The following is a 128,711-nucleotide window of genomic DNA, read 5'->3' on the forward strand; positions in this document are numbered from 1 at the left end:
TTCATGTATGGTTCAATGGCACCCTGATACACACATAATGTGAATTATTTTGTTAATAATCTGTATCTCATTAATTTGACTGTGATGATTTAAATGATAGGGCCCTTCTGCAAAATATTATGCAAATCAGCATGGCTTCAAATGCTATCTAAAGAGTACAAATAACATATTTTCCCAGTACCCAAGGATTTAGTGGATTCATGTGGTCTTCAGTGTTGAATAGAGGCATCTTAAAACTGAAAGATATTATTTCATATTAGGTATAAGGTATAATAAAAGTCAATATGTTGTATGCAATAAGGTATTTAAAGTTTACCACTGGACACCTGAACCAAATACAATAGTCCCAGACCTTTAATTCGCAAAGAATATTAATAGAAGACTTAATCACATGCTTTTTTGGTATCAAGCAGTTAGAAAAACACAATCTGTAGAGCAAATTAACTATCAGTTTCACCCTGTTATTTTTTTGGTGTGTTATTTGGAGATTTTTCCATCAAAATAAGGACTTTTGCTCACTATATGGTAGAGAGCACTTTCTGAGTGAAAGCACTTTTGTGGTGCATTCTGGTATTCAACAGACCATTTAAAATGCTGTCACTTTATAGATCTTCCAGGATTTATGTAGTGACTCCAGGCCCTCACCTCGGCTTGGACCAGAAAGTGCAGAAAGACAGTTTATGTTTGTATCAATGGGACAGTCAGTGTATCCTGCTGGTCTTGTAGGCAAAGACGAGTGGAGTAAGGCCTGGAGTTTTATGATCCCCCTGCTGCCTATGAAGCTCTGTCTGGAGATCAAAGATGAGCAGAAGATTTCTTATCTTAATAGAAACATGCTAGAACAACCACTTCATAGACCGGGAAATCTCAGTGCTAAATATATTATCTGTCAAAATAAATTACCAGTAAAACTAGTCCTTTGGTGCATGCGTCTTGCTTTGCAGAAGTCATGACATTGTGCATCATTGTGGGTTCTGCAGGTGCAGCGCTGACGTTTCACCTGCGGCGTGCCACTTGCGCGTCTGAACCGCTGAGAGCTGTGGGACCTTGACAAGCCATAAGGAACTGTGCGCCTGCAAACGAGACAGAGGCAGACGCTCTTGCAAGTGAGAAAAAAGGTTCTGTTTTTGCTTTTCTCAAATTAAGATAGAATAGTATCCAGGCAGTTAATGTGAATGCTTTAGCTCCTATTAAACCACTTGCAGAACACTTTTGGATACTATGTGCTTTACGTAATTTGCTAAAATTCTTTACAGTCTCCACAGGTCACACGCTTTGGGACTTGTGCTCCTAGCTGCCCCTTTTGTTGATTGAGTAGGTGTTTTTTACCCAGTTGTTATCACCATATCATGTTCAGGAGTCATTAGGACAATGATAAACTGAGCAGGTTTTGTCCTCTGTATGATGGAGGTGCATACAGCTCTATTATACAAAGCAGAGAAAGCCATTAGAGGAGGTTTACATTTACACATATTCAGTGGAGATGTTAACTGCGAGTCTGTGTATTGTATAGTTGCCATTCGGGTATCTTTTCTAACCTGTTGAGAATGTCCTTTGTCCTATTAAGGGAAATAACAGTACATGAAATATGGAGCATTCAGCCTTGATTATGACCTTGATACCAAGCCATTTCATTAATACTGCTGACCCCTACATGACCTGCTCTGAGGCTTGTCTGGCCCATGTTTGCTGGGGTGCAAGAGATGAGAGAGGCATAAACAGAGCACTGGGGAAAAATGTTTTTGTTTTGCGAGGTTGTTTGAGATCAGAGAACAAAGGGGTACAGAAAGGACCAGGAAGGCCACAGCAAACATGTGTGTGAAGAGAGACAAAACCATAAGCAACATAAGCAACCTCATGTTGTCACAGCAAGACAGGATGACAGTCTCAGTTTGAACATTTGTTCGACATCACTTTTTGACAATGAGACCTGACAGTACTGATCCTTGGGTGAAGACAAGCCTTCAATATAAGACTTAAAAATAAGACATATGAATAAGAGAAAAACAACCATGACATTGTGAATGGAGTAACCTGCCTTGACAGCCTACTGATGAAGCCATGTGAAGCTGCATAGAGACTGAACTGAGGGGTGCACACAAGTGCCATGACAAGAGCCTTTCTGAGGGATCATCTGGGAGAAGTTCCATGGTATTATATGAGTTTCTCTCTGATCTCTAGCCACTGTGCAGTTATAAATGCCTGTGAGTTCAGACTAGAAGAATTCATGTTTTTCATTACACAGTTCTCCGCCAGCAGGACAAGGCTTAAGAAATGACCGCTTGGAGGGCAGTCTGTCTATGTCTTGAGTGAATTATGACCTAGGATGCCTCATAAAACAGGGTTCCAATGACATGGACTGCAGCATTCAACATGACTTTCAAAAGGAAAGGAGTCCAGCAATCGGGTTAAAGAGGTACATCTGTATTAAGTTAAATGGATTGCATTGCACCTGTGACCTAAAATTACAGGACATTCTTTCTAACACTTTCTAAAACTGCATTTTAAGGAATTTTTTTCCTGATTTGTTCCTTTTTAAAATAAGTAATGAGGCATTTTGACTAATTCTTTTTCTAGATAGAAGTTTTCATTTTCTTTCAAGAAGACTATTTGCAATCAAGAGAACCCTAAAATGATAATAAATATTATGAATTCTTTGCATCCTGTTTGTCATAAAACCATCATGGTTCTTCCACTTGCCTGTCTCTAGTGTTCCTTATTAGTTTTGACATTTTGAAGATTCTTAACATCAGCACCATGGACAGTAACAATCAACATCAAATTCTGTCACAATGTTGCTGGTTCTGACAGTTCTGCATATGACAGTGGAAGATCAACTTACACTTATAGCAAGATTCATAATAGTGTAGCTCTTCACCAAGGCAGTTGATGTATCTAATTTCTCATTTCTGAACCAATTAATTTATGTAAACATCTGCATTGACATATTTGGCTTTATCATTAATTCACTTGCAGAATAATTGAATCGGCTGCTGTGACATGAATAAGATTGCCTGTCACCATTTCAAAGCTGCAATTTATTACTCATTTAATGGTACAACACTGTCAAGTGTCAGACTTTGTCCATTCAAATAACTTTTACAGTTCTCTAATAATGCACTTGAAAAAAAAGGCCAAAAAGTGGGACATATTTATATCATATTTCAATATATCTCTGAAGTTTCCACCATTAATTATTTACAGGAGAAGCATGCATTGCAATCCATTATAACACCCCAACCGTTACTCCTATTGGCTATTTTGGTTTGTTTCTTGCTCATAACAATATACATCAAAAAGCCTCAACTAAACGTGAGATACAAATCAGATATAATACAATTATGATACAAGGAGATTTGTAGCAGGTGCAAAAGCTGCAAGTGCTAAAAACAATGGTAAATAGGCCTGCTTTATTAAAGGGAAATAGACACGACATGTTGTCGTTATGTTTTCAGAAACGAGTATAAATAATTTGAACATGTGTATTATGAACGATGGCGTTACAAAGGCGTCACACTTACTCTGGCGTGTTGATCCAGATGATGTCCAAGTGGCAGTAATAGACACACTCCTTATCCTCGTAGGAGAAGCATGTGCAGCGCTTGGATCTTTGGCGCGCTCGAGACTCTTTTCGGAAGAGAATCTCTGCAGCTTTGTACCGACTAGAGGAGAGTGCAGATGTCTGCAACTGGACGTTTTGAGTCTCTCCTGACCCGAAAGATGATGTTCCTTGCATTTGCACAGTAAGTAATACATGAGGCAGAGCACACGTCAAGTGGATAGAATGCTAATGACTCATTATCAATGTTAACATTTTGACTGTGAAGGACAGTTACAGTATAATAACGACACATACCATACATTTACTAGTGATACTTCAGTACTTAAGTATTTTATCTAAACATGCACCTTAATCATGCCAGTTTAAGATCAGATATTCGCGTTGCCACTGAAATATCAAGATGATGAGAAATGAGAGATTACTCTTGCATCATTAGGCTATTGGGTTAAAATGAATAAATGCAAGAAATTAATACTTCTTACCTTCGGGGAAAACGTTTACTAAACCCAGTATCATCAAAAGAGGGATGCAAGAGACTATTGACCATACTATAGCGTTTTTTTCACTCAAACGTACGAGTCACACACGTTACGAGATGTCGACATAAACGTTTCCAAGCAAATATCCTTTTTCTTAGTTATGCGAAAAGTGTTCGCTTAACATGTTAACATGGTTCAAGGAGATGTTGCATAAGACAGCGAATTTTTGGAAAATAAATCCTGCTCCATATCACCTGCGGTCAACTGATTTGTGCAACTGGGTCCTTGTGGTCCAGTAGCTACTAATGGACATTGCAATTAGAACCCCTTCTCCTACACCCGCACACGTGCGCGCAGCCCGTACGACGTGATTCACACCGACGAGAAGCCCTGCGATGAAGGGGCACTGAGGTCTATGCAATCCAGCCACCTCCCTATTCTTAACTCCCTTATGAGACATGAATCATTTAATAACAGTAATTATTCCATCTAGTTTAACATTCTAGCAGTCGGTTTAATGAAACAACCCTCAACAAACTGTACTCGTTTGTCCATATTCAATGATCACTTTTTGAGTATGGAAAAGTGAGAAAATACTTTCTTTTCAGCCTAAACGGTCCTTCACTTCAGATTACTGCAGCACTACTGTGGGTTAAAGGCAGAAAGGCAGAACTATAGAAGAGCTCTAGCCACATATTTACTCTATGTACTAATGAAAATGTCCAATGAACAAAAGAGATCTATTCGACAACCAAAGAAAACTATTGTATGTATATTTTTACTGACACTTACACGTCATACAGGTTATAAAAAACTGAAACGTTTATCTGCAATAAACATTCAATTAATTTAATATCAGACACATCAAAGTCTGCAGGCAGAAGAAGAGTAATATATACTCTTTTGTAGCTAATAAAAATTATTAAGTCTTTTTGTTGTTCTTTCTATATAGCATACTTCTTTAGTTACATTTTTGTCAGCTCTGTAGCATATTATTATATCTTCATAGCACTGTAAAATGGAAAGAAAACTGCACTGCACTGATAACAGACGATGTATACAGGATCATACCTCTATATGAGGATTGATTCTCTCTCTCACAGTTACTTCAACCTAAGAGAGAAGCTCTGAATCATTAAAATGAAGGTAATGTATGACTCTACTCAGTTATGGAGTGCTCATTTTACATCAGAGGTAACTACCTAGTAAAGATGATCTCTATTAATCATTTCCTCCTCCCCTCCCATGGATGAGCTATATTGAGACCACTTCAAAGAAAATGTACACACAGATTACCTACATCTGTACGCTTGTAAACTCAGTTTCCTCTGCCATGTGAAGTTCAGCTGTATGCATCCTTCCAAATCACTTTCCAGTCTCTTTAAGTAAAGTCTGCAATGTTACATGTATATAAATATGTTGGCTTTCACAGAATATATTACTTTAAGAAAAATATTCCCAAGCACTTAATTACTGTACCTAAGCTCCATTTTACCACACTGAGACAATAATAAATAATTGTAGTCAGGCTGAGTTAGGGAAGTCAGGGGAAGACGGCTTTTACAAGCAAAAGGTTTCAAAATGTTTTGAAATATGGTAGATGACATAAAACTGCTTGTCAGACCAATCAAAATCTTCACTACAGTAATAATCTTCACTTATTATTACTATTATTAATATGACTATTATTATTATTATTATTGGTGCATCCACATTTCTGCACTGTGGAACGTTTATGTTGATGTTGGTGAAGTGCATGACCATAATATCAATACGTGATCCCAGTATCTCTAAGCCTTTGACTAAGGATCCCAATATCTCTAAGCCATATGAACAGGAATCCAAATATTTGTAAGCATTTGGCTAGGAAATTCAATGGAAGTTGGCTAGGAAATTTTAACAAAAATTCAATGTCCAGCAGATTTGTTTGCTGATCTGAGAAACAGAGGAAATCAGTAGTCTTGGGAAGAAAGTGATGCAAGGTTTCACATAAATATTTCTTCAAGCATCAGAACATGCTGCTCTTCAAATATGGATTAAGATATGGCTAAGTCTTTCCAGAGTAAAGACAACATAACCCTGCTGTGCTCCTCCGTATACTGGGAGGAAGTGATGACGCAACTGTAGCAATACAAGCACATGACACATCCTACAGATAAGTGGCAGAGATACGAGTGTAACCTGAGACTCAACTGTTACTTTACAGATTACATTAATTTCCAGAATCTTTTCCTTCATCTACTGGATATACTCTATATTAGAGTGCACACCTTGACTTTCCAAAGAGTGTTGTAAGTCTTTCAGTGCTTATAAGTTACTTGAGGTGATAAGTTACCCCCCCCCCCCCACTGTGGTTTTCACAGGCAAGCTCATTTATTTTGATAGAAAACATTTTGCAGCCGAAATTCGGGGGTGTGGAGTGTGGTTGTTGTGGGGGTGGGAGGGTTAAGTCCTTGGGGGTTTAGTGATCATGGTAATCAGTGGGGGTTGTGGATGTTGGATGGGTACTGTCTTAAAAGTCAACTTGTACATCTTAAAAGAAAACACATGCAAGCACGAACATACAATTAATTGTACGAAAAATGACATCTAATAAAACAACTAATTGAAATGTTAATGTTCCTATAATGAAATCCCAATTACTGTCCTTTACTAAAATTGAAATCTATTAAATGCTTTGTGAGGAAATGCAAGTAAAAATGTATTTACTTTCCATGTAATGAAATATTTTATATTAAACACAGAATTTTAAAAATGTCTGCTGCAAATCATTTTACATGTTCTTTTTTTAAGTTCATTTTATTTTAAGATGACAGTTTTGCAATGATGCGTTTTTGATTGCTTAAGAATATAAATCTAAAGACAACAATAACAAATAAATTCCAGCAATTGTGCTCATAATATTACTTGATGATTTGATGGCTCTTATAATGTAAACAGAGTGAATTTTGAATGAATGCTTGAGACTACATGAATGCATTTTATGATTTTATCTGTGCTTATGCAAAGATTACACTAACAGAGCTGTTGCATTTTGCCAAGCATGCCACAAGAACTAGATCCCCAGTAGTGAATCACAAGCAATAGATCACTAATAGTAAATTAGAAGAACTAGATCAATATTTTTTTATTACTTTTTAAAAAGATGTATAGAGACACCTTGACTAGCAAGTTAGTGATGTTCATTTGCAGGTGAAGCAATCAAATTCTTACATATAGCAACATGTAACTGCAGTTAGAAGGAGGGGCCCACACCCAGCTCATAAACTACTTTCTGCCAAAATAAGCACCCTAATGAAGGTTTAGAGCATGTGTTATTATATACAGGGATTATTCATTCTGCTTCAGTGTAGAGGTTTATGCGCTGTTAGATGCTGAAGGCAGAACATGGATTTTCACTGCAGTTTTTTCAGGTTTGAGGAATCATAGTTAGGTGATATTTTTTTGTTGAAAGTGATGACAGTCACTATAGGTTGATGTAACAACAAGAAGTGTAAGGATTTTAAGACAAATACCAACCACGCAGTAATATCATTATACGTCTTTAGAGATGGTGGCTGTCACAGGTTTGATTCCGACTTTGTTCCGTTTCAGACATATTGCTTAAGCTGGAGAATGGAAAGCAGTATTAAAAGTCCACTACAAAGAAGTTTGTTTGTTTTTTTTTCATTTTATTTCAGCCCTCCTCAAAAACAAATACAAATACCTACATTGCTCATATATATTAGTCAAGAACATATTATTTCAAACAGTTTCATCAATGTGGTTATTTATTTAATTTTTAAAAACATTTTTACATTTATTTTTACAAGTCCTCATATGTAGGTAAAATATATCAGAATATCCTGTCGACATATTGTGTTCCATTTGTTTTACTTTTTGTTTTGTATACCATTATTCAAATGGTAACACATGAATGCTGCCATCCTTGGATGGCTATTCTGATATTGAATCAGGATATGGTCCTCTGCGCATTACAGCTGCTACTGCTAGCACTCATCTTTAGGATGAAGGACATCTGTTGAAAATATTTTTCATCTTGCTCTCCTAAGTGCTAAAAAAACAGTTAGTCACTGGTACCCTACTTTATAACCTGCCGTAGCAGCTTTGGCATCTTGATGTAATCTGTTCTAAACATGCAGAGCTGAAAAGGGCCCTCGGTTATTTCACGTATGAAGGACCGTAAAATGTGGATCAAACGAAACACCTCAGATCATATAAGCTTTGTGTGCCATGCCGCATCTCTTGAGAAATCCACTATGATATCATATATATACTGCACATGTGCGTGAGTTACAGCCTGCTAAAAAACTTACCATCTTACAAGGCAGTTTTCTTTTTTTCTTTTCTTTTATAGTTTGTTTGCTTGCTTCTTTATTACAATCATTAGACAAACTGCTCAAATATACGGTGGTCTATGGTTGAGAATCTTAGCTTTTGACACTACTTGTGCGTGGTGTACAGACTGAGTGAAGATGCTCAGTGAAATCCATCGAAGCAGTTCAACGTATGCATTCTTAAGAAACATCTAATGACAATTACAATAACTTTTATAGAATAATTGATAGATATTATGATATATATACAAAGGACATTTATTTTTCTTCCTTTTCATGTCTGATAACATAACGGTGAACGGTAAGGAGGCGGACGCATGTGCATGAGAAGAGCGAGATTTATTAGGCTCCAAAATCAGAGTTGTTATAACGGTACAGGGTCATAGAGCCGACACGGAGAGTCCAGGATACATTACAAACAAACAAAAACACACGAAGGCAAACAGGGGAAGCAGGCTATAACAGAGGCTAGCAAACACGAAGGCTAGGATAACAAAACAGTCTAACAAAAACGAAGGCTTTAAAACACAGATGTGCTTTCAGACTTCTACCATAAACTCAAGCATGCAAATAAATGCAATAAAGTAACGAATGAATAGCCAAGAGCAAGGTTACAAGGCAGGGTTTAAATACATTAACTAAACGAGGGACAGGTGTGGAAAATCAAACGAGGGGCGGAGAAAACGAAACTATGGCATGGACTCAAATACACAAGACAGGGAAAAACGGAACACGGAAGATGGGAGGGACTAATCGTGACAGGTAGAAGGCTAGGTTAACGAAAATAAAATTTTGACTAAATGCTAATACACAAGCTCTAGAAACTTATGTAATTGGATTGGCTAAGGTTTGCATGGCAGCCTGCACCCAACTTTGTTGAGGTTGCATGTCTGAACAGCTGGATATACCTCTGTCTGTGTACAGATCAGTTAACTGCCCAATACAATAATATTTGTAATGCATCATCTATGTCTGAGTTGGATTATCTTTGATCTGTGGTTTTAAGAATTTAACCTTAACATGCTGTGTTGAGATTTGATTGCTTTGTCTTGTATTTCTTTTTTGATTTTTTTTTCTCAAATTGTTCACAGGTTTGAAACTTTCATAGGAAATCAGGTTTTGTTCTTTGATCTTAACGCCAAAATCAAATATAAACCTCCTGTGTTTATATTTATGTAATATTTCTATGCAAATTGACACAGTAGTGAATGATGAGTAATGATGCGATCCATCGTGTGATTATAACGAGTAGTAAATTCATGTCAAATTAATAGCAGCTCAAATGGCACAGATGCTCTTACCCACCTGTATGTATGTTCATTAGAGTAACAGGCCATGTGGTGAAGAATCATATGGCCTCTCTCTCTCTCCCTCTCTCTCCTTTTCTCAAGAATTTAAGAAGTGAATTTTTCAGTTGATCTGATGTCTCATGAATCGTATTCTTCTTCTTCTTCTTCTTCTTCTTCTTCTTCTTCTTCTTCTTCTTCTTCTACTACTACTACTACTACTACTACTACTACTACTACTACTAGTACTACTACTACTACTACTATCGTGCTGAAATACACAACCAGAACACAAAATACAGTATACAGTATATATGAGAATGTATAGATTGTCTGTGTGTGTGTTAATGTCATAAAAACCCATGTTTATCTTTGCCTATGGTGTCTATAAAGAGTACAGTCTCAGTTCTCTGAAATGTTTATAATATGAAACACTCAACTAAAATGTAATGACATATCTAGATTATATCTAATGTTATATTTTGTTTGGTGCCTGCTTTGGTCTTGCCTCTACACATTTTCACTAATCTCAGCCGGAATTCTGGTTTCATGGGTTTAACCACTGTCTGGGTCTGCATCTGTGACTGTGATGCTGTCTACAGCTTTGATTTAGTTCAGGAGGGCATTATCTATAGCTCGGAGGGGTCAAAGTGAGACTGTCATGCTAGATTCCATGTCAGTTTCATGTCTGAAGTGCTCACTTATAAGGGTCATAGGGGAGAGACTCCCTCTCCCTCCTGCTGAGGAGTTGCCATCTTCTCGACAGTTAAACTCAGAATGAACACAGATGCGTCCATGCACACACACACACACACACACACACACACACACACACACACACACACACACACACGATCTTGAATATATGCACTATTTGAGAACAACTAAAGTTGGAAATTGATAAATAACTGTTATATCATCCTCACTCAGCTAGTTAACAATAGAATTAAAAGGTCATTGCTGACTCATGAGACTTGTGGTGTAGAGTCATAACCTCTCCTGCAGATGAGAGTGTGGGAAGGAGTAAAATTAAAACTCGCAAGACATAGTGCTATCTAACATAATTACTCCCATCCTTCATTTATTAACCAGCGAATGAGTCCTTGTAGCTGACTCCCTCCTGTCCTGATGATTTTGCACTCTCATTTAGGGTGAGGAGGGTTCCTTGAAGTGCTGTTTCATCCTTGTTTACTCTGTAAAACACTCTTCTCTCCTCCCCCCATTGCAAATCTTTCACCACCACCTACCAGTCACGCTGACCTTCCACATTCCGGTTAATCAGGCACTTTCTTGTGTCAGAGGGCTGCCAGGCCTGTCACCAGCCTTAGATTGAATGCTGGTCCAGGTCAATGCATACGTATTTTGACTGAGCACTGTTTTCCCATTCTTTCGAACACTTCACAGCTCTGCGTCTTAAGACGAGGAGGACAGGGAAGATAAGCTGAGCTAAGCATGCCAATGGGGAGATCTCTGTGAGTTTCAAGAAATCCCCCAGATGACCAAAGCTGACTTAGTGTGATTTGAGTTTTCCTTCAAAGTTTCGAAGTTATTGTCAATTTTGCATTTTGTTTTACAAATATTTTATAGTCGCAAATATTGTTAATATATTGTAGCTGGTATTTTCTTTGTGCTTTCAGTGTACAAATGTACAGCATCATCTCAGTGCAATAACCTCATCACATAACAAGTCAGGAATTCAGACTGACTGCCCAGTGATAAACATAACTAATATAAATAATATACTGGAAAAATATATTGTAATTGGAGGGCATTTGCAGTTTAATTATTGTGCAACTTTGGAAAGCAGTTATTGAAGTCTGTCCTTTGAATCATTATTGTGAACTAGTACTTCAAATCTTTAAAACACCTGATTTCACGCCTCTCTCTAAATCTGAATTCCTCTGGGTTACATTAATACAACTGGATTTGTATTTTTGATACAGAGCTGTTGTAAAGGACTCATAACAAAGGTAATTATTTGTAAGTGCATCCATTTGACAGCCTGTTCACGTGGATTACGTGTTGAATCATACAGTGGGAGTGTTGTAATGCACGCTGGGACAGGAGGCGCAAAGACTCATGACCAGTTACGTCAGATTGGACGAAATATGTGGTAAACCATCGCCACCCTGTGGACATAAACCCTAACAACATGGTATGCAGATTTTGAGATGCAACTCTTTAGCAACAGCATCGCTTGTAGTGAATACAGTGTCTAGAGCAAATAACTTGACTAACTCAACCTTTGTTGAATGTGTTTAAATTGGAAAAATGATAAAATAATCGAATCTATGCAATAACAGAATTATGCTAAATGGTACAACCTGAAGTATGTAGTATGCATGTCATAGTTAACCTTTCACCAGCCCTTTTTGTGGAGATTTACTTTACGACAGAGGTAAGACACTTGTTTAAACCTCATATTACTGTATGAAATATTACATCTTATGATACTTTTAACAGTTAACCCTTGATAGTCATTTATATGTGGCTTTTTTAAAAAATTATTAAATAAGATTGTAAAGTAATGGATTCATATTGCCTCTTTTTCACATGAATCTTTTTTTCAGCGTAGGGTACAGAATATTTTATTACTGTGGCAGAAAGCTCTGAGTTATATAGCCACGATGAAACTCAGATGGCAGAGCATCTCCAGAGACCAGTCTTCTCTCTCAATACCCTTTGCCGTAGGATATTTTTGACTCACAACGAGCTCTAAACAGGTCTAAGCAGTTCACATTTTCCTTTAATGAAGGAAAGTGGGCAATATGGGAATTTCAAGGATATGCATTTTTTTGGGGGGGGGGGGGGGGGGGCGATAAAGGGTGTGAAACAGGGTGTAAGACTAAAAAATTACCATAACCTCAGGACTTTAACATTGTTTGCTGGGCTCATTAGTAAACAGTTGATGTTCGGTGTCTGAGTTCTTGACAATATGTTCTTTGTCCATATGTGAATTTTTGAAAGGAAAAAAAATCTTGAAGCACATGTAATTTAGTTGTTAAACGTTATGGTAATTTCACAGTGGAGACCCTCAGAGCATTGTATACTGCAGGTGTGAGTAACAGGTTTCCAATAAAATTAACTCAGGATTCTTAGTACAGCCAGCTGAACTGCCCCAGGACGGGACGCAGTAAAGATTTTACTAGAAACATTGACCTATTGACTAAATACTAATGACCATTACTTACTGTTTTTCTTCTTAGTAGGCCTACATGATTAGTCAGTAGATTAAAGCAGATGGTAAGGAAATCCATGCGTTTATCCATGTATCCAATCACGCGTGATTTTCAATACCCAGACATCATCACCACATTGGTTATAACTCACAGTCTTATAATGGGTCGTCATACAAATCCACTTTCAGCAGCACCATATTTGTGTTTACATATTTTTAAATTGGCTTTCATGGTTCCATTTTTTTTTTCTATATGCAAATACAGCAACAAACATTACAATATTAGATCATTTGCATAGACAGAAATATAAAGAGGTTAAAGAAAATGAGGTATATGCACTTACACACAAACTGTCACACTTACAAGCATGCAGTAACATAATATAAAACAGTCGATTAGCCTGTTAATCACAGTCATTTTTGGGACATGACATTTTTTCAAATTCTTCCAGTTTATCCTTTAAAAAGTACTCAGTCCACTCCACATGTGATATACTGCTGCAGCCACACTTTCACCGATGGCACAAGAATTTGTCAGTTACAAAAGTTTCACATCATAAATATGGTTAAAGTATAGCACTACACAATCTTGTAAATAACTTGCAAGTATTGAATATTGGTTGTGTTGACTAGGTCATGATGTTTCTTGTCTGACACAATCAAATGTTGCAAACCTTTTTGAGCAACTTGCGACTCTCCTAAAAAAAAAAAAGAAAAAAAAAAAGCGAGAATTACGTTACTACTGTAGGCATCCGTATACTGTATTTGTGTGGTACGCGACTGCACACACTATTCTGCAGTTGCTTTCTTTCCCCAGACCTGCTTAAGCAAGCAAATTTGATTTAGGATCAAATTTGATTTAGGATCTAAAATATTAAATATCCAGCATACTGAGCGTTTTACAAACGTGTCTTGTTTCGGGTTTAACTGCAGCTGGAGCCTAGCAGAGCTCTCCTTCTGTGCTAGGAGTTCCCTCTGCTCGCTTTCGCGTCCGCCCCTCCAGCGCCTCAACCGTTTCGCCCGCTATTCTCCCCATTTCGCTCGCTCTGCTCATCTTTTTTCGCTCTCTCTCGGACAATTTGTCTTGACGGCGGGGTGGTGTCTGCTTTAAGCACACTGTTGGCCAAAGACCTAAATGGTCGACATTTGGACGGGAATCCGACTGTCAGAGCTGGAAAGATAGGTAGGCTGGTGTTCCATTGTGTATATTGCGCTGCCGTGACATCCCGTCTGTGTGATCACAGTTCAGCGTTGGTTTGTACAGTATAGCCAGCACGGGTGGCCCAATGTCAGGTCACAAACCCGCATTTACTTTATGTCCTTGAATTGAAAATTTTCTATCCAGTGTATGTTAACATTTATACGCTATTGCCTTTTTGACATTTTGTGCACAAGGCCGGTGTGCAAATCAGAGATATATTGTTATGGTTAGCGATTGGTGATCTCTCTGTTTGGATGAATAGTCTTGGAATACTATATTTTAACGTTAAAAAAAAACAAAACACGTGTACGGGTGTTTGGGATTTCATATGTCGGACAATACTAAATGAGCGGTACTCCATGGAGGTAGAACTAACCTATTTCTTGAAGCGCCTCACGATACAATAGTAGAACGCCAATTAGGACAGCGGTACGCATGTTTAACCAACTGGTAATGTTTAGTGAGTAAACAAGGCTACAAAAGCAAGATGGTACACTAATTTGTTTCTAACACAACACGGCGCGTTGTCTTTTGCTTACATATTACCGTAGCTTCCATTTATGTGGGCTTCGAAAGCTTGAATGTCACAGCGATCGCTCACTTACTTTAAAATACGTTCAAAAGTGAGTTCCAGGTTTATGGACAGATCAAGGGTAGATTAGAGAAATAATAGCCTACATGGAGATGCCTTATTGTTGTATATTTTCGATGGTTTTAGCCAGGAAGCGTTGTTTGTCGGCTTGGTATTTAATGAAAGAGAGGGTGTGGCACTGAGGGCAGTCGTGCAAACGCCGAGCTCAGAGAGAAGCCCATTAGTGATGAGATGTGGAGACTTGGAGGAAGAAGAGGAGTACGAAGGTGAGAGCCAGTAGGAGCGTTGGAGCATGATCAAGTAATGCAGAGCGATTCTACCAGCTCAAAGCACAATTTCCAATGTGTTACTAGATATCATGGGAGGTGTAGACGAGAAGCAGGAAACCAATATCATAAAAAAAAATTGACCTACAGAAGATTAATCAAAAGACAATAGCAGTGGTCTCTAGATGTGCCAGTATTTAGTCTTCTGCAGCTGCTCTGTTTAAATGTACAAATTTAATTCTGCTATATCTCGTGTATATTTGTTTCTTTCGTTCTGAAAGCTTATTTTGTGAATAATTCATGAGCGCGCCAACTCAATCACAAGCACACGTTTTTATTTTATTTTTTTATTTTGATGAATCTTCTGTCGGTTTTCACAATAAAGGCTGGCTCATTTACTCTGTAAGAACACTCGTCACATAAGAAGCTGATTTCCTCTCAAATGCTTAAGCTCTAATAATAAATTTGTTTGTCCACATAATTTATGGTGATGGAACCTAACTGTGGCACAAATCAATAGTTTACCCTAGGAGTTTTTTTTTTTCCATTCTTGTATTTTTCCGTTCTTGATTAAGTAGAGAAAGCAGCTACATTTAATGCTATTACATGATGGAGGAGAAATGATGCTCACTTAGGCCTATAGTGTTCACCCACAAAAAAAAAAAAAAAAAGAATATGTTCTATATCTTGGCAAGCACACAAGCATACAAAATGAAGAATTATTGAAGTTCTTCCCACTCACGTTTCCAGTACTCTCACTACGAGGCCGATATTTCCCAGCATATGTCATTTATGTATCATGTGCAGTCTGGAGTTCTACAGCATTTACATCTCCCATGTCTATGCATCTTGGTCTGCATCACGTTTTCTCCCCAGTGTGAGCACTTATCCATATCAAGCTCATCTGCCCAGGAAGCACCACAATTGAGGTCGAGAGCATTTGAGGATTCTCAGAGAACTCTCATATACACTGTGCATTGACTTGTTAAACAGCAAGTGCAATTGCAGGAAAGTCTATGAATGACCTACATTTGTGCATGAATAGCCTCTTTTCTACTGTAGGACCAAACATTTATTAAGGCTCTTGTCAGGTTGTCTGTGCCCTTCCAGATTCCTAAGGTTGGTTATGTTTTCTTTCTCTACAAGCATTGTGCGGGAAATCAGAACCAGGGTGAATTTGTGGTGGCAAAGGGTTATAATCATAATTATCACTATAAACAACTCTGGTCGCTGTGTGTGGCTGATGCAATGGATAATTTGGAGTTGTCTGGACTTTTTTCGTGTTTCTTTTTATGTGTGCAAAAAACAGCACAGGACATATTCAAATGCCGAATGCTGGTGACAAGAGAGAATATATGAATGCTGTTTGGTTCATAAGACGGCAACAAGAAGAGGCTTACTTCCAGATTATGTAGAACCAACCAGTGAATCCCTGCATCATTAAGCCATCACAGCCAAATGATTATGTAGGTTTGAACCTGGTTAGCTAACACACTGAGCATGGTGTGTATGCGTTCCATGCTGAACTGTGTCAAGTGGAAATGAGATTGGAATGGTTACTGTCCATATTCAGAACCATTCGGCCCTGCAGTGGAAAAGATGCTAAGACTCCTAAGATCTTCTGTGCGTGATCTTCTTCCAATGAGGTCATTTTCTCAAAGTTCACTTCTTTTTTTTTTTTCCATCAGTGACCTTGACTTTAAACTATATCCTCTCTAAAAGTTGTGGCACAGTAAAATATCTTGTGGTTTTTTGCTAAACATGTCTTTTTACGTCATTTTTACTTGTTTTAGTATCTTTTTTTTTTTTTTTTTTTTGGAGCAATCAGGATATTTCCAAAGGGGTTCGTAAAGTTTTTGCAGCTATATCAGCCTGAACATTCATTTGTTTTTAAATGCTTTTTCCTCCTTTCCTTTCCCTTCCATTCATTGCCTTCCTTTTCCCTTGTTGTCTCACTTACTTTTCTTTAATTTGCTTTTCTTTAATTTCCCACTCATTGGTACGTTCCTTTCTGCAGAGTATAATAAGGGGCTCTGCTTTGCTGGCTTGCATCTATGCCTCGAAGCCTCCAAACCACCTGACAGAGACTGAAAAACACTCCACCCCTTCTCTAGGTGACTGAACATCACTCTTCATCGATGTTTTACAGTGTCCAGGGTGCTGCGTGCGGAAACCCAAGGGAGAATGACTTAGATGGGCGAATTACATATGGGTCAGACCTGGATAGGTGTTTGATGTGCGCTCTGCCTTACAGACAGAGAAGGAATCTCCTGCGAGTGCTTTGACAGCGTCCGCTGACAGATCCCTTCCGCCTTGATTTCCCTTGGCCTCGCTTTTTATTTGCTCAGGGATGCTGCAGGGTGAGCAGGGAGAGCCAAAATATGAGTTTGTGCCATGACAAAAGCCAAGCCTTTGCATTATTCAAGTGGCCATCCGGTTCCGTGTGCTTCGGGATGAAGGCACGACTTGGCTTGATTGCAGTGAGTCAGTGTAATTTTCTCTCGCAGAAACCATCAGTCTGCTTCTCATGGTCAGAGGCTTTGTGGGCATCTTTTCATGGAAAGCTAAGGGAGATATGGTTGAGGAGGAAGAACTGAGAATCTGGAGCAGAGGCTGGTTTATTTCCTTCTTACAAAATAAGATCTGTTCTTATGCCCCCCTGGCAAAATTGCTCTGAGTGGCCCCATGGTTCCTGTGCTTTTTATGTGAGAGGCCTTTCACCTTGAAGTGGAGGTGAAGACTGTTCTGAGTATTGATGTGCTGTATGTCTGGGATCTTCTTTCTCTTAACCAAGTGGCCACATAGCTCTGAACTGCAGCAGTAATGCCTCCATTATTGTGTGGTTCAGCAAGTTAGAGAAACCAGTGATAATGGGCTAGTTGTGCCAAGCTCTGCTGTAATAGACACTTAACTGAGTAATTGGTGGCTTTCAATTTTATAATAACACAAATAACTGGAAAATAACCATTAAGTATTTATATTTAGACAGCAATTGCTTTACATTACTAACCTTGACCTCCAAAAAATCAATTAAAGCTGCGATTTTTAGATGCAATCATTTAGATACTGAAAGATATGATGAGCTTCCACGGAATATACTAAACCAGATTACGTGGATTCAGTTTAATACCTGTTCAGTTAATTAGTTTAATTCAACTTTAGTTAAGGACAGTGGTTCTTTGTTTCAGTGTAAAGCATAACTGCTAACCCATTGCAGAATCTAAGCAATCTCAGTGTCCTGCTGTATAGATTTGCAATATCTTAGATACATGGAATGCTATGATTATCATTTCTGAGACTCTAGGGGGATAGAAGTTTTGACGTTAGTACATTTGCTGGCTCCTACAAATAATGTTTCAAGAAACAGACTCAATCACTGTGTTCGTTTGTCTTATCTGTCTGTTCTTGTTCTGTGCAGAAGATGACAAGGGGTAATCTATGTGCTTCTGTTTGTGCGAAAGATCCACTTTCAATTTCCAACAATTTAGCTTTCACTTTCAAGTGCTATATTAGCTTTCTGCTACATCTCTTTCTCCTATAGCAGCAAATTCTGTTGTTATTTAAATTCATTCCCTTTTGATGACACGGTCCTAATATGCTATTTTATGCTAGAATGAGTTCCTCTTAGAAAAAAAGCTTACACCAAGTTTGTTCAATTTCTTTGTGTTTGGCAAGTAATTGAGTTGCTCTTAAGGGATAGTTCCTCATTTTGTCTATAAAAGCATTTTTCCCCTCCTTTACAAACCCCATAACAATCCAGCAGTGTCACGTTCCTATTTTCTTGGAGTTGGAAAGGAATATATTTTATTCCAGTGGTTCTTGACCTGAATGCTGGAGTCCCACACACACACAGCACTGTTTTGCATTTTTCCTGCTGTAACAACCATATCTTAAACCAGCAGGCAATTAACAATCCCGGCACGAGCCGAGACTAGTGTTTTAGAGTGGCAGAAACACAAAGATGGGTAGTACATATTCTCCAGGACATGGTCTATTTCAGGCAACCAAGGATTGTGTACCTTAGGCTATTTAAAGCCTGGTTGAACGGCCTCAGGTGAGATGAATCTAATATGCCTAACTCAGTGAGCCTATCATAAGGTCTCCTGCATTCCCTCCTGCCTGAGAATGTATTTTGTACAGGTTTATTATCATTTTAGAGGCCTTTCGTTATTGCCAGAGCAATAACAAGACAAGACTCCAATTAAGCAAGAAATATTTATTTAGTATTTTGCAAATTGCATTTAGTATTTTGCACATTGCGTTTGCAATTGAAAAACAATATACAGGTTATAGATATAGGTTAAAATATTACTCGGCAGTCTGCTGAGCAGAGAAAACCTTAGCAGTTGTGTGCATATATCTGTTTGCTAGGACTCTTATGTAATCAGCTGAGAAAATGAGAAAGGTAGATTTGAATGAATATTCTGGGAATATTTGCACCACTGTGGCTAGAATGTATAAAGGCAGGTCCTGATAAGTAAAAATAAGACTGTGATTCTCACACTAATTTAAGACTATACACAACAGTGAAAGCAGTATTGTATTCATCTGAGAATTGTAGTAAAAAAAAGGATTGATTGCCAAAATACAGTTTTTACAGTTGCCAAAAAAAGTTTAGGATTGATTTGGAGTGACATGATTTCAGCATGAAAAGTACCTGATAATAATTTAGAATAATAAAGAGAATCTTTTTAAACAACATAATATTTTGCATTATCATATCTTGAATGAAGATGAATGATTTTGCATTATCGTATCTTGAATGAAGGTACAGTACTGTTGTCTTATTAGCAGTGAAACGGTCCTCTGACTGAAATTTTTTTTTGAAGTTAGATTGACAGTTCATGTTTGTGTCACTATGGTAACTGTGTTTTACAAAAAGCATCCCACTTTGTTTAACATTATTCCGTCAACTCATAGACTGTGTGAATTTTAGCTGTCATTTCTCTCTTTAGATGTGTCATACTGAAACCTGTCATGGTGTGATGCCTGAAGTTTCAAGATGGCTTTTTGACCGTGACATCTGTGAAAACAACAGAGGATGTAAACACATTTATTTTAAGATCTAAATAATTTGATGCCATCAGCATAAGTATTCTATACAGTAGAGTGAATCGGCCTGGTTTGCCCAAGGAAATATTGCTAACTAGTAGCAGAATCGGTTAATTATCAAAAACTCTCATGGGCTAATTATTTGTGTTTGTATGTCTGTGAATGCTTGTAGGGCAAATCCTGGCATTAGAGATTAATCTTTGCAATTGGAGTTAAGACGTCCTTATTTTACATTCAAGGACTATTTTCAAGGAGTATTTTGTACAGTTATCTGAGTGTCCTTGAAGTGCTCATGGTCAGGCATACTTGATAGCGTGGTCTTAAAGTGTGATGCCCATATTCCTGGATCTTGACTTCAGCACTAAGACTATGTTTAGACAAATTGTATTTGCTGCTTTCTTTCTTTGTTTTGTGTCTCTAGTTTACCTATGTGCAGTTGATTGCTGAAACATGGAGGTCTACATATGTCTAAGTCAGAAATAATAATAAAAAAGATCAGATTTGTGTCTGGAAATAAGTGAAATTGAAAATAAAAGATGTTTTCACCTGCTACAATATTTCATTTGATTTTCCAGGATGAATAAATGATGATTTTGTAAATTGGACCACTGAAATAGCAATACAGAGGTGTGCCGTCATGGTGGGATTTGAACTCAGGCCTTTACCTTGGCTATGGCTAAGAGAACAATTGGCTGGTCACTAAACAGTGTTCCAGATAGTTGTCAGCAGATCGTATAGCTGATTCAGGCAGCTGGAGTCCTTCACACCATGGGGCACTCAACATTAGTGTATGGGATACAGTTCAAAAAAGACTGCAGTAGACTGCGTATGCAGTACGTCAGGGGAGGTAAGTAATATTACAAGGCAGGAGCGAGACTGAGTTTGGAATAAACTACTGTTTAACCTGGAGGGAGAGACAAAATACATAAGAATTGTTTAAGAAATGGTAATCTCGCAGACCGTACTGATGTACTGTGCATAATCGCGTTTTCCAGTTAACCGAGATATCTTTATGAAACAGAGTGTGGCCTGTTCCCATTCTGGTTTGATCCATCTCGGATTAGCATGACAGAGGCCTCGCAGTACCCTGCCTCCGCTGCATCCATGCCCTAGGACTACATTTGCATCCTGCCGAACCACGCAGTGTAAGAAAAGAGCCTGAGCCATCTGAGGCCACAGTTGCTCGCTGGGAACCTCGCACAGTTTGGCAGCCCTTTGATTTTTGCTTTCTTGCGCAATATTTTGCAGAAGCTTGGGCGGCATCGCTGGAATTGATTACAGTACAGTCCGCAGCCATCAGTGGGAAAGTTGCTGTCTCGACGCAAGGACGTTTCCATACATGACTCCACCCATAACTCTTTCGCAGCAGCCAAACTCCAGTCAAGGGAGTTTGATGGATTTGATGTAAACAGCGTTAATATAAACACTCCAATTAGCTTGAGGGAGCAGGCACATGGATGTGCATATTAAATAGCTAGGGAAGTATATGCCTGGCCCAGGAGAAACCTCCATCTTCTTCCGAACCTCTAGTCTTAAGGGCTGATTATATGGAGTGAGGTGACATCATCGCCTCCTTCTATTCAACAAGGGTTCGAAGATTAATGTGCCAAGGCCTGCAAATGAAAACGGGTTGATCCATTATTGTGCACTACGTCAACTACAGCACTTTTGGAGGTCTGGGCAAAATGTTTTATTTTTTGGCTGAGTGACTGTATTTGAGCCAAAAAAAGTCATTTATGCTAGGCTGGCAAAAATGACCAAAGGAACACAAATCCTCTTTCTAAGTAAGAAAGGGAATTAGCAAAGATGGGGCAGACGGCCTCGATGCGATCCGGTCCTCCTTTTCTAGCAAACTTGGGAAAGAACAGTGATGTTTTCGTGCTTCATGAGAGGCCTCCACAGTGGCTTTCACGCACGTCTTGCGCCTCGCCAGAACGGCACCGCCTCTCACGCTCTGCTTCCCCTTTCCTGTCTACACGGTCATTTTTATTCCCTGAAAGCTTTTCTCGTGAACTGCTGAAATGTTGGGAGTCGAGTCATTACAGGTGCTGTCCTATGGCTTCCCCTCTCTGCTGTTGTGGCATCACCCCATGAATGATGGATACCTTTAACAGACTGCAACACAGATGAACGATTGTGCCCGGAGCCGCACAAAGAGCCGGTTGCGAGTCCCTCCCCCGCCTTCCTCCCACAGCGGCGCTGCGGAGAGAGAGAGAGAGCACGAAGGTAGCCGATGACAAATGGCATTGTGGGGCCGTCATTTTATAGGAAATTATTCCCCATCATTTTGCTGGCTTTTGGGGCATTTATCTAAACAGGCCGCGTCCCCGTCTGCATTGTTCACGTGCTGGGACAAAGGGGACCCTGATAAGCCGTATGTGGAAGTTTTGTCCCTGCATATTTTTAGATATAGTAATGAAATGATTTTGGAAGTAGCATTTACATGATACTAAATGGTAAAAAAAAAAAGAAAAGTGAAATATATGACAAGGTGACAAGGCAGCAAGACACATCTTGAAAGCTAAATTTAGTGAATATCACTAGCGTAGACAGAAAACATCGCTGTTCGACAAGAATGTGATGTACTTGATGCACACAGCGGTGTCTTTGAAGTAGACTTGCTCAACTCATACGCTCCTGAAGTGCTCTGAAAAGAAAGCTGTTCCCAACAGTGTACGTACAATGTTGTATTCATGAATGTGCTTTTCTTTACTGAATGGTCTAGCAGCCTGTCACTCCAACACCTGAACCAATAACACCAGAATTGTCTCATTAACCACTGGCTCATGTGTCCATCCTTCAGCAGCTACTATCATTTCCTTATAGTCCATTGCTAATTTGGTGGTGAATAAATCCATAAGAGTACTACCGTTACCTTTTATTGCTTTTATCATGCTGTCCATCTTGCTTTCACCATCCAACTTGGATATAACACCATGCGCCATCACCTTACCTTTTCCCAGTGAGCTATCTGTTTTGGCCACTAAAGGTTACCATTCCTCTGGCTGAAGAGTCACATGGGGGAACATGCTGCTCCCTTTTAACTGTCACTGGTTACATGAAGTCCTTCGAAATATGTCCATATGGGCTGGACTAATGCCAGGAGCTGACTGTGCCCTCAGTGCTTAGTGCAAAGCTAGAAGGTTTGTCACAGGACAATCCGATGTCTGTCCTATAATGCCTGTGTTAGATCATTCCTTGTCCAACAGAGACCATAAAGGTTACGTTTTGTGTGTACAATTGATGGCAATCAAAAGTAGAATATATAATCCCTGCCAAGGCACATACACACTTGGATGGCTTCTTAGTCATCTTGTTCATCATCAGCATTCAGACCCAGTTGCCTCTTTGCAAGATTATCCGTGATCAAGCCAACTTCTGACGAGAAGAGAATAGACAAAGGCACGATGGCGTGTGCAGTGCCGCCAGGGGCGATCTGATCCGAGATCAGCCATCCTATCTCTCGGCGTGGCTATTCCATCCCATAAAAGCGACTTCATCTTTTTATTGACATTTTAATGACCTGCTGTCTCATATGTCAAACCCAATTTTGATCACGATGAGACCTTGGGCTCGAGTGGACCATCAGCTTGAATGCAGATGTGTTAACATGTAGCCTCATGTGCTAATAAATATTCCTCAGACCACCCAAAGTGCAATGGGGCCATGCGACCACAGTTTTAGTTGCTGAGCTCATTCCATCTACCATTAGGCCTTAGTATTTAGAATTAGCTCTGGTTTCTAAAATCCAGTATTTGTACTAGATATTATCAATAGGTTCTCTTATTGATAGTGCATATTGAAGTAATACATTTATGGCATTTACATTTACGGAATTATCAGACGCTCTTATCCAGAGCGACTTACAAAAGTGCTTTGTCATTTACTCAAAGAATATATCCTAGTACAGTGCAGTAGGTTAGACTCCCACGTACCAATGAACTAGAATACTGTAGAATACAGGGATCAATGCTGATACCTAGAAGTACAAAATACATACGGCCTATCTTAATAAAGGTAATAATTAATATTGACAATGTACACAGATTGATTTTGTGATGTTACACGAAATTCATGATTAATTGGCTCCATAGGTTGCTGTTAACAACAGCCTTCATGATTCCATATCAGAAGCCTATTGTATGTGTGCTTCATAAACCTAGGATCTCCACATGCAAAATCTTTCATAAGGGAATAAAAGTCTTATTTACTCACTGTCCGGCATACGAAACACTTGGTATTAAATGGCCTTTTAAACTATTGTTATTGGCCCGAGCAACTTTAGTCATAAAAAGAAGAATTCATAAGACCTTCCAAGCAAAAAAGAAAATACAGCATATTTAATTACATTTTCAGTATAGCAACCCTATGAAAAGCCTTTGATGGAAGTAAAAGAGAAGCATCTAGGGCAAGAGTAATAAGAGTAGGCCCTGTATCTGATTGCTTATTATTTCCCACACATGGACCAGAACACTTATTCAGCACCAGTGATTGAGTAGCGATACAGATAACATTAGAGAACTAATATCAGTTTTGATATTACTAAGCAGTTTAGCATGATGTTCAGCACTTAAAATGCGCCACTAGTTACACAGCACATTTTAATAATGTTTCTATTCATGTTTTCCAAATAAGTTCAGTAATTGAAGTAATAGATGGTCAATCTCGGAATTATAATGATGATGATGATGATGATGATGATCATGATGATGATTATTATTACTATTATTGAATTTTTATGACAGTTTTCTCCTCTGGCAATTATTGGAGAGTAAATCACTTTGTCCTCTTTGGGGACAAAAATATAGAATAATTTAAATAATATGACATTTTCATCGCTAAAGACAGACTATTAACACTGGGGAAGTGGTCTGCAGTACATGTGCCCATTCACACTACTGATGAAGCCAAAAATAATACCCAAATAATACATATGCCAATTACCATATTCCGGTTTGAAGTACTAAAAGATTTACATGCAGTGCCCCCATGTTGTGTCGATTGTTCAGACATTTGCAAGTGGGCCCTTTTAAAGCAAACCCATTACAGACACACTGCTTTGGCTTTTGTAGGAGCCTGAAGTGCTTGAAATGGAGGGGATGAGTGGTGGGACCAAGGGTGGGTTGCCCACATGCACTGCAGCTCTTTTTTGAACTCCCGCAGGACGCCGCATTGTCCGTAATTCTTCCGCCGGTTCCGGCTGAGAACGGGGTGCTTTAAAATCATGTATCCAAGCCCTGCCGTCATCTCAAGTGCTTGGGTATGGCCTTTTTAATCTCCCTGATTTATGCAGAGTTATGTTTCTTGTTGTCCCAATGCCATATGCATGGGGCATGGAGCTTTTGGCGTTTTACGCCCGAGACACGCGGCAGGTTGTCAAATGTTAATCGAAGATTTCTGACTCTGTGGTTCATACTACCTCATTATGCATCATCCGTTTACAAGAGAGAGTGCTGTTCAATGGAATTAAAATCCCATTTTATTCTGAGCTAATGAATGTTTCTGAAATTGTTATTTTCATTGGCTGGCGAACACGTTCACCTGATGCTTTTCTTTCAGCCACTTTTTCTTTTCTCTTTCCAGAGGTGTTTTGATTGGATACAGACAGCCAATCTTTCTTTAAGGAACGTATCATATAGCTGGCATACCTTTTCAGCTGTGGCTCAATTTGGAAATGCTCTACAGATTCAAGAAGTTGTTTGGCAGAGTTGAGACACCTCTGGCGTCTTGATGTCAAAATCCATTATATGGTTCTCTGTTCTATACAAAGTACACAGAACCTAAACATTAAAAATATGGACATAGTAGTCTATATTATTACTGATTACTGGCAGTGGTAAAATATCTTTTTTTTTTTTCTGAACAGAACTATTTGCAGACACTGGGGAAACATTGTTGCAGGGCTGAAATCATGTCAGGTGGTTGAGTGTTTACTTTGAGCATGATGACTGCAAACTGTAATCTGCGCAACACAGATTTCCTGGAAAGGTATCATTTCAGAACATGATGATAGCATCAAAGTATATAAATCAGCACATGATATGGGAGAATATTGTTAACACAATATACGGTATCAAAAATAATATTTGCATACTGCTGCCAGTTTGAAATGGTCATGTTTAATATAGCATACAACATTATCCTCAGAAAGGCCTTATCACATATTAATTATTGCATATTTATATATGTGTCATCAGTTTTATACTCACTTGTACATATACATGTACTTGTGACAGGTGTGTATAGGCTGTGGAACCGGGTTGTTTGTCTTTGATATTTTTTATGTGCTTGTCTACAGATCAAACAAAAGCCTAATTCAACAAAGTTTTTTAAATTTTTTAGAAATGAGACGAAGAATGAGAAGAAGCTGCATTCAGATGCTTTAGATGCGCTACATTGTTTCTCGACGCCGTGGCTGGTGTACTCAGGGCCAGTGAGGAAGCAAGCAAGCCACTCAGCTTGTCATGTCACGATCACAAATGGACAGGATGTTTTTCAGCTCAGTAGTGCTGTGTGGTACGTTTATGGCACATCAGACCTGGTGTGGAATGTAGCCTGCATTTCTATGGACCTCTGAGACTGTAAAATCACATAGTTGTGTTTTTTTTTTGTTGTCATTTTCATAGAAAAAAAAAGGATTCCCTGTCTCCATTGTAGAGTTCCCAATCCAGTCCTCATGTGAAAAGGAACGAGTCAGCAACTAGAGTTAATCAGTATAGATCGGTGGCAAATGTAATGAAGTGCAGGAGGCATTTGTCTCCTACCTGACATGTGGGTTAGCTTATGGTCAGTAGATACCGAATGCAAAGCGGTGAGATTTAACATGAGTAAGTTTATTTGTTTGGACTGCACTGTTTACAGTTATTTATATTAGATCTCCTTCTTCCTGGGGTTTGTGGTTGTGTCCACTCCACATGACGCCAGTAAATGGTATGGAGATGAAAATGATTAGCATATACAGAATGGTGTGAAACTGTGACTGCAATTCCAGTGAACACAAACTAATTTCAGACTAAAAATCTCTGGTATGTTTGATGGGTACAAAGGCAGACATGGTCTAACTTGTAGGAGAACTAAGCAAGGAAAAGCTTGCAAAGTCTGGTGTACTCATTCAGCCAAATATGTGTATGTCAGATTAGTAGTAATGAAATGAATTTTGTAATTTCAAAAATGGATGTACTTTATAAATTAGTAAATTATAAATTGTCAGGGAACATTTGCATTTAATATTCAAGACCATATGTTGGTGAAAAGATCATATGACTGATGACAATCGTGCTGAATATTATCCCATTGATATTATCCCAATAAATGAGAATTTATTTAATTCCTGGGTCTGTAAAACTTCTTGTAGTCTACTATGTAAACTGCACAAAAAGACAATAAAGTCTCAAAATCTTTTTGACATAATTTCTTATGAAAACAGTACTATCAAGCCCATGTCTCCTGTTAAGCCTCTACTTTGATAGTCGTGAAAGCAGTGGTCTTGCACTCTCACTGATGCAGGCATCTGCCATAGCAGAGGGCTTTGAGCTAATGTAATGTAGTATACTTCCAATAGCATTACTGGAAGACAAACAGAGAGAGTGAGAGAGAGAGAGAGAAATAATTTACTTCACTGCATTACCACTGTCATAGCTTTCAGTGAAGTGCTCTGTGTCCACAGCATGCTACTGCACCATTTGCTCTTGGTGACTACACTCGTTAAATAAAGCATCAAGTGCATTTGTTTGAACATAAATGCATTAGTGGTTGACTTTGAAGTGAAGCTAAGTTTTAATCTGTGGAATGTGGTAAATGTTAGGAGAGAGCCAAAGGTTTTGGGTGCCATGAGGAATTAACTGGGAGAGAGGTCTGAGGTAGAAGCAATGTGTGGGTGCAGAAATATATCAAAACATTGGATTAATCCTGGGGCAACAAATGCACTTCCAAATTAGAATGTGGGAGTGGCTGGGTGAAGTAATTGAAGTGTTAATTGGGCATGAGGCTCTCATATTCTCACTTCAAAAAACAAGGAAAAACATCCAAATATCTAAAATATCCACTCCCTCTTCTAAATACTATTAAGAGGCTTTTGTTATGCAGGCTGGTGCATCATTGTGAAATTTAAATCCAGTAGGCACTGAGGCATTACAGCTGGTAGGCTTTTCTCTAGATGAGCTATATGAGTTACAAAGCCCTAGACAGAACAGGTAAATCTCACCTACGTTTTTATCACCTGGCCCAAGGAAATGTCACAAATATGAAAAAAAGGTTACGCCAAATATTAGGCTATATTTGTAGCATGTGAGGTGGATCTTTCTGTTATTAAAAAAGGACAATATCCTTGTTAAGTCCCTGAGACTGATGGGGTTCAAGTGTTCAAAGCCACAAGGATTTTTAATTTATTTTTAAAAAAGATTATTTTATTATTATACAAGAGAGCATTTCAGAGGGTCTTCTTTTACCTAAACTTCCATCAGTTACACTATAGGAGATTCTGGATGTCTGTGTTGGGGATGTACATAAGGCATTGCCATCACATAGTTCTAATTTCCAGTTCTAATAGCATTATACATTATTCTGTCTTTCAGTCTAACAACATCTACAAGGCCACTAAGTTTGTAAACTACAAAAGCAGTGCTACAGTTGCCAAATAAATTGATTATACATTGAATATTTTATTGGCAATCCAAAAAAAAACCATCTTCTCCAACAATGTTAGTACAATTTTTGATGTTTCTGTTAGGAAAAGATACCCGGTTTTGAAAAGCAATTAAAAGATATTAAAACCGATTTGAAAAGTTTAAGAAATGTGGCAAATGTGAGCCAGAATGACAGAATATTCAAACACCGCTCAGATTTGCCTTTGTGTGTGTGTGCGTGTGTGCGTGCGTGTGTGTGTGTGTGTTGGTATTTCTAGGGCTCCAATCAAAGTTATGCCTGGGTGCCATAATCAAAGACATTTTTATTTTTACCACAGAATACAATATTTACCCAACTCGTACAATCTTCTTACTGCAGCCAGTACCATTTCATCAGTTGTCTTTCTTTTTTGGGCACTGCTGGGCTACTCTAATAATCATGGTTGTGTTCAAGATTCCTGATTAGCTAGTGTGTTACAGTATCACTTTGGTGTCAAACAATGAACGAGAGTGCATTTAGTTTAGGTTTTGTTTTTTGTTTTTTTATTTTAAAAAAAATAATTTTTTTTGGAGCCAACCGCCTGTGGCCAGAAGGGGCCTCCCTGATCTCTGGGGCCCAGCGCATTTGCATGATTTGCGTGGAGGTAAAGACCACCACTGGACCTAGCCGCACGATCTTAGAGTTTTTATGTCCAAAATGTAGGGTGGTGTCAGATTATTGACAAACTTGTACTAAAAGAGCAGATATTGATCCTTTTTGGAGAGTAGGAAATTTTGTGGTGGTGGTGTGTGAGACATGAGCCTTACTGTCTTTCAATTTCTTGTCTTTCTTTCCAGAATTGTAAGTAATCAGAATGTCAGAAAAGGGTTCCGCTTCAGATGTGAAGAATATCATGGAAGGAGACAGCAAAAGATCCAATCAAGTAGGCTTTCTTAGGCCCAAATGCAATGCAGTGCAATCCAGTTCAGTAGTAAATGTTGCATCTGTCATATTTTTTATGGAATATGATACAATAAGTAAACAAACAATATCTACCCCAATTTATCATATCATTTTCTATGCTCTATATTTTTTTAGGATCACGAGTCAAAGATGTCAGATGAGCACAGAGACACAGACGACTCATCAGAGAAAACGCCCAGCAGGGTGTCCAGATCCCCTCAGAAATCCTCTAAAAGACCAAAGACTGTACCTGTGAAAGTCGCACTCCTGGATGGATCTGACTATGAGGCAGGAGTGGAGGTAAGATGGCTGTGCCTTATTTCCCAGTGGATGTGAAGACAGCTGCCTGGGGACTTCTAAGGAATCGGTTTAAAACATGTTCATTGGGATCACACAGCTACTGCACCCTCATCAGGTGTCCAAAGTGTTTGCTGATTATTGAACTGGTCAAGATTAACTGGCTGAGATTAAAGATTAATGAATAAAGTAATAGTACTACATACTACTAATTTAGAGTCATACAACACAGAAAGCCATTAATAAATGCAACATACAGATACCCCTGTGTAATATCTGCTCCTCCCTCTCTCTGATGTGAGGTTAGAATTGTTGCAGTTTATGCCAGCTACACCTTGTAGCTGAAATATGAACTTGCTATAACTATCACACACACACACACACACACACACACACACACGGAAAACATCCAGAGAAAGGGGATCCTATGGACGTAAACAATTCATTGGCAAAAAGGGACAAATGGGGTCAGAGGAGGATGTTAAGGATCTTTCTGATGAACAGGCAGTGCACAATAAAGCAGTTTGCAGCAGGAAACAATGCTGGTGCTCCAGCTAACATGTCTGAACTCATAGTTCCTTAGCACAAGTGGGTTATAACAGTAGATGACCAATTTGAGTGACATTGCTGTCTAAGGGAAACAGAAAAACAAGAACACTGTTTGTTTACAGTGGGCAAACGAACACAAAAATTGGATCACTGATCAATGGAAAAACACTGCATGGTTAGATGAATCCCGATTTCTGTTGCACCATGCTGATGGGGGGACAAAATTTGACACAAGCAGTATGAATCGATGGTCCCATCCTATCAGGTGTCAACTAGTGGAGGTGTAGTAATGGTGTGGAGTGTTTTCTTGGCAGACCCTGGGTCCTCTGATACCTGTGAATGAATGTGTTGACAGTGGAGCTTACCTAAGTGTTGTGGCCAACAAGTTCATTCCTTTACTGTAGTTGTTTACCCTATGGAGGAAGGATAATTTTAGCAGGACAATGCACCATGCCACAAGGGTCATAAAGTCATGGACTGGGTCCAGGAACATGACAGTGAGTTTTCCATGATTCCCTGGACTTCACAGTCCCTAGATCATAATCCTATAGAGGATCTTTGTGACATCACCAAGTGAAATCATCACCAAGAGTGGCTACAGATACCGGCTACAGAAAGGAGCAACCATCAGCCACCTCATCTTCTGGGATTACTTGGACGCCAGAAGTGAACAAGACATCGACTCACTAATCCATCTAACCAGGATATACAGCAATGCCATCGGAATGTTGTTCAGAATTAATGAGCGTGGTTGAAGAAGGAGAGGGTTAGAAGGAGAGGGAAAGTAGCTAGAACTGAGGGGATCATACTACCAGAAGGTAACATAACAGATGTTGAAGGAAGCTTGGAATGTTGAAGTATCTTGGAATAGAGTTCCATGAGGCATCCAAAGTTCAGCGCTTTTTCAGTAATAAAATATAGCAAACAATGTGATTCTGTAACATGCAATGCTTTCAATACTGAATATAGCCTGAGGAACTGAATCAGTATTCTGGATATTTGCATGCTAATTTGACTCGGATGGGCGACACATGCAAGGCAGCTGGCTCAAGAAGTGAGATGGTAGCATAGACTAGAAGGCAGTGAACTTCCATTGCTAGGTAGCATGGCTATGCCAAAAATGAAAGACGTTCTGTCATGTCTGCAACTTGTGGGAAAAACCGGCTCAAGGAGTCAAGTGTGGGCATATTTTCCCTACATCGCTGATGAAGATGGACAGCCAATGAATACGACAAAACCAGTATGCAAAAGATGTTATAAATATCTCCACTGCAAAACAGGCAACACCAGCAACTTGGCTAAGCATTTGACCAAGATGTGTCCTAACTGCTACAAAGAGCTGAAAAGACAAAAGTTTAGTAAAGATAAAGGCTACACCAGGGAGCTTTCAAAAGTGATTAGTGAAATGTTCCATTAAGAATTTAAGCCAATTACTTGTCATGCCCTGTGAGTTCATGATGCTCATGTGTTCGTGTTTCCATTGCAAATAGGATATCAAGCATGTAACCGCCTTAATTGTTAAATTTCATGTAGGCTAATTTTAAATGGTAAAATGTTGGTGTTTAAAATGGAGCATTGGGTGTACATCTTAACCTCAAATTATGAATGTTCTTACTCATAACTCAACTTCATCCAGTCAAGCTACCATTTGAATTTGTGCTAGGCAGACACACAAAATATGGCTAAAACTCAAAGAAGCTTAGACAAACTAAACATTAGAGTAAGACTGATAGAAGACCACGTAGATACACTGGTTTTCATAGCTAAGAATCTAAAGCAGGCAAAGAAAATCCCTAATGTAATTACACAAGACGTTTGAAGTGTTTTGTTAATTATATTTTCCTTGCTTTAAGTAGTAAGGTTCCATTTAAAAATCAAACTTCTGCAATCATATTTTTCTTAATCCAATAAACATTTTACATTCAGAAAATGGAATAACTATAATTTTCTTGTGTTTTTTATGCCAAGGTGTCATTTAGAGATTGAGAATTGTGATACTATACATGGTATTGGTATCAAAGTCAAAATTCTGGTGTCATGACAAGCCTACCTTGGGATCCCACAGGAAAATGGGAATCATGAACAGGCCATACAGAAACAATCCTGTGGGTCTCCCAGATACAGTCAGACAAAATGGTAATTGATAAGCAACTGGACATAGTAGTAATGGACAATCAACAGCAGAGGTCCATAATGATATTTATTTCTTATTTAAATGACCACTAATCTTGCCCCAATGTTGAGTAACTGAAGCTCTAGTACTTATTGTAGGGTATTGTTTCTTATTGCACTTTCATTTTCTGAGGTACAGCTTTTGAGGCTCACTTAACAGTTAAGAAATGAGCCACTGCGCATATCGACACGCCCCCAGTGGCTCACTTCTAGGCATCAGCATTGATCCCTGTATTTCAACTGCATTTTAGTTCAATGGTATCTTGAACTGTAACCTACTGTACTGGTTAGGATATATTCTATAAGTATAAACAAACAAGGTACTTTTGTAAGTCACTCTGGAGAAGAGCATCTGTCAAATTCTGTATATGTAAATATAAATGTGACAGATCTAACAATCCCAAGTGATTTCAACATCAGGTACAAGAAACACGAAAAGCTCAAGAAATACCAAGGGCACCAAGGGAAGGTAAAAGTGCCAGGGAAGGTGGTTCCTGTGAACCTCAAACTGGGAGAATGACTCCAGCAGATCCCAGGAACAACATCCGAAATCTCTTCCAGAAGAGTGCAGTCCCGGGAACAGCTAAGATACAGCTAAGATACGCAGGCCTCTGGTAGAGATCCCGAGCTTGAAGGAAAAAGACCACCTGGAGGAGAATGAGTGGGGAATTTTATACATATATATGAAAGTCCACATATAAAAGCACTACTTGTAATAGTGATGAAGACAATCTCTTATATCTCTCCGCTTATCAATCTTCCACAATGCACTGCTCCACCTTTCTTACTAGAGAGGAGCTCTCATAATGACAGATGACTGCATGTGTGTGACTGCTCTGCGCTAGCTGTGGAGTGATGTTTGGAGGAGTGGAGGGCTGTTGTATACTACCCGATCTCTAGGGCACCCCACGCGCCGGTCGTAGATCAAAGCCATGGCAGTGGGCCCACCCTGGGGCTCCTCTTGCCCGATGGATTACGTTGGCCTGCAGCGACACAGAACGGACGTGCAGCTTTGCACGAGCACGGCCCTGCGCCAGGCTCTCCTCCACATCTGCCAAGGCATGTGCCGAGAAAAAACATACTGTCCAGTTAAAAGGTTGGAGGTCATCTGCACCCTCGTCAGCCACCCGGTAGCTGAGAACTGGGTAAGGGCTTTATAGCAGGCGTTAGCCCTCACCATGCAGCCACTAGGCAAATAATGGCACGGCACAGCAGAAGAAGGAGCAGAAAAGGTCGACGGCTTGCTTGGGGGCGTGTCGATATGCGCAGTGGCTAAAGCAGTGGCTCATTCTTATTCTGATAGCCCTGATCAAAATGCGCTGAATGAGGGACAGTATTTGAAGTAATAAATCAAGTGCCCCTGGAAAAAAGTTTCCCCACCAGTAATTGACTCCTCACTCCTGATTGACCCCTGAGCTCACATGCCATCCATAACGATGCACTACTGGTATATGATTAACTCTCCTGTGCTGAAGGACAACTCTGCATGGGAACCTACCGCTTCCTTAAATCTGCAGATACAAATGCACATGGAACTGATCTCTCAAGCATGTGTACAATTATGTATATGGATGCATGAAAATATTGGGGCTACATTGGTATCAGCAAATAATTCCATAGAATCACTGCTTTGCCCTCAGTTAGCTATTTGGTACAGATGATACAATGATTAGCCTATGAAATGGATGAGTGGCTATGGTCATGGCTCCGCATAGAATCACCAGATAAAGTAAACTGCAGAGAAAATGAAATGTTTATTTTCTGAACAGCAATATTTATTCTTAAGTGTGACAAACCTGTATAAGGATTAATATTGGCAGATGTAAACATGGGAAGACTGATCACTGGCACCGGCAAATTTCATACTGGTGCACCCATATTTACGCTTTGTGCTTTTGATGAAGCATACTGTACTTGATCATGGCAGCCATGCTTACTGATTAGCGGGCATACACCCTCCATGAATCACCCTCGGCAACAAGTGTGCTGGGGGTCCCTTGTGTGGAGACTGCAATGAGGGTAAAAACTCATCTGCTGTTCTGGATGGGTTTCATTGCTTGGGGAACCAACAGAATCAACTGCTTCGGTTTCATTATTTTGGCAAGAAATAATAAACTGCTCCTAAATCCCACTCTAATGTGCTTGGGTAATTGAGGGCCTCCCTCACCAACTCATCCATGTCTTTTTCATTCGTAAGGGGTCTTCTTTTTACACCAGGAAGTGTGCTCTCTCTCTCTCTCTGTCTCTCTCTCTCTCTCTCTCTCTCTCTCTCTCTCTCTCTGTCTGTCTCTCTGTCTCTCTCCTCTTTCTTGCTCCTCTCTATTAGACATTGGGAGGAGACATACAAAAAGAAAAAAAAAGAAAAAAAAAAGCCCTTACCACTTCTGTTTCCATGGAAACAGCTGCTCTGTCTCCCTGTCACTGCAGGAACTAGGCTCCCTGGGAAGCAAATGCTCTGTGTCTTTGTAGACCAGCTCTGCCAAAGCCAGTGTCTCAAGGACCTCACCTTTGCAACCCATTTGTGCAGAAAAGCTGGGTGTGGCCTAGAGGGCATCCAATACACTTAGCTTCAACTGTATAATATGACCTGACTGTGAAACCATAATACTAGATTTTACTAATAACGTTGGCAGCTGCTTAAGCTTAATGTGGTCTGCACTGTTCAACAAAATCAGTGTCTCAAGCACCTTGCGTCTGCCACCCTTTTGTGCAGCTGTAGCTTTGAGGTGGTCCAGAGACTTAGCTATGAATTCATAATAGGAGAGTGTGCAAAACCATAAATCTAGATATTCTTGTTTATTTATGCACTTGCTTAAGCTCAATATGCTCCTCAGTTTTACAGGACAATAAAGATAGCTAGAAGCTTGGAAGAACAAAAGAGAATATGATGCTAAAGGTCTTCATAAATGTAGTGTCCAGTTAAGAGAGCATAAAAAGAGTCTTTTTTCCTCTCTTTTTCTCTGTGTGTGTGTGTGTGTGCGTGTGTGTGCGCGTGTGTGTGCGCGCATGCGTGCATGTGTGTGTGTGTGTGTGTGTGTGTGTGTGCGTGTGCTGTGACAGAAGTCCTGTAAGGGGCAAGTCTTACTGGATATGGTGTGTGAGCATCTGAACCTGCTGGAGAAGGACTACTTTGGCCTGACCTTTTGTGATGCTGATAGCCAGAAGGTTTGAGTTTACTATATCATCACTATCTCAATTCACTCCTCTTATGACTAGTATGACACAATATGCATATAATCTATGCAGTCAATTTGTTATATTATACTAACGACATCCACTACATAGACCACTTATACAGACTTCCCAGTCTTCTGCATGTATGCTGTGCACCACCTGTGCTGCTCGCCTTATGACTTCCTTCAAACGCCATATAAATAAATATAAATACATATTTATATAAATATATATCTATATAAATAAATGTAGTCCCGCCAGCTCTGTCATACACATGTAATTTTGCCACTGCCAGAGATCATGAATCACGTTAGCTGGGGGTCTGTGAGGCAACGGCGAGTTTGATCAATGCTGATTTGCCCTTACTTCAGGGGAACCCCCTGGCCAAGCTGAGCTCAAACAGCGACACGCTCTCTGGCAGGCCGTGTTGCCCACCGCTGCACCCCCCATCCCCCACCACTGGCAGTGAAATCGGTCTCAGCTGGCCCCATTAAGACTCTGAAGCCTCTGCTAGCAAGAGCCGGGGAGCATGCGAGCTTCACAGAGGTGTCAGCGACAGCAACATGGCACTGACAGCTAGCATGATCAGAGAAGGAAAAGGTGGTGCTAGTGGTGTCGGTGGTGCTGGTGTTTTTTTTTTCTCCCGGGGAGTAGCAGGCAGCAGGGTGTCACTAACAGCTTCGTGCTCGGGAGCCAGGCTGTGAACAAAGCAGCTCACAGAGAGACTGCGCACGAGACGTCTGGTTGTGGAAGTTTGCGCTTAACGCTTTTGTTGCTATTTTTAGGGAGTTTTGAGGAGTTTTTAGGAAGTCGACTGTCATTTTTCACGACATCTTAACTGAGTATAGTGTATTTGTATGGGGGAGTACAGTACAGTGTGGTACACAAACGTCAAGATAACACTTGTGTTGAGATACGTGTGTGCTATATTGGGATATTGGAACTCTGCAAGTTTGCAGTACACTACAGTTGAGAGATGTTACAATTGTCTTAATTCTGTTGTGTGTGTTTATTGTGTGTTACACAAACCCTTCAGATCCTTATTCAGATTTGGGTGACCTTAAATTAGTATAGAGGGACTGAGATGACATTTCTGTGTTCCCTAATGCCTTTATGGGTGTGGAATATTAATGTGCTGACCAGTATTTATGCTCACTCTAATACACCATTGCTTGAAAGAGTGCCAAACTCTCAGAGAGCGCCAAACTCTCACAACACATTTGCTCTCCTTCCTTTTCAGAACTGGTTGGACCCCTCAAAAGAGATCAAAAAACAAATCCGAGGTAAGTGTAGTGGAAAAGCCGTTTGCCCTTTGTTCTTCCACATATGTCACCACACCAGTAGGAGGTAAAGGAAAAGTATATTTCCAGACTCCGGTGGACTCTTTTTGAACAGGCATATCCCGCCATGTCCCTGTCCTAACTGATTATTTTTGCCTGGCTGGTTACAGTAGGCTCCTGGCAGTTTTCCTTTGCTGTCAAGTTTTATCCCCCTGATCCCTCTCAGCTGATAGAAGACATCACCCGGTGAGTGCCCGACTCTGTTTTTCACCTCTCACCTGGACACTCCTCACACAGGGTGCCTGCCTCTTGTTACCAAAGCATACTGTACTTATCGCATATCATCTTATGTATATAATCTAAGCGGGTGGAGATAAAAGGGCAAAAGTTAATATGTCAAATGTAAAGTGTTCTTTTTATTTCCTTCCTCAAGTTTCAGAAAGTTTGCACCGGCCTGAACCACTCCCATTTGTAACTCACTGATCCTCAGCTTGTGGGTTTCACCTGACATGTTCTTGTGCAAGCTCTGAGAAGCAAACACAGCATTGGTCACTCATTCATAATGCCAGAGCATCTGTCATTGTTTGTGTGTGTGTGTGTGTGTGTGTGTGTTCAGGTACTACCTGTGCCTGCAGCTGAGGGAGGACATGCTTTCGGGTCGCCTGCCTTGTTCATTTGTCACACACGCCCTCCTGGGCTCCTACACCGTGCAGGCTGAGCTGGGTGACTATGACCCAGACGAGCACTCCCCCGACTACGTCAGCGAGTTCCGCTTCGCACCCAACCAGACGCGGGAGCTGGAGGAAAGGGTGATGGAGCTCCACCGCACATATAGGTAAGGGAAGCTCCACCGCACACACATGCACGCATGCATGCGCTCTGTTCAACAAGAGTTAACCTATCTAGTATGAAAATTAATCAGCTTATACTGTATGAATAATTAAGGGCGCAGTCTAACTACAGAAGCTTAGAAAAGAAAAGGTTGGATTAACATAACACATGCACTCGAAACAGTGAGACCATATTCAGAGAACATCACTGCAGTAATCAGTTATCTGTTACAAAAAATAGGACAGTTGCCGAGCAAAATGACAGTCGAATATACCTTAACAAACGGCAAGCTGTGCATAAGCACGCACACATATATGCATGCACGCAAAAGCTTTAGCTTGGCATTCAAGTATCTAAGGATAGAAGCATGGTAATAAAAATAAATCCATCTATAATCATAAAATGGTCATGCACTCAGAGCAAGTTACCCAGAAACACAGCGGGTGCTCCCGCTGACTTTGAGCCGAAGCCAGTTTACAAATCCAGACAGGCAGCTCAGTGGGAGCTGAATGTGTGCCAGTGACCAGGCTGAAGGAGGAGGATGTACAAATCAGCGCCATCTTCGGACAAAAAACGGGATTCATGGAAATCCTGTCTGCAGCAGAGAACCTTTCACCTTCACACCTTCCAGCTTTTCCACTTCTATTTTTTTCCTTTTCTTTATGATGTTCTGGTGGGCTGATGATGATGATGATAATGATGATGATGATGATGATGTGCTCTGCGGTAGGGGCATGAGTCCTGCAGAGGCTGAGATGAACTTTTTGGAGAATGCGAAGAAACTGTCAATGTATGGAGTTGATCTCCATCATGCCAAGGTGCATACTACTATTACTACTATTACTACTACCAGTACTATTACTACTACCACTACTACTACTACTCCTATTACTCCTATTACTACTATTAGTACTACTACTACTACTACTATTACTACTACCTCTACTACTACTACTACTACTACTACTACTACTACCTCTACTACTACTACTACTACTATTACTACTACTACTACTATTACTTCTACTACTACTACTACTACTATTACTACTACCACTACTAATACTACTACTACTACTACTACTACTATTACTTCTACTACTACTACTACTATTATTACTACTACTACTACTATTACTACTACTAATAATAATAATAACAATGATAATGAAAGCTTTATAATAGTTACCTGTTAAACCTTGGGAATGCAGTTTTGTTTATTATGATACAGTTGGATGTTTGTGACATACACATGTGATGTCAAAACAAGTATAGCTTCTCTAATTAGGTTTTCCAATTGTATTGTGCATGTTTGTTTGTTTTACAGGACTCTGAGGGCATTGATATAATGCTGGGTGTGTGCGCTAGTGGTCTTTTAATCTACAGAGACCGTTTGCGCATTAACCGATTTGCCTGGCCAAAGATCCTCAAAATCTCCTATAAGAGAAGCAACTTTTACATCAAAATCCGCCCTGGAGAGGTAGAGAAAAAGGTCTTTTGAATTTTTCAAGGTTTTCTTCTAATAATATTCATGTATGCATGTTTACAGGATACACAAATCATGAAATGTATTATTAAGAGTACCAAACTTATTAAAATGCCTATATATGGGTGGCCAAGGTTGGGAAGTGGAATTTGGAAACTGTTTATACATGCTAGACTACTTAACATGTGGATGAGCATAGATAAGGGAATGATTTCCATAACCATTCCCACTAGTCAACTAAAGAGTTTAGAGGAGACAAACTGGCTGGATTTCATGTATGTTTCATCCTTCACATGTCGATGTGATCAATTAACCATACATCTAATACTGCAGTCTTCCAAACACTGCGGAGATCTTAAGTTAACATCTTTTCTGCAAAGGCGAGAGAAAGAGAGAGAGACAGACAGAGGGAGAGAGATATTGAAAAGATTCTTCAAAGAACCATCTTGTGCTATAAAGTTTTAATGTTAATTTTATTATCTGTATATTATTGAGCAAAGTAAAATTTTAATGGGCAATATGTTCTTCATTAGATAAAGAATATGTTACTGCAGTAGTGTTTAAAATCAGTGCATGAAGAAATTAGATAAAACAGAATAAACTTATCATGCCAAAGAGACATCACAGTTTTTCTGATTCTATTTCTCAACAACATAGTCACAAACTGCAAAGCAAATGTGCCCTAAAGGTATCTAAAGAGAGAGAGAGAGAGAGAAAGACATACACAGAGCAATGAGGAAAAAAAGGGGCAGCTTAGAAAGGGAAGGAGCCCTAGAGGTGTTTATCTGCGTTAGACTTCTGTGGTCTTCACTCTGGGGGCGACTCACTTTGCCTGGCCTGCTTTTCTCCTCTTAATGTGATTATCTACAGCAGTACATCCAGCATGGCTGCTTCTTTCAGCTTCCATGAATGAGTTATGAGTCCAGTCCAGAATCTCAGGGTCTTTGTACTCCTTCCTCATTAACTTTTCATATGTTCATATGCTTAGTAGCATAAGGACCCAATTTTGGGTGTCTTTCGGTTGATTGTGGGCTATGTGGCTTGTACTGATGAAAGACAGTTTATATGCACTTTGGCACATCCACACACCCATCGGCTGCTAGACAGTGGGCATGTATTCACCTCTCATAAGATCAAATCTGCAGGCCTTGCCTGTGGGCATGTTCTATATACCAATGATCTCAATTGCACCCATTCCTCCACCTCGTGTGTAGTAACACACTGCTCTGTCTCCCACGTACCTCCATGCCACAAATAACAACACTCCCCCACACCGCCAGTATGAGCAGTTTGAGAGCACCATTGGCTTCAAGCTTCCCAACCACCGGGCCTCTAAGCGCTTGTGGAAGGTCTGCATTGAACACCACACATTCTTCAGGTAGGCTCTCACCTCCTCACATCTGCCGCACCACCCAGCCCTCACCTATCTTCTTGTGCCTTGAATGAAGTTATTACTCAGTGTAACATCCTTGAGACTGTGCCATGGCAGAGAGCCGCTTGTTAAATATATCCCCCCAGTAAGAAGCAATACCCTGCCAGGACAAGTCTGAGGGGGTTGAATTTGTGTGCTGATTCTTCTCTCCTGTTTAATGGAATAATTGGGAGCTTTTTGCCTGTCATGTGTCTTTTCTTGCACCAACTGGAAAGTACCTGCCATGTATTAAATGCAAGAAGACAATTTTCCATCAAAAACTAACATTTTGAGGAATTATTTCATGCATGACTAAAGCTTGTTTGGATGGTCTGGCTTTTCCTTTAGGTTGGTCTCCCCTGAACCCCCACCCAAAGGATTTTTGGTGATTGGCTCAAAGTTTCGTTACAGTGGGCGTACCCAGGCCCAGACTCGTCAGGCTAGCGCGCTGATTGACAGGCCAGCCCCTCAGTTCGAGCGATCAGTGAGCCGGAGGTACTTGCTGTCGCGCAGTTTAGATGGAGGTATGTTGTATAGGTTTCTACCAGCACAGTCCAGCACAAAAACAAAAGTACTATCTTCACCCTTGAATATATGTCTAGAAATATGTGGCTGGAAACAGGTGTGTGTGTGTGTGTGTGTGTTTGTGTGTGTGTGTGTGTGTGTGTGTGTGCACGCGCATATTCTACAGTTATGAGCAGGATATACTGATCATTGGCTGTATTCTCAAAAAAGACACCAACAGAACGTGACTTTAAGATGAATAATTCCATTTGAGTAAAGAAATCCATGTAAACAAGGCCTCTGTGAAGCTTTGAACTTACATGCACACCCGTACTGCTTTATAACACGACTGGGTGTGATTGTTAGCCTCTGCTCTAGGGGACACGATGGACAGGCTGTCCCAGCACACCGCAAGTGAACCTGCGACTAGTCTGCCTCGAGACGATCTGGACCGGGACTACATAGAGCACAGTCAGGAGCAGGACCTGGACCATGACCAGTACCAAGCTGAAGATAAAGAACTAGAAGACAGAGTCACTCATTCAAAGGCCATGGAGTTAAAGGTACAGTAGAACTAGTGCTCATTCTGCAGCTAATTCATTTGAAGGTAGTTAATGTAATAGGGTAATACACAATGGATAATGAATAAGAGCAATAATCTTTTAATACTTAAAGCAGTTACAATAGAGTTAAATTAGACTCACACCTGCCAGACTATATCTCTTCACATTTCCTTAGGTACTCATCTATATAACAACTTAAATCAAATTAGATGTAGAACTGCAATATACAGTCTCTTGTACAAGAGTATTCATTCCCCCTAAAAGGCACCAGATTCATCTGGATTACAAATGGCTGTGCTGGGTCATATTTTATTTTAACACTGACCCTAAAAAATGAATAAATTTAATGTGATATGTAAGAAAATTACTTGTTTGCATAACTACAATTGGCTTACTGTTACCCTCTACCTGTGACCCATTAAAAACGTTTTATGAGTCTGAAAACCATGAAGGACTGTAGAAGACTATAAAAGACTGAATCTGAAAGCTAGCAAGCAGCATTCTGAAGAAATTAGAGACAAAGTTATAGACATGCACAAAATAGAAACAGGCCATAGAACGATACCCCAAGTGTTTTAATATCCAACTGAGCACTGTTGTATCAACTCTGATGAAATTAAATCAGCATCAAACCACTCAGGCACTGCCTGGGGGCCTTGTGAGTGAAGCCTCAGAGTCCAGCAATCACTGTGAAGGAGCTACAGGGTTCAGTGAGTCAGACTGGTGTGAAGGTGCATCCGTCAGATATCAAGAGCTCTGCATACAAATGGTCTGAATGGTGGTGGTGGGGGGGTGGGAGTGGATAGAAAGAAGCCATTACTGAAGAGAAAGCACATCAAAGTGTGTCTGGAGTTGGCCTTGAAATATCAGAGTGACCCAGTTCAAATGTGGGATAAGGTTTTGTCATCAGATGAAACAAAAATGGAGGTTTATTAGCCAAAGTCACACTGTGTGTGTGTGTGACGCAAACCTAAGCACCTCCCATTCCTCAACACACACCAGCCCTGGAGTGAAAGGATTTTTATCCTCAACGGGGACTAGGGACTGATCATGTTAATGCTGAAGGGTGGACAGAAGGTGCAAAAAACAGGGAGACAGCGCAAGACATCCTGCTTCAAGACATACTGCTTTCAGCGGTATAATATGAAAGCAACACAGGAACTGAACAACAAAAAGTTTAATGTTCAACAATGGCTGACTTAAAATGCAGATTTGAGTCCAATCTAGAATCTGCTGCACTATTCGAAATTTGCGGTCCACAAGAATCACCCCACCAGTCTCAACGATCCAGATCAAATCTGCCAGGAAGAACGGAAGAATATCACTCCCAAACAGCGTGTCAAGGATGGTAGAAACCTACTCCAACAGACTTGCAGCAAAAAATGGTTCTACCAAGTACATGTCTGAAAGGGTTGAATACCTGTGCGGGTAGTATTTTTTATGGCAAGGACAATGTGTGCAAGCCATTTGTAATCCAGATTAATTTGATAAGTTTCAAGGGGACTGAGTAATGATATTTGTGCATTTTAATCAGCGCCTCGTGAGCAATTTGATTCCGTTATCCCTAGAATAGCAGAGGTTTACTTTTGGCTCCAACGGTCCGAACCACATTATGTTAACACCCGAATAACGCTGACCGTCGGCTCTCTCTTCCAATTCAAAGTGCAATCCATCTCCTCTTAGACCTCTCTATCCTGCTCCAGCTTCCCTTCACCGTCTGGATCTCTTTTCTTCCTGCTGTTCTTTTCAGTTTTCTTTCTCTCACTCTTTCTTTCCCTCCCTCACCGCCTCTCCTTACCTGAACTCAGATTTAAAGGGTTTTTTTTTTTTATGTCTGGATGTTTGTTTTTTTAATCTCTCCTCCCTTTCAACCTAATTTGTTTTTTCCTGACTTTTGCCTAGTCTATGAGTACAATTTCCTGCCTTTCCTACTCTATAAATTTACTCAATCCAGATGACCTTCTCTGCTACCTGTGACCCTTCCCCCTTGCTTTCACTAATTGCTCTTTCCTCCATTTTTTTTTTTTTTGCTGGCAGGGCGAGGAGCCGGCCTCTCCTCTAGACTCTAAGGCAGAGGTATTTTATGGTGTCTAGCGTCTGTCTCTTGATCTACGTGTCTGTCTGTGTGTCTGTCTCTGCATAGTTCCAAGTAGCATGGCTGTGAAGTCCATTATGATGAACAGTGAGTTAACCATTTTAGCCATGCCATAGAGCATGATTGCTACACGGCTTTTCCATGTCACTCAAGCCAGTCCACGTATTCTGGGCTGAATCAGTTTTTATATTTTCATATTAATGGCCATTTCTTAATGTTGGAGTGAAATTAGAATGGTTTCAAATTTCAGATCATAGAAGTGTTTCTTCTTATTTTTAGTTGCTTTTATGTTCTGTTTATCAAGCCTAGCATAATACATTTGTATCAGCTTGATGTCATTAGTTCAGTATATACTTCCAGTTTGGTGTGTGCTTTTTGGTTTAAGGTATGAAAAGAGCAGGAACAGATGGTAGAGACAGAGCAGAGCTGTTTGAGCTGTTTGAGTATATTGCCAAATTAGTTCATTTGAATACCATGTTGACTTAGATAGATCAAAGGGTAGCCCACATATTGCATCCTAATTTAGATGTGTTTGGGATTCGGGGTCACATTTCTACAGCATTTACATATGTATGTATGTATGTATGTATGTATGTATGTATGTATGTATGTATTTATGTATGTATGGTCTACATGTCATAGGGGAGCAGAAGTCATTTGTGTCACTGGTCTGGGTACAAAATTTGGGTTTAAAATGTGTGCTCAACCTTCCATTTATAAACAAACATCTGGGCCTGTATCTGGAGACAATGACACAACTTTGTCCACTCTGCAATTCCATGGCTGACTATAGTGTGTGAATATAAGACTTGCTCTGTCTGTTTGGCTGCTTGCTTGCCTTCTAAACTCAACCATGCTCTGCCTCCCTGTCTCCACTCCTGCCACTGTACCTCTCCCCCCGCCTCTACCTCGCTGCGCCTCGCCCTGCCTCGCCTCGCATTATATCTCACTCCCTCATCCCCCTCCTCAGTCGGACCAGGACTTGGCCCCACGCCCTAAACAGGAGGTACTACTTCTGGAACATCCACTGCCTGAGTCGCACTGTCTTCGATAGGCTCCCTTTAGAATTTCTCTCGTCATATGTGTGTTAAGTGTGGAGGTTTCTGGAAACTGGGCCAACATGGAGATCCATTAACTGCACAAGCATGTGTCATGTTTATATGTGGTGTGTTTTTGAACAGTGGTGTCCAGCCTCCACTTGGCAGGTTTAGTTTTATGACTTCAAAGTAAATATTTAATTTCATGCAACTTTCCCAGAAAAATGCTATGTATGAGATAGCTAAGATAGGTACCTGTAATATATGTGAATTCCCAAAAGACTCTTTGCAAAGAAAACACAAAAGACACCCCATTGACAAGTCTGCTGCAATTATTTAACATATTTTCACACTTTATTTTCACACTCTGTGGTGAGCAAGTTTGCCATGTTGACGGGTTTGCTTTGCAGCAGTTCCTTGATAAGCCAGAAGATGTACTGCAGAAGCATCAGGCCAGCATCAATGAGCTGAAGAGAGCACTGAGGGAACCCAACAGCAAGCTGGTCCACAGAGAGAAGCGTCTGTCAGCGGCCTCCTCTGGCAGCACTCCAGAGAAAAAAACTGTGAGTGTAAGAGCTATATCCTTTAATGTGCAGTGCTCCGCAGGTCATTCATAAATATAGTTTTAACTAAGTGGACATTGATTGTCATATGATTAGTCTCATGTAACAGTCACTGTGAGTCAGTACTATTCTGAGCAGTTCCCTCTCTGGGCAAAACAGTTGATTATGATTGTTATTTCATGAGTCTTTTTGTTTAATGAGTCACTTGTCTTGCTTTAAGGGGAGATTGTTGAACCCCCATGTCATACAACTGGCAAGTGCAAAGAGAGTGTTTAAATGGAAGCTTTCTGAAATGGGTTCTGAAACAGCATGAATTTTGTTCTAATGCTTCTTATTGGCAGCCATTGTTTATGTACATAAGGTGTCTGTCTTGATTCTAGGCAACATTTTAAACACATCTGCTGCTTTCCAAGAGTACTGTTCACTTGGTAGTTGCTATGAATTCATCCCCTCAATTTAAACAGCTTCTGAGTCTTACATACTGTAACATATCTGCATCAGACTTGTACATAATAACATACAGAAAATTTTGGTGACAATGATAGCATGTATAAGCAACACTCACAAGCCATTGAAACTGTTCACTCTATATTGATATATAGGCCTCTGAGGAACCCTTATTGATTGAGAAGCAAGACGATTGTCAAAGAGACCTGACCCTCAGTTCAAAAGAGGAAAACAGCAGGAGCTCTGCTAGAGTAGACCCATCACTTACTCAATTTCACCATGAAGGAGAGGAAGTGATGGGAGGGAAAAGCCATATGACTCACGAAGGTATAAAAGAAAGCCGTGTCACGGCAAAGAAAGCAAACAACTCGCCAGAGAAGCCTCAAAGAACAAGGGCCAGAAGTTCCACGTTAAAGAACACACATATCCAAGATACACATTCTGGTGTGGATAACAGGCTTCTCTACAGGAGTCAGGTGCAGAGCAACGTTCATGCAAATGGCTATGATGAATATCAGACTGAAAGGCACTGGACTGAAAGAAGGCATGTGGGCAGAAGCCGTGAAGAAGATTCCAAGTGCCCAGACTTTTGGAACCATGAGGAGAGAAGTTGGGGTGAGGCTTCTCCTAATGCTGCAATAGACAAACACATGCGGGATCAGTATAACGGAAGTAGATACCAGAAGCAAATCACGGGAAGTATAAAAGACAAAAGCAAAACTACCGTTTGGTCCCAAACATCGGATCTCTCCTGTGACAAAAACAAGGCTAAAGACTCCAGGATTCTACGGAGTGATTCACTTAAGAGTGACACTGCTCAATCCGAGGTGAAACGAGTTGTTCCCTTGAAGCCTGAGAGGTCGAAGAAGTTAAAGGGAAACAAAGGAGTTAAGCGGCAAGATGACACTAAAGGTGACAGTGTCTTTGCAAGATCAGTTAATGAGTCTAAGGGAACAAAGTCAAAGGAAGCATCATCTGGAAGCGAGAAGATAATGGATTTTTTCACACATACAAGAAGAAATGTAGGCATGATTTCCACACCTACTAAAAGAGACCTGACTGCTAATGGTCATGATAGTGGAGAGAGTGAAGAAAACCAGCTTCCACAATCAGATTTGCAACAATTTCAGGATGTGGCTGGCGGTGTAAACCACACACTCAGCCCTGATGTTGACCAGGATTACTTAGAAAATCCTTCCCCACTGTCTGACTATGAATCAAACTTAATGTTTTCTGCACTTGATCAAATGACTTCTTCATATCCCCTTGCAAAATCCCAGAGGATGAGAGAGGCACGATACAAACAAGATAGTGCCACTGTTGATTCCAGCCAGAGCCTCAAGAACTCCAGCTTAGAATCAGTCAAGAGGAAACCAGTGGTAACAACTGCTTGGCATCTGCTTGTCACTCACAGGAACTATAGGCATCGCATGAACCCGCACATCCATATCTTACAGTTTTTTACCTCCCAGTACACGCACCTGTAGAACATAAAGCACCTGTATCTGAGCAGAGATGGGTGAAATGCCCACATTGGCAATCTAATGTTAAACATTGGCTGATGGAGGTTTTAGGTGTTGTAATAGCTGGCTGATCAGATGAGGATGTGCTTTCTCTTTTTCCCCTTTCCCTCCTCTTCACAGCTCAACATCTGCTTGCACATTTGAGACAACTCATAGGATCCTTCATGTAATTTTCATTGCTTAAGCTTCAGACTCACGTTCCTCAAATTCCCACTGTACCTGTGGCCTTTCCTTACAAACAGTCCTTCTCTGGTACCATTTTATGAGAAAGGTTGTTGTTAGGAATCAAAAGGCACCATGCTGTTATGCTAAAATGCCATTTTTGCAAATGTAGAGGCTTTTCCAAGCAAGACTTTCAAAAATGGCCGTGTAATTGCTCATGAGCAGGACACAGAGTTAATTTGATAAGTGATTGTTTGAGCTGGGCTTTGTTCCTTGGATGGAATTATATGCTGTCATAGTGTAAAAGGCTTCAGAATTGCCATTTTGCTTGGCTGTAGATGAGTTTGTCTTTCAAAGGTGAGAAACATTGACGTATTTTAGCTTTTTTCATCAGAAGCCCACTGTGTGTCAACTTGCATAGCCTAAACAGAGTCTTAGGACTTACTGGTTAACTTGGCATCAGTACACATTTGTGTACTACATGAGCATTGCTTTGGTAGTTTTGGTAGTTTTAGACATTTTGGTCCTGAAACCCCTATGGGCTAAATCATATAAGAATTGACTTTTGATATATTGATGTGTCATATCTATACCAAGACTTAGCAGAATGACTTCTAAGATCCGTAACATGGAAATATTGTACTCTGAGACTACCATACTACTCTTACATTGGGGGTGCAACATGCCTGATATTCAGTAACTCTGTAGACTCAGGACTGTGTACTGACTTAAGGTAACTGAGACTAGGAGTTTTACATGCGTATTTGTGTATAGTTGATTAATTTTTTACATGACTGCACTTAATTGGCAATTTGTTATGGAACTAATTAAGGTGTCCTGCCCTTATGCCAAACACACCAGTGCTCTAACTTTGCATTACTTTTCCTATTATTTCATCTCACCAGGAGCCCCTCCCCACTCCAGCAATTCATGCGGAACCTCAGGAGGAATCCCAGGTGCCTCATTTTTCCATTCATCTGACCCTCTTCTGGCATCATGCTAATCCACATATTTAAGATTTAGCATCTTTCTCATGCCAAAGCTAAGGTCCCATATTTGTTTTCATACCATAGTAGCATGAAATCAATTGCTCGGACTCCAAAGTCACTACATAATCACAGAAAGAAAAAAAAAAAGGCATTCATCCCACTGCACAGAATGCGGGAGCGGGACAAGTGAGTTTTGTCACTGCATGTAATAAAACCCCAACACAATTTGGAAACATCATTCATAACTAATAACAACACTTAAAGCCTGCTTCAGCAGCAAACCAAGATTTTTCAGTGGCTTGAAACCTCTGAGAACTCAAACTGGAAAGGGTGATTTATGGCGGGGAATTTATTTAATGGGCCATTTATGAGCACGATGTGGAGTATGCTACAGAGGTCAATCAAGTTCTGTCAGCATATTCTTGTCTTAATCCTCCCTCAGAGACATGTCCCAGTTCTGAAGAGAAAATATTTCAATCAATCCATCTTAGTTTTAACTAACATCTGCATTCCCACTAGACTTGTGTCATTACCTAAATGGCATGTTCTAATTGTCTCACGGGATCACTGCTAGGTAGACTATCAAAAAGCATTCACAACACTATATTTTTTATACGTGCCTCATGTTCTTGCTGCCCATGTTTATTCTTTTGCCAAGCTTACTTTAAGTTCTATTATCTTGTACTATATGATTGTTTTCCTTCTCTCAGCTCTACTCATCCTCTCTTCCATCAGAGAGAACAATGGGAGCGGCGACTGGGATCAGTTTCGGAAGACGATCCCGACCCAGAAGCCCTGTATCTGAAAGAGACCCACCTGGGCATTGAACGCAAATGCTCCAGCATCACCGTCAGCTCCACTTCCAGCCTGGAGGCTGAGGTGGACTTCACCGTCCTAATGGACCTTCAGACAGGGATGGAGGAGTTCTCCAGAGGTATGTCTGAGCTGGGAGAAAAGGACCTCTCGCCTGATCTTAGTCTTTCAGACCGACCAACCCATCCAGCCTTCATACTAGGGGCTGACCCCGTCATCCTTCCAGACGAGAAACCTGTAGAAGTATGGAGGTCTGTGGAAGAATCCAAGCCCATTGTAGAGCAGAAGCCCATGGAAGAGCGTAAACCTGAGGTAGGTGATCCTTCTTCTCTGGTGTAGAAACGGAGCCACCACCTAATGCAGAGATGCATAAGTATGTGTCTGTGTTAATGTGTTTGATCATATCATTTTATTTTCTCTTGCATCCTACAGGGAGTCAATACAAAGCATGAATTTACATGGGAATTTCAGTTCATGATTGATGCTAATTCTGTTCCATATGGTGATGCCTTCCATAGTCGAATATCAGTCCATTCAGGTTTGGTTGTTTTAATTTCAAACTTCTATGTTACGTTTCTCACAGCTTCTTCTTTTTTTTTCTGACCCATGCTTCATTTTACGCCATCCAGTGCTTTAAACTGACACTGCCTAGAATCTCAAGCCTTGTTAGGACTTCTAACTCTGTCACAATGTGACCTTTGGCCACCATCTCTTTCCCTTTCAAGCCATTTGTGCCAAAAAAAGCACCACGGTCAGTGAAAGCTGCTCAAGCTCTGAAGAAGGAATCTGCAGAACTTGCTAATATCCAGTCAGTGAGGCGAGAGGGTTCAGACGCAGCGTGCTTTCAGCCACACAACACAGAGAGCAGCGAGATTTTCACCTCTCAGGCCCTGAGGAAGACTGAAGTCAAGATTGAGACCCAGCCAAACGGATCAGAGGTCACCACAACTATTATGGAGATTGCAGACCAGGTAGCTATTTTAGCCCATGACAATGTATGTGTCAGCTGCCCATTTGTTGGAGAAATGTTACAGTGTCCCTATTATAGTGAATGAGCTATGTAATTTGAATTTTGTAGTTATTGGCAAAACTGACCACAGGTCATGCTGAGATATCTTTCCCTGTTGTAGGACCACGGCATGAGTGGTTTGCGGGAAGCATCATTCACAATGATGGAGAGGATCTCTCCTGTAAGTTTGCATCAGCATAGCTCAAACCAGTGAATGTCCAAATGATGCCTATGCTGGAATAAGTAAATTATTGTGAACTATATTTATGTCTATGCCTTTTCCAAAGTATTGGTGGTATTGTCTAGATATTTATTTCTCACTGTTCTGACTGAACTATTCCTATTCCAGTAGTCCAAACAGAAAACAAATGTCTCAGAGCAAAACGGAGCAAAATCTAACACATTTATTTTTTCTTTTTTTTTTTCACTTTCTTTTTTTGGAGCAACATTGTTTGGACATTAGTTGCACAAACTACACAGTGTTCACTGGATGCAACCCTTTAACGCATCCTTATTCCTTTCTTGGGCAGGTGAGTTTTGGGTCTTTGGGAAGAGAGGGGTCTGGGTCTCCTCTCATGGTAACAGAGAATGTGACATCAGCTACCACAACACATGTTACAAAGGTAATGGAAAATTGTGTGTTCTTTTTAAATCAAATCATGGAATTTAAGATGAAATTAAATAACATTTATTGACCTCTGGCCAGGAGTGAGTTTAATATCTGCTTCTGTACTATAGACTGTGAAAGGAGGATACTCGGAGACAAGAATTGAGAAGAGGATTATCATTACCGGAGATGATGACGTTGATCAAGATCAGGTACCTTCTTGCGGAGAACAAAGCTAGAAGTGTCTTAAAGGCAAGCGGGAATAATATAAAAACATGCATAAAAGTATCTCTCTGTTTAATTGTGAATTTGCTTTTTCCCAGGCGCTTGCCATGGCAATAAAAGAAGCCAAGCAGCAGCACCCCGACATGCTGGTAACCAAGGCCATAGTTGTCAGGGAAACAGAATCTTCCACACAAGACCCACATGAGGAATCCAAGGTATTTGTCATAGCCAGTCCCCAAGAGCCTAATTTATCCTCTCACTGTGAAAATAAACACTTATGGTTTCACTCATGTGTTTATCTGCCACATTGGCTTTTTTTCAAATTGGGGCATGTGTGGTGTCTTGACCCAGTCATAATAACATATCACTGTCAATACAATGGGCATTTTATGTTATATCTTGAAAGCTTGGTAGAGCTGATAAGAACAAGTACATTTTCAAAGGCTGGAAAGTACTAAAAAAAGACTGAGGCATTATTGTCCAGTTGCAGTCAGAGAATGAGAATGTCACAGTAAAACGTGTCTCAAAAAATAAAATCCATTTGGAATTTACGGATCAGTTTTAAAGCTCAGTCATAGTTCTTGCTCTATAACATCTGACAGCGCTTAGAATTCTGTGACATCTTTTACACTGATATTTATAAATGATTTTTAAAAAATAATTTTATTTAGTTGAAAAACCTAACATTTTAAATGAATTTTTAATTGACTCCATGAACATTCCCCAAAACATTAGCACAAGTCTTACAAAGAATGTCTTAATAATCCTTAGCTTTGAGACAAAAATTATGTTGACTCACTTGCTGGTAAAAGCAGCCCCACCACAGCCAAGTTGCCACTGTTGGGCCCCTGAGCAAAGCCTTTCAGTCAGAATTCTTAAATGCTTAAATGCTGTCAATGTGTTCAATTGCCAGACACTTGATAAATATCTAAGTCATTCTGGATAAGAACATCCACCAAATGCAAAAAAAAAATGTATGTTTTTTAAGCACAACTCATTATATCAATCTTTTTGCAGTCCTGATCTCTTAGGCTCTCGGGACTACGTGCAGGAGAAGTCCAGGATTTCAAACCCCCTAATGCTCGTGGGCCACACCCACCACTCACCTATCCCAGCCCACTGGACCTTCTGCATACGGATACGCATACAACCCAAACTCTACACCCACCATGTACCCACATTCTTTTGCTTTTATGTTCACTGTGGTTGTGAAAAGTTGAAAAAGGAGCTTTCGACTGCCGGGCAAATCTGGGTCTGTACAGTCCCTGGAGACAAAGTCCTGTGCAGTGCAGCACCCAGAGGAGCTCCGTTTATGAGAATACCCAGAAGGCACACCGTCACCTTCATAGCATAATGAATTTTCTACTCTTCTTCAGCCCGAAATATGTCATCATGCATGATGCACTGGGCCATTTGACAAGCTTCTGAATTATCATTTGTTTTGGTGTTAAGGACAATACTATTCATTGGGTATCTTGGCAAAGGGTGGTTCTTTTTGCAATGATTTGCCCCAGATTACAGTCAGCTACATTGCTCATGTCTGCTTGATTAGTTAGATTGCCGTTAGATTCTAAATTGTTTGCCATTTGTTTGCATGTGGCAAAACATGGTTTGGCAAAGGACAAAGAAACAGGTCAGCAAAATTAACAAATTACAAATAGCACCAAAACCAACTACGGCAATCCAATGTACTCATCAAACAGGCCCATATGGTGGTGACAGGGGACAGGCAGATTGCTGGACGCAAGCACATGCTCTGTGCCAACTATGGACAGAACATGCTTCTAAGAAGCAGTGGCTGACTCTTAGCAGCAGAGAGGAGAAAGCAACGGGAAACTGCTTTAAAACATGCCTAAACTACCCAACCTCAGAAGAGTCATCTGCTTCAATTTATTCCACCATGTTAAGAGTTAAGAGTTAAGGTCTTGAACAGCATAGGGACATTTTTGGAAAGTGTAACCTTGAACTTAATGTGTATTTGGACTTGGAAACCCCTGTTATAACTCTTGACAAGTTTCTAAGAGGTAACAGAAAAACTAAGATTAAATATTAAACACAAAACCTCCCCATGTCTGTTATTCAGTACAGTCAGATTGATTGATGTGGTTATAAAAAGTTTATTTAAATGTTTAATTCCAAAATTGGAGAAATAATGAATGCCCAAAATATTTTGTGTGCATTTTTAATCCTTAATGAAGAAAAAAAATGATTTGAAGTTGTAGTTACCATAATGCTAGCAATGCGTAATGTTAAAGTCTGTTGCATAACTGTGAAAATATGCATGTGAAACTGTCCATTTGTTAGTAACATGCAGTTCCACTAGTTTTTAGAGAAATAAAAGGAGAAGCTAACACTAATACTGCCATATGGCTTTTTAGATCCTCGCTTGACACAGACCTCAAAAGACACTACAACCCCCCCCCCCCCCCCCCCCACCCCCCCCCCCCCCCCCCCCCACCCTTCTTTGTGGTGTGATTCTCTTTCGCTCTGTCCCCAGTCCCCTGTAAAAATGGGCTATTTCTAAACAGGATGTCTTATTACATATCAAAAAGATCACTTTACAGGTAATGGTGTGTTTCAGTCTGACGATTCCTTGTGGTAGATGTCACAAGCCGTTGATTTCTATTTTCAGTGGAGTGTGTACACAGTGATTCTCTTTACAAGCCTCCCTCTGTAACACTAGTGATGGAACAGTTTAAAGAATGATTGCAGATGTGTGTATTGTAATGTTTTTTGAGTGAATGGACTAACTTGTATGTATATTCTTATACTTCTAAATGAGTATCGGATGATCTATTAGGATGAAGATCAATGGTCATAGGTCCTAATTTTCATTATTATCTTGGAGGTGTCTTGTTGTAGATGATTTTGTTATGGACCTTCAACAATGAACTGCACCTTGTGAATATTACAACGCCTTCCTCAACTTTAAAATGGCAAGGGCAGAAGTAGATGTCTAAGACATATAAGCAGAAGAGGGGTGGTTTTTGAGATTAGGTTTAAATTAAGACAACAAATTAAAATCCTGGAATGAAATGGCTTGATATGAAAAATGTAGAATTTGAATATTCTAAAATATTTATTCTTGGTTTAAGCAGAGCTGACAGTTGGAACTAAAGATGCACTCATTTATACCAGGTACCATTTAGTACAGGACACGTTTCATTTGATGCAGAGCTGACATGTTTGGCTTCCGCTTCCAGAAATCATCACAAAAACATTTCATAACACTCATTTAATCGATTAATTATGACTCCTGTCTTTGGTCATGCAGGACGTACGCACCATTCAATAATTATAATTAAGATTACTGCTGCGGAAATTGAACCTGCCCTCCTCTAAATTAGTCCTAGGTTAGAGTAGTTGTAGTTTAGAAAGCAGCTTCTGTAAAAACCAGGATTTGTCAGGCTCTTGTACTCTACCGTGAACTGTGGTTAGGAAATTAAACATGCATTATTCAGTGCCATTTACTCAATGGCTTTGCACAATCTGTGGATAACCGCCCTTAGTTATTCTTTAGAATAGTACGAAAGTGCCATGGAGAAGCTGCTATCTTAATTCCAAACCAAGCATCACCTTCTTAACCGACACCTTGCATCTCTAAACCAAGATCATTAATATACACATAAACCCTTAACGGATTAACGTGCCGATCCTGAGCTTCCCTTTTACAGCGTAACTCTTATACTGAGAGTGTTGGAGCTTAGGCGCGTTTGTGTTCAAATGCCCAGGTCAGCAGACGCTGCTTCCCTTGTGATTCAGCCTTTCGGTCGCCCTCCCCCTTCATGTGCCGTGCAGGCACATGAAATGTAACGCTAAAGGAAGAGGCTTTGGGAGATGTACGGCAACGTCCAGGATCTTCTACTTCTTTTGCTGTTTATGCCTCTGTTTCTCCTAATCTGTACTTCCTACTGCTTGGTTCCGTGTTTGCTGTACAGTGTTCAGTTTAAAATAAATAAAAGCAGTCAATGAATGCTTTGCAGTCTTATAAATCAATTGCGCTGCGATTCGGACGTCAGGAGGCGATTTGTTTTCTCGAATACTTTTCTGTTATGCACTGCCCTCATCTGGTCTACTGAAGAATAGCAGTCTAGACAATATACAGTACCACAGTGACTGTAACAAGGGGGAAGCGGTTATATTTAAACGTATACTCAAGTTTTAACCGAAATAGTCCCGCTGAATATTCTCATTAACAATTCATGAACACTTAGGTCTACTTAACATGCACTCATGACTGTTTATAGCTATGAAACGCACCATAGCACCACTTGCAGTGCTCAGATAGGCATTGTTGTTCAGAACCCTAAACCCTGCGTAATTTATTAACTGTAATATTTATGAATATACAGGTATGAGTCATTTTGAACTTTTGGACTTGACATTAGGTACATGAAAGTAGGTAGATATTTGACATATGCTGACATGATTTTTGTGCAATATTTCAGCACAATATGCACAATCTTTTGTGCATAATTCAGCACTTGTGTACAAAATGTGCACAAAAATACTACAGTCACGTTCCTTTGTTTATTTAAAAGCTGACAGACCAGTCAAATACTATTTTCCAAGCCAGTCATGTCAGTTCATGCAAAAGACTGACTGATTGTAAAAGAATGTGTTGAAACCAACATACCGTAACTAAACAACCACAATCAGTAGCTTACACAGAAACAAAAATGTTAAATGTTAAAATGCTGGTCTGTTTAAACCCAAACTGTTGTTTCTCAAAACACTGCCAGAGTACATAATTCACAAAAGAGTTTGCAAATAAAATGAACAGTTACTAGTATTTAAGGCTGTTTTGGTCCTGAGGATATCTTAAATAGGCCTACTGTTTTCATTACCAGGGGACGCACTAGCAAAGCGTGGCTCTTGATGCTTAGCCAATTAAGGACTTGGATTCAAGGCAATTAAGGAGCTTTTCTGTCCTGATGAGGCCAGCAGCTATAGATTCTTAATTGCAAGCCAAATCAAAAATAGGGACCTTATTCAGAATGAGGGACTGTAAACTCTTTACAGGCTGGGGACAATACACTGAACCAACTTAATGGGACAACACAGTCTAGAAATGATACGTGTGAAGTTATGGACTGAAATCCAGCAAGACCCATGTTTGAGGATGTAAAAACCAGCGCGGGTCAGAATATGAAGCGTTGCAGAATGTGTGTCCTGTTGAGACAGTCACCAGAACATCCATCAGGTTTATGAAGACGTTAAATGTACAAACGACATTAGCAGTCTGTTGTAGAGGCAGAGAATTCAGATTCAGTGTCAGAATCCTTTTTTTTTTCTTTTTTTTCCCTTTTTTTTTTTAAGGGGTCCTCGTTTATGTATCAGTCCTCAAGGAGTAAAACCGTACCAAACATTTCATTGCCATGCTGGACATATCTCGTCGGTATAGTTAATAGTTATGAGCTCAAGGAAGCTTCACGGGTCAAAAAAAACCAAAAAAAACCAAAACAAAAACCCCCAACATTGTCTTCACAGCAGCTTTGGTATCAGTATTCCAAACGTGGTCAAAAACAATCCTCCACTTGAAAGGTCTGTAAGGAGGTTTGCCAAACCCACTGAAAGGTGTCCACTTGCGGGTGGCGTTAGGAGTTGTTCGCCATTTCTGGGCTTCGGGCTGCCTGTCATAACAAAGTCCGTGCTGTGCAGGAGAGAAGCTGCGTCACGAGCACAGAGAAGAAGGAGATGTGCGCCGCTGCGCCCACTGACTGTGCTACTGAAAAGCATGAAAAGCATTCGTACGGGGAGGAAATAGAACAGAAGAGAGGCACATGAAATTCACCGCAGACCCACAAAAGCACACAAAACGTGAAGCATGTCACAACCATAACCTTGCCATAAGTAAATAAACAAACAAATATTAAAGCCCTCCTTAGCCCTGACTACATATGCATTTCATTCATCCGCTGCGAAAAGAAACATCATCGGCCGAGATGGACCAAGAAGCTTCAAAAGCATTGAGTCAAGGGCATATTTCTGTGCAGTAACTCATTTGAATAACTATTATCAAAAGGCGTAAGGTGCCTATATGACTGCAACGTACACAGTAGGTAAGTGGTAACTAATGATCGTCATTAGACTCAAACCTGCTATCCTTGGGATGGTGATGAGCCTGCTGCCACTTTCTCCGCCCTCGCTGATCGCTTTGATCTGGATGGTGTAATCCTCATCCACAGGTAGAGAGAGCTCCAAGGAGGTGCTGTTAGTCTCTACCACCCTTTGATGGCTGTGTCTGCTCCGCTTGTAAATCACCTTCACAAGAAAAGCCCAGTATATAGCACTGGGTCAGAAAGCTTCACAATGTTAGAGAATATAGTACGGTCTCTGGAATGTTGGGCAGTACATTGGAGAATATGGACTGGTGGTTTCTCACCAAGCCCTTTCATCGAGAATATATCTGTAGTTTTTCATAAAATTTCCTGAGTTGTTTAACAATAGCCTCCTCTTCCAAGGATAGAATTGGACTGTGGTAGTATTTTTAGTTCTTACTTTGTAACCCAAAACCTCTGATTCGTTCTCCAGAGCTCTGACTTCATCCCATTTCAGAATGATTTTAGAGTTTGTCGTGTTCCACGTGACTTTCGTTGGAGCTTGGCTTGGTGCTGAGGTAAGCAAACAAAAATGGAAAGGACTTAACCGTAGGTTACGGACCCGAGGGTTAAAGAGTAGGAACTGATATCTCAAGACTTTCCACAATGAATAATTTCTCTTCAGGCAATAGTGTTTTATCCAGCTATGTATATGCAGGAAAAAACTGAGAAAGGAAGTCCCTTAAGATTGATAAACTATATTTTTATACAACACTTAATTATAACTTTTCTGTAATTTTCTGTAGCTTTATATTAGTGGACCCTGCTCTGAAGGTAGATACAACCATGTGGTGCTCTTACCGAGAAACCTTTAGTTTTACACAGTGCACTATAAGCATAAGGCCTGCCATATGAATCATCATCATCATCATCATCATAGATCTATAAGCTATGTTTAGAGAACAAGCTGCTCAAATAATGCAGATCTAAAAAGACCTGTACATTTAGACAAGACATCAGCATATGCTGATAAGATCAGATTCTCTGTTTTATACATATGAAGCACCTGATGAAACTGGCTTGTAACTGCCTGCCTACTTCACTCACCCAGTCACTCCCACTGTGTGTCTTTGTTTTTTTCCTTGACGGACATTTACTAATATTATTAGAAAAAATGAACGCTGGGTCTAGTTTGGGTCTAGTTTGAAAGTTTTAGAGAATCAAATGAATAACATTATCTAAGAACTGGAAGACGTGCCAGGTTTCTTTAAATGGTGCAACATCTAAAACAGGACTGCAGTCAACACGGACCACAGGAACCCTGCCATCTGGCATCCTTCATCCCTTCCCCTTGCTTTTGGAATGAGTGAGATACAGTTGCTTACGGGGCCTCCTGGTGGTGACGCTGACCACTGCGCTGTCCGGCCCCACGCCGGCGCTGTTGTAGGCCCTGAGGGTGATGTGATATGCAGTGTTGGCATCCAGGCCACGCAGGACTGTGGACGTCCCGTTCCCTGCGGTCCTCAGCACTCTGGCTGTTTCCTGCCCCTCTCTCTCGGCCCAGTACCTCAGCTAAAGTTCACAGAGTAGGCAGTTCTCAGCGTTCTGCCTAGTCAGATACATCCATTTAAGTTTTAAGTCATTTCAAATATAATGTATAATCCTGATATCCTTATTACCATAGCTGCTGAAATGGTTGTTCATTTGAATTTATGGTATTTTATTTTACAGTACATAGTCAGTGGCGTGTGGTGTGTAAAGCAAGTAGCCCTTCTCCATGACATACAGTGATGTGTTACTAATAATCCCATTACATAGGCAGTGATGCGTTACTAATAATCCCATAACATAGGCAGTGATGCGTTACTAATAATCCCATAACATAGGCAGTGATGCGTTACTAATAATCCCATTACATAGGCAGTGATGCGTTACTAATAATCCCATAACATAGGCAGTGATGCGTTACTAATAATCCCATTACATAGGCAGTGATGTGTTACTAATAATCCCATAACATAAAAAGTGATGTGTTACTAATAATCCCATAACATAGGCAGTGATGCGTTACTAATAATACCATAACATAGGCAGTGATGCGTTACTAATAATCCCATAACATAGGCAGTGATGCGTTACTAATAATCCCATAACATAGGCAGGGATGTGTTACTAATAATCCCATAACATAGGCAGTGATGCGTTACTAATAATCCCATAACATAGGCAGGGATGTGTTACTAATAATCCCATAACATAGGCAGTGATGTGTTACTAATAATTCCATAACATAGGCAGTGATGTGTTACTAATAATCCCATTACATAGGCAGTGATGTGTTACTAATAATCCCATAACATAAAAAGTGATGTGTTACTAATAATTCCATAACATAGGCAGTGATGTGTTACTAATAATCCCATTACATAGGCAGTGATGTATTACTAATAATCCTATAACAAACAGTGATGTGTTACTAATAATCCCATTACATAGGCAGTGATGTGTTACTAATAATCCCATAACATAAACAGTGATGTGTTACTAATGATCCCATTACATAGGCAGTCATGTGTTATTAATAATCCCCTACCATAGGCAGTGAATTGTTATTAATAATCCCCTACCACAGGCAGTGATGTTACTAACAATCCCATAGTCCCTCCTTCAGAACGCTGATAAGGGCCAGGCCAGCCCTCATAGTGAAAATCATACATTTCACTGGTCACATTTCCTGTCATTGTGTTAATAAATTTACATTACAGAACCCTTCAAAATATCACCAGAAGGGGCACATAGGCTCATACACAGCAGTGAGTCCCTGCAGCCATACTAATGAGCAGTTCTGATTAGTTCTGTAGTAAGCATGAATATGTAAAGTATCCTAAATTAATAGGTTGGTGTTTTGTTTTTTTTTTTAATTTTATTTATGACATTTTTAGACCAACTTTTTTGTTAACCCTTCCCTGAAGGTTTAGAAGGACCTGACTGTAGACTAACGCAGACAGTACAGCAGAACATGCAACATGATAAAATATTGTCACAAAGCTATTATTGTAAAACCCCTCTAAAAAGTGCTTGTGCCTTAATGTCATGGAAAAAAACAAAGATACCGGTCCTAATGTTATGTGGCTCCTGCCAGTCGTATCTGGTGAGCTGTGACGGGCGAGAGTGCAGTCAGCGTCTCACCTCATAGCCCATGATGCGTCTCCTGCTGGTGGTCCATGGCAGAGGCTTCCAGCCCAGCTCCACCTCCGAGGAGGACAAGCTCTTAGCGCGGATCCTCGATGGGGCACGGCTTGGCTCTGGTCCATGGAACAAGGCATTGTCATTCCTCTTGCTCGACTATCGGAACACTTACCCTCATGCCAAATAAGAGAATGACAACCTCCTTGATTTACTTTGGTAAGATGTGATAGCTGGATGAAAGCCAAAAGCATCTTTTAACTCACAAGACGTTTGGATTGCTTAATGTCTGCTATTCGAGTGTGCAAGGACCTTTGCAATTTTTACATGGAAGTGCTTTTGAGTTCGTTTTACCTTCTTCTGCTGAGTAGATCGTAGTCACGGCACCGAAAGGCCCTTCTCCTCGGTTGTTGGTAAACTCCCACCTTTATGTGGAATGGCGAGAAAGGAGGGATACTCTCGTTTTTGAAGATGTAACGAGAGGCCTCAGGAGAGGTGACTGCAGCCTGCATCCAGCTCTGAGCGCCATGGGGACGGAATGCTACGACGTAACCAAAGCCTGGGCCACTCTGTAGCTCATCCGGGACGGGCTGGAGAGCCCCCACATGCACCCCGCACACAAATACACAAACAAACACACACAGGAAAATTCAGGCAGACACAGACACACAGATTGGGATGACAAAGACAGGTAAAAAACAAACAAACAAACAACAAAAAAACACCAGATGCACCAGATGACAACAGCGGAACTTGGGAATCAATAAGGAAAATGTTCAAGAAAAGAAGTGCCCTCCAGAAAATACCTACATTTGTCACCGTAAGCCTGACGCATCAAAACCAGAAATAACCTGAAGGCCACTTTTTGATGCACGCTGACATGCAAAGCTACTGTTAATGGCAGTTAACTGTGCAGCCACAAAGCTGTAACTGAAAGCCAGCTGTCACGTTACCTCCCAAGTGATGACTAGCTCGGAGCGACTGCCACCGCCTCCACCCACTCGGGCTGGGGTTATCCTTGGAGCTGATGTATTTGAAAAAAAGAAAGAGGACACTTCCTGAATGCAATGTGAATGATGAAAGCTCCCTGAAAATGCAGGCACTTTCAACCTCCTCCAGAGACAGAGCTCCTCTTTCACTCTGCCATCTACTTCTAAAAGGCACAAAAATAAACCTGCTTAAGGTTTGATATTTACCACAAAATAACATTTAAGGGGAATCATAATTGTGGCTGTGCTTGAGTATAATGTTATAAGTTAGAATAAGGAGCAAATAATGGATTTTTATTCATGAGTACTGAGGTAAAGGTCAGTTTATATTTAATACATGACGTATAATCTTTTCCCAATCGTATGAACAGAGTTGGAATTCTTCAATGATTTAAATAAAGCAAACTGTACAATTTTCTTTTAGCATACGTATTATTTGTCACCTTCGTGCAAAGGAAAAGCAGTGATGACACAAAGGGCCCTTGATGTGATAATTTCCCAACTGTTTGAATGCTGGGCATACGTGCATCTTTAGTCCGGATTTCTTTGGAAGGTGTGCTGGGTTCTCCGGTGCCAATGGTGTTGGTGGCCAGTACTCTGAATTCATACTCCACCCACGGGCTCAACTCTGTGACTCGGGCAGTCAGCTGACTCCTGCCAAGAATCCCTGGAACTAAAGGACAATCAAAAACCTAAAAGTCCTAATTGAACTCTATATCAAAATTATCTAGCGTAACTTTAAAGCAATAATATACAATTTACTTGCAGAGCTGAAAGGAAAAGGCGCCATACAATATCACAGCATAGTAGCAAGTAACACGACACTTGGATAAAGCAGTGATAAAGCTGTGATATACCTGTTTTGACAGCCTGCCAGCCTAGAGAGAAAGGCGTTCTGGCCTGGATGGCATAAGTAGAGATAGGACTGTGGTTGTCAGTGCCCGGGTTCCATGACACAAAAGCTGTAGTTTCAGTAACTTGGTCTACCCGGATGTCCAATGGTGGCCCGGGGGGACCTATGGGAGGAACACTGTCATGGGTTCCAGTCAAAGCCATTTTAAATCCTACAGTTAGACAGCTTTTTGCAAACATCAGCTTTGGGGAATATGGTTTGTGGGTCTGAATTATGATTATGGCGTTACCCCTGACAACCACGTCAGTGGCGATAGAGGCGCTGTCCATGTTTGTTTGAACTGCACAGGTGTACCGCCCTGCATGCCTTAACCGGATGTTGCGGATCATGATGTCACCAGCAGATTTCTGTGAGCAAACAAAAGAATTTTGCTTTGACATTCTTCATAGCCTAGACACTGCGGATAATGGGAGACACTATTGATAAAGGGAGACACTACTGGTAATGGGAGCTTAATGAACTGCCATTAACTGCTTACGCTCCAAGGATGCACCAGTGGGTTCAAAACAATTATCTATATTCAATAACTACTGTAGTTATTATAGATCAGTGGCCTAGACTCTAATTTCTCACACTTGTAAGCAAACACTTTTCATATTAGCTTCTCTGCATTTTATAATAGAGCACATTGATCATAATATAGCTTAATATTAAATACTACATACCAAACCTGGAGTTTTAAAGTTGAAAGTCCTGTGCTTATAAGAAATACTTACCCCACCAACCTTTTCAAAATAGCCACCGTAGCTTCCAAAATGGATCCGCTGCTCATTAAAGAACCAGGTGAAACGGACATCAAGGGAGGGATCCCGAGAAACCTGGCATGGAAGAACCACACTCTCTCCTATGGTCACATCCAGCTGGGCTGCCTTGGTCGTGATAATGGTGGGCTCTGCAACAGCCGGGGCAGGACAAGGTAGAGGGTTATAAAAGAATGCGGAATGAGGAAATTCATTAAAAGAACCTCACCTCATTAAACAAGAGTCCACCAAGAATAGCAAAAATTTTTTTATTTCTTATCCTTTATATTTTTCATTCAAAATGTTAACAAAAATGTAACCTTAATTTGAGGTACAATGATTGAAAGGGAAAAGATAAACCACATCATGACCACTGATGGCAATTATTATCGCTCTTTCATTTAATACCTTGTATAGCTTCCCTTTGCAAGGATAACAGCTCTGAGTCTTCTCCTACAATGTTTAATGACACTGGAGAACACATGCCAAGAGATTTGATTGTCTTTATTTGAAAAGGAGCACTGTGCATTAATCAGCATTCAAATAACTGCAAATGTAAGTGAGTTAGCCAAAAGGATCATTTTTACTGGTAGTCCATTTGCCCGTTGCTGTTTGGCATTCAAAAATATTGTAACAGGAACATATAAAATACAGATAATAATATACAATTCAGTTAAACACTAGTAAAATATGGCATATAAATTACAGATAAATAATACAGGTATTGTATGAGCACAGTCATGTTAAAGGTAGATAAAACTACCACCTGTGTTAACAATAAGCCATCTCTATATTATACTTAATGAGTGATTTGGGGGGGGGGGGGGGGGGGGGGTCTCAGTGATATTGAATTCCACTGAGGTGATGTTCTTAAGGAAGAGATGGTCTGGCTACTGCAGGTTTCCTTAACAGCAATACTAGTCACTCTGTTTACAGTAGATTTGAAGTTGATGAAGCCAGACAGAGGAGGCTGGGCTATTCCATGCAAAATCTTATAAATTAGGCAGACATTTTGTATTTGATACACTTCTATTGTTTTTGAAAAATACGTTTTTTTCCAGCTAATCAGATTATATTTCTTTAGAAACAAGAATGGCTTCTTGTTTAAGGTTTTAAGTATTTGTGTGTATAGTGATTCCTGTGATTTTAAAGTTGCAAAATGTATATTAGATCAACTTATCAGACAACAGGTGATGTGGGAAGGAAACATTGAGTGGCATTATATATTATCTGTCTCAGCTAACAGAAAATACACCTGAAATTGCCAACTGAATTTTACTTTATTATTATGTGTATGTTGAAACTGGTTTGAATCTGTAGTCCTACATATTTTTGTTCTGAGACAACTGGCAGTCTCTCTCCTGAGATGAGAATATCTTGTTCTACATTTAAGATGTGGCCTTTGGAGAGAAAAATACATACCAACCGTATTTGACACATTGTGTTGTAAACAACTTATGTTACACCAGAACGTGACCTTTAACAAAGCATCTGTTAACTAGTTTGCAACCTGTTCTGCAGTTTTACCATGAGTAAAAATAACTGCATTATCAGTATATATAAAGATATCACATTGCCTACACACAGATTATTAATGTACATGCTAAAAAGTATTGGGCCAAATATAGCCCTGCAGGACACCTGTTGATAGGTATAGGGAGTTTATAATTATCAACTTTGACAAGTTAGGAGTGAAGAAAGAAATAGGTTTTTGATAATGTTAAAAAAAAGACTATGGAAAATTTAAGTTGAGTAATTTATGCAGCATAATATTATGAATAATGGTGTCAAAATCAGTCTGTAAATTAAAGAACACAGCCTTTCAACCCCACTTTGTCCATCAGTCTCTTCATTTTCTCCCCATGAAATAGCACACAGCTGTTAAGCCCTGAATCTAAATTACACTGTGTGCAGTGGGAAAGAGCTATTGTTTAGATAATCAATTATTTGTTTGGCAACCTTTGACACTATTGGTAAAATACTGATGGGCTTGTAATTGGAGCTCAGAAGAGGGTCACCATCTTTGAGTATAAGGTCCAAAACAGCAGACTTATGCTAATGATATGCATTAATAGTTAATCCATTAATTCAATTTACTGTGACAATTCTCAGTGATTGTGAAGAAGATCCATCAGTGAGAATCCATATAGATCCTTCAGATTCCAAAGTCCACACTTGCGGAGTCTCCTCTTCAGATCATTCCAGAGGTTTTCTATGGAGTTCAGGTCAGGGAACAGGGAATGGCCATGGCAAAATTGCAGGACTTTGATTCCTTCGATCAGTGAACCATTAATTATTGAACATTAATTATTGCACTGAGAGTTGGAACTGGGCATTTCAACTTTATTAATTTCAGCAACATACTGACAACACACTGCTGTATTCTCTGATCTTTCTCATAGTGATGGATGACTAAGGGGATTTGGCCTGTGTGTCACCTCATTTTTATACCCAGGGAAACAGGAAGTTATAGCTGACCACTAAGTGTGCCTAATTGCTCAGAATAACCTAAAAGGGTTTTACATGCAGTTATTGTACTTCAAATATATGATTTTTTAAAAATATTTTGGATAAATATCAAAATGATAAGCAGGACAACTGTTATACAGCCCATTTTGCTCATGTTTACCAATGGTAGCAATACATTTATAAGGCACTACATATAAATGCAAACTAAATAGAAGCTTTGTAGCCCAGACAAACTTAAATAAATATGTTGTGTGTGTGTGTTTTGATACACATATATAAATTCTATAAACTATTTTAGTTGCTATTACATTTTAGCAAGTTGTTCGGCTACCCCCCACCCCAAACCCAAACACACACACAACGCACGCACGCACGCACACACTATTTTCTAACACTCTATTGTTTCTAACTATTCACAATATCAAAACTTGCTTTCAATATCATACTCTAACACAGAAGAATGAAGTGAGCAGCGACAGAAATCTATTATTATTATTATTATTATTATAAGCTTGAAGAAAAGCAGTTCCAGATGTACTCGAATTAAATCGTTCCGAGTTATGAGCTGTGCACTACAACATAGGCACCACTAGAATGTCACTGTGCATTCACGGTGGTATGTCCTAACAGTCAGCGATTCACACTGCATGCATCTTAATCACTAACAAGCTCAGACTTTAAGTAAATTAAGTAAATGTGTTAGAATGCGTACTGTGACAGTTAGGTACACTATAACTAATGTTATGTGATAGCTTTAAAAACGTTTATAATATAAGATATAAAATAAATTATATCTCATACACATATCAAAAAGTCATTTTACATAATAACAAACCTAGTTTAACAACTTTCTGCTAACATTTTATTATAAATTAGGGAAATAAAGGAGTTTATGTAATATTTTTTATATTAAATACCTATTTAGTTAATTCCTAACATAAAAGCATTTTAGAAGATAAATGTATAAAGGATATTTCTTAAATATAGCTGCCATTTAAACAATGACACTTCATAAAATTCTACTAAAACTGTCAAACACACATTAAGCAAACAGGTATTTTCATGAAGGCCACTGATTAAAATAAGAATTAGAAAAAAAAAACCCTGTAAATATCAATTTGCAATTCAAAAACCAGAAGCAACTCTACAGTGCTTATAAGCCACATATTAGTTGGGCTGCCATGTTCAGTATCGACTCAAAACAACAGAATGCCAAAGAATATAAAATAATTTTGCTGAGTAAACCAATATAGTTAAAAATAAATTAATAGAAATGCCAAGTGCATCACAGTCATTTGAAAATATTGGATGGTCAACACTTCATACTACAGTTTCGCCTCATACCTTTCACAACCAGAGTCCCAGCACTGCTTGCCACTCCATACTGATTTCTGGCCACACAAGTGTACAGGCCTGCGTCTAGTGTGGTGACATTCGAGATCCGGAGAGTCCCATTGTCCAGAACAGAAACTCTAGAAAAATGGCATCACAGCAATCTATCAGGTTTACTATTCATTATTCACTATTCATACATTACAATTTTATTACTTTACATGACATTCAAGTTAGTCACCATTATCTGTATTTAATGTAGTTACTATGTTCTGTGGGTGAACTGAATGATGGGGAATAAATAATTCAATTTAGTTTAGAGATCATTATGTAAATGTATTGATGACCAACACTGTTTTTCCAAAAAGAAAACAGTACAAAAGTGTCAAAAAGGCTGGTGAGTGCCGGAAGGCTCTTCTGAAGTTCATGAGTCACTGGGAGCTTGAGACCTGCCAATGAACTGCTTCCACAACATTTTCTTTAAATGAATAATTCACATTTTATCATAAACCTAATTACCGCATTGGACAACAGGCTGACAGGCTAAGTTACATCTTTTAAATACAGAGACATTTTAGAATGGCCCAATAATGCACAACATCTCGCAGTGCCAAAAAGATATTTTCTCCATTGTTTTGTTGGGAGTAGTATGACAGAAGATCAATGTGTTATCCAGGAATATCTGACATCATCTGTTTTCTCTCTATCTGCCTGGTTGTTTTCCCTTATCTCCAAAGTCCAAATAATATTGCGTCTTCCAGCTGACCTGGTTGAGAAAATGACAGCTGTTCGCTCAGTGTTACATGTATGACACACAATGTAAGAAATCTGATGAACAGAGCGATGTGGTGGTTGAACCCTGTGTGTTGGGATGACCCATGTTAAACTTCACTAGTAGTGGGAAAAGTGACTTTAAAATTGTACTAGATACTGTGATTAGGAAAAAACAAAGCATTTAAATCCATATGTGGATCACAGGCGTAAAAAGTGGTAACTACTGGTTCTATTATGTAGCAGTTCTGTAGTTCCACGACATAAAAACCTTGCATCAATTTAATAACTACTGCATTAAACTTACATTTACTTTAAATACACATGCTGTACTGTGGGATTTAGATACAACACACCAACTCCCACTAACATTTGTATCTCTCCCCACTTAAATGAGGCCTTGCCACAGTTTTACTAGCATATCGTCCACTGTCGTGCACTTGTGCTAATCTGTATAGCAATACATCTTTGCCTGTACCTGACTTATGTACAAGCACATATGAAGTAAAAAAGTAAAATGCACTTCCATGCACTCCTACAACATGAGGTGAGGATCATGTGAACGTCATTCTCCCTGCCCAATAAGTGCCAGGCATACTGGCTCTGCATGGGTTCTGCAAGGAATCTACAGGGAATCTGCACAAGAATCTACTTCATTTGACCACGACCCTTCCACCATGCAGTTGTCTTTGTCTGCACTGCACCATTGCACGGGGAGGACTTGCGGGTGATGAGGTTCTGTCTTCCGCCCACCTGCTGCGGTGAGCGAGCACACTGCACGCCCTTGGTGGTTTAAAACAATAATAAAAAAAAAAACACCTCCCATGTGCCATTTCCATGCCACATAGCATTTACAAAGGATGATAAATGTAAAGTAATTCCCCTGGATATCTTCCCATTTCAGTGAACGAGTGCTGAAATTTGGAGCCGTTTGGAATTTGGAAATAAACCCCCACAGCTGGCTCGCCTGTTCAGGCGATGAACCTGATTCCGATGCGGCCGTGAGTCATAAGGAGAACAAACAGATAATGGCTTGGTGAACTGTATCATCGATCACTGGAAGACAGACATATTGAACAAGACAATCATTGCACTGCAAGTATTTAATTAAGACTGCCAGACGATGCCGGCCAATCCTTTCTGTGATCTTAACAGCCATCTCCCTCAGATACGCTTGCTTGGCAGAGCAGCATGAAAAGAATTGGCTTAAGCTTTTCAGAATTTGCCTTCAAACACTGACAGATTGCATAACAAACATGTTAGTCTTCTCTCTCTCTCCTTAGAGCATGTGCGATAGTTTTCCTGAGTTTCTCCAGTGCTGCCTGTGGTGGGTGGATGTGATAGGAACTGTAGCTCATCTGTGGTTTCTCTTTACTAGTGGTGTTTCCTATTGTGCCCTCAAGCACCTGTCGCACTGACTTCTTTAATTACAGCAAACCTCCTTCTTCATCAGTCTTTAGTCACTCAATATATGTTTCTGCTTCTCAGGTCTCTTACATCTACAGCAAACAGAACATTCATGACCAAAAGCTTTATTTTTGCTAGTTTCTTATACTATACTTGTATAATGTTTTAAAGCAATGTACTTAATATTATCTCTGGAGGCCACTGGAGGTACATTAATACTGAGGAAAGAAAATGTGTTCAAAAATAGTCACCAAACATACTTTGACACAGTACTCCTACCATGTGGGTTAAAACAGGACCTGCCAAAACTAGACAGAGCCATTAGAACAGTCGTAGTGGACAGGCCCTACATGTAATTTAACTAGCTGCTTTTCCACCTGACCTTTAAGGGATCGTAGATGGTTAAAAACTACAAACAAGCTAACAGGAGTAAACAAGGCATGGAGGCCAGCACTAAGTATGACTCACTAGCTTTCACTCTCTGATCTGTTCAATTTGTTGTCAGTTGCAACCTTTCCCGAGTACGCTTTTAACTTCTGCACCTGGTTGGATCTGAAGTTCTCTTATAGTCGTCCAAGTGTCTTTGAGCAGGCTAAAAGATATGCAAAGCTGCCTTCTCACCTGTGGCTCTCTCTCAGAGCCTCCTTGCCCTTCCTCCAGGAGATCATGCCACGTGGAGACATCCGGGGCCTGCACTCGATCAGCACATCACCACCCTGCCGGGCCAGAGTCTGGGGCCTTCAGCACGCTGTCTGAGAAATCCGGTTGCCACGGCTGACAGCGGGCACGGAAAGAGTGAGAGAGAGAGAGAGAGAGGAGAGAGAGCCAGACAATTGAGCAAGTCAGAGAAGGGTTAGAGAGGAGAGAGAGAGAACGATAGAGAGAGAGGGAGAGAGAGAGAGAGAGAGAGAGAGAGAGAGCCAGACAATTGAGCAAGTCAGAGAAGGTTAGAGAGGGAGAGAGAAAGATAGAGAGAGAGAGAGAGAGAGAGAGAGAGAGAGAGAGAGAGAGAGAGAGCCAGACAATTGAGCAAGTCAGAGAAGGGTTAGAGAGGGAGAGAGAGAGAAAGAGAGAGAGAGAGAGAGAGAGAGAGAGAGAGAGAGAGAGAGAGAGAGAGAGACAGACAATTGAGCAAGTCAGAGAAGGGTTAGAGAGGGAGAGAGAGAGAAAGATAGAGAGAGAGAGAGAGAGAGAGAGAGAGAGCGCATTAGGGAGTGAGAGAAAGAGACAGATAGAGGGCAGAGAGAAAGATACGATCATTGAATCACTGAAATCACAGAATTACTGAAGGGCTCAGATAGACAGCTTGCAGTCACCTCTAATGAAAAGCTCCTCCTGCCGCCTCCTTTCCCAAAGACCACACAGTAAGGACCGCTTTAATAAGACGCTCGCTGAAGAAGGCCTCCATCTCCCGCTAGCCGCACTCCACTGAACCATGCCTGCTCAACGTGCATTCAAAATGCGCAAAAAGAGTGGGGCGGACAGGTGGCGTTGGCACGCTGCAATTTCAGCATGCGGGTTTTTTTTTTCTTCCTGCCTAGTTCGCATCTGTCTCGCCTCAATGCGGAGCCCTTCAAAGTCCCCATTGTGCTGGGAAACGATGGCTCTAAAGCATAGGCCTTGCTCCTTTAATTAGCATCAGCCCCAGCATGTTAAAAAGGAGCCAGTGCCTTTTATCTGAAGGCAACAATTGATTTGATCTTTGGTGATGTCAATTGCTTTTGTACCAGCAGCACACCCGGTGCTTCTACCCTCCTGTGGAGTACAACCTGCATCTAATATGTCAACCTGTACTTTTGAGATGTGCATGAAGGTCGTGATTGGCTGAATGGAGTGTTGGTATGGCATCGCTGAACTCTGAATGGAGGGTGGGTCTGTGGGATCTGTGTAGGAGATGAGTGGACTGCAGGAGATGAGCAGGAGATGAGTGGACTGCAAGCTTAGGAGGTACTGCAGAGAGTGCTCTTACCAATGACTCTTAGCTCGGCATTGCCAAAAACTCTGCCGTGCCGGTTCTCCGCGACGCACTGGTACAGTCCCGTGTCGGCCAGAGTCAGACTGCTGATGTACAGCGCCCCATTAACCACCTGGATTCTGTCCTGAAAACATAGAAAAGGTCTGCCATGAGGGCTCTTCATGTTAGCCAGCAAGGCACGTGTGCTGTGTCTCACTTGTACCTTGTTCAGCCTGAGCTCAGCCATCAAAGCCACAGCTGGTTACTGGGCGGTGGCATTCTCCATAGCTCTTTTAAGAATGTCACTGCAATTTATAATTATTTGGAGTTCACACATGGAGAGCTAGTACTCAATGTACCCCATTTTGTCCGGTTTTAGCTTAGCAAGTGTGTGTGGACATATAGCAGGTGTACACAGACCTCAGATATGCCAAAGCATACTACTTTTCAGTACAGCAGGTAGGTTGAGGCTGCCATATTGGGCAAAAACAGTAGGTTTTAAAAAAACAAAACAAAAACATGTAATTAACCACATTTAAAATGCAATGTAAGTCATTGTTCGTATTTTACTACCTACATAAGCACTTAGGGTAACATTTTTAAAAAATAGTTTACATTACCAAATATCACACAAATATTAACAATATCCTCAGAACTTCGAGAGCCAATGATCCACAAACCACGGTCCTATGCTTCCTACAATATCTACAATATCTACCAGGTCTTGTGCCACATTACATCTACATCTACAGCCTTTAGCTGAAGTCTTGTCCAGAGCAACTAACAATACTATGTCAGTAGATGGCAATATGATGTTATTGATTGAGAGGCGGCACTGGGAGCATAAGAGTGGGTGGGGTTCCAATGTCGAATTTTCTTCCAGTTGACCTCCTCCAGTGCACACCTGTTGACAAGCATCTGTCCAGTTTACCTCTTCTACTTTGGGGGTGGTTGTCCTGATGAACTGCTCGCATACATACGTTAACCTGCACGCATTCATACAGCTGACTCTAATTAAACTTTGAAATGGTACATCTCTGACGTCAATGAGGGATTCAATTTAATTTTTATATGTTTTGAAGGTACTTTCATTATTTAAGGGTAGTTTTTTTAAATTTGAACTGAATTGGCTTTGAATATGCTCATCCCTTCTATTACTACATATAAGCAAGACAATTAATTAGGAAGGCCCAGTTTCAGGAGACTGCTATCACTGCTCAGCATATTCTATGCAAGTGTCAAGGATATGTATGTCTGAAAGGCTTGGAAGTCTCTGAAGGATGCATAGAATTTGAGTGGCCTTCTGTGTCTAATTCCAGTGGGAAACAAAAGTTCCTAATATGCTTTCTTGCTAGTTAATCTACTGAGTAGTGACAAAATAGAATTCATTTTAGACTTTTCTGCTACAGCCATATGTATCAAATGCTAAACAAGAAGTTCTCTGTATCTCTTGTTTATGCACTTTTCAGCAATGTTGAAGTCATGGCTCATATAAAAAGACATGATCTTTCATGTTACATAACTAGCTAGCTAGGTAGATAATAAATATGCCTGGTTGTAAGTATGCCTGTTTTCTTGCTAACAGCACTGTGTTTGCAAGTCCAGAGCAACAAAAATAGATTTTTTTCCACAATGGGCAAAGTGGAACAAGCTGAATTAATAATAATTACAGTAATCCCCATTGCCCTCAACATCCTCACGAACGTCTGACATTACGAGGCAGCAAGTTAGAAGGTTACAAAGCCACTGGTTAATTTTAGCAAATATAATCCTCCTTGGATGTAACAGACCTCTATAACTGCTCATTTAATTACATGATTAATTAGAGAGCATGGTGTTTCTTGCTGCCTTCACCAACAACCACCTTGTATCTACCTAGACAACTAGCTAGCTACTTCATGCACAGATGCAACTTGCGCATGTGCATTTCAACAAGTCAGTCAAGTAATGAAATTGCGTCTAGTTCGGCCCTCTAGACATTCTGTGAATAAGACGCAACAGAAAATAAACCTGCACTGGCTGTTGCCAAAGCAAAAGGGTTTTGGTGCTGAACATAGGAACAGAGGCATTTTATTTTCACAGCTTTATCTTAGTTTTAACTTAGTAACTATATGAATCGGTGTGTGTTTGTAAAAAGCTCATATCTATCAGGTAAAGTGTCCTTGAGTCTGAGAAAGGTGCTATATAAATGATAATAATAATAATAATAATAATAACAATAATTAATTGTATTACTACTTGCTAACCATGACTGCATCTGTATGTCTTCACATACTAGACAAAGATTCATGCTCAGTCCATGTAATACTTCTCCATCTACCCTAATTTGATTTCTCTTTCCCTTTCAGGAAAGCTCATCTAGGTCTCCAGTTGAACATCTGCACTTTTCAGAGCCTGGCTGTTCATCCAGGCAAGCCTTCAGTTTGAATTTCTCTGGAGTTTAGCAGCGGTGGTGGGATGAGCAGTCTATCATTGATCTATAAAGATTAGCCACAAGGGAACACAAATCCTGCCCTGTGTTCAGCCATCATAGCTCAACAGACTGTGGGCCTCACCTAATACAGGGCCTCAGTCTTCATACATCACTAGAGGCTACATGGTGGATAATGCATTTAGGTACGCAATAGAAAAGTACTTGGAATTACAGGGGACTTGTTCAAAGTGGTGGTCTCTTAAAGCAGCCCCTGAGAGCACAGAAATCACGCTCTTTCTATTAATGGCCGGCTGTATGAACTTGCTCCTTTATTGAATTCCTTTTGTGCTGCCATTGTGCTGAACTTTGAGTTCAAACAATAGGAACAGAAAGTTTGCTGAGCCACTGAACTTAGGCTGAAACCAATAAAAATGGGCCAGAGATTTGAACTACCTGCACTTTTGACCCAAATTTTGGGCTGGAGAATATTTGTGCTACCGGACTACTTTGCGTATGTTTTAGCACATGGCCATGGCCAGGGAAATGTCTGCTGGCAGCAAAACACCCTGACACTCACTGAGTGTCAGCATAACATCAAACACACTGTTTTCATATATGTGGCATGTGGGCTGGATACCACAGAGAATATTAGCATTGACTCTGGCAGTAAAGACAAATAGAGCCATAGATCAGGTTTATGGTGGCAGTTAATTAGAGGTGACATTGCCTTGAAATCAGCACTTTTTCACTGCGATGGGAGAGCACCATTCGTGCCCCACGCTGCAACACACTGATTAAGCTGCCTACCTGAACAGACGTCGCAAACACTGAGCCAAAGAACGCGTTTTACAGCGGCTCTGCTGAAGTGAGCATTTGCAGCAGAAGGAAACGGTCCCAAAAAACTAGAAGAGTCTAGGTGTAGGTGTGAAGAGGAAAACTCGCTAATGAATGGCCTCTTGATCTTTTTTCACCAGCGTGATATTTGTAAAAAGTACGAGAGAGAGAGAGAGAGAGACAGAGAGAGCGAGAGAATAGACAGTAGCTTTGTTCATTGTGATGAAAAATAACAAACGACACTCCACCTCCTCTCTTCTATTCACTACATGGATGACCTTTGGTTCGGAGATTGATTAAATGCTGTGGCAGTTGATGGTGACATTTTCTAAATGGTAACCCCATAGCTCATTAATAGAGAACAGCCTCACACAGAAACAAGAATATGTTAGCCATCTCCCAACGTGAGTGCAACAAATGGTACTCTATGTATATGAGCACATCTTTCCTCATATTTTGCTAGCAAAGAGCAATGTCTGCTGGATCAGCACTGACATCTCTTTAAACATCCAGTGCTACTGCTCTTCCTTTCCCCCACAGGAGAAGTCTGGGTAAGTCGAGTCTTTAAAAACTCAATCAACTTAACACATCAAACAAAAGCTAGCCTTCATTTGCTGCTTCATTCTCAATGTTCTTTTCATTTTTAGCCGTCGATGTTATGAAAAAAGAAAGGTTAGAAGGGCTTTCCTTTTTACCTTTTATGTTGGTCTTTTTCACCTATTTGCATTTTTAATGAAGATCTAATGAAGATTCTGAACGTTTCATTAAAAGATACCATGCAAGAGGACAATGGGAGGGCAAGGACTCTGCCAGACACATTTAAGTTGCTTTCACTTTTATTATGTTTAATTACCTTTTCCATATTAAGAGGTTTTGTTTGTTTTTTTATGTTGAGTAATTAAGGATTTCACTCATGTTAAATAAAAGGTCCCTTAATCTGCTGTCTCGTGAATCTAAGTGGCTACTTTTTAAACATTCGTTGGATCACTGCCAAGTCACTACCCCAATCTTAGGTCTGATACCACTCTTAAGAGGACAAAGACTCCACAGCAAACCATCATTCATAGCCTTGCCCTGGGCAAAACAGCAGGCTTCTAAAGGCTGCCAAACCTACTGCAGGTGAAATCAGTCTCCAGCTAATTGAAGGGGAAGCAGCTAAGGACACATTGTGAGTAATCTCATTTATTCTTATCTGGCTCACTCCACTCTGCTCTTAGTGCCCCTGCAGTTCATTAAGGCCAGTGACATGTGCGTCATGGGGCATCATGCAGTATAACGGAGCACCTCTTCATTTGCTGCCAGCCACCTCAGCTTGTTCGCATTGATTTCTGATTTGGCCCAGCATCATTAGGCAGGATTCCCAATTTTGGGAGAGTATAATTTGGGAGAGTGCATAGCGTTGCTCATAATAACATGACTGAGCATATAGTCAAACTAAAAGGAGTTTATAGTGAATTGAGGGAAGGTATCAGGACTCGCAGAGTAAACAAAGCACAAAACATTTTTTGTTATAAGGATGACTGAGTTTGGAATCATTTTGTTAACCAAAACCTCAAACTTGCATGCAGCAGACAACTACTCTAGTGTAAGACTACCTTTCTGGAGGATAGTTCTGGGATATGTTCAGCTGTATCTGTGCTTCTGTGCTTCCCATCGATTTAGATTAATCTCAAAGTTCTGATAACCATTCGACTTCTGCAGAGCCCTTGGAAAGCTCACTCATGACCCTCTGGACCTCTACACCCCACCAGCAAGCTGCAGTCCGGCGTTTCCTGCACATACCTCGAAGGTATCCAGAGGCTCCCCATTCTTCAGCCATTTGTAGGAGGGCTTGGGCTTGCCGATGGCCTTGCACTCCCACACAAGAGAGTCATCGATGGCCTTCTGAACGTCCTGCGGCCTCTCAACCAGGTGAGGCGGGGCTGGGAGTTAGGAGTGCATGGAAGGCCGAACATGACAATGAATTACTCACTCCTGCACCCACCGACAACAAGGCTAAGAGTTATGGATTGAGTTGGCCTCAGGGTAAATCAGTAAACAAACCAGGCATTGAATGAGCCGATTAATGAACTAACACAGTTATTAATCAATAGGCACGGTATAGGAATGCCTAAACCTGGGAATAATTGAACATGGCACTTTGCAAACTACGCAAGGCAAGCAGAAAGAGATGGTTTCAACTGAAGCCCGCTGCAGAAAGGATGCAGTTAGTTTCAGCAAAGACCCTTTTTTGAATCTTTGTATTTTCTGTGATTTAAAGTGCATAGCGAATATAGAGAATAAGGAAATAAGGTTGCTGTTATCTAAAGCTGATTACTGAACTTCTGAAAACATCCGGTTTCTAAAAACACGGTGCACCTACACAAGCGGTGTGCATTTGATACTGTGTTACGATTAATAAAGTATATACCACATGATGCTAGAGTGTCTGAAATGCAATTATTCAGCAAGATTATCTGTGGCATCACCTATCAAAGCACAGTGAGTTGCAACGGAATGCGCACATAATGTGATGCACATTAGATTCCCATAATCATTATTACAGAACACCATAACGCTGATGAACGTCTCACAAAATGCTGTCTACAGGAGATTATGGATTTTTATCACCTGCCCAATAGCTGGGTAAGGAAAAAGAAACAAAAAGGAGGCTGTCGTACAAGGACAACCAAGTCCCCCAGTCAACCTTACACTGCAAAGAACCAATTCAGTGAGAAAGCCATAACCTCTCTGCTCTCTTCAATTATTAGGACAAGTCAGTCAAAGTTGCTATTTTTGCAGTATTTTAAAGCTGTTGTGGATGAAGATCAAAAAGTAATGTGATGTAAAAGTGTACAATGTCGCTTTTCCTTCTGGGTATAAATTTTGAATGCATTGTGAGTGTCGCTCCGACCACAAAATCTTTGCGGGTGACGGTATAAAATCAGTTTTGGCATCTGTTCTATTTTGGTCCCAGCAAGTTTTGCCAGGGGCTCAACATCCATGGTTTACGAGTACTTTGTGCTCTTAACTCGTGGGGGAAAATGCTTCTGTCCAGGGAATAGTAAAGATAACTTAATCTGAGCCATAATTTGAGAATTTATTCTATGAAACAACACATAAATGCTTGACAACAGTTACTATTGCTCTAGTACCATACCATAGAAGGAAAGCTTTCCTTTGACAGCATTTTTCCCTCTGTCGTTCTCAGTCACACACTCGTACTGGCCTGCATCCTCCTGCTGAAAGTAGGGGATCTCCAACACACTGCTAGCCCTGCTAACATCCACTTTTCGGGGGAATGGTGCTCCATCTACTCTCTTCCAGCTGATCGCAGGAACTGGGCTACAGGCAAGAGATATCAATGAGAAGATGGTGAATGTGTATTAGAGTGCTACAAGACATTTACAGCAAACCAGTAACGCTGGAGTGAGGTACCCATACGTGCATAAATATCCCATAAATGAAAAACAGCATATAAATAAATAAGTAAATCACAGGTTGTTGTGCCTTGTGGATGTTGACATGTGGAATATAGAAATGTCAAATAGCTCTTATGCAATCTGTATATAACGTTTATGCAATGCATTATGTATTATTCCATGCAAGCACCCTGTTGGGTAGTTCATCAACTATAATATACTCACTTTCCCAGTGCAAAGCACTCTAGCTTGACTGTTAACCCCTTGGCTACAGACATGGTCTCGGGGAACTGAACCTCGATCTTTGGCTCGTATTCACCCATAATTCCTGTACAAAAAATTTTGTAGAGTTCAAGAGCATCAAGCTTTCACCATTTTCTGGTGTAATAAAAAATTTTATCATTTACTAGGGGAATTGCACGTAAACGTCAGTTAAACAGAGCCATGGTAGATGGAGCATTACCATCGCTTCGGAGCACGAGTGGTGTGGGAGGGCCGTGCACTGTGGATTTGGTCACCATATTGGTCACCACGCACGTGTAGTTGCCCACGTCCGACGGCTCCACCTTAGCGATGTACAGGTTCCCTGTTTTTTGAGAGACGAAGAGCCGCCGGTCCTGCTTCACAAACGAGGGATATGCGTTGAAGATCCATGAAAAGGTCAGCTCTGCAGGAGGAGAGGCGACAATCTGAAGTTGAATATCAACCACTGCCTTTATATGAGCACAGCCAGGGTACACAGACATTTTGGTGCAAGGATTACATCACAGCAGTGAAAAGAGAGTGCACCGTGGGAGTGAGTGAAGGACTTTACAAAACAACAGAGACACTGCAGTCTAATTTCAATAATGGCTATATATGACAATGCTCAAATTGGAATAAAAAGGGACAGTATCATTTCCTGACAGGAATGGACAACAAAATGCATTTTTTTTTCTTTTAAAGACTTCTTAATATGAATATGCTAAACACCTGTGCAGAAAAACCCAGACCCCTGCAAACGTTCACTGCTTTTTTTTTGGTCTTGCACAGTAGACAATTTGACCAGGGGGAGAAAAAAATCCAATGAGGCACACAGTTCATTAGTCCATTAGTGGCTTTCTCAATCCATTTGAAGGGTGAACGAGGCATCATCAATTCCAAAGAGCGCTACTCTGTGTGATGGCTTAAAGAAATGGAGCAATACTTTGCAATCCTTTTTGGCCTTTCCCTTGGTGCACGTGCAATATGCAGTCCACACACTGTGAGCTCGACATCATGTCTGACATTAGGCCAAACACTCTTTGTATCTTACACAGATCTCAGTGGATGGTTGGGTCAGTATTCTTGAGGCTTACCTATGGTCTACATAGCAATAAAAAGAGCAGTTCATTGTAAGTTATCAAGACTTCAGTCCTGTCTACAGGAACCAGTACAGATGTATGTTTTGGCTATAACGGAAAAAGCAACATGTCTGATGCCAATGACAGATGCATTCAGACATCACTATGGAGGGTTTCAAGCATTGACAGTTTTGTTCATTCAAGTGTATAAAGTGCAACAACAACTCTAGCAAACTCAACAATACTGTGCTTAGTCCTTTCAAAACGACATCCATTTACAATACAAGCCTCATTTTAGGTGTTGAGATGTCATGCCGTGTACAATATGGCCTACTGTCATGACAAATACTAGAGTCCACCTAACTTGCAGTCATGTCTTTATGGAGAAAATAACAACCAGCTGCTAGACGTTACACAAGAGCAAAAGGTATTTAGCTTCTGTTGGTGCTTTAAGCCAGACCCGTATTGTATTTTTTTTGTGCTGGTTTGAATTTGAATAAAGTCATAAAGTCTGCTGCATATGTTAAAAAAAAATAAAAATAAATTACACACATCCAGTGTGTGATTACAGCATTTTTACATAACACTCGGCCTTCTACCAGTGGCAGCGGTAACTCAGTGGTCAAGGTGTTTTTCTTTTAGTACCTACTATTTGTCTAACTTTTTATATTCATTCCTTTGGAGAATTCCATCACTTGGGATTGTGACATCTACACACACACACACACACACACACACACACACACACACACACACACACACACATACACATACACACACACACACACAAACATACATACATAGATATGCAAGTTGATAAGATACACCCTCCTAGACAAACCGCTGCGTATCACAATAAATCTCTGCAGACCATCTGATCATCTTTATTAATATAACATTCAATTATCTGTTCTGACAAGCACATATAAATTTAATCGTTTTTTAAGATTCTACTGCAAATGTACAAATAATAATAAACAAAAATAACAAAAAAATATTAGTAAATGACATATGAAATGGATCCAAAGCCACAAGGATGGCACTGATACGTGGTATAAATCTTGAGAAATTCAATAACATTTTGACAAAGGTAAATGGAAATTGGTATGACAACAAACATGCATGTTCTTGATTACACACGTACACACACACGCATTCACGCACGCACACCTGGACTGTTTTAATCTAAAAAATTAAAGACAGGCTTCTCCAGTAATAAAAGAATTCTTTGATTCTTTTGTGAACAAAGAAAACCATTTGCGATATGGCCCATGCTTCCAAAAGATTTCAGACTTTGCTACATGAAAACTCCTAGGTCCATTAGTGAAATAAAGTGTGGTGCATTAGGGGCAACTCTGAACACTGTAATCAAACCAGCAGTAGGTAAAGGCCTGTCGGCCTGTTAAGGTAATAAAGCGAGACTATTCTCTCTGATTCATACGCCATGCCTTTTTTAAAATCAGAAGTGACACTAAGTGCCAAGAGATGCACTTTGATGCTCGAGGAACCACACTGCATGTTGTTAGCATGACGGGGACAATGTCCAGAGTGGATGTTGACATAAGTTACGGACACCTGGAGAATATCGGTGTACAGCAGTGCATTTCAGCTTGAATGGCTGTGGTGAAAGGTGCAGATAACTGGGGAGATTTTTCTGAATGAATGGGGAGGGGCTACTGTGTTATTTCTGAGTCAAAGGAGTGAAGTCAAACTTTAGCTGATGACGTAAGTTGTTTTTGCTCTCGTGGATCTGAAATGACTGCATATAAATCATTTCAGTACAGAATCACAACTCAAAACTGTTCTGAAGGCAGCTCTGCCTTGGAGGTAGAATGACTATAACTGGCTAATAGTCAATGGGAAGAGATCAAACCGATTGGTTAGCAAGAAATGGGCCGAGATTTTCAAATACCACATGTTCACCCCACATAGTTTCTCTACACTGACTGCCAGAAATGACTTCAAGAGCAAGTGTGTAAGCAAACAGCTACTGCACTAGTCAGTGGAACCGAAGCAGTTGCGCTCATAGATGTACCAAATGTACAATTCTAAATGTACCATTCATGTACAACAAAACCAAACTTTAACCAAGTTATTAAAACAAACTATTCGAAACATTAGTATCTGTTCAACATACTTTTTAGGATAAAATGATGGCTAACAACATCATGCTATACACAAGCAGAAATACCACTCTTATAAAGGGAACATCCTATTCCTGCCTCAGTCAGCAGAGAATTTATATAGAATTCTGCAGCTTCCTCAGAGGCAGCAGTCATGTACTATTGCACATTTGTTTGCCTCAGAGGCAGAAAAGCATTAGCTATATCATTCTGCACCTTCCTTAGAGGGAATACCATCACCGTGGCAACATTTCCACGGCTGCATGCACCGGTTGAAATTATGATTTTTTTCCAATACCAAGAAGTAAAAACAGGGCATTCATTAAATTAAAAATAAAAACAACAGAAATATGCTTTCTCTCAAACACTGCACAACATTAGGACTGCCATCCAGCTATTTAGTTGCCATTGTTTATCTAGCTAACATAGTTAGCATAGCATAGGCATAGTAGTTAACGTTAGTTTTTCCTGTACAGCACCTTACTAGCAAACAACAAACAAGCGAGTAAAAAATAAGCATCTTTAGATGGCACCTAGGCTGTCCAAGTAGTTGTCCAAGAAACCAAAAGCATTTTTAAAAGACTGATTAAAACAAGAGGCAAAACCACAATTGAAATAGCGTACATTTCATGCAATGCACATAAAATGTACTGTAGAAGCGCATAGTTTTCTAAAGATAATGTCTGCCTGCTAGTTATTTTGAATGACACTGTTTGTGGTTTTAACCAGAGCCATGTAGAGCCATCTCAACAGTTCTGGTTTGAACCAATTAGGTTCATTCTGCCTCCAAGGCACAGCTGCCTTCAGAACAGTTTTGAGTTGTGATTATACATATGAGCTACAAATCATGCCTGTATGGTTAGAGACTACTGACAGAGCAGAACCCAAAATGATTTGTAACACAGGGATTTTTCCAATTTCTCCTCCTTCCTTTCAAAGCAATGTACCAGAAAAGGTGAATGCTGTCATATACATTAATCTTTCACAATCATGAATTGGGTAACTTGGGGGGGGGGGGGGGGGGGGGGGGGGGGGAAATCAAACATTACATAACACCATTTAAGGCCCCAATATAGAGCACAGGTATGGTTTAGTCAAAGTCCCGTTAAATCAATTACATATTCTTTTCTTTACTGGAGTCACACTGCCATGGCGACCATGAGTAGTGGCTGCTATTAACCAAAAGGAAACTTTTAGTGGCATTATGTTTAGGTGTCAAGGCCTTGGACAAAAACATTAGAGAAAATGTGACTAATTTTTGTCCTCTCAGTGTTACCATGTATCATGCATGCTTTTTACAAGAATGCTACATCCAGCCAGAGACAGTAAGTGAAAAGTTTGCTTCCTGTGACATTTAATATGAGAGCAATTTAACTCATCATTAAGTGTGTTAAATCAAGAGTGAAAAACAGAATGGGGGTTGGGAGTGGTTTACTGCCCTGGCAGCAAGGCTAGAACAGCTATGAGCCAGTGATAGTGGATTGTAATTGCTGATAAAACACACAGAAGCAATATCACTGGCCCCATCAGGGAACCATTACACCAGAGAGGCTGTTTGCTCATGCAGAGGTCAGGCAACAGAGCTGTGGACAGGTGCTATGAGAGTGGGAGAAAAATCACACCCCAGAAGTCTGACAGGAACGATCCTAAAAGAAAAGATCCTAAAAGAAAAGCTTACTACAATAGCCAGAGTTGGGTTTCCTAATTAAAGCTTTTCAGGGGTTTTCTAATTACTGTATTTAAAGTTAAAAGTAAATAACATTAAGCAAATTGTATGTTACCTTTTGATTGTAGAAGTTACCTGCTATTTGCCAGAAGGGAATTTTGTTTCAATGGTAATGGTGCCAGTATGCGAGGATTTTTCATTTATTTAATTAATAAACACAACACATTGGAAACTTGTATTAAAATATACATATATTTTATACAAAATATTGCAAAAAGCCACATCACAATTTCCAATTAATGAAAGGCTCCATGCATAGCAGCATCTTGACCCATGGATTATTGATATGCTACAGATATGTTTATATAGATACACTGTTTAATAAGAAAAGTTTATATAGATACAATGTTTAATAAGAAAAACTTTAAAGAACATTCATTCAACCAATATTTTGTCTTTGACAGCTATAAAAAAGTCCATTCTATTCTGTGAACCCCAAAAGAGAAAGTGATAGACTATGACTCACCTCCCATGTGTGGTGGAGGTCCACACAGAAGAACTACCCCTTGGCCCTCACGCACCCTCACTGGACTTCGTCTCTGGGTCTTAAAATCCTCCAGATCTGTTAGGAAACGGAGGGAAATGCAGAGATCAGCCACGTCCTGCCTTGTTCTTTTGATCGGAACAACCTTCACATTCACTTCTTATTAGGTCTTCATCAGTTTGTGATCCCAAGTAACCCGCTTATGCAGTTAAAACTGGCACCATAAGGCCATTAGCTTCATGTCATTTCTCATTAAATCATTTACAAATAATCAAAAATATTCAAGCAAGATTAGGACAGCTTTTACTTCCAAATTCTACATAATTTTACACAATTCCAACAGAAAATTCAACGCAAAAAAAAAAAAACTATTTCAGACAGATGAGCTCTGGGGACATGACATATAATGAATTTATAATGATCATCATATGAGTACAACAAATAAGATGTGGTATTTCAGTGTTTTGTCAAATAAATTTGTAGAATTGTCACACCATTAATAGGACTGCTCTGATATGCAAATGGGCATGTATGACAGCAGCTTGTTCTAAAATGGAGTAATTATTCCATCTTCTCAAGCAAAACAATCATATTTTTTACTTAGCATTCTTTTGATTGTTTCTTCAGAAATGAACAAATTGCAATGGCACTTGTCTGCACCTTTCCTGTACCTTAATTCACTGAGGGAGTTTTGTCTGGGGATTTGAATATTCAAATAGAATATTCATGAGTAATGCATCTGCTCTCAAAACAAACCAAACCCACAGAGGACAGGATTTTTCTTTATGTCTCTCTGTTTCACTGTGTTTTTTCCGATGTATACGTCTTTGCCTGCCTCTGTCCTCTCTCTCGCTCTAACCCACACACACACACACACACACACACACACACACATTATGAAGATGCCTTCCCAAACACAGGGGGCTCAGTGAAGCACTGGGGGATTGGTTCCAGCTACACAGGCACAACATATAGCCAGACCTTTCCTCTGGAATGCTTAGTTCTCTCCTTCAATGCTCAATTGACCTCACGTTCATTTCATATGATATACCAATATTAGATCTTATAAAGTCAGTCCTATGAGGCCCAAATCCATAAACAGACTTATTCAGTACAGACATATTCACCTTCTGGTACTGTATTTAGAGAGCTCTAAGCCAAGTAAGTGCAGCAATGCCAAAGTGAAACCATCTGAAATTACCACTGGACTGAAATCAAAGGAACTGAGACTTTCACGGGAAATTACATAACCAAGTGCATCTTCCAGGTTTTCCCTGATAATGTGTCGAACAGGAGGTCAAGGATTCACAGTCTTATGTTTATCGTCAAAGTGCAAAACAGAACAATGAGTTTCAAGTAATACACTACATATACTCGGCGCAAAACAACAAATCTGATATTGGAACACTGTGCATCAATATTTCTGTTCAAATTATGTAAATGTTACATAAATGTAATAAATAAATAAGTAAATGACAAACAAACAAATAAAACTTCATTGCCCCAATATTGAGAAAATATCTCCCCTTTTACCTTCACTAGCCATGGTTTTCAACATGGAGAAACCATTTCTAGCCCAGCTCTGAGGTGAACTGAATTTCAAAGCACTGAATCCCAGTGATCCAAGGTGGCTGATTGTTTCTGCCTCAGTGAACAACTGGAATGGTAAGTTATATGGTTTGCTGATTCATGGAGAGCTAATAAATGTCTCAGTGCCAAAGAGCTACGTCTATTAGGAGTGTAGCTTCATCGATTTTCAAAGGCATAAATCTCTTTTAAACAAAGCAGAGGTCTGTGGACTATAGGAAAATGGGTGGTCCTGATATTGCTGTAAAACACATAAGTAGCAAGTTTTTGGTAGGGTCATGTGTTTTATAGCAATATCAGGAATGTGTATTTGTAGACAAAATGAACCACAAAGAAAATTAGTGTCACTTTTAAGGAAGTAATTGGGAAATATTTGACATGTCTCATATATACAGCAGGAGAAAATGCATTGAGGTACAGAGTTAACTCGTGATGTGCCGATCCACATTTTTTCCTGTTTCGTACGATTCTGATACACAACTGCTGATACTGACACAGATTGTGATACAAGATCTCATTTTACTTTAATATCATCAATATTACTTTTGGTATTGTGTTTAACGTTATATCATCAGGTTGGACTAGACCACACAGCATTTCTTATTAGAAGAACAAACCCCCCCCCCCCCCCAAAAAAAAACCCATATGGACACAAATGCCTTGAATTTAAATGCATTCCAAATGAATTTATTTATGTGACACTTCACGTACAAACAGGTAGCAGCAACAGTTGTAATGTTTTCATTCAGATTAAATATTTGAAATAGAAAACTGAAACATCTTAAATATCAAAAACCTTTCTAGTACATTAAACACATCAATAAGCTTGGCTACATCATCGAAACAGGTCAAGTATTATGACAACTGCAGCAGCAACAACTGTGCAATGATTTAAAACTAAATATTTAAAATAAAAAGCAAAACTGAAGAGAAATAAATATCTTAAATATATTAACTATCAAAAAGAAGTAAATTAAAAACAATAATAAATGAACTTCTCTTTAATCCCTTTAGCCTTCAGGTTGTCTGCTGGAAGTTTACTGCATTTTTGGAAAGCATCAGCAAGAGTCTGCTGCCTGCTGGTGTTCTCATGTTTGACAGCAAGCATGAACTCCTGGTTCTCTTTCCTGTGAAAACTCTGCAGGTGCTTGATTAAATTGGTTGTATTGTACAATGCAGCCATACCTCCACCCCTCGGCATACTGGCTTTACATACTTTACAAGCAGCTTTCTTGTTTTTTGTTGTTTCCAGACTAAAATATCTCCAGACAAGTGACATTTTAGTGAAGCCAACAGCTGTTACTGGCTCGTTCAATTAGTCTGAAGTTGCTGCGGGTTCATAGTAAGATGGGGAATGGAATATGTATTGGATACACATCTGATGTTACGTTATGTTACATTATGGTGAGTTCATGGTCTAGCGCAAGATGCGGACCGGATAACAGATTGGTAAATGGATTGGTCCTCTGTGGCCAATAGCTGATGAGTTAATTCATAATTAGGTCTTATCCACAATCAAGACATTCACTGTTACATTGCAGTGGTATGACAACACATTAATGCACATTATTCAAGCTAGTGGTGGGAGACATGGCTTAAATATTACAAGAATTGAGGTGTGCAGTGTTTTTATACTTAGTAATATAGCAGATGTCATTTGATTAAAAACACCTAGTTTTACATCTGATAAAGATATTCTTTGCGATTGCTGTCCAATTCTCTATTCGACATGGCTACCTTCCACATACATGCTACTCCAACTTTCACAGATTTACAGTTGGCTGTACAAACATTCAAAGTTTGATTTTACACTGGACTGCATCCGCAGTATTTTTGATATAGTGGCTTATACCATTGGAATAGAGTAACTCTTTCTCACCCTTTGACTGCCTCTACAGTTTGAGTTTAAAGCTGCTGTAAAAAAAAAACCTTAAGATAAACTGTCTTTGCATCCTAATAAGTATCATTAAATCAGAAGAACTGTCTTCTCTGTAATTGTCCTGGGCTCTGTAATCAGCAACTAAAAATGTAAACAGTCATATATTGGTGTGTCTATGCAGCACATAGCAGGCTGGGCTAGAAGTTTAGCAAGCATGTGTTTGGAGGGGGGGGGGGGGGGGGCGTGTAGGACTGAATGAATTAAGGGCAGGGGATTGAAGAGAAGGGGTGTACTCCATCAGGAGCCAAGTGTGGCAGAGGTTGAGCAACTGAAAAAGACTGCCTCTAGCACCATTACCTTTAAAAAAAACATTCTATTCAATATCATATAGACGTCATAATCCATAATCCAGACTGTATTATCCAGCAATCATTTCAGGATGCAGGATAACGTATGGAGGAAAGGCACTGGAAGAAACCTGACAAGCTAGAAATTATAAGGAGGTCACAGGCTTTAATGCTGAAGTGCTGAATTCAATTTAATAGTTGTTCAAATGAACTTAACCTAGGACTGGGTCTTATACACCTCCAGCTGACAGGCACCAAAGGGAAAACTCTCAGACTAAGAGAAGGATACTTTGAACAAGGACCCAGATCAGAAGCTAGACTATTGTCTCATGGGTGTGCTAATGCAGTCAGTTTAAGGGTGAATATGGAGTCACATGACTCCCCTGCCTTGCAATAAGACAAGAACAGTTTGAGAGATCACAGGGTTGGTAAATGACAGTGTTTAGAAACTATACACTATTACACAACTTCACAATAAACTGTACTGAGTTAAAGGACAAACAGCCTTCTCATCCTATTCACTGGTTTACTCAGCACAATAATTGTGTACATGGGCATGTTTGAGAGGAATGCAAAGAATATACTACACTATAAAACAAAGTATGTCAGCCATAATTTGGGGAGTGTGTATGACAGAGAATGGAAAGAGAAGCAAATCCCCCCACCCTGTTGCGTTCCCTCCACTGGCTCGCATTAGTTTTCAAACACCGATGCACACCAGCAAAGCCATAACTGGACCAGCTACCATGTACCTAAAAGCACTATACAAACCTTGTTCTGCACCACGTTGCCTTTAAGCCTCTAGTATGGCTCATCTTGAACCACCCTCCCTCAAGACAGAAAGAAGATACGCATCAAGGCTCTTCTCTGTCCAGGCATCCAGCCGGTGGAATGGGCTTCCACTGGCTGTCCGTACAGCTGAGTCACTGACTGCCTGATGTACAAAGAATGAAGACTCACCTCGTCACTGAGTCACTAAGCACTTAAATTCGCACTGAAAAAATCTAGAGTCTTCTTTTCCACTCTAGCCAGGGTTTTAGCCTGAGAGAATTCTTAACACTGACCTATCTATTGCCACATGAGCATATGTATTTGATGGAGACCACAAAGCACTTCTGTAAGTCATGCTGGACAAATGCTATAAATGTTGTGCAGAGGCTGCACAATCACATTTCCATTTGATCTTACCCAACAATTGTGAATGGCGTATGTTTTGAGATCCAATTCATTACAATTTCAAGCCGTAAGAGCCTTACTAGTGTTGTCGTGCTAGCTGACAATCTTCTGCACATGTTGCACATGTAAATAATACAACAAAAGAGTAATTGTAGCATCCTAAGCACTCCTGAGGATAGTCTTATCATTGCTGGTGCGATCTGCTACAGTCATTGATGCATCTACTTAATTTTGACATGAGAAACAGGACATGAGAAACAGCTGCAAATACACACTGGAGGCAGCTTTAATCAGAACATTCAATTTTCCTACCAGAATCAACAAAATATATGTATCTGCAAAGGACATTTGTCTGTATTTTGTGTTTTGTATTATTATTTTTTTGGTGGTGGTGGTGGTGGGGGGTGGATTTGTAATTATTTTGGAAGTCTTTTGGTGTTTGTATCTTAGTTTGTGTCTGTGTCTGTGTCTTATCTGACAGACCTTAGCAAAGAGTGCTTTAAAGAGGGGCTTTTAAACAGCCTTACAGTCTCAATCACGTCTCAGAGCAGCTGCAGTAACAGGCGGCGTGCACTGCCTCTTCAATGCGTTATTTCTATCCAATCGTAATAATGCAGGGAGAATCAAAGTCTGTTGTAATAGCATATGTAAAATTGCGGCCCATGTACTTAATGCGATAAAATATGCACACAGCAGATGCTGAATATTCGGTCTTTCAGTTGGGGATAATCAGTCATTGCAGAGAAATTGTGGCTAGAGTTTTCCCTATGAAAAAATCAAGTTCTGACCATCACTTACTGGGATCTATGAATCAGCATTTAACCAAAATAATTAAAAGGCTGTCTTAAATGCAAGTCATATTAAAATATTCAGAAGATGATAAAATAATTAGAAAGTTCAAGAATGCCAAACCTAGAAAAAGCTAAATAAGGTTTAACAACTAATAACACACCTTAGGCTTTGCACTGTGTTAAGGTATAGTTGCTATATAAAAATAATTATTGTGAATATGTCAGTTCATTAGTTTGTTGATTTAAAACTGGCCCCTTCATCCAATTTGATGATGTTTTAACCCGTTTTAGTAAATCAGTTAACATGTCATCAGCACTGGGAAGAATTTTATCTAATTTGAACTAGTACATCATTGGCCAAATACATATGAATTAATTATAGTTAATTAGACTGGGCTGACCACAATTAGCAGTAATTAAGCAAGAAATGGGCCATTACTGTAAGCAGCAGACAGGCAAACAACTTAAATGAAATTGTCTATTATTCCTTTGCTCATAACATGTACCCAAGTTACCATGATACAACACACTCTATTATCTATGAACAGAGAAAGGATAAGTAATGTCAAAGTTGGTATGCTAATTTAATTCAAGTAAAATTAGACTAAAGCAAAATGCCCAGCATGCTCTGAAGCTCGGCTTGATGAATATTAGGCAGCTTGTAAATCAGATGCTGTAAACAAAACTATCATTATCAGGTATTTAGTATTCACTGTCTTAAAGAAGCTTGTGTTATATGAATATTTATGATTACATGAGGTTAGACCTCTAGGATACAGCTGTATTTACTGCCCTCTTCAATTTGACTAAGGAGGAAGCTATGCAGCTACTCTCCCCAAAACCCTAGGTTATACTCAAGGGTCTCACATGCAGCTCCTTTGAAATAGATTTCCTTAAAGTGACTGATCTAACCACGAGCAAGAAATAATCCTCTTCCTCCCTCATCACTATTTATAAGCCACCTGGATCCTACTCTGAATATCCTGTGAGAATTTGCAGACTTTTTGTCATTCGAAAAAGTGATCATTGCCAGAGATATTAATATCCATTTTGGTAGTGTGCAAAAGCCTCCAAGAAAAGCATTTGTATCATTATTAGACTTAGTGGGCATTCCTCAAAACATAATGCAGTGCACACATTACAGCAAGCATACACTTGATTTAATACTGACTTTCGGCAACAGCAGAGAAAATATATCACGCCTCCCCACCACCCATTCCATGCTGTCTCAGGCCATTATCTTGTTTTGCATAAATGACACTTTCTCCTTTGCTTCAACACTGCATTATGCACACTATCACATCTGCCAACAGCGCCTGACTTCATTGAAAACCTCTCAGATGTGTCAGATCTGACTGGCTTGCCTTCCAATCCCATAGACCTTGATCGAGTGACTGAGTGCCTTGACCCAACTTTGTGTACTACCTTACTACCTGCATACTACTCTATATAAACATAGAGGAAAAAGGCTCAGTACTTGATGTAATTATTATCCCTGTACCCTAAATCAACCTACTCAAAAGCTAAAATGAAAATGTAAATAGCCCATAACTGATCAAGGAGTTTTTGAATTGCGTGGAGAGTTCTGTCAACTATAGATTAGATCTTATTGCTGTTCATTCATCTCATGTTGCTGCTCGGACTGAAGCCAACAATAGTAACTATAGATTTTTTTTCAGCATAGTAGTGAAGCCAGCTAGAAACCAGACAGCTAGCAAAGCAAAGGAACAACTACTCCATAGAAGCGGTGACCTAATACCTTTTTAATGGCAAAATTGATAACAATAGACACAACATTCAGATCACACTGCTTGTCTCAGATAATCTGGCACCAATTCCAACCAATAACTACACAACGCTGATTTCAGAACTAGGGCCACTGGACTCCTATAAACCAACTGAGCAGACTATATTAACATTGCTTATTACTATAAGAAATACTCCCTGAAGTAATTGGCCCTCTTAACACCTGTAAATCTGTACCAATTTGCTTAATGTTGCTTAATCTCTCAAATCAGCAGTCATCAAACCATTGAAGAAATCAAACCTTGATCCCAGTGTTGTGACAACTCTAGGCCACTCCTAAATCTTCTTTTTTTAGAAAAGGTTGCAGCTCAATATCTTAAAATGCAGTATCTCTGAAATTTGCTCAGAAACCAAATTCATGAATTATTTCACTCAGGATTAGAACTTCATCACAACACTGAGACTGAGCTAGTAAAAGTGGTAAATAACTTATAACTGACCTTGGATGTGGGATGGCTCTCCTTGCTTGTACCATTTGATATTAGTGCAGCTATTGACAACAAAGACCATATATTACACAGAATGGACAATCTTGCTGGAATTACATTAGTAGTGCCAGCCAGGTTCAGATCCTATCAAACTCACCAAAATCAGTTTGTAAATTCGAGTGTAGATTTCTCTGCATACACAAATGTAAAAATTGCTATCCCACAAGGCATGGTTATTCGTACACATTGCATTTCATCAATATGCTGATGATATGAAACCGTATGTATTAGCCAAACCAGAGCACAAACAACTTGATAGGATTAAAGAGTGTGGAAAATATATTTAAAAAAAAAAAAAAAACCCAGGATGCTGAGAAACTTGCTCCAACTTGGAAATGGAAGTGCTCTTCTGAAGCTAATAGACTGCATCTCCAAATCTTGATGGATTTTCACTTGGTGTAACTTTTGACTCTGATCTTTCCTTTGATGCTCATGTTGATGCTCATGTTGACGACATTACTGTTTACAACATTTTCACACAGCAAAGCTGAAAAATATACTGTCACTAAATGATGCAGAAAAGAACTAGTCCATGCATTTATCCCTGCAAGGTTAGACTAACACAATGCCTCACTGTCTCAGATCTTCTATTAGGTGTCTAAACAAACTCCAGCTAATGCGGAAAGCCGCAGATAGATTCCTGACCAGGACCTTGAAAACCTACCCATGTAGTGATGTCTGTGGTTAAATGTTCTGAGCTTGGGAAGCATGGCCACAGATAATTATGGAAAATGGGAAACTGAAATGTTGCTGCTCTCTTTTTCTTTATACCCCTTTCATGTGATCACTCAGACTTGTTAATGGTGGTTAAGAGTGTTGCAGCCCTCATGCCTGTGTTACCTTCTGGATCTCCCTTTTAGCGAAGCTGCTATGGCAGTATCAACCGGAGTCCCCGCTGGCACAAGGACATCTTAAAGTATCATGCAGTAAGCACACCTCTATGCATACTTAACAATCTGTTGAGGCGCTCTGCCAAACTGCATGCGTATCCCTGCTGCCTGATTGGATGCTGATGCAAGGCTGCAGTATGCTAGCTCTGACTGTAGCCCCCCACCAAAGGAGGGTGGGTTTCTTTTTGAGTCTGGTCCTGCCAAGGTTTCTGCCAAGGTTTCCTGCCAAGTTTTCCCTTGCTACTAACACTACCATAAAGCTGCTTTGAGACAGCATCTATTGTTAAAAGTGATTTTTTAAAATAAAATGGAATTTAATGAAATAATTAGTGTCTATACAGCTTTATATTAACTTTAAGAACTATGCAGACGTTAAACTGCCATTTATTTCCATTTTATTAGATTTAGTCTGAAAAAACAAAGTTCATTCAAGGCAGTTATTTGTATTTTTATTTCTTTTAATTGTGATATCCAACCAGAAAGTTTTTATTTCATCATTGTTCTATTCAGTTCATTTGATCTTAATAAACCTTTCAACCACATTTTGAAAATCTCCATGTAGCTGTAAATGTCACAAGGCCAGCAGAGTCATAAATTACTCCCAAGAGACTTTTAATTATACCACCCACTCTTTGTCTGCTCCGATTCCCCCCCAATTTGCTCAACCAACAGTTAATTACGTTGTACAAGGGTGGCACAGATAAAGGTTATAAGATGAGCTATCCAGAGTCTGTGTTGCCTCAACCTCTGTTGGTTGACAGACACCTCAGTGTGGGGCCAGTAGCTGGACAATTGATGCAACCAATAAGTATGACACATAAGGCAGGTCAGGCCCAGGTAATAGAGGAAATATTAATAATGCATAAAGGCTGGGGATCTTATGACAGTGTATTCCTTCTCTGGATTCTGATGGATGCCGGGGCTGTTTATAAGCTTGTCCTGAGTCCAACCGCTGGAAACAGACATCGAGATTCAATCTCCTGCAACCATCTATCATGCCGTATCGAAGCTGCCATTAACATGGTCGGCCATCAAAAGAGAAGCACCAAGTTCACCTTGCCATCAGAGCTCCCTCCTGGCGCATATCATAAAAGAGACGAATGTGAGCAGTAAAGCATCAGTTCCAACCGCTTCACCAAGGACCTCCACGATCACATCAAGCCCATCACAAGCACTTTCCTGAGCCTGGCCGTGGCAGTAAACAGGAAAGCCTGATTCCTCAGCGAATGATCAAACCCAGGATCAGAGTCAAAACAAAAGCTTGCGTTCCTGAGTTTCTGTCTTACTCACAAGATAAGCCTATGCTGATCCAGGGCTTCTGCACTAATGTATTTGCAAGCTTTATAGGGCAAAGTCAACAATGGTGTGGTGCTGCTTTTAGCAGAAAGGAAAATTATGACATTACCTGTGACTGAAACAACATGCAAAAGTGGAAAGCTATGGAAAGCTATGGAAAGCTACATCATTCTAAACAGCTCTTCTCACCTTTAGGTTGCCTACAGGCTTAATATTCAAGGTTATGAATAATTGCAATAACATTAGGTTATATTACTCCTATGAAATATTCAGTACAACTACATAGAAACTATTATGAAAGCTAAGTGGTTACAAAAGTGGGGAATGAGTCTGGAGGTGATGTTTGGTTTGTTGGCGTGTAAAGGACCAAGCATCACCTCCAGACTCATTCCTCACTTTTGTAACTACTTACCTTTCATAATAGTTTCTATGTAGTTGTGCTGAATATTTCAAATTTCATATTTCGATTAAACAGTGAGAAACAAGGACCTCCGTGGGCTTCATTCCTCAGAAGAACATCTTATCTTTGCTCATCTGTGCCACCTATATACAGTGGAAATACTTTACTGAATCCCTCACTGAATCATCCAACACAGAAAAAGAATGACTCACCCAGCATCATCCACACTATTTATACTACTAGCGAAATTAACAAACGAAAAAAAAAAAAAATTCCCAAAAGGATTGCTGTATGTGGATTCTACATTTTTAAACACTTCAGAGGAATAAAACATAGTAATAATAACAACAACAACTCACAGGCAATATGGAGACTGGCCTCTCTGCTGAGGATGGTCCCAAAGGAGTTGGAGGCCAGACACTGGTAAATACCAACATCCTGGTCTTTATTGAGTTGACTGATGCGGAGGTTTCCTCCTGAGATGCTGTGGCGAGAGCCAGGGCGCAGAGAAATGAAGGTGTCGTTTATTTTCCACCTGTAAAACATGAGTTATGCCAGCATGAAGGCTTCAGAGTAAAGTACTGTGGAATTTGATAATTCATCACAAATCAGAGTAAAATACAGGAAGCAAGACAAGGATATTTCTATAAGAACGTCCATTGCATTTACTCTGGCCTTGAATCTCTTTATGTTTTTCCCCATGTGGGCAATCTTATCTTTTGCTTGGCAGACATTCCAGCCTCTCATCCCACCAGATATTCAGGAAACTATTCACACAACCGCTTAACCGCATGCCTTCATCAACATCGAGATGTGATTACAAAAGAAACCCAGACATAGTTATCTTGTTGGTATAGATATTCAAACAAATAGGACTGTCTGCTTATACCACAGCAGACAAAAGTAATTATTATTGATGTATGAAGTAACCAAAGAGGAGTATTAACCACTACAATAGGTAGCTAGACTCATTCTTAAACGGCAGTGAATTCATGTTGATTGAAAGTACCATATAATACTATATATTGAAAGGAATATACACCCCAAAATAAGCACTTAAGCAGAGTCATTATTTCCATTCTTAAAAAAAAAAAGACTCATTAAATAACAAGCAAAACTGCAAATAAAACAATCTGCATATAGGAGACATTCTAAATCTAGCCCACAATAATAAATTGTGATAGCTGTCGGACTCAAAGCTCTGGGAAGTCCCAGACGGAAAAGTAATACTTTTAACCCTCTGCACTCTGTTATGTAATAAAAGTGGACCTCTTATTGCCACTGAGTTTTAAGAACGTGAAAAGCTGTTGCCACCAACTTTAGAAATGTAAACTGAAGAAACAGAACAGAAAATAAAGCAGCATAACCATTCCCTTTATAAAATTCTAGAATGCCTGAAAGAGTAATTATAACAAATGGATGACTTTTAATGGCATCAGGGTGCCTTGTCAGACTCTAATTCACAATTTCAGTGAACATTCATCCTTTCCACCCTGTTTAAGAGGCAGTTTGAAAGTCTGCAACACTAAGCTGAAAGCAAGAGAGTGAATGGGAATAATAGTTTGTGTGTGTGTGAGAGAGAGAGAGAGAGAGAGAGAGAGAGAGAGAGAGAGAGAGAGAGCGAGAGAGAGAGAGAGAGAGAGCGAGAGAGAGAGAGCGAGAGAGAGAGAGAGAGAGAGAGAGAGAGAGAGAGAGAGAGCGCATAAGAGGAGAGTGGGGAAGAGAGACTGCAGCTAAAGTGATGACATTGAAGAAATAGCTTTTAAAGGCTGAATTAAGTTCAAATTAGACCCAGTATGAGCTGAACTGTCAGAATGGAACTTTCACAACTTATTGAGAAGTGAAGCCATATGGCTTCTGAGTTGTTCATCCCCATCCTTACCCGCTACAGCATCCAAAAAAAGAAAAGCCATGAAAACTGGCCATCAGGCCTAGAGGGAAGCTGAGTGGGCAGCTGTCTGATTAAACTGATTGGGCAGTAGGATTTTACATCTATAATCGGTTAAGGAGATTCAGAGGAGAAAATGAAGAACTGCAGTGACAACTCAGAGGGCCCCTCTGTAATCGTAGCTATGGGCGGCTTGGGCCAGGACAAAATGTGGTCTTGTCCACCTGAAATAGAGCTTTCTCTTCACTAAAAAGAGCAAAGCCTCCAAAGTTTCCAAACTTGAGCTCAAAATAGTCCAAATCTTTTTGACACTTCTGTAATGTGAAGTCATTCTTGGTCACCCTTAAGTGTATACATGCATCGTAAAATGGTACAGGCTCAAATAAGCTGTCATGTTGAAATAAGATGGTAAAAGTTGTGCTTTTACTGGCGAAGTCTTACAAATGAATTAAGCAGAAGACTTGAAAGAAGCTGCTGTTTCATAATATTCAGGGGTATACAAAATAAGAAACACAGCAGGAGGTGCATGGATGTAATTTTGCTAATTTTCATTCTTCAGGAAGAACAGATGCACTAGCCTGGAGCAGGCAGTGTGGAAGATTCCTTTGACCTCTCAAAAAAAATAAAAATAAAAAATAAAATAAAAAACATGCATGTGTAAAGAACAAGTAAAAAAAACATTACACTTTCAAAACATAACGCTTATGGCATATTTATGATTTGGTTTTAGAGGCCATAAATTAAGGGTAGCTGTGGGGGATATCAGAAGTAGCTGAAAGCGCTATAGTCAGTGGTTGTGTCATGTCACTGTGGTGTGGACTGGGTGTGTGACTTGGGAGGCCAATGTGGATTTTACAGGTTAGAATGTGACTGGCGGCATGGGGGCAGTGCAATTGTGTGTACTATTGGCATAATGTGTAAAGCCAGATGGAACTGGTGTCACTGAGCACGCATTGTTGATGTCAGTGGGGCCTTATTCATCAGGGAGGCCACGTTGGATTTACGTTTAAAAGAGGTGCCGCTCGGATAAAAAGTGAGCTTGGAATGGGTTAGAATGCCAGACCTCACTCTTGAGCCTTCTGGAGCTATCATGGGCTTAATTCAGGGAAGCATTGATGAAGGGAGCTGCCTACCTGATGAGCTCTGTGAAGAGCTTGTGATGATGTAGTTGTGATGATGTAGCTGGTATGAAGTGAGTGGGCTGGGGCCTATGTGAAGCTCTAATGGAGTGACATAGGATATTTGACAACTTGTCCTGTTTATAATTACAATTATATATATTATCATGTCAAATTTTCTGACATGCAAACAAAGAAAAAAAAACAAAGAAAGTTGGGCACTCAAATGAAAGAAACCTAGCTGGATAAGGTGGAGCACTCCAGGTTGGGCACCTTTGGCTCAAGTTCTGACTCAAATACAGTACATTCAACAGACACAGAACAGTGATATCTAGGTGACAGAGCCTCACAACTTATTTTGTTTCTATATGAGTAAGCAACGCAGTGAGATTTTAAGAGATCAATGTGAAATGTACAGTGCCCAAAGTTTAAGTCTCACCAAATATCTCAGATACTAATGATAGATCCCACTGGGATACCAGGTGTATGAACATTGCACACATGTAACCCTAAAAGGAATCATTCCTCCAACATGTGCACTACAATAAAATTCATTGCAACCGTCCTGGCAAGCAGGAATGGAGGCCAAGCACCTTTTAAGCACGGAAGAGTCTTAATTCCATGTAAACAGGACAAAATTGGAAATATGGTAAACAGGGAAGGAAAAAGTTCCAAGGCTTGACACCAGGCTTTCTTCCTCAATGGTGTTTTCAGGGTGTTTTTGTTTTTTTCTATGAAGGATAAATATGCTAACACTGAACATTTTCACAAAACACCAGATCACTGGTGACCTACTTTCAACATAAATAGGCAGAATATGGATGCCCCAGTTGGTGACGGATACATCCTCTACATCCCTTCATCCAGGGACAGACTGGAGAAAACAACATGTACTGAGGTCTAGTGTGCTCCCGTGCCTGCTGTTATAAGCTTTTTTTTTTATTTATTTTTTTTTTTTTTACCCTGAATGTTATGGAATCCACCACAGATCCTGGGGACTGTGGGATAATGGTCAGGCAGAGAGCAGCATGGTTATGATTCCCAGCATGTCGGGTCCCTCCCTGCTGCTGTTTATTTAGTTCAATTTATTTGTTTTAAATGTGTAGTTAAAGATTTGATTAATCTGTGCACTGGTTCGGTTTAGTTATGTCTCTTGTGAGTATATGAGTATGCAAAAATTGTATTACTGTCTCCTGGAGTTGTATGTCTGTCATTTCCCCTGTTTAGTTTAGTTTGCTTCCTGATTGTTTCCTGTGTGACTGTTTTTTAAAAATTTCGCTTTGCAATACAGAGAATTGGTCTTGAGCAGAAATGCAGCTTTCTGATCCTTCTCCTCTACTAACGCTATAATATAAAGGGGGTAATGTAAACCTGATATGACGTTTGCAATTTTACTGAAGCCAAACAGGACGAAATTCCAAGTCGGTGGGATAAGCAATATAGCAATATAGCAAAAGTAATTTGATCCAATGACATGAAACATTGCCTTAGGTGTCCTAAGAAGAGTGTTTGGTGATTCATAAGTATTTGAAAGCACGATACCTCAAGTACAATCAATAATCTTTAGCAGTAGTTGCTTCTGTTACTGGAATAGGTTCCAGTACTGCTTTGAGTAAAGGGGGCACTATTCTGCCCCTGAGTATTCTGAGCAATCTTGGGGAACAGTATTTCCACAGAACAAAATTGTCTGCAGGCAAACTGCACTCTACTCTTTTATTGTCTTAACCTGTTAAATCTCCAGATTCATTATTTATTTATTAATCATAAGGCTTACTGAATGATCTTAATTAATTATTCAGTAACTACATTGAAACTAATAGAGAAAAAGTATGTAGTTACATAGGTGAGAAATAAGATTCTGTACCCACTGGTGGAGTGTATGGAGTCCCATAAACTTCTCAGTGATAGGGCCACTCATTGCCACCACATTTAAATCCCATCAGCCAATATTGAGGAAATCCTGGTCCAGCTATGGTGTTTTAAAGGCATAAGTAAAATATTTAGCAAGTGAATCCAAATTGAAATCCTATTCCATAAAAGTGTCTGGCGTATGTTACCATTGTGCCTGAGAGACTAAAACCAGAGGCTTACAGCATACAACAGAAGTGAGAACACACTTGTGCAATGTTACTTTGCGGTCAAAAGATTAAAAATTGTACACCTTTCAGTAATTGCATTATTTCAAAGTTAAGAAGTAGAATATCTTCTCTTATGAACAAAAACAGATACTTTAGAAAAGCTAAATAATAGAAAATACAGCTAAATAAAGCTAAATAATAGAAAATACAGGCCCAAAGGAGAAAGGAAAGTGAACATACTGCTCACTCACACACAAGTTAGAAAACCTCTGATCAATTAGCCAAATTGCATGAACATTGTTATAAAATGACCTGGGAACACCATAGCTTTTCTCAGTTTTTGACTTATGGGCTGTGTCTATCTACATGCCTGCATTATGGCTCCACATGTAAAAGAAATAACACAGGAATTGAAATATCTGATTGTGAGACTTCACAAAGAAGGTAAAGAATACAGAAAGACTGATCTTCAGCTAAAAGTCAGTCAAAACACAGTTGCAGCAGTATTTTGGAACAGGCCATACCATTAACCAGAGCTATAGTGGCCATCTTTCTAAAGTGACACTATGGAGTGTGCGCTACATGTACAATCTAGCTCTGAAAAACAGGAGAGAGCTTCAGACTTGACACAGGGGTTATCAATGGAAATCTGAGTTTCTGTCACAGTTCAGTGCAAAGTACAAAGTAAACCTCTATGTACAGCATCCAAGAAAAAAATATTTGCTTGCTCTTTGGCAGAAAACTACAAGATTAATCTTGCTAAAGAACATAAAAAGAAGTCTGATGAAAACTGAGAGCACATTCTTGGGTCAGATGGGATCAAGATAAATTTGTTCAGCTCAGATGGGGTCCAGCGTGTTTGCCATATACCACAGTGAATGTATAGTTGCGCCAGTGAAGTGCAGGGTGGAATGTGATGACATGGAGCTGCAAGAAGGTGTTGGGGAGATAACATTTCCAGATGGCACCATGCACGCCTGTGGATATACCAAAATACTGACTGACAAAATGACTCCCAGTCATCGGACGTTTAGCAGAAGATGAATATTCTAGCATGATAACAATCCAAAGCTCCCTGCCAAAATCTCATAAGTAAAATTTGAAAACTATGACCTGGCCAAATGTGTTGCCTGACTGAAGCAAAATGAATATTCCAACATTCAAGCGATATTGCAGAGGAGAGTACTTCACTTCTGTTGTATACTGTAAATGAAGGTCTACTGACAGTTTGTCAGGTGACAGTATATCCTAGATTTGACTTAAATTAGTGAGACCCTTTTATGAAACTTGACAACCTGTATGAGGTAAGACCTGTGTAGCTTGTAACATGCAGCTGAAGGTTGCACAGGTATGTAAGTGCACTCACTGTACTGTAACTTTCTAGGCCCAGAAAGTTACATGTGAGAGACATTTTTCCACAAAATGTCAAATTCAGAGAATTCAGAGGCATGGTATGATCTGACCTATGCTAGTACATGATAAATAATTGTGAGGTTAAGCTCAGAGAAATGTCTCTTTAAGTATGATAAGACTCAAAGCCCCTTTTGAATAGCAGACTAGATAAGCTACCAAGGCTTGTGCGTTTAGTGGTATTCTCTGAGGAGGGACATCAAAGTTGAAGATAGTTTACTAGCAAGAAATAATAATCTCCTAGCATCTCTGAGGTGGACCTTCAAAGTAAAATCATAACTGCATAACTGCAGGAGAAGCAAAGACATTGTTTGGTCTTCAGTGATTTACTAGTCACAAGGAATACATAAGAGTAACAGGGAAATCCAAGAATCCAAGAGATATCCTCCTCCATGGGGCAGAGCAGTCTCTCACCTGTATGACGGGGGTGGATACCCCTGTGCCTCACAGCTGAAAGTGACCTCCCGGCTGGGATCGTTTGGGTGCAGGGGGAACACAATACTGCCGGGCTGCTTGATGAAAACAGGCTTCCGAGGAACACTGTTCTCTAAAGGGCATGGGAAAAAGAAAAAATACAGCCAGAATTGTACTTAGCATGCTGGTCACTTCTGGCTTCTGGTATATATGTCAATACTTTGTGAGGGTGCCATTCATCTGGCAAAAATGCATCCATTTAGAAACAGCTGTCAGATTAACTCATCCTCGAGGTACAGTGCTGGATCTGAAAAACCTCAAGACAAAACAGAGGCAGAATCATAAGACAACAAAAGGTGTTGCTTACACTTGTACACTTGTAATTCTTCTCGACTCATTTCTTGTAGTTTCACTCATAGGTCAAGGCACCGAAACCCATACTATTGTTTTCAATTGCTGTGCAGTTAACTTTTATTGCACAGTTGCATTAAAAATTCCTAAAGTCTGCAACAATGTTTAGTCTGCTGTATGGCTGTGTATAGTGCAAATGCATAGCGAGGGCAAAAGAATCTGAAAAACAAAGTAGCTCAACACTCTACCACATTTGTCAAGGAAGTGTCAGAGAAGTGCAGAAACATCACAGAACAGGAATATAACCAGGGGAGCCCAAAAGATCTGGGTGGCTAGAAATACCACAATGACATTTGGGGTCACCCAACATATTACTCATCATGAAATATAAAGAACATTTGGTTCAGGTAACAGCAGATAATATTCATTATATTTATTTAGAATATATTGTTATACATTACAGTCAGTTATCACTGAAAATCCATTTAAATTACTCTAAACTGTTGAGTGGCATGCTACATGACATTTATTATAATATCCTATACCTAAAATCCCAATGCTCATCTCACCAGGCTCAATTTTTTATTTGATTAATAATCTTTTTAACCATTCTTTTTTCAGAAGTCTGTGAAAATCTAGTTTCGCTTATGAAAATAAAAATATGATACAGCTATGATATACCTATGATATACCGTACTATGATATACCGTACTGAATGCACAACTCAACATCTTGTTGAATTGTTTTTCCTACAAAGTTCATTAAAACTCCAGTCATTCCCAGGTATAAGAATACTTCTTCCGAATCTTCCTCTCTAATCAAGACTTACTGACCACTTATTAACTTGCATTGTGAACTTGCAATGGAAGGTAAATGAATCGAGTACCTCTGAAAACAACAAAACCAACATTTTACATAACAGTCCTAGTCCTAGTCAGTTTTACTGTCACAACCTTCTCACCACAGACACACTGAGTGAGGAACTAAGTGTAGATTCTCTAAGACATCGCCATCTTAATGCAATCAGAACATAATCAAGGTGCAACTGTACACCACATGATTAACTGTGTAACTCAAACTATACAGATCACTATACTGTACAAACACAGGACAGCAGGTAAGATTATAGGAATTGGGTAATCGAGTGCGTGAATTACTATTTTACTCTTTTTTGGAGCATGTTGACCACTAGCAATATACCACAGCAGCTTTAACACTGTCAGAGAAGCAGACAATATTAAAATATTAAAATAAGTGAAGTGTAGTCACAAGTGACTAGGTTCAGTAAGTAGTGCAGTAGGTATGAGAACAGGGCTGAGGTAGCAATTCAGTTTGAATGTGTATGTGTCTGTTTGGCAAATCTGTTGAGCAGTCTGATGTGAAGAAAGTTCTAGAAGACTTGGGCCAAATGCTCTGTAGCCTACATCCAGACTGCAGGGCTGTAAACAGACCCTACTGGGCTATAGAGATCTTTTCCGAGGCTGTAGGTCCTCCATGTACAGTCGCTTGTAAATGTTCTTTTGAATGAAAACTTGACCCACATTAGTCAATAAAATATCAGACAGGTGGAGAAAAAGTAGCATTGCACAAAATGAATAGTTTTTCACCATGTACTGCAGTGCTTTTCTGTCTGAGGCAGGGTGCTTTCCTGTCTGAGGCAGGGTGCTTTTCTGTCTGAGGCAGGGTGCTTTCCTGTCCTGTGTTCTAGGAAGCATGTGTACTTGCCAGCCTTCATCAGTTTCCTTAGGAAACAGAAGCACTGTTGAGCTTCTGTATTCAGAGGTGAGTAAAGTTTACTGCTTACTAGCTTCTGGGTTTTGAAGTCTGTGAATAGCAATTTAACATAAGGGTCCTCACTGTCCAAGTGTGATAACGAATGGTGAATGGCAGAGGTTATGGCTCTGTGGATTGGTTTTGCCTTTAAATATATTGATGGAGTCCATAATGTGAGCCATGACCAGCCACTCAAGCACTTCATGACAATTGGGGTAAGTGCATCAGGGCAGTAGCCTTTATGGCATGTGACTGACGGTGTGCATGGGTTCACCCCCACCAGGGTCCTCACATCAGCCAAAGTCACAGACAGAGGTGCAATCTGCCCTGCTGCACTGGTGATGGATACTTTAAAACAGATATAAAAAGCAACCAGAATAATAGCACTAAAAATATTAAATATGTGTTTACTGAGAAATTTTCAACTTACTGTATTTGCTCATTGTTTTGTGCTTAGCATTTTTCCCTGTCAGCAAAGCTAGTTTGTCTAATAGCCCTGATCATTATTTCTGTGCATTTATAAGTTCTCTTCGTAAAGAAAGCCAAGTGTGCTCTGCTATTATAAATTAAATCATCATTTTAAAAAGTATGTGAAATCACTTTAGCTAAATTAACTCATGATACTGTAGCCTGTAATTTCCAATTACTTTACAATTAATTTCTACATTAACCGCTTTGTGGTATGCTCTTCGGTTGCATTGAGTCCTAACACAGGTAGACTGGCATTTAAAAACATATACTGATATATACTGATGAATTTTTCCTTCTGAATATGAATAAGAAATATAAAGAGAAACTACATAAATCATCTGATGTCTAGTTTAAAAAGAGGTAAAATATTAAATGTCAATAAAGCTTAATATCAGTGTATGCAGCTTTTTGTCCACTAATGTGAAGGCAATAACTTCAGGTGGGTTCCACTGGTAATAGCAGCAGTGTGCACACCTGTGCAACAGGTCATCACTAAAACTTTGAACATAAGACCATGAAAACAGGATATTTTAGTTTTTTTCTTTCAGGTCACCTACCCAACACCATTAGTTATGAAGGTACACCACTAATCATTCCTAATTTCAGATTAATAAACCAAAGGATACCAAACTAAAACAAAAAGTGCAATTTAAGCAACTATAAAGTGAAATGAACACTTGTCTGGAAACCTAGCTCTACAAAGGTCAGAAAGCAAACACACAGTAGTCATCTTTAGCAGCTAGAAAGTTTTGGTCATTGGAATCATCCAGGGAAGTGCATGCAAAGGGTTCTCTGTCTCTCAGTAGTATGAGTTTATGCACCTTGTAATTTTATTATTATTATTATTATTATTAAGTGTACAGGTCAGAGTTTTGTAGACACACGAGGAAGATGCTTTGGTTTATTATGCATAGTAGCTTCTTATGCATAAAAGCATGGTTAATGCAGGCAAATTATTATGTCTTATTAACTATAATTGGCCTAGAGTAAGAGGATATTCTTCAACTAGAGAACAAGCATTTTCTACATTACAAATGAAATACAATTTGAATAATATATATGTTACTATTTTACTACAGGTAATTACATACAAAGCAAACTGTACCAGAGGAAATGGTGCCTTTTGGCTTATTCTATTGAAGTACAGATGCATAACAGTATAACAGACACATTTTACTAATTTCAAACTGTTGATTACAATCTGGAAAGGCCCTACTGTCCTCTAAGTTTTATACATATATTTAAATAAATTCAACAAGAAAAAAAATGAAAACCTGTTATTCTTATCCCAAGAATGAATATCTGGAGTACACTTTGATTTATAAACATAAAAAATAGTCAAAAATGGAACCTACAATCTCTGAAAATCTTGTGCAACCACAATGCCCTGTTCAGATTTGTGTACTTTAAACAGAGACAAATCCCTAATCGCATCTACCTCTTTTCTGTTTATTAACGGTCAGAGGAGGATGCCCCCCCCCGCCCGCTTTGAGTCTTGGTTCCTCTCAAGGTTTCTTCCTCATGCTCTAGGGAGTTTTTCCTTGCCACTGTCACCCTTGGCTTGCTCACTGGGGGCTTGGACTCGGACATTTTAAAGCTGGTTTGTGACAACAGCTGTTGTCACTATATAAATAAATTTGACGTGACTTATCAGCAGTCACTGTATGTTCAGATTCCCTCTCCTACATCATAATTCTCAATGATGAGGTATTTTGAGGCACTATTTGAGACGCATTATCTTTTCTTATTTTTCTGGACCACCTACATAATATTGCAATTTTGTTTTGTATGTTTATGTGCCATTGAGAAATGTACTGACAGACAAAATGATTAAATATTGGCTAAAACTATCGGTCTACACCATTCCCCTAACCAAACAGGGGAGTTGTGATTGGAAATCTGTATTTGTAGTTCTTTTAAGGGCAGAATTACATTTAAAGCTCAGCACCTTAACTATAACACAATAATAACCCTGCCTACGTATTCAAGAAACATTAAAGTATGATAGAGGAGATAAGGTGATATTTAGAGTAGTTATATTAGCATGGATGACCCAACAATGAGTAGCTATTGATTGGACTTTGTATTATCTACATGCAGAGATTTATTCTGATTTGATGAACTGTGTTGTAAACAGATTACAAGACCAAAGAATTGCCTCTTTTTGCATAATTCCTTAATTTTCCATAATTGATGTCCTTTTACCAGTAATGTGCAGAGTTTCTCTCGAATCTTTTTTCTCTGTCATATAAATATATGAGTATAATAGCAAAATGATATCTTAAAGTGACAGACACTTCAGTACAACACCAGTTTCCAGGCTAGCTACATGATGGAGGGATGAACCCCCCGATTGAAATCCCAAGTTCTTAATATATATGTTTTTAGATCTAACATTGAAAAGGAAATAACAGCCATTATTTTCAATGACATCAGCATAAGCTAGGAGGAAAAGTGTTCAGTCATACAAAAGCTAGAGAGGTTCCTGTAGGTGCTCCCTGAGGGCTCAGTGGACCTGATGCAAACCGCTGAAATCCCTTCACTATAGAAAGTGCTTTTTATATTGAGTTTAAAAAAAAAGAAGAAGAAAAGATCAGAAGCTAACGTTAATATTGCCAAGAAGACAAAAGGTGGAATGTGTACCAATTCATAAAGTGATTGGAAACTTCAAATCTTGGACGTCTCCAGAAGTATTCAAGTTGGACCATCGTCAAGGCTTTCAAAAATCTACAAGGTGGTGATGCAATATTAATGAAGACAAATCTTAAACCATGTTGTTGCCTGGAGCTCTGGGGAAATAATCAGCAGTGCTGGTGCTCTTGTGGCTAGTCTGATTTCTGCCCACACACCAGGGCTGTCAGGGCAGACACTGTTACCCTAGAGTGAGCTGCCCCTGACAAATTCAGAATACTAACACAAAGTATTAGCGAACTGACCTGTGAAAGGCACACTTCCACAGTTTGGCTCAACTTGCTTATGGATGATATCAGCCGCCACAAGACGGCTGGCCAGCTTGGTGGAGCAGAGGGGGTAATAATGCAGAAAGCACTTTGAGGCCCCAAATAAAAATAATCTTAAATTCAATAGCAGCTGACAAGCCAGTGAATTTAGACAGCTTACCTCAGCGTGAATATCCAGGCCCGGATGGGGGATGTGCGGGTGAGAAGGGGCGAAGGCAGTTCATGCAGCCTGCAGCCCATTTGATTCAGATTCAGGGGATTTATGTATCAAATGAAAAAGCCAATCACACCGCATTAAGGCACCTTTCCCAAAGATAAGGCACACAAACATGCAAGCAAACAATCCTGCAGACAATGCAGTGAGGCCTCCACAGTAGAGATCTTTGCCAGTTTCACACATGGGTACAAGTTATTTTTTGGAATGTATGTAAAGAAAATGAAGGTGTCAGAATCAGGGATTCCAAACTAACAAAGCAGGTTCTGAAATGCTAAAGAATTTGCTAAAGGGGTTTGATAACCTCTTCTTAATCATATGTCAATCAGAGAGTAGGGCAGAATAATTATATTTGGAAAATGAGGCATGTAAAAACGTGATAAAACATTATCAATTAATAATGCATAGATTTGACAGATTACAAAATGCAGTAAGACCTCAATTTCTAAAACTGCACTGAGAGCAAAGGACAAATAACTAATCATTTTAAGAGCTTACACATAGCATGACTCAGAATTTACAGGTGTAGCAATTAATCTTTACTTATAAGGTGAGCAACTCAATTAGTCTCCAAACACAGCAATTATTTAAAGTATGCACAACAATTCCTGCTGAGTATAATGCAATTGTTTGCTCTAATTATGCCCTTCTGCTGCAATACAACCTTATTCCAGAGCTACTTTGGCCATGAGCATTAGGATTATATCTAGACATTCTGACAGGAGGTAATTCAACATTCTACTTCCCCAGCATTCATAAAGTTGATAAGCATCACAAACTTTGTCCTTGTATCGACTACTGTGGAGTTAATGAGATAACAAACAAGTATCAGTACCATGTGAACAGCTATGAATGGCTGCACTGAATAAAGGTCCTAATTTTGAGCTGTACATGGCATAAACCTCTTCTATATTCTGTACAGTGATGACTGGCCTATAGTGACAGCTCAGCATAATACGTATACCTAGTGATGCTATTTTTAGTGAGTGCCCCATCTGGTTCAGATCTATGTTAATAAGGTCCTCCAGAATATGCTTGGTTGGTTTGTGTTTGTGTACATTGGTATCATACACATGAATGCAAGGTTTGCAAGATTACTGCAGCACACTGGAGTTTGTAAAGGCTGAGAAATGGTAATCTTACCTGTTTTCTGTAGGTATTTTCTAGGGTATGTCCTGAATCTAGAGGGTGTCTGGATGGAAGCCGGCACAGGTGGCGCTAGGCTGGCCATTAAATTGATGAAGTCATTACAAAACATGTTGAGGTTTGTAAAGTTTTAAAGATGATTAGGAATTTCAGCACCATAACAGTGCTTTGCTTGCCTTCCTTGGAGAGGCTCTGAGCAAGTTCTGGACAGACACCTTTGGTGGTGCATGCAAGGATCTAAATCTGAGGTTTACCTCTGCTCCTTTTGTGTTGCAGCCAGACACTCCCATTTCCAGTGGAAATGGGTGCTTCTGAGACAGGTTCATTCCTCTTCCAGGGTCAAGATGAACCAGTGTGCGCTGCTATTTCCCTGTGTCTTTATGTCCAAAGTATTTATCCTTATAGAGACTAACTATGTAAAAAAGGAGCCGTTGATTATTAGGCATGCTCTAGGAAAGCAGATATTGGAAGGTTGTGTTTGTAATATTTTACAGAAATATATTCAGAAAGCGATAGGCAAGCATGTTCGTCCAAACTCAGCTACTGAAGCCAGTTCAATCCTGCAGTGGGATCTACAATGAATAATCCAAAAAAGTAGCACCCCAGGTCCCAGGACCTCCAGACATTTGCCTATGTGCCCAAGTTCCTGTATGGTTAATTCATCCTCTGAGTAAATAATTTTCCAGCCACTCATATCCCAGACACAACCAACACAAAGAAGCTCCTGTCAGATGTTTAATGGTGACTTAAGATAACAAGGACCTGTCTGTACATTAGCCCACTCCATGCATGCCAAGGAACAGCCTCCATAAGGCCTGCAGCACATACAGATATTAGCAGCGATTACAGGCCGCAGTTCACCTCCCGCACGTGGTGATAATTCATAGGACTGATGGAGCATAATGGTAACCTCAAGAACAATCTCACTCAAATATGGTGCTCGCTGTCAACCTTTGTCATAAAAGCAAGGAGGACATCATCATGGTGTCTATGCGTTGCTATGTATAGAAAGTAAATCCGAGGCAAAAACAAGTGTAACTAAGAAGGCCTGGCTGCAAAAAATTCAGTCCAATATTTGTTAGACCTTACAAGGTTCCACCACAAAGGATTGTCTTACCATATATCTCTTTTTTTAGGCACCTGCCCCCATTGTAGATGGGGAACCTCAGTGCGCACTGAGGGCCGTTGTGAAGGTCCTGGGTGCCTGCTAACGATGAAACGGCTGGCCATATTTCACAGTTGTCAGCTAGAACATGCTGCTGCACACCACAGGACCATATCTCCTCATAATTGGTTTGTTGTCAATACATTCAGTCAACAAGTTGAAACGTATACAATATACCGTATAAAATATCCCAAAGTTTGCAACAATAATCTCTGTAGAAAGAATCAGAAATCAGGAGGAAACTAACAATTGTTTCGACAATAAATAAGATAATGAGATTATTGACCAATTTCCAATCATCTGCTTGGTTTTCATAGCAGAAAGCAATACATCAACAAATGATCCTGAAGCAATGCAGATACAATAATTTAACTCATTTATGGGTGGATGACCTTTCTTCACTTAGGAGCTGCTGTAGTCCACTGAGCAATAGTAATAAATCTCAGCTAAGTAGTTTAGATTCCAAACAATGATTTCCTGTCAGTTTGATGTACAGTTGTGTGTAGCTCTTTGTTGCTGTTGTATCTGCACAGTTGATATAATGGTTTGTAATTAGTGAGGGCACATACAGACATCATTTCACAAGCAAATTGCTATTAGACTTTTCAACATACTGCCATTTTTCTTTTGATTATTTAATTTCAGGAACCTTCCATTTTAACCTTTCATTGACCTTGGAGTGCAAAAAGGTTTGTAAAGTCTAATAAAACATCCTCCATTAAGTGCCATTCTATATTCCTCTAAATATACTGTACATTTCGATAAAACAATGAATTTTAAAGTTATATTTACGCACTGCAAAACGTTTGACATGCAACAACCAAAAGAGCCGTTATGTGATTATCTTTCTGACAGTCAATAAATCAGTTAAACATTTGTTTTAATTTTCCAAATTTTAATACTTTTCCAATTACCAAACACACACAACAAATAAAACAATGTATATAATTTAAAAATATAAAACAAATGTGTGTGGGGACAGGTGTTTTTGTTTTTTTCCCTCTCTGCAATACAAGAACATTACATTACAGTACATTATAAATGGATATCACTGAAAGAAGACTACATCTTCTCGCTGTTCTAGGTTCACATTTCTCATCTAGAGGTCACCTTTTATCAAGCCACTGTGGCTCACATGGACTGCCCTTTCCAAGCACATCCACATCTCTTGGTGCTCGCTGTACCTTAATCAACCCCCCCCCCCCCCCCCGTGGATCTGTGGATGGCCCACTTCTCTTTTTTGGAGAGCAACAGCAGTGTAGCTGAGCTCTCTTAAGGAGTTCAGGGTCTGCAGACAGGCCAAGCATGACACTACATTGTATCCATACCGATCCTCCCTCTACTGACTCCAAACCACACAACATGCATTATAGATAGCCAGTCATGTTACCCATGGTGATTCAAGGCAAGTTGCTTTTTCAGCTGCAAATGAACACTGTGCACTGAAACATGACATACCAGCAGAGGAGGAAGAGGAGGAAGATCCCTTTATTCATAAACTCAGCGAGAGGGAGTCACTTTTAAGTAAATTGAGGATTTTAAAAAATCTAACTTAGCCACGGAAAAATTACATAGATTACTTTGTGTGGGAGAAGGTGTAAGCACTTCATCAAATGAGATCAATGAAGTGCATTTCCTACTACCACCTGGCCCACTAAATAGATCCCGTGCCAAGAAGGTAATTGCTGAATGCTAGATGTGCTTGCATTACAACTGCTTTTTAAATTCTATTTTTTATTTTGTGTCATCCTGACCCTCTGCTTTATCCATTGCCAACAAAATGAAATGCCCTTTAAATTAACAAGTCTGGAATCAAAATGACACTTCGTTGGGACTTGTCATAGTTATGAGACTTACAGAAAGTGAAAATGTCAAAGACCAAATGGACAATGTGAACTCCACCACTAAACCTTCAGCATTTCAAAGTCTCAGAACACACCTAGTCCAAAGATTAAAGTATTTCAGTCCTTTCTTTCTAAATTCATATGGTAATGTGTCCAATACACCATATATATTTACATGACAAAGCCAGCAAACATAATGAAATGCTGTTTCTCTAAGAAGTGCCACTTTCATGAATGGAATTCAGTCTTAATAGTACAAGACAAAGATAAATATATGCCAAAAAATGCCCTGAAATTCTTAGGGATGAGGTCAAGATGCTTACCTGCAAGGCACCCAATGAATGACTGCAGAAGTAGCAGTTTCCATGGAAACCCCATTTTAACTGTCATAGGTCAGTGAAAGCTCACATTAAATCAAAGGTAAATAGAATGCTGCCTTTGTCCAATCTTGAACCACCCTGGCCTAAAATCAAAAGACAAGACAAAAAGGTTAACAAGAATAAAGTATTAATATTTAGTCTTTACTTTGAAAATTGATTCATCTCTATTAATCTGAAGAGGGTCAGTACCAAATGTCTCAGAACTTGTCAGGCAATGTCAAAAGAAAATAAGGCAATGAGAACTAAAGTGTTCACTAAAAACAGCCAGACACATGTAACTGCATGGAGTTGTACTTTGTTACTAGTTAAAGCATTGGGTGGGAGAAAACAGACATGTGACACTTTAATGCTGAATAAGATGAAAAGTTGTAAATAAACAATATTAAATATGTGAAACATTGAAATTGTAATCATGTACTGATATGAAAGTAACCCCCCCCCCCCCCCAAAAAAACAAGAAGCAATATAATGTGTATATTTAATACCAGTGTAAATATTTAGATAAATTAGTAATATATTTCGAATTGCATTATTTTACACATGGTAACATCATCTTGTTGGGTACCCCATTAAAACAAATATTCTTCTAACTTGAACATAATATTGGATCTGCAGAAAAAAAGAGACAGCAGAAATAAAAGGCTGCAATAACAGGAAAGAAGAATTCATGATAAAAGGTTCCTAGATAGCTTTTCTAGGGCCAAGAAAAATAAAAAGATTTCTACATTTAAAATATTCAATATTTTTCTAACAAGTAAACCAACTGATACACCACAGAGCTTTTTATGGAAAATCAGGCTGTACTCTTTGATAGTGTTAATCCTTTGTTAATAGTATATTAAAGCATGTTTCCCAAGCAATATATTTAATATTGAAAATGTGATGCATATGAGTAAACTTGTAAGACCACAGATTTGTTGTCAATTTGTGTATCTCTGAAATTCTTGATTGGCATGAGCCAGGGCATGCAGTTCTCTTGGTCTAAATTGCACAATTAACTGCATTTTATCATTGGCCTTGTAGTCTAGAACTAGAAAAAAGTCCCTGTCTTTGCACAATGCTTTATTTTTCAACAAGCCTTATCTTTGAAATTGTCAAACCTTAAAACTCAGAAAGATATTTGCAAGCTTGAATGTTACAACCAAATAGCGTGAAACAAGTTGAGAAAACACTGCAGTAAGAATGGTCATTATTAAGTCATTTTTAAACCTTGACTAACTTCATACACTCAATTTAATAAGCAATTACATAATACAAGTGATGCCTGTATATGTATCTCTGTGTGACAGCTAGAGAGCTAGAGCCATGAACATTAGGGTCCATGGCTGTAGTCCCGACACACCATATATTCCAGAACATAAATCCAATTCTAAGGAATTGTGGCTCACTTCTTACAGTTTGGGTTGGAAATATGCTCACTTAGGATACCTTAGTGAATATATTAATATCCACATTACATTTAGAGTTACAGAGTACATCCAACATACCTCTAGAAATGCCCCTACCCATGGCATTGACTTTGATGTCTGCTTTCCTAATAAAGAAAGAGGCTAAATGTGCAAACCTCCAACTGCATGAGTCTGTACTGACTCAACTAAAATACACAACTAAAGATCCAGACTGAAAAAATGAAAGGATCTCACTTTAATGGAACCAAGCCACTAAATGTTGAGCAGCAGAATGACCTTGACTTCAATTCAGTCACGGAGCCATCAATGTTTCACCAAAGTCTTTTGGCACATTCTACTGTTGGTGGGAGTCTCACAAAATACATCAATACTTTAATCCACTTTTTAATGATAAACAAGACATCCTCTTACACTTCCAAGTTCAGACAAGATAAAAGGGTAGAGTAACATTTTTATCTGGCATGTCTCAAATGCACATAATCCACATACACTACTTTTACAAAGTAGTGTACAAAGACTCATCAAATGATGTACTATATGCTCTGCATTCAAAGTCAACTTTACTCTAGAAGAAATTTGTGTCAGTATTTGCTTGCACTGGCATACAGTTAAAAAGTGAAAATCTAAATATGCTCCTGTAGACAGCGAAGAAATTGAATTCTGAACATACCTACAAAACAAAATTCCCCTTGATGTCTTTGTACTTTTAACTGACTAAGAACTTCTCACAATATTGACACAACAGTAATGAGATTTTTTCCATTTTTAAATCCATAACATGCATTAATTATACTGAATATCATCCCAGAGGTTAGCCTCAAGCAGCTTTGCAGCTGTGGTGTTTAGATCTAAGCAGAATTCCAGGAGGCACGGCACACTGCATCATCTCTGGTGTGCCGCAAGGTACCAGCATGGGGCCTCTGTAAATAAACTTCCTGTGACTCATGAGCCAGCAAGGGAGGAAAATTCCCTTAATATGTTAAAGAGGATGCCACATTCCCCTGCCTTCAAATCCTCTCACTTGCTTTTGCATGTGGAACCACAGCAACAATGCTACGAGAATCACCACTTCTTTTTTACTCAAATAAACCAGCAGAGTGCAGCAAAAACTTCTATTCCTCTCAACAACTCCCTGAGTACGAGAAAAGGGAACACTTGTTTGGAATTTTGTTTGGAATTTTTTTTCTTTATTTCTCTGCACTGTGCTTCCTACCACATACATCACACTGCCTCAACAGATGTGCATTCTTATTTTCAGCCTGTGAAAGACCTCTGGTTATACCTGGACTGTACTCAACATCATGGTTAAACTGGATTAGCACAGCTGCAAGTTCTTTCAAGGAATCAAAGTAATTGCATGATTTCATGGCACAATTAGAACTTTTCCTGTAATTGTCTACAAATTTACAAGAGTGAGCAAAACTTACAATGGATGAAAACTCTGAAAACATTTACTTCTAAATTAAATTAAACATTGTTGAGATAGTGATTCTGAATTCACAATGTAATTAAAATTTGAAATCTTTAAAAATCTAGACACAGTTGTAAAGGGTTTGACACTTTGATAGTACAAGATTAAGATTAATATATTCAACATATCCACAGTAAAGACACAGAGCCCTAGTGCCAGCTCAACAAAGAGGGCTAAAATAAGAATATGATCACCAGAGTAATTTTCTCTCAAAAAATGCTTTTCGCTTCATGAAATGTTAGCCAAAGCTACTGGAAAACTCTACTCAGTGAAAATAAACAACAAACCAACATGGTAATCTAGCAAGTAGCCATCCATTTTACTTACTTAACACTCACACATTTCCTTATATACACAATACACATGCACTTGGTCATACAATTGCATGCAGTGTTAAAAATGCATTGGCAAAAACAAGCACAGATTTTAGCAGCGTTAGAATCCACTTAAACCCTTTGTTATTTTTAGATAATTCAACTGCAGTAGATTATGTGTGGGATGATAATTTAAAAAAAAGAGAGAGAGAGAAGCAGATGTTCAGAATGAGATAAATCCATCTCCGTGGTGTTTACTGACAGTTAATGAGTTAATGCCAAGCTTTACATGGAGAGGGATTGATTAATGTACTTCACACCAAATATTCAGTTTTATCGGCACAAACATGCCCACACCTGCGGTCAATTAATCTCATAACAATTAAAGCGATTATGAAAAGATATGTATTGCCAGATGGTAAATCTAAAATTGTACTGATGTTGCTATCATGAAAATGCATTGCTTTGCACGTCGACATGTCAGAAAACCATACACAACAATGTTGCCTCTTAACAGTTATATGAAATTTAACTTGCTTACTCGAAGCCAAAGTGGTGTATCCGAGTGTCCAAACTCATTCGTTATCGCCTACCTCAAAACTATTCAAATATGAAATAAACCGCCTACAAGCCTTTTCTCTGACCCCCTTTTATAATTCTTGCAACTGTACAAAAATTTCGCTAAATCATCAATAGGCACATGCTGTAACACAATTACCTGAAACAAGCTTGCGACATACACTTGCCTGGATTAGTTCGGAACAGTTTTCAGCCTTTTCACGTTTGTCCGACCTACACACACATTTTCTCTGCCACTCTTCCACACACGACGATTTCAACTAAAGCTGCGCGATAGTCGGAACACTTTTCGACACCGTGTGACTATTTTTTTTCCCTTCACTGTCCCCTCTTTAATACAAGATATTCCCTCAAACTTGCCCAGAGTAAGACGTGCCGTTGGTGAAAACACCTAAAAGGATGCTGTCGGATTCCGGCGACTGAGCCAGGCAAATTAGGGGCAAGCCAATCGCGTTACGCACGAGCGGGACAATAATCCTCGTAACCGTGAACCAAGATCCGGAGTTAAGACGCGCGCTCAGGCGTCGTGTACGGACGTGGAGGGAATTTTCCCCAGGATCACTGGTCATCTGAATTATGTCTGCACGCCGTTCATGCTAATCTGTAGTCTCCATCGTGACGCGGAAGACATGAGCATGACCACAACTGTGAATGCATTTTCATCTTCTAACTGTTCTACAGCGGTTCTGTAGAGCTGTACTCGTGTAAATTGGAATTCACATCTGTAGGGTAAATTGCCAGTGTTTATTATCAGTTGACTGCATAGTATTACCCCCCCCCCCCCCCCCCCATTTCTTAGAACATCACGAGCTGTATTACATTATATGGTTTTAATGTGCAATTATTATTTTATTTAATAATAAGGTTTGATAAGACAAAAGTTTGTCATATCAAATTATGACTGTGAAAATGATGAACTGAAACATAGAACTACATTGCTCCATTCCCATATTAATTTACTGGTTTATTAGAAACAGCATGTGGGTGTACAGTTACAGTGTTTATCCGTTACTAGTACACAAGCAGTGTTACACATCACCTAGACCTTCTCTAGTAGTCTGACAAAGCACTTTTACAAAGTCGCTCTGGAGAATAGCATCTGCTAAATGCCAAAAAATGTAAATGTTTGCAACCATAAGTTTCCTGTTAGCTGGATATTTTTGTGTGTCAGACTACGTTCAACCTAGCAGTGGCACTGATACACTTAAAAACCTAGCAACACTGCTGTGCTTGATAACTTATGCTAGATCAGCACGTTCAGCTATGTTGACTCTCCACCACCCAAATAATGTCTAGGCAGGAGTGATCCTATGGTCAAAAACTGCCTAGCGAGTTCCAACACAGCTCATACTAATATACAAATGTTACTGAAGGCCTTGATTAATTGGATCAGGTTTGTTAGATCAGGGCTGGAATTTAACTCTCCAATGGGATAGATTTGCAGGACTACAATTAAACATAACTGGAGAAGATGTTGGTTGATGAATTGTGCATGCCAAAAAATTGTTCACTTATACACTTAAGTGCACTTCATAATTAAATTAGGAAAGCAGTAAAATGTAGGTGTTTTGAATAGTGACTGTTTACTGAAAAGCTAAGAGGACAGGAGAATCCATTTCTTATTCTTTCCAGTACATGTAATTAATTTCATTTTATTTTGGCACATTTATATTGTGGAGTTCATTTAATGTAGGCTGGTGTTCATTTCACACCATTCAGCATTAACTTGCTCTCAGTTTCAAGTTTTCAGCTAGAACCTGTTTTCGCTGAGTTCCTTTATACACCAAAACATAACTATTTTAAGATGACCACAAAATATTAGCTGAATCATATTTAACAAATTTTTCATTGTTGACCAAGGCTCACTTACTGAAGCTTTGCATTAAACCAGTTCTTTTTTTTTTTTTTTTTTAATTAATCACTCAATAGGAGCTAAAAAACCAAAAATTTCATCCTCATGAGAGAAGTAATTAGTGAGAGGGATTGGCTAGATAACCCTTACCTGTCACTAATGAGTCATTATACTCCTGACCCTCCTCTGACCCTCCAATGAGGAAAATAGAGCTCTTGACCCATGGAGTGATGTAGCGGTCTTCATCTAATGTAGTCTAGGTTCAGTTAAGAACTAGCAGAATGAGTACTGCACAGCATTTTGAAATCTCATAGTTTGCACATACCCTATTTGTTTTCTGAATAAAGAAGACCTTTCGTTAATATAAAAGTCTTAGTGCATTTTATTTTTGAAAGAAATGCTAAAATTGTCATACTGTATTAGGTAGTCACAGGTTCAGAAACAACAGCTAATAAGTCTACCGACAGAATGCTTTGTCATCATAAAGCAGCAGCATAACAAATACAATTTTACAAACCTTGTATCTTTAGGTAGTTGAAGGGAAACAGCAAAAAAATCTTATATGTGTTGTCCCACTTTAATGGCCCGAGCGCTGCTGGGCAAATGCAAGATGTACAGACCCGCTTGACGAAGATAAACGTTTATTAACATATGATACAGACACCGGCATTCACGTATAACACAAACTGTGAACAGGAACACGAACATGATCAATGACTCACAATAATGCTCATACTGACAAGGGTTTAAATACATGCAAACATGACAAGACTAAACCGATGTGCAGGGGTGTGCTAAACAACATAGGCAGGGTTACACATGAGACACAGTCAACATAGAACTCCCATTGCACGCGACAGGCCAAACCACGTGACCAGTGGAAGGGGAGCGTTCCGTGACACTCACAAAAGTGTAACTTTCCTAAAATATTCTTTAGGAAGATTATTTTTTCATCACATACAATGACCTCTTCCAGGGTATTCAATCTTGAGGCATGTGGAGGTGGTATTTTTTTTTACATTTCATAACATTGCTTTGTATTTTTGTGACATGCCAAAACATCACACTTCACCTCCTCAGCAACACCTGCCACACCTATTAAAACTTTTCCACATCTGCAGAATGAGTGCAATTTCCAATTACTATAATAACTACAATCTGGAAATGCCACAGAAAATGCTATTTGCCAAGTCTTTCCATTATCTTTGTTTGTGCATTTGGTTGTGTGATTTTGTACACCTACAAGGTTTACATTCAAGGTAGGTGTTTTGGCTTGTCATGCAATGATCCAATAAGCACAGTTCAGTATAGCAGCATAAGTAAGTTCAGTTTTTTACCACTGTGTTGGAGATTTTATTTTAAATGTCAACTCTGTACCAGTGCAAGTTGCAATATCATCAGTTCCTGAGGAACTCCAAGGTTTCCTGATCCAGTGCTTACTATACATTGCCCATGTGCAAGATTCATTCTTCAGCAGTACTGCTAAGATAGTGTTCATCATCTAATTAGTCACTGTTTGTTGCAAATGAAACAAGACTATTGAGATGAAACCCTGTCTCTGATATTACTTATGAAAGAGAGGTGTTACAGGTCACCATGACCCAACTAATTATAAATATCAGATGCTGAGAACACTGTACATGACTTCACAGAGCTAGGGAAATGTGAAATACTTCCCCAAATAAGCAGGTATATTCCTAAATTGCTGAAATGTCATCCTAATTTACATGTTGCATCAATGCATCTGAACCAATTTTTCCATCTCACCATTAGAGCATGTCAGCTACATCTCTATGCGAACTCCTTGGACAGTCTCCTTAGGTGGATGTCCATTCGGCTGACCATCATCAACAACCATCTTGCGACTGTCTACCTGTTCAGGATGGAGTCCCTTGCACATGCAGTGATATTCACTCTGCCCTCACACTGGTGGAATGACCTAAACATCTCTTTCATGGTTGTCTACATGTCTTCGAACATGCTTTGCATTTGAGAGCCCCAACTATCAAAGTAGCCACTGGTACATCAAAATTAGGCAAACCTCTATTAAGGCTGTGGCCCTTTGGCCTCATCACCCTTACATCTGTACTGTAGATTTAATGTTCTAGGTTACTTCATAGGACTACTTGCTGTCAGTCAAAAATATAGAGGTCATATAGAGTACATCACTGAGGATTTATGACAAGGATTTATTTGGTTTTACAATCCCTGTAGCTTTGGTTGAACTGTTCTTTGTGGAGAAGAAGTTGGACATTTAAGACACTGTACAGTAAACTAAATAAAATCATGGTTAAATACTCCTATCCATTACCTCTGGCATTGGAATATAACTACAAATACCTAAAATTTAATCCAAATTGGAAAAATATACAACCATACAATATATAAATGGATAGAGGAGGATGGCCCCCACTTTGAGTCTTGGTTCCTCTCAAGGTTTCTTCCTCATGCTCTAGGGAGTTTTACCTTGCCACTGTCACCCTTGGCTTGCTCACTGGAGACTTGGACAATTGTGACATTTGTTGTAAAAAGCACAATATAAGTAAATTTGATTTGATTTAAATCATACGACATACAAGCATACAACATGGATTCAGAAACATGACAATTGGAAGATTGGCCTCAGTACCACTTACAGTCTCTATGATCATGAACAACTGGACTAGCTCATATGGACACCAGTGTCCAATACCTTACTCCTTTCCAAGACTGAGCAAGAACACAGCTGATGCATACGTAGCTACTGCAGGTAACAGCAAGAGGATTCAAGTTTCTACCACTGCTGTACTACGTGCATCCTTCAGACTCATACCTTTTCAGAGAGTCCTCAGTTACTAATCTCCATTGATTCCTCCAAATCCAAGCTATCATGAGGTTTGAGAGGCAGAAAGAACAGGAACATCACCCCTGACGAAAGGCTTGTGGGTAGGATTTGGCTAATTCCTTTAGTACCATTTATTGTTAACATAGGTGACACAGACAGCTGCCCAGTGTGCCATCAATAGTGGGAACCATTTTACAAAGCCTTAGCTTGTATATTAGAGCTGCATTCAGTATTCACCCAAACCCCAGCCAAACGCACCTGCTGCCCTCCTTCATGGCTCCCACAGAGCAGAAAATTGTTAACGAATACATGCATCAGGGAGTAATTTCATTGCTTTCCTAATTTTAAACAATTGACTTAATAGATGCACCGGTTTGCCAGTTTGTTACATGGGAAGATGTTAGCTAACTTTAATGATACCAGGAGTAAAACTTGACCAGGGCACCAAATGTGCTAGAGAAGACCAAGCCTTCCTTTCATGTTTCTCTTCTGAGCGTTGTAGTCGCTGGTCTACTGCAGAGGACAGAAACTCCTGCTCTCAGCATGAAAAGTGCTCATACACAGGACTCTACTGAGAAATTAAGATTGTAGAAGCCTTGTAAAAAATCAGTAAAAAAAGATTTAAAGACATCCAAGAATCCGTTTCAAGATTGGCTCGGCCAGCTCTAAGAACACTTTTTTGAAGGTATTTCTACAAGTACACTTTCATACTGCAATTAGTGACTGGGAAGAAGCTGGAAAATATCAGTTACTGACTTTATATGACACAGAAAGCATATATTAGCACAAACAATTTCAGCAGGGTGTTAATTTGCTTAAAAAATATTTATTAAAACAATACTAGCATACTAAAACAATACAGTAAAGAAGTGATAATGGTAAATGAATGAGTCCTCATAATATTTAATGGCTTCCCACAGAACCAAAAACATTATTTGAGCAACAGATATATATGCCAGTCATTTAAAGCCATTGGATTCTATAAGGGGCAAACCCATTTGGAATCTTATACAAAATATTAAGTTTAAATGCTAGTGCAGTCCAGCACTGTACCACACACAACATTGTTTCTACTCTGAATAGAAGTTTAATTGCATTCAGCATGAAGAGAATCTTTGCTTGTGCAAGGCTGAGCATGTAAGCCTACAATCCAATTTCTCCCATTATAGAGCTATATGAGAGGTTTGTCACAGCTGCTGTATTCACTCACTCTTCAGCCTCTCTCTCACCCAGCAATGTGCTTTTACAAGATCAGTGCTACTGGTAATTCTTCCCTGAATATTCCAATTTCCCCAATCTTTAATGTGTTGGATCAAATACTTTGAATGCCTCGTGAGGGAAGTTTAAACTCCAGGTATCAAACTGCAGCAGTCTGGTAAGCACAAGAAACTATACTCAATCTCTTTAAGGCTGAATAATTCAGTGTGAAAGATCCTTTAGCTATTGCTGATAGAATGGTAACTAACATCCCTCTCCTGCCTGTTGAAGACCATTGGGTTCTTTGTATATGTATGTGGAAGAATGAGAGAGAGAGATTCAGCTCAAAGACTCAACATGTAATGACTGCTCCTGCAAAAAGGGAGACACGTGTGCTGAAATATATAATTTGCTTTGCATGCGATTTTCATTTTACCCTCGTCATTTCAATATTCGCTAAAGAGCTTCAATATCTTTGCAAAAAAAGAAAGAAAAATTAAAACAGTTTTTGCTTATATGCTTCTTTTCTCATCTTTAGCGTTTCCCCCCTCCCCCCTCTTTTGTTGCTGGCACTAGTGGACATTGATTGACTTTGGATTACTTCCATCCTGGACTTTGACTTTGGGTTTGCATGAAACGTTTACCACCCATTTGATTTAGATCAGCTCCTCTGCTGATTGCCATCCCGCATGAGCCCTCTGCCACCTTCCTGCACCTTTGTCAATTGCGGTGAATGAGCTTCTAATTTCTTGTTAAGGTGTAATTGCCAGTCTGTTGATGTGTAGGTTGCTTAGTTGCTTCCATGTACTTACATTGTCCTGGTATGTACAGGAAACTGGTGTTTGGCGAACGTGGCTTGGTTTGATGCACAGCATTTCAACATTTTTCAACTGTCTTTGGATTTCTGCCTTTTGAACCTAGATAATTTATTGATCATTATCGTGCTTAGGTCTGGACTTCTTTTCCCCATAATATTTGTTTTGCAGTTGTTATTGGACTAATTATTTTCTGTTGTCAATTAATGCAGAGTACATCTTCATTCCATGAACTTATGGTTTTGATGAAGAGGGCATTTGCCCTTATCAGGACTTGAAAGAGATGCATTCTCTTCCTGGTATTTCCTATTTCATGTACCTCAGAATTCACTCTACCTTGCAGGCTTATAGAGTCCTTTGGGATAGTCTGCTGAAGACTTCGATCTGGGCTCCTCACTGTAGGTATCTTTGATTTGGGCTCCTCACTGTAGGTAACTATCTTTGCTTGATAGTAGATTTATTACTGCTAAAAAAAACTGACCTCCATGGACTACCATTGGTTGGCATTATACGTAAAAAAAAAACCTGACCTCCATGGACTACCATTGGTTGGCATTATAGGTATCTGTATAATGTGGAATATAGTCTTAAATAATATATTTACATTAAAAAAAAATTGTCATCAGTTAATTCATTATAAGTTTATAGTCCCACATATTTTTTTTTAGTCCCACATATTCTCTTCAAGCCTTCCAGAAACTTAGTCTGATAACTGCAGCAGATGCCATCTTTTCCTAGTCGGTACTTTTCCTCATTTGTTTTATTAGGAATGCTCAGGTATAGGTTTTGGCAACTATGTAACTGACTTTACTTCCGGTTACCAAGGTGACCATCTTTTTGCGATAATCCTGCTATTGAATTCAATTGTCAAAAGAAGGATTATGATGGCTGGTTTATGGCCCATGGAAAAACAAATCTGAAACAGAATCTTGAGCCTTACATTCCCTTGGAGAAAACCTGGCTATGATACTTCTTGGACATTTTGTTTCTTAAGTTCCACTACTAAGTTACATAAGGCAGCTCCTTCCATTGATTACTGGTCTGTGACAATTGCTTGCACAAGGTGAAACACGATTGCAGTTATCCAATGTTTCATTAAACCAAGCAAAGAACATGAAATGTTCTAAATAAGCAAAGGCCATAATAATGTTCTTCACAAGTACAAACACAGACTTGCATGAACCAGAAAGGATCTATACAAAGCGCTAGAGGCTGCTACATGTGAGACTTAAATAGTGAGGTGAAAAAGGGGCAGGTGCAAGTGATTATAACTTAATATGTGGGTGATTGGGAGCTAGGGAGCCAAGGGCATGTGGAGATGTGTGTGTGTGTGTGTGTATGTGTGTGTGCGTGTGTGCTGCTGGATGTAGCGCGATGGAGACAAGGGAGTGTGGAGATTTGTGTGTGTGCTGCTGGATGTAGAGCGATGGAGACAAGGGAGTGTGGAGATTTGTGTGTGTGCTGCTGGATGTGGAGCAAGGGAGACAACAGAGTGTGGAGATTTTATTTGTGTGTGTGTGTGTGTAGCCCAGGGCCTGACAGTCAAATGTTATACAGTTTGGAAAGAATTAGATTTGAATTCTCCCCTGAGAGGTGATATGTTTATGTTGTTATTTCTATTACACTGAATGTACAATGTTTGTTTTATTGTAAAACCCAATATAAAACATAATTCACAAAAAAATGTTTAAGCTATGCTATAAATTGGCCTGGTCTGACATCCACAGTCTTTCCACTGGTTTAAGCAATACCCTTTAGTGAAATATGGACTGGATTCTCCCATCCCCACTATTTGGATTAGTCATCCTATAGAAGCATATCAGCACCAAAATTAAAATGTCATATGCAAAATGGCAATGTACTCTTAAGCCTGAATTTAAATATTCCACTCACACATGCAGGTCTGGGCTCAAAATGAAAATTCAAATTCAAAAATCCATTTACATTTGCCATTGGATGTACTACAGGTGCTTAAACCTCTCTAACGATGTGGGATGAGAAGTGACCTATTACCCACAATTCCATGAGATACAGGCAAGGAGCAATCAGAGTGGATGGATTTGTATTTAAAACTAAATTTGAATTAAGGGGGCACAGCCCAACCCCTTTGTTTTCCAGTCAGTCGAAAGGGGCAGAATTGTGCATATGCTTTTTTAAAAAAGTATTCTTTCCTTTCTCTCCATTTTACTCTGTCTCTCTCTCTCTCTCTCTCTCTCTCTCTCTCCTAGTGCTGTGTGTTCTGCATCCCCTTTCACTCTTCCTCAGTTCTCTTCTGATTCCTGTTCCCTTCTCATTTTCTGAGCACTCATTCACTTCTGTCACGTGAAAGTGGGTTTTTTTTTTCTTCTGTGTAATAATTTACATTTCATTTTAAGAATATTGTTTCACGTGAACATGTGATATAGTTCCTTTGAGAAATACAACTACATGTGAATAATGTGATATTGTTTTTGAATTATCAGTTCATGCTAGTTAGACAACACAAGTTTGCAAAATGAGAGATTTTTGTTTATATTTGTGTTAGCAGTGCCCCCTTTTGCTAACATCCCCAATGCCTTTGCTATTGCCTTTGATTTAATGGTGTAATACATGCTTTTGGGAGGTTATATGTGGCTAGTATTAAAATGTGTATCATTATCTTGTCTTCTGCTTGGCTTACTTTGTTTTAAATACTAGTGTAGGTCAATTTGTACTGTGTACAGTGAACTCTGAACCGTCAACTGAAAGAAACTTGCTTAAAGTGTTAGCTGGTCATTATGGGAAATGTAGTATGTAGTGAGAACTACACTCTGCTACTATGTAGTGAGAACATTTGTGTCATATAGTTTTGCTCAACAATTCAGGTTGTAAACCGCTATGGCTTTTGTATTGACTTTTAATCCCTGTGATTATAGTGGGGCATAAAAATATTTTACTTGAGCACATGTGCCATTAAATTGGCTCTAGTGATGTCCCTTACTATCACTGCTATTTCATTTACATTTATGTTTCATGTGATTATGCAATAATGGTGTAAAATTACAATTTAGAAATGTGTTTGAAATTTAATCAGCAAATTCACCTCCTGCTAGAAAAATGGCCAAATTTAAATGTTAAATGGGAAACAGCAGCTCTCTACTCCACGGTCCTCATCAAAGTCCACAATTTGGTGATGTCAACAACGTGCTGGCCTATGGTGCGCAAGTCCTCAGGAGTGCTCGATCTATTTTATGTGCACTATGTGCATTTACGTGCATTCAAACGCACATTTAAATATTTTCTTCTTTGCCATGTTGCTCAGACTGCTTGACACAAAGCCATCAACTCTTATTGGTCCTCATCTGTATCTCATGGAATTTTGGGTAATAAGCCACTTCCAAGCTCACATCTTTACTATCCTCACTGAAGGTCACAGAAGGGCACATAGAGGGCGCTCATGATCACCCCGCTGATTCCCAAAATGAGAAATGTGACACTTTATGGCCTCATAGTCCTTGCGAGCACATGCATTTGTGGACAGCAAGACCGCAAGAGCACCTTTTGGGACTCTGCCAACATATACTTTCCATACTGCACTCATTCAGCGGTAAAATGGTTGTATTGCCCCAATTACATTTTCAATTTCACAGCCTCCCACATTTCAGTCAAACAGGGCAAGGTTACAGCACACTAAGCAGATCATTCACCAATTCACCAATCCCTACATAGACAGCTCTATATAGAACACTAAATAGGGTGTGCTGTCTCCATAGGGAAGACCACAGACAAAATTAGGACAATGGTAGTTTATGCTGGAAATATATCTTTGTGACCTTTCATTACGTAAGCTGTCTGGAACATCAACAATAAGTGGTACAACCACAACACATTAAAGTAAAGTGGGTTTACAACTTTAAAGTAAAGCAAATATTTTACTGCTTCAGATGTCTTGACTTTAATATAATGCCTAGACCTACAGCGATGTCCATGTCCCATTTTCTCAATGAAAACTCCTGAGTGAAATATTGTATTGTTTATTTCTTGAGCATGAGCTTTCTGGATTACTGTCGTGAATGCATTGCTCACCCAAAACTGCTCAAAATGTTCATTTGTCAGAGACTGATGATCTGCTTGCCCTGACCACATCTCTGTGTCCAGCTATGATTATAGTTGGTGACTTTAGCACACAAGTTGATATTAGCCACTCTTTTTCTACTGAACATCACAATATCTGTAATGGATTGTTTCAACCTTACACACCATGTAGATGTTCCTACATATATTCATGGTCATACACTGAATTTATTGTGTCCCACTAACCTCATGGATGATATTATTTCTGGTTCTGTTATTGATATTTCTGATATCACACACTCATTGAAAGCAGTCTTAATGCTGCTACATCTAAGTCTGTAGAGAAAAGGCTGTCACTTATTGTGATATTAATACTATTAATCCTCATTCTTTGCTTGAAGTCTCTCTTCAAGTTTCACCTCTTTCTGTTTTTTCTTTATTCTCTTGTTCTGATGACATGGTCTTGCAATATAACGATGCTATTTCTAACATTTAAAATAATTATGCCCCTGTAAAAACTAGGCTAGTTTAAACAAGGCATTCTTCTCCATGGTACAATCCTGAGCTTAGAGTAATGAAAACCAATGGCTGGTGTCTTGACACCACTATAGGAAAACTACTCTACAGCTCAGTGGTTAAGTTACTTAACTTGTAATTGGAAGGTTGCTGGTTCAAGCCCCACTGCTGCCACATTGCAACTATTGTACTGCTGAGTAAAGACTTTAACCCTCAATTGCTCAAGTTATACTTAGTCAGAGTTGTAAGTTGCTTTGGATAAAAGCATCGGGTGAATGCTCTCACTGTCCATCCATGCATGCTTGGTCAGTACATGTATATTTATTGATGCTGTTTGTGCTTCCTCTGTCATTAAAGGCAGCAGCACTAGGCATAGAACTTTATTTAAGATCACTGACAAACTCCTCAAACACCCCCCTTCACATCCTTGGTACTGCTGATCAGTGCTAAGCTTTCTTACATTACTTCAATGAAAAAGTCAGTAAAATCTATTAACATTTCCCCTCTGCTCTTCAACCATTTTTCTATTTTGAATCTTGTCCTGTAATCCCTCATAATAAGTTCAATAGTTTCACCAGTACAGATTCTATTTCTTTCTATGAACTTATTAGCGAGTCTAGCTCTTCATCGTGTCAACTAGACCTTACTAACTCCTCTTTTGTCAAGTCTTATATGCATGCCATCTCGACTCCAATTGCTCACTTGATAAATACAAGTCTGTCCTCTGATTTTGTTCCTTCTGCCCTCAAGATTGTAGCTGTTACACCTGTTTTGAAGAAACCCAGCTCCGACCCCACTTCTCTTAGTAGCTAGAGATTCATATCCAACCTCCCTTTTATAGGAAAGGTTATAGCGTGGTAGCCATATAACTTCCATGCAATTTCCTCGCTAAAAAACTATATGAGCCTTTCATTCCAGATTTCACACGCATTACAGTACTGAAACTACCCTCCCGAGAGTTGCAAATTACTTTTTGAGGCCTGCTGATGCTGGACACCTAAATATTCTGCCCCTGCTTTACCTAAGAGTAGCTTTCAATACTGCTAATCACAATGTACTGCCTTTCCATTTATCTTCTTTTGGTATTACACAGGTTGGGATGCTTTAGATTGTTTTAGGACATATTTTTACAACAGAAAATGGTTTGTTTCCTGAGGAAAACAAAAAGTCATTTACTGCTTTCATTACTCAAGGTGTGCCCAAGGATCAGTTCTTGGCCCCCTCCTTTTTATTATTTACACGGTGCCCATTTTTACAAATGATCTTTAACCATGTTATGGTTATATGGTTATATGGTTATCTTATCTAAGTGCTAATTCCACTGTCATTTCCAGTAGTACTTCTACTACCACCTCCCTTGTGCATGTTTTGACAGCATATATCTCTGATCTCAAGCTCTGGATGAGTGAGAGTTTTCTCAAATTAAACACAAATAAAACTGAAATTATGCTAGTAGGCCCCAAGTCCCAAGTCTCCAAATTATCCAGTTTTGCTATTATGTCAGGATCAGTCCCTTCCATCTTCCATGTTTTCCCTGTCTTGTGTTTAGTTACGTTCCATAGTTTCGTTTTCCATAGTTTCGCTGTTCATTTGAATGATTTGTGAATGTGTTGTGTTGTGGTTCATTGATTTAATTTCTGAATCTGTTTAGATCATTGATGGTTGTCTGTATATTTGAATCATTGCGTTTAAGTTTGTTCTCCTCGCCTTAGCCCTGAGTTTTCCCAGGTCTTTTGTTATAGCCTGATTCCCCTGTTTGCTTTCGTGTGCTCTTGTTTTGTTTACTCATGTATCCCTGTGCTCTCCGTGTTGGCTCTTTGACCCTGGACTATGACAACGACTCTGATTTTGGATTTGACCTGAATAAATCTTGTGCTTCTCCTCACATGCGTCCGCGTCCTTACCGCTCAACGTTACATATTACAGTTAGGGGTGTGATTGTTAAACCCACTGTAAAATTATAGAAGCACAAACGAGGGAACTATGTAGTTTTTAATTAAGAAAATAAAGAAAAGTGCTAGAATAGCGTAATAGAGTCAATGCTTTTTGTTGATGAAAAGGAGTCTTGGACTGGCACTGTGAAGCACTGAACCCAGGCACCTATGGGGTTTAAATAGGTTGTTGAAATGAGAAACGTGCAGTTAATAATCAGTAAACTGATTATTGTGAGCATGGTTGATTAAAGGAGACGTGATTGGTGTGCGAGTCCTGACTACTGGCTAGGGTATGATGCTCACCCAGATTGTTGGACACCATGGCATCCTTCTTGATTCTACACTCTCTTGAGTCCAAAATACCTCCCTATATCTGTTTTTTTTCCCCTCTCTGCAAATATTGCCTGTCTTTGGCTTTTCTAAATATTAATCATACTAAAACTCTAGTGCATTCTCTTATCAGTTCCCATATTGACTATTGTATTTTCTTTATAGGTCATCCTGCTAAAAATCAAACAGACTTCAATACATTCA

At 39.6% G+C, this 128,711-nt stretch overlaps 3 protein-coding genes across 12 annotated transcripts; 1 reads left to right on the plus strand and 2 right to left on the minus strand.

Moving 5' to 3' along the window:
* Window positions 1-994: 994 nt before the first annotated feature.
* Window positions 995-4,291, minus strand: edn3b (endothelin 3b; the record flags this gene model as incomplete). The annotated part of the gene is made up of 3 exons (XM_027017905.2): window positions 4,045-4,291; window positions 3,522-3,729; window positions 995-1,073 (listed from the first exon to the last, which is right to left on the minus strand). Coding segments are annotated over exons 1-3 (321 nt in total), but the record flags the coding sequence as incomplete, so codon positions are not given.
* Window positions 4,292-13,668: 9,377 nt separating this feature from the next.
* On the plus strand, window positions 13,669-53,670 carry si:dkey-178k16.1 (band 4.1-like protein 1). 10 transcript variants are annotated; one of them, XM_035522528.1, is made up of 25 exons: window positions 13,669-14,025; window positions 14,762-14,901; window positions 29,415-29,500; window positions 29,656-29,820; window positions 35,599-35,703; window positions 36,953-36,995; window positions 37,163-37,238; window positions 37,609-37,827; window positions 38,554-38,641; window positions 39,151-39,315; window positions 40,590-40,687; window positions 41,069-41,244; window positions 41,591-41,787; window positions 43,825-43,863; window positions 44,853-44,888; window positions 45,330-45,482; window positions 46,085-47,308; window positions 48,520-48,570; window positions 49,339-49,728; window positions 50,142-50,387; window positions 50,547-50,606; window positions 50,956-51,048; window positions 51,164-51,244; window positions 51,356-51,472; window positions 52,275-53,670. In XM_035522528.1, the coding sequence occupies exons 3-25, from the start codon at window positions 29,432-29,434 to the stop codon at window positions 52,278-52,280; spliced, it is 3,897 nt and encodes a 1,298-aa protein (XP_035378421.1). In that variant the 5' UTR covers window positions 13,669-14,025; window positions 14,762-14,901; window positions 29,415-29,431; the 3' UTR covers window positions 52,281-53,670. The 10 variants fall into 10 exon arrangements, with proteins under 10 accessions (XP_035378421.1, XP_035378427.1, XP_035378428.1 ...); XM_035522534.1 differs by lacking the exon at window positions 14,762-14,901 and having other exon boundaries at window positions 49,339-49,537; window positions 49,619-49,728; XM_035522535.1 differs by lacking the exon at window positions 14,762-14,901 and having other exon boundaries at window positions 49,339-49,537; window positions 49,643-49,728.
* A 2,110-nt stretch (window positions 53,671-55,780) lies between these two features.
* Window positions 55,781-111,309, minus strand: cntn3a.1 (contactin 3a, tandem duplicate 1). Its single transcript, XM_027017941.2, is given in 25 exon segments — window positions 55,781-56,985; window positions 57,356-57,521; window positions 57,759-57,871; window positions 58,684-58,870; window positions 60,488-60,603; window positions 60,839-60,896; window positions 60,898-61,074; window positions 61,438-61,508; window positions 61,997-62,146; window positions 62,331-62,489; window positions 62,616-62,733; window positions 63,103-63,278; window positions 66,940-67,067; window positions 69,727-69,839; window positions 69,841-69,870; window positions 69,872-69,879; window positions 71,075-71,204; window positions 76,089-76,228; window positions 77,446-77,630; window positions 77,933-78,035; window positions 78,171-78,374; window positions 83,345-83,440; window positions 94,382-94,557; window positions 100,931-101,063; window positions 111,178-111,309. Coding segments are annotated over 25 exon segments (3,096 nt in total). The 5' UTR covers window positions 111,245-111,309; the 3' UTR covers window positions 55,781-56,893.
* Between the last annotated feature and the right edge of the window lie 17,402 nt (window positions 111,310-128,711).

The sequence above is a fragment of the Electrophorus electricus genome, chromosome 24 (genome assembly GCF_013358815.1).
Source record: "Electrophorus electricus isolate fEleEle1 chromosome 24, fEleEle1.pri, whole genome shotgun sequence".
Classification (NCBI taxonomy): domain Eukaryota; kingdom Metazoa; phylum Chordata; class Actinopteri; order Gymnotiformes; family Gymnotidae; genus Electrophorus; species Electrophorus electricus.

Excerpts from the sequence above, each read along its gene's own strand:
- si:dkey-178k16.1 (XM_035522528.1), top strand. The coding sequence starts at position 29,432 with ATGTCAGAAAAGGGTTCCGCTTCAGATGTGAAGAATATCATGGAAGGA. Across the intron at positions 41,245-41,590 it reads GTCGCGCAGTTTAGATGGAG|CCTCTGCTCTAGGGGACACG; the intron begins GTATGTTGTATA and ends TGTGATTGTTAG. Across the intron at positions 51,049-51,163 it reads CCACAACACATGTTACAAAG|ACTGTGAAAGGAGGATACTC; the intron begins GTAATGGAAAAT and ends TCTGTACTATAG.